The sequence below is a fragment of the Lepisosteus oculatus genome, chromosome 2 (genome assembly GCF_040954835.1).
Source record: "Lepisosteus oculatus isolate fLepOcu1 chromosome 2, fLepOcu1.hap2, whole genome shotgun sequence".
In the NCBI taxonomy this organism is placed as follows: Eukaryota; Metazoa; Chordata; class Actinopteri; order Semionotiformes; family Lepisosteidae; genus Lepisosteus; species Lepisosteus oculatus.
Genome location: NC_090697.1, coordinates 18989319 through 19133140, shown reverse-complemented (window position 1 = coordinate 19133140; position 143822 = coordinate 18989319). Strand labels below are relative to the sequence as shown.

Sequence of the window (143822 nt, the reverse complement as noted above, 5' to 3'; positions counted from 1 at the left end):
TTTAAATCTTGAACACGAGGTAACATCACTCATCAAGTATCAGATTATTGCTTTAATTTGTTTCTGTTAAGAAAGAATTTGGAAATTACAAAACCTTTGGTACAGTATGTATCTTCTCAGCCTCTCTTTCCCATAGATCTCCTCCGTCCTGTAAAGTATCATAGGTTTGTACTCAGTAGTATGGATTTTATGTCCTTTTAAAACATTACAGTATGTTAGTAACAAAGATTTAACTGAATTGGCAAGGATATAGCGGTGGAGCCCAAAGTGCTGTGAGAATCTGTTCAAATGCCCCAATTAAGCAAATAATTACTTCAATTAGATTGTTAAAACATGTACTTCATTAACCTAGAACCAGCCAGGTCTGAAGTCCTGATACACAAGAAAGAATAGTAGTTCTTTTAATCAAATTTTAACAATGCAATAAAATAATTTTATTGAATTTTCAAATCCATGCAAAAGACATAAAATCTAGAATTTAATTAATTTATTTTTTGTATTAAGACTGTCCAATTCAAAGACTGAAGTAGATTACACTTTTTATTAGCAAGCTCACTGTTTTCATTTTAATTGTATGCATTGTAGCAATCAAAGATCATTTGTGCCATAGTTAAACAGAACATAAGGCATCATATACTAGTCCAATATACTATGGATTCTTTTTAATGCGGTGAAAGTTCTGATCTCAGGACAAATAAACACATGCAAATACACATCTTGCCATTATACTAGATAAATTGACAAGCAATTCAAATATCCCAAGAATCAGGTAGATATTTCAAGATCTGTTTGATCTTAAAAATATTGAGAAAGACAGATCATTTTAAAAGTCTGGTTTCTAGTTTTAAGTCTTAATAAAGTTCTGACAGTCTCTTGGCAAGCTGTCATACAAAGAGAAGAGGATTTTTTTTTTACCTTATTGATAAATTTGTTAAATTTTGTTGAAATCTTTCCTGGAGTTACTGGAGTCTGTTTAACATGGCTTGCTCTATTAAGACTATATTCCCTGGTTAATCCACAGCACAGTTTCAGGAATGAGGACTAAAGTATTGAACTTCCAAATGTATGTGAAACAATGATCATTTGTACAATACAGAAATGCTATACAAAATAAATGTCTAAAAGGTTAAATAAAAATTAAGAACATGGTGATGTTGGAGATCATTAATGACACCAATAAAAATGTCCAGCTATGTTCAGACAAAATTCTTAATATATAAAAAAAATGTATAAAAACATACTTTCATGGTCTAAAACACCCTATTTGAATATCAGTTTGCAACATTATAAGTCTTCTTTTCAGAGAAATGTGGTGTTTTTCTTTTCTTCTTATGGTATGGGTAAGACTTATTTGAACAGTTAAGTGTAGTATGCATTAGACTTATTTGAACAAAGAACTGAATGCACTCTAACTCTATTAACCGCCATTATACAGCCCACACCTGTAGGTCTATACATAGAGTTACTATGAAGGATTCCACCTTAGTTTTCCAAATACTGCTGGCAGACACGGTCCATGTTTGTATTAGGCAGCAGGTCACATCTGCATACTAATAAAACAACATCATTAGGCATTATGTTGCACCTTTCACAGTGGTTGCTGTCATTTTGACAGATTAATTTTCCATGATGACAAAACCCATCATTGACAGGCATCCCCAACAGGAGGGTCTTTCTCAAAAGAAGAGTATCAATTCCTCCATATTAATTTCGGCCAACTTATTACAAGCATGATACATCATTATTAAATATGCCTTGCAGTTAACAGAGAACAAAAACATTACTGATGTGAACTAGTCTGTGAACTCCATTGACCTGCTAGTGTCACTGATATCATTGCCATATGCCTAAGTATTTCAAAACCAAACTGTAATGTTGATTGAATGAATTCAAAATAGTTTTTGTGACTCTTGGAGTTTTACAATACAAGCCAACATACTGTAAACAGTACATACATACTGTGATATGTAAATATTAAATGATTCAATGGAGTTCCCCTCTCCCTCAGGATCTTTCTGTGACACTTAAATCTTCAAACCTGAATCCCTCTTCTATTCTCACAATTTCTGAATTCTGTCTCACCTTCAGTATTTTCAGAGATATCATGTGTTCTGTCTTTCCTAACCATTCCCATGAACCAGTGGACTATATACATATTATATTGGATTTATATTTACACTTCAGGGGCTTACTGTTTTATGAAGACCACAAACAGTTTATGAAATTACCCCAAAATGAACCAACATTCCTACTGAGGAGCTCTGGATACTGACCTTTGCTGCTACAATTCTGCTGATGTAAGAGCCCTGCCCTGCCCTATTTCCTCTGGAGGATTTCATACTGCAAACCTCTGTCTTGCATCTATCACTAAGATTTTCTCAGATCCTTTTACCTTCTTTTCCCAGAATCTCCATCCTAACTCAAACGGCAAGTCTTCTACAAGCCAAGCCACTCTACAGATCTTTGCGGGTGTCCTGGTTTGTTCGATGGTATACATCAAGTCTTGAACAACTTTTAATTATTCGGTTTATTCATCTTCTTCTTGATACTTCTTTTATATTGTCTCTGTGTTACATGCCTCCAAATGACTACTCCATCCTGATTGATAGTCCCAATCAAAGGTTTTATAATTTGGCCCCTTTGATTCACTTCCTTTTCACATTTACTGTATCAGCCCCTTTGTGATCCCCATTCATAAACTTCTGGAAAGAAGCATCTCATAATTGATAGGTCTGCTCCCCATAACTCCTCTGACCTTGATCCTGGGGATATCTTTGGAGTATGCTAGCAGCAAAACTTCTACTTTGCAGTTCATTTAACATTTGGCTATAGGAGCGGCATACAAATTGTAAACATCTTAGCCTAAGTCCTCTGCCCCCTCAGCTACAATCTCCTATTTCTCCTTGATGATTTTCTGACAGTTGATTTCTCCCAATGTCCCCACCTTGATATAGTTTGTTTTTTAAACGGGGAGTCACGCTGGGATTTCCTCTGAAATGTTCTCAATTTGTCAGTGTCTTTGCCTCATGACAAGCATGACCTGATTCAGTTGTATCTTTCTACATACCTGTCAGCTACATTTTGAACAGAAAAGGAAATCTTGTTCTTTATGTCACCTCAACTATGCAGGTGAATTATAGCATACCCTGAGGCTGATCTTTTATTTACTAGTTTAGCAAACTTGGATAATAAGTCTTTAAACCATCACATAACTCTTAATTCTAAATGTGCGGTTATGGCACATATTTACAGACTGGAATATTGTAGGTTGTCCTATTTATGACATGTTTTTGCCCTCTCCTATTTTTTACAGATGCAGTCTCTTTCATTGGCTTCAGAGGCTGTTAACAAGGCCAAGGTGCTGTAAATGTTGGCCTTCCGGGTTTTCCTCTATTTCTCCTTCTGATCATTCTTCCTTCCTATTCAAACTGTTTCCAACTGTCATAGCTGCATCTCTTCAGCTCCAGAAATCGGAAAGAAAAATTAGTTCTTATCCATTCAGATAACCTTGCAGTTGTTCCTATTGTTAACAAAGAAAGTTCATCCTCAAACAATTCTCTGACTATTATTTCCAGATTGGTACTGTCTCCTCAGCAACTCATTTAGGCATTAAAGGAACAAGTAAAAGGTTTATTCCATACCAAAAAGAGAAGAAAAGAAACACAATGTTTTGGATGTGGAGCCTACTATGGGTGTGAAGAAGAAGAAGGCTCATATTCATCCGAAGAAGGCTCCACAGCTGAAACATTGTGTTTCTTTTCTTCTCTTTTCAACATGGAATAAACCTTTACTTGTTCCTTTGCACCCTACGCATGCTGACACAGCTACCTACTTGAACTACTTCATCAAGGCATTACCAACTATCTCATTAAGTAACTTGACAGCTAGTTATCAGACATCTACCTTGCTTGCATAAAAACTAAGATGCTCTTAAACAAGCATTTCTCCTTCTTTCTATTTACAGAAGCTGCTGAAACAGCTCCACTGTTCAAGTAATTAATCACAAAACACTTCTCTCAGTTTCTCAGTTTTCTCTTAGTGCTGCTGTTACGTTGGAGTGGCAAAGATTAAAGCTGGACCCTATGTGGTAAATGATATAATATGAAGCACTGGTGTCGCGATAGCCAGGTGTACTTAACCAAGTCGTAGTCGTAGCAAGTGCAGGTCGATAAGCTGGAGGTTCAAGAAACAGACAGAACACAGGTAGTGAGAAAACACGAAGGTTAGGAGCTAAAGTGGGATACCCAATACTGAGCACCGAGATGATGGGAATGAGCCCTTAAGTACTCTGGTGTGGTGGTGACTGATTGGATGATCAACTAATGACTCTGCATTTGCGAGAATTAGAGGAGGCTTGAGTCTGATTATGTGCGGCCATGACAGCTGCATTGGTGGTCTAGGGTCCTTCTTGTTTTTTTGGTGGTGTTATAGCCTCCTTGTCCTATGGCCAGGAGGATAACCCTCAGCCAACAAGATTAAGACAAATGTACTATGACTAAATCACTCAATGAACATTTTCAATACACTTAATTCTCGGTTGTTATTATTCCTAGTGAAATGGAGTTCGCAACAAAAGTTTGGTAGTAACGACAAGAGCCAAGTTCAATCTGCCAGTCCTAAATTCGTATCATTCCCTCACATTAGAAAATATAAATAGTATACTGTATGTAAACCCATTCTCTCTCTGACTTTCTTCTTTTGTATTCCTCCTCCACCCTGTCTCCACCTTTGAAGCTACCCCTCGGTCACTAGTCCTAGTCTCTTCGTCCCATGGACAAGAGGTTAGCTCTCAGCCAGACAGGTTAAGACAAATTTACTGTAACTAAAACACTCAGCTCACATTCTCAATGCCCACCTAATCCTTGATGGAGTTATTCCTGGTGAAGTTTGTTTTTGGTCTGTTTTTTATATACTCCAACTTTGTGCCATTCTGGGAAATTGTGGCCTGTTAATATTGCTCTTATTTTTTTTCCAAAGTACCTAAAGGCTCAAAAATAAATACTTGGCAAATGAACATCTAAAACAAATTTTAAAACTGTTCTCTTGATTGAATTATAACCAATGGAAATATGGTCCTTTTCTATTCCCACATCATTATTTCCATAAAGCTTCCACTTTGCTGTGTTAGCTATTGTCTCTGAGATATGGATTGTTCTTTGCCCACTCTTTATACTTTAGCCAAGTATAACTCAAGAAAAAAAAGACAGGTTACAAATTTTCTTATATGCCAAATGGTTTTGATGAAAGCCAATTTTCCATAACACAACTAAAAACACAAATGGTAAAGAAAAATAGGACAGGTAGGGCTGGATTAGCAACATAAAAGGTATTTTTTAGGTACTGTACCTCTGCAACTTGTCTCCCATGTAGTCAAGCCTATTCCATTTGTTTTGTGAAGAGGTACAGGTATGTGTGCAAGGCAAACTGTAATTGGTTTTGGCTCATCCGCTTTACAGAACGGTTCAAATCTTAAACTCAGAACCTGATTTTTCATTCTAATGCACTGTGGCTCCCATTTTTTTTAGAAACAGCTAAACAGAAGTGATGTGACATAGAAAATGATCAAAGTAACTATTACAATTAAATAACATAAGAAGGAAAATAAATAGTATAAAGAGCTCGGGGGTTTGTCAGTAATTCATCTGTAATTATTTCCGTGGAATAGAGTACTGAAGAAGACCTGAAGATCTTTTGCAGACTAATACAATACATCTGTTATGGACTAGTTTTAGTGACTGAGCAGACATCTCTGAAAAGGGACCACCATCACATTTTAGGAACAAAGAAGAAATTTGACCATGTTTTTGTGGTAAAGAAGAAGTTATGTTAATTAAATTCATTCAAATGTGTTTTCTTAACAACAGCAACCTAGAGCCGTGGTATATAAAACTAATATTTCAATCTCACCATGCTTTAAAAATCCTGTGATACATTTAATGACGTGATGTTTGAAATTGCTTAGACAAGAAACTAGATCATTAAATTCAGAGAGTGTCTTTATGGTTACTAGGAATCTAAACAGCAAAGTCCACTCACATATTCAAAGAACACAAGATGCATTTTTAATAACACATTAATGGTTTGTAATTAAACCATTATAAAATTAAGTACAGTTAGTGGCTAATCAACCATTCAGGGGTAACAGGAGATAACTACTATAGCCAGCTGGCAGTACTAAATCCAGTTCAGGTTTGAAAAGTTGGAAAGAGACCATGAAGACTTGCAAATAATTTGTTAGGCATTGAATTTAGTAAAGACAGAAAGATCCAGAGATAATTTAGTAGTTTAGTGTGCACAGTATTCATGGATTAATTTGACTTCTACTACTGAATTGTACTGCTGTAGCAGTTGTCATCTGTAATTGAATTTTCTTTATATTGTAGTACTGTTGATTAGTCAGTTTATTGTTGAAAACTGGACACCAGTGGGTGAGGCGTGCTGATAGGTCTCAGAAGAAACAGGGAAGACTGGCTTTGGAAGGGAGAGCCCATTTGAGTGTGTCAGGGGTTACAGGGAATTAAAGTAATGAGCCTATATTGGCAAGGCAGAGAAATGAAGAACACATGGAGAATGTCATCACATATCTCTCACACGCCCCTGGCCTCTCATGACCTCCTCCATGGTCACCTCATGGTTCTGTCACATCACTGAGCCCTTCATTCATGGATACCCAGGCTCAGCTAACCTTTAAATGTATTCTCTTTGGTGTAATCTCATACAAGTTTAAGTGGCTGCTGGTACTGATATCCCATGTTATAAAAGGCAGGAGGAGTATTTTTTGGCTTCATATTGTACACCAGGACGGTCCAATTCTGAAGTGTCTGCAGGGGTCTATTCCAATTGAGCACTTGAGTTAAAACTGGGACTGGACACCCCAATAGTAGACATAGTAAGATTTAAACAACTATAAAGCTACAGCCTGGAAAATTCCTCAGAAATTTCCTCAGAGTATATTTATATGTAGTAATCTTTAGTGTTAATGTGTTAATGGGTTTAATGGAATAAATGATCAGTTGAAACTATATGGTAGACTATACTGTTACTTAACATCTGTAGCATGGCAAATAAATAATGTATTATTACTGTAGTGGGTCAGGAGTATTCAAATATGTACATTTCCTAATATAAATACTCCATTATAAAAAGGTAAACTACCCCTTTATCTGATCTTCTCTATTTGGGATAGTCACAATGACAAAAATTCCAGGTGACCTAAAATTTCTGCTCAGACTAAACCAATTCCTATAAAGTCAGTCATCTCAGGGCATCTCTGGAGAAGACAGAATAAAAAGAAAAGAGAATGGTAAGAGAGAAGAGAACAGAAGAAGACAGGAGGAGGACGAATAAGCAGTGATAGAGTGATAGAGACCCAGGAGACCTGAATCTGTCCAGATACTGTAATTTGAACACTTAGATGACCAGATTCTAGAAAGGATTTTGAAGAAAGAGATTTGATGTTTTAAATTTAGGGAAGTATTGATTTGTGATATCCTACAGCCTTAAAGAAATCTCTCATTGTTTACTGATGTATTGTTTTTAAGAGTTATATGCTGTATATTTGTGTCCCATCCAAGGTGTATCCCTGTGCCCATTGCTTGCTGGGACTGCATCTCACTCTCTTTGACCGTTTTAGACAAAGATGTTAGAAAATGGATGGATGGTGAATAATTATTTGTTTTTTTATGTTTGCTGCCTTATTCTTACTTTATCATTACTCCATTGCCACTTTGTGCTAGAGAAACCAAGAAAAAACATGAAGAGTGAAGTTTGGTATTCCCTGATGATAGTGATAGAATAGAAAGCAGATGCCAGGACCTTATATTTGTTAATATATTTGACATCGATCTGATGAGATTTGATTGAATTTGTCCTGCCCAGGGCTTTTTAGCTAACTCTGGTGCAGTTTAAGAGCGGTGTGCTGTCCTGGTTCAAAAAAACTTAATTAAAGGATCCCAGCATTGTGAGGCAGCAATGCTAACCACTGCATGACCATGCCACCCCTAAACTAAAATTGTAACCCAGTTGGTAACATTCTGGTGTTAGTGTGGTATTTGCCAAATTTTAACAGTTTGGTGACTTAAGAATTGTCTGTGACTTTATTACATGCAACACTTTGATTTACTATGGCAGATGGGCAGGAAGTCTTTTTAAGATGGGAGATCACACATGGAGATATAAGTATCTGGATATAATTGATTAACGGTCTTTCAATTTAAATGGATGGTAGCTTGCTAGAGCTAAAAAGTGGGCAGCAGCAGACTCAGAGCAAAGCCTGACTGTCAGCCTTACAGACCACCAGACAAACACCTCGTCATTTGTTATTTAACATAAGGATATAGCACAGCTGTGCCAAACACCACAAAAGCCATGTACTGTAGCACTTCTAAAGCCTGCATTTCTGAGTTGAGTCCTCTCTGTAACAGTGTTAGCGAACACCTTCAGACTGCAGCAATGACAAACTTTTCATCTCCCAGTCTTTCTCCATCTGCATCAACAACACAGATCGCATTGACAATCAAATGGCATAAGCACTGATCAGACCAGAAGCAGAGACCCAGACCAATAATAAACCATGGATTTGACCAGGCTGCTCTAATCTCTGTCAACACAGGAGAGGATCATTCATCTAAACAAGAAGAAATAAAAGCATTGCACAGGTTTAACTATGGGAGAAACGAGTTAGAAAATGTTTTTTCAACATGCTTAGAACGTTCAGTGGGAATACCATCATATCCTGCTGCTTTGTTGCATTCGTACTGTACATCTACAAACAGTGGTAATATTCACGTTATTTGTGCTAAAACACACAGAACCTAAATTTGTTTTGTTTGCAAATCACTGAGTAAACTTCAAAATGTTGTTTTATTAACAGTAATGGTTGCATTCCTTTGTCTAAGGATTCACCCATTCCTGTTACAATTTCTTTTGATTGTATGCATTTATCCACCAATCTATCCATTTTCTACTCACTTCTTTGAAGTTCACAGGGCAGACAGACACAAAAACACAAACATGGACACACTCACATCTAATAACAATTTTCTCAGATGGCAATTAAGCTACCAGTACTTTTTGGACTGTTGGAGGAAATGGGAGAACCAGGCAGAAAGTTACTCAAACACTGGCATAGTTCGCCAGGAAATAAACCCAGGGCGAGGCACCTATGCTAAGCATCATGCCATCATGCCACCTATTTATGTACCCACGAAAGGATTTATTGACAGTTACTTAAAAATCATGTAGGCTTGAAGAAAGGAAAAAGTAACACATTTCATACTAGACGTTTGTTAAGAACATAGCCACATTTTCATAGCAGTTTTAAGAGTTCTTTTATTTATAATTACGTTTTATGGGGATATCACTGAAGAGCTTTTTTATTAGGGAAGTTTATTGTTAGCTATGGACACCTGTGTCTTGATTCATTTGAGAAAGGCTATGGTTTGGTTTAGCATTTGTGAGGCACCAGCTAACTCGGGAAAGAAATACATGTGGCAACAATCAACACTTGGGAACAAAGACTAAAATCCTGTTTCTCAGTGTTCAGGGTATTCTGGGTCTGTATGGAAAACCGTTTTGAATTAAGCAAAGACTATTAGACATCAACTAAATATTCTGGGTGATTTGTGTGTATTTATATATTCTAGAAGTGGTGGATTGTGGTCATGAAATTGCAGTATAACAAATATGTGAAAGATGGTAAGCTGTATATGCTGTCATGTTTTAAAAACAGCATATTATAAAAAAATTGAAAGATGTCTGTGAACTGAACTGCATGCGTAAAGTTAGCATATGGGATTTGAAAACAGTACTGCTCTGTTTAGTGACGTAGAAAGCCTTACAAAGTATAGACAACCTAACAATGTTTAACTGATCCTTTGACGTGCTATCCAGATTTGACCCACAAAGTGCCACAGTACTTAATAATGCAATTATGGTATGAAAGAGAAAGGTTTCCACCTAGCTGTGAATGCTTGCAATTGTTCATTCATCTTGATATTTTCAACTAGTTGTATAGGGCTACAAGCAGAAATCAAGATATGTTGGATTAGCTCTCTTCACTGATAATGGTAAAGTGTGGTAGCTGCTGATTTTACATTTTTTTTAAACCTGGAATACCTATGTCTTTCTGAAATATGTAAAACTCATTTTTTTCTTATCAAATCATATTTTTCTTTTGCACAAATGAATCTCTAAAGTTTCAGTGAATATTTGAAAATTATTTATATAGATTCCAAACAATGTGCAATGTTCCAAACAATTGTTTTGCATAGACATCTACAGTATATACCTGCCTCTTCACTGGAACTTCATCTGAACAAATATCAAAGATTATTTGCGAGACCTTTACATTTTATACAACAGCTAAATATTATTTCACAAGGAATAACAACATCCAAGAATCAGATGCTTTGTGAAAGTTTTATAGCAAACTGAGCTGGCAGGTAGTGTGGCCGAGTGGTCTAAACCACTGGATTAAGGCTCTAGTCTCTTTGGGGGTGTGGGTTCAAATCCCACTGCTGCCAAAAGTTTAATCAATTTCCCTACGGGATTAATAAAGTATTATCTATCTATCTAGTACATTATAGTATTTAAGTATAATAAGTTTTGGCTTAATCCGCTTTGTTAAGAGGTAAACTCCTGCTTATAGGATGAGGAAGATTGACCCCCAAAAAGAAACAGGTAAATCACAACACCATCAATGCAGAAACATAGACGGAAGGCATGATCTTGCACAATATGGAAATGAAGACATCACGATAAAAGAGAAAGCAGATATTAAAAGCTGTAGGACACCTGCTAATTGAGCCAGAAATATATCAGCAGGGTCTGAGGAAGGAAACCAGGGCCTCTCAAACCCTAAATGAAACAAGTGAACCACTGATGTAAAAACAGATAGAAGGTACATAGAATGATGAACTTTACATTAAAGGAGAAGGCAGACATGAAAAGCTGTGGGATGCCAACTGACAGAACCAGGGGTAGGACAGGTGGTGCTGAGGTGAAGGCTGGGGAGAGCGTAAATTGTAGGATGTCTGCTGTCCAAGAGAGAGGTAAGACGCCTGACAGATCCAGGCTGAGAAGATGTAATCGGCAGCAGGGGAGCCCTGTGCCCAGTTAGACACCATGGAAGAGAAGCAGAAGAGTGAGCAGAAGAGCAAGTTGGGATTAAATTAAAGGACACAAAGGAAGGAAGAAGACACAAAATTCTCACATGCATATGTAGACCAATAATGCAGGAAGTGAATATGAGACACATTGCATATTTTCTTGTTTTCATTTTTTTCCATTGTTTGAAGTACTTTCCATGTATGAAATGAATGCGATAAAAATGTGAAGTACATACGGGAGGCAAATACAAAATAAATGGCGTATGTTTCTGTTTGTTTCTATCTCAGTTTTGTTTTCCTGCCTGTTGTTTGGAGCAAGGTCCACATATACAATGAAAGCGGCAACACAAGATGAATGTGTGAAATGAATGCAAAACAAGAAGCATATTTTTCTCTATCACTCTGTCTTGTTTAATCATTCCTGCCTGTTGTTTAAAGCATGGTCCATGTATTGAATGTGGAAAAATGTAAATAGAAGTGTGTGCAATGGTTATATATCAGAAGTCAGTAATTAATCTGATGTCAAAATGCTTGGTGAGATTAGCTTGTCTGTTGTTATATCCCCCGCAGTTCAGTTAAGAACTTCTAATAAGTTCAGGATATGTTAATGCAACATGAGGTTCCATAAGTTAGTAGCATTTATCAGGTGCTTCTTATCTATAATTTTAACATAAAGTGCAAGATATCAAATTATGTATAATTCTGGCAAAAAGAAAGACACAAGAAGAAGCACTCCATGACATGGCTGACAACAATAGTTTAAAGCCACACTATAATATTTCACAGACTTTGTGGTGGCTATTAGGGTTTTTGAGGAAACAAGAAACTTTAGTCATCTTCATCCCTGTATCATCTTTGGCCTGTTACCTTTTGCCTGTTGCCTTTTACCTTTTAAATGTCACACATAAAGGTTGATTTGAAAGCAGGAAAAAACGATATGCTCCGTATGCTAGGTGACACTTTGCGACTATAAATTTACATAAAGTTTAACAATCTTAAACTTATTTAATTTAATTTAATTTTGCACACCATTTAATTCTCACCACAGTTTGTTCAGTGTATTGGTCATGCAGGCTACCTTCTTCTTTCTTAAATGCATAATCATTAATTAAGCACTTGCTGTCTTTCATGTACTCTTGTGTTTCACAGAAGGGCTGTATGGAAAAATGTTTAGTTATGTCAGGATCAGTTTGTTCAATGGCAGTGAGAATACCATTTAAAAAAGGTGAATGGAATTATTTTGTCCTGTATCTAATTATTACATTTAGTTCATTTATAATTATTAAAGTGTTGTATTCTATGGGTCTGTGTGCTTATTATGGCATTAAAAATAATAACTAGCGCCATGCTATGCTCCAAGCTCTGATTGCTTATTTCTCAGTTCCCTCTTATGTTTACATACCCAATGGCAAATATGCACACTGTTATGTGTTCATGGTGTATTTGAAAATGACGTATGCTTATGTAATATTTGCAAGAAAGGTGTATTTCTATCTGTACTAGGGATATCTGTGGTGCACTCCCTCCCTGACATTTATTTAGATCAGATCCGAGTAATAGAAGGATTTCTATAAGAAGCTATTTATTTGGAACTGTTTAGATGGCATATAAGATTCTAAGGAGAATGAACAACAGGGAATCATACATACTGTACAGTTCATACGGAACCTATTTCTGCCATTAAGGAAAAAAATCCTTATCTCTTAATATAGAGATAGTAAATTATTGTGCAATAACTGCACCTAGAAGCTACTGATAACTTAGCTAGAACTTTGGGTTTAGTGTTTGTGATAATGTCCAGAACTGCAGAATGTGAGCAGACTTCATTTCAACAGGCTTTTGTAATGAAATGTTACAAGTGGCACCTAATTTTAACAGTCTTTATAACCATGAGGACACTCACACATCAAAGGGCAAGAACATAAATTGTAATTATGATATTGTTTAAAAAATGCAGTAAAGCTGTATTTTCTGCAATGTTGGAACCAATAGAGTTTAGGATACTCATATCAAATTCACCTGCTGCTTTTTCTCAATTGAAAGCTCCTCAATCAGGAAAGCTTTCATTTTGTACAGTATACTGTATAAACATGTCAGTAATTATCCCTTCAGCACATATGCCTTTCCCACGTTTGTGCAAATGCTCCACAAGTGAATATTCATGGCGATGTGTGGTATATCTCTCAATATTGTGAAACATTAGAATTTGTCATTTTCTGTTCTGCAAATATCTTGCAACTATTTTGCAAAGTAAATTTCTGACCAGGAATTGTCAAGTGGATTAGGAAAGAGGCATGATGACTCACAGAATCTTCGTCATGTATTTTCAAAACATTGTGGAGTTCAAAACACTTAAGTGTTTTCTGTAGTTGTTTATATCATAATGAATGTGCTAAGCAGATTAAATACAGTATTAAGAATATTTAGCATGACTCACCTAGCTAAGCCTCCCTTCACTATTGTGAAGATTGAACTAGGGAATTTGCTGCAAGGGTGGTGATGGGGAGTTGGGGGGGGGGGGATGTTAGAGATATATGCAGGGAAGACCTAGGTGCGAGACTTATACACTTAGACGAGCAGAAGTGTGGAAGATTATGATCAAAGCTTCTTCCCAAATTACTGTTATAATCTCCCTCAAATACCTAATGCTTCCTATTGGGAATTTATCTCTAATGGGAATTTACATGCGTGTGTTTTGAATATGTAGCCATGTGTTTCTGGCTTAATTCATTTTTTTTGTTTATTGCTACCATCATAGACATGTCACTCATGCATTTTGTTGCTTTCTTAATAATGAAAGGGCAGGACTGCCCACAGTTAGAAGCACAGGTATAGCCATATGGCCAAACTCTGCTGGTATAAACCTTAGCTACGTCATTAGTTCACTGAATTGGACTCCTGTCACTCCCCAAGTGGCAGAGCACAACAGGCTGAGTGTTGCTGGGTTTGGATAGGCTTCAGCTGGCCAATAATACAGTATGTATCTTGACAGTCGCCTGTGATTTTGCAGTATTATTCATGAGAACTGCACCTGTTCTTATTTTAAAGCAGTTGCACTCTCTGGGCTCACAGTTTGAGTGGCACGTACAGCCTACAAATTTCACCTTGAAGAGGATGTGTAGATTGTCTTCATTTTTGAGTAAGTACAGTTTGAGGGTTAATAAGGAGAGGAGAGATGATTGTGCATTAGGGGTTCCAAATTTTGGATCTTAATTCTTCTCCTCAACCAAAATCAAATTATATCTTGATTTATTCACAAAAAAACTTTATTCTGCTTTTGCATCAGAATAATAAATGCATACTGTATGTTCCACAAAACTTTTCTGTGCTTTACTGTGACAAACAATCGGTTGATCAGACTATACAGTATGTACTGTAGGTTCATTTTTTTTCTGCCAGCATGTAGCTGTCAGGACTTCCGTGAAGCTGAAAGCAGATGTAAGTGTGGTATAAAATTTGCAAACAAAAAACAAACCTGCCTTTGCTTGTTTCTGTTAGTTTTTAAAGTTGCAACTGGATCCACCTCTCCCACGGTAGCATTCTCACAGACTTTCAGACTCCTGCCAAATGTGGACTGCGTGTCCATTGATGAAATGAGGAACAGATTTCTTACCATATGTTCTCTCTGTCTCTCCAGGTTCTCCGTGTACATAGCCGTTCTACCCCGCTGTTTTATCTATTTCAGTTGTTTTTTCTCTCTGCATTACATGTTTATTTTTGTTCAGCTTTGCCGCTTCCTGTCTGTTATTACACTTTCTAGCCCTCTAAATATGTCCCCGTTGTTGAGGTTGACCGCTGATGGCCATCTGGGCTGGCTTATATATTTTTTATAACAAAAAAACAGAAAAAAAAAATAAATGCACAGACTGCAAGTACAGAAACATTCCGAACCTGAAGGTTAAATGCATATATTTAATGCTGCAACATAATGTTGAGAGAAACAAAGTCTATGGCAGCAAAATCATGATAAGAGAAAAGTTTGTAATGCGCAGAATTGATTCAAAAGCAAAAATAAATTGATATGTAAGTTTGCTTTCATTAGAAATGAGTACATTTTTATCTTTCAGCCCTCAGTCCCATTCTAGGAAATGATCTGCTTTATGTACTTGCGCATATTTGTTTTCTCAAACATATTGACTGTAGAGTAGATCTGTTTTTAATGCCCAATCCCTGGGTGGCAATGTGATATGGTGGAGTTTTGGTGGTTTCGTAAGTATTGCTGCCTCGTAGCTCTAGGGCCCTGGGTTCAATTCCTGGCGTGCAATCTTTGTGGAGTTTATATGTTCTTTCCATGTTCTCATGGGTTTCTGTTAGAGCACCAGTTTCCACCCACAGTACAAATACATAATTGCAGGTTAATTGGTTTCTGGGAAAATTATCCATGGTATAAATTTGTGCATGTCTGTGAATGTATCTGCTCTGCGATTGACTGGCGTCCTGTTCAGGATGTTTCCTGCCTTTCGCCTACTGCTTTCCTGGTTTGGCTCTGGCTTTTCTGTGACCCTGTCTTGGATAAAGCAGTTAGAAAATGGATGGACAGACGGATGGCTGAACAATCTAATTAAAATAAAGACTCAAATTGGGATTTATCAAAGTATAACAACTTTTCAAAGCTTGTTGTCCTCTCTAAATTCCTTTTAAGAACATTATAAAGGTTACAAACAAGAGGCGTATTTAGTCTATTGTACTTTGTATACTTATGGATCAATTTGACATTGTGTTGAGCACAAATATTGTTATACAATGTCTTCACCTGGTATACACTCTCCACAACCTTCCTTAACAGTAAAATTATCCTACAATGCACTTATAAAGATGTGTAGTTTTTACTTATTAATTAAAACTAATATAAATAACTTTTGACATAATGTGCTAGATATGCTAAATGTTGTTTGTAACCTTTCTCATGTCCTTAAAATATTTTAGTGGGGTTTGTTGTAAATCTTTGTTTGTACAATCTGTAAAGAAAAACTAGTAACTAAAAATGTTAATTGCGTAAATAATTACTATGGCAATTGGCAATTAATTGCTATGACAAACCAAAATTAGTTCAGGTACATACAATTACTTTGATAAGTCACAAAATTAGCTCAATGTCCTCTGTTCGTGTGCAGTAATAGTGGTTCATATTATTATAACTGAGCAGTTAGACAAGAAGAAAACTGATTCCTGTGGCTAAGGAAAACCACTGTAAGAACAAAGACAATTGTGAAACCTACAGAGTTTCACGACTGAGAAAAGTCACAATATTTTGGTCACTCCACAAAGCTGACCAGTATGGCAGATTGGCAAATGTATCTCAAATCCCATATTGAGTTTGCAATAAAATGGACCATCGTCAGATTGTTAATTACTTTTGTACGGTACTCTTTTTAATGCCTAACCAACGAATACGAAAATACTTAATAATAGTGTGTTTGTGAACAGCATGTTTGATAACTCTTAAGTGCTGTGTAAAATTTTGGGCTTGGGTGGCATCTTTGTAGAGTTTCAGCTCTTCCTGTGTGGGTTTTTTCCTACCCCCTAAAGATACACTGGCTATGTTAATTGCTGTCTTTAGATTTTCTTTGTGTGCTAGTTTGTGTTGCCTGCAATGAGCAAATGTCCTGTTCAGAGTGCAGCCTGGCCTTACACCCTGTGTTTGGGTAATGAACTTTGGGTTCCCACAACTTTTACCAGGAATAAATTGCCTTCCGATAATGGAAAGCCTGCCGATAATGCATTTTTTAACTTTCCTTGAATATTACAGAATTTATATATTACCTTTAATATTATATCATTAGAATATTATATAAGTGTGGGATGCTGGCACAGTTCTAGCATTGCTGCCTTACAGCACTGGGGCCCTGGGCTTAATCCCAGAACTGGAAAGCTATCTGCATGGAGTTTGTATTTTATCCTTTAATAACTGGTATATTAATTGGCATTGGGAAAATTGTCCCTGGTGTGAATGTGTGCGTGTTTGTATCTGTGTGTGCCCTGTGATGGACCACCATTCTCTCCAGGGTATATCTGGCCTTTCTCCAGTTGTGTGCTTGCATAGGCTCTGGCTCCTCTGCAACCTTGATAATGTAGTTAGAAAATAAAATAGATGAATGGAGTATTATATAATCTCTTTACCTTTTACCTCCTATTTTGATGGTAAACCATCACTACATTAAAGAAGCTAAAGTAATTTACAGCAAAATCTGCTCCTCTTTTAATTCTTTAAAACTGAGCTGATGAATAGGATAATAAAAACTGAAAGTGCTGTGCATTACATACAAAACTGTTTATATAAACCAGCTGTGAAAATAAACATGACTTGTAACTCTAACTTGTAAATTTCACAACATTTTGTTATTGATAAGAATGTCTGATAGATGTCAAATTCCAGTCTTACAGCCTGTATCTTTTGTTTAGTCTCTATCTCCTATCCTTCTTTTCACTGTCCACAGCAAACACACAGAATCAGTCTACACTGGATCCAGGCTTCCTCATTCACCCACATACCTTTTCTAGCTCAGGTCTAGGTAGTGATGGTCCCCATCCCCCTTTTTGTTTGGCGTCCAACTGGTAAGTGTCAGCCCTCAACTCCCCCCCCTCAAAGCTTTCAGCTTATTCTCTGGAATGCAGCTAATATGAAAGCTGATATTCCTTGTTTTTCAGGGGTTCAGTTTGAAAAACATTCTCATTCATTATGTCTAACATAATAACATAATTCTTCTGTTTTTCATGTCAGGCTACTCTTCTGGTTGATGCAGCAACTTCCATTGCCCAGCAGAGGGTTTCAAACTCAAACTAGCCAGTGATACTACCTGCTAACCTGTAGCAATCTTCCTGCTTCTACATTAAACTAATCCACATTCACTACATAGAGTTCCAATCCCATGCAAGCTAGTCCTGCTCCTGGTACCTGCTGCTAGTGCTGCCACCACATTTTGTCACCAACATCATACCTGTTTCTCATGCACTGCATACCCAAATCTGCTTGTTCAAACAAGCTCACACTTGCACATACATACTTTTCATTTTTTACACACATGTTCTGCTCTCTTCTGACAAAACTGCAGGTGAACAGATTTGCTTTTAACTCAGTGTTCAAAATCTGCATCGGTGTTCAGGGGATTCTTCTGAGAGAATTTGGTGAATCTCTAATCAGCACTGTAATTTCCAGACAGGCAATGTCAAAATGTTAAATATGCTATCACTTTATATTTATCATCATTATAAGGATTGTACTGAATTAGTGTTGAACATAACTTCTGGAGAGGGTTAAATTGTCGTCTTTCACTTTTGCCTCCTTATGCATAAAAGATCCCTGGCTGAACATGGCACTGCATTTAACTTTTCTAGTGCTTCATCCTCCACCTTAATATCACCATTGCAGCTGTTTTCCCTGGCTCATACCTCATAAGTGAGAGGGGATGGTACGGTGCTGATACTCAACTAGGCGGGTTAAATAGAAAGTCCTAAGCACACTATCATTTTATATGCATTGGCTTGTTTTCTCATTTTTTAATTTAACTGAACAACTGAAGTCATATGGTGGACTATTTATCAAACATAATTACATGGATTCACTATCATTATGCTGATTAATGTTCATCATTACTCTGAAAGTCACAGCCTATTAGTGTGTTTGGCCACCACTGAAAGAGATACAAGCTGTACATCAGTGACTCTTTCTTTCAACCAGTTTGATACTATCTTGGTGACTTCTTTCCCACCCCTCTCACAAAGCCTGGACACACATTGTTCACTGGTCTTTGAACCATAGATGTCAAAAATCACTTCAGCTTACCCTAAATATGTTCAGTGGGCTGATATCTGGTAAGTTGGGCATCCATAACATACAGTAACTGTCATATGAAATTCGAAACACAAGTGGCAAGCACATGTGCATTGTCATGCTGAAGTGGTGTCACATCAGGGTGAACCCCAGAAAGGACAAATGGCTGAAATATGGGAATAGTTGGCTAAAGTTCTCTCATCCTTGGGCCTCCAGCTTGCAGGCTTGCAATGAAGTTGTTGAGGTATGTGCCTCTCTCCAACCAGTGCTGAAAACACAGCATATGCCTGTGTAGCCTATGACTTAAGTGATTAGTGGCAGGTGGGTAGGCAGGTTGATGGAGTCTGCCTACAAGTCCTCATTCAACCCTGTGTGCAGTTTCTTGATTTGTTGTTTTGAGCTGATAAATGGTGGAGATTTTAAATCAAGTGAGATTGTTATAAAAATAATTGCTGGTTCTAAATTTATAAAAAATGCACCTGAGTCCGCTCATAAAAAGAATTATAGTTATTTCATATTAACGTCAGCATAATTAATCTCTCTGAGTGTGCCATTTGTTATTTTCAGGTTTTGAGCTTACACCGTAAAAAGATTTGCTGTTTAAAATCATGATGTGGGGGTGGAGGCCCTGGATGATTTCAATCCATATAAATAGATCCGGAGGTGTAGAGATTTTGCTGCTTAAAAGGTAATGCTATGCGTCACCTGAACCTTTCAGAGGGACATAAGCTAAAGGATTGTAGGGTCAGATTGTCACGAACGTCAGAATATTGATTACAAAAATGGTTTTAATGGAGAGATTCTAACTTAAGATTTTTTTCTTGCATAGGCAGCATTGCTGTTTGTTCTTCTTAATACATATATACTGTAAGCATAGCCAAGCTAAAACAGGTATATTTCAAATGTGACAAGCCATAACATGCAATATAGAACTCACAAAAGGGGCCTCAGGTGTTGGAATTAGGTATATAAGTGAAAATGTAGAGATTCCATTACCACTTTGCAAAACAAACTTAAATTGAAAATATTACTGTTACATATGAAGCATGTCTTTTAAACTGCATGCTGCTTAAATGCAACACATTCAGTATGTTTTAAATTATTATGAACGCTGAAACTATTAATTATCATTTTTTATTTGTTACATTCATAGCAATGACAACAAAATTGTCTGTGTATGTTTATCAAATGGACAAGCCACAAGATAAATAGGGAATTTAAATAAATAGGTAAGACTCATCAACCTAAAACTTAAAAACCAAACTATTGTACATTATTAAAGAGTATTTGTTATTAACAACAATCAAGGCCTGGTTTTATAAAGCTACTCAGATGTTTAGATGTTTCATCTCATTTGTTTACCTTGATCCACTCTATACAATATTTAATAAAATATTCAATCATAATGTTATAGTACATAAAGTATATAGTATTAAAGTAAGAAGGTATGCCTTTCAGATACCATGCTAGACTGCTGAAATAGGTTTAGACCTTGTTTAAGTAGAAAGCTTAGTCCAAAAAGGATTAATTATACCAACATAATGCCAATTTAAGAAAACAGAAGGGAAGTTACTAAATATTCCCTGCAAAAATGTTGAAACTATATAGATAACGTGGTAAATGCCTACCGGTATAGAAACCTTAGCAAGCCATGGCACTTGACTGATATAAAAAAACATGGAAAAAAGAATAATAAAAAATGTTAGCTTGCCTTTAGGACAGTTGTTATCTTCTTTGCATCTGGTTCTATTTATGACTCATAGTTCCCATGCAAGCCATATGAGGCAACAGGCAGCCCTTTAACTTGGTTTGAGCTAGATATATCTATCAGGCTGACAGCCAAGTTAAGGAAATGAAACTACCCTCATACCTTATGTAAAACTGCATTCCCAGTGCAGTTAGATTTAATCAATATGCTGCAGCTCACTTCAGACAGATGTATGTAATGTCCTGTACAATTAATTAAATCCTACACCACTCTTCTTGGACAGTGCCATGAGGCATACCAGACCATAGTTTCAACTAATGAAGTGTCTTTTTCACAGGCTAGTTTGATCTGAAAGGATGCCAGGCATTTAAGACTTATTATCCCAGTTTTTCTTGCAGTAAAATGTTTTGGAGGGCTGTCCAGGTTTCTGATCTCACCTACTAAAGGAAATTTGTGGCTTTGGCTTTTGCACAAAGAGTCAGGTGGTCACGCTTTCTAATCCTCATATAGGTATCAGGTTTATTCAATTATACTTTTTTTTGGAAAAAACTTTGCTTGCTAATAATTAAATATAAAATTGTATATTATTTAACTAAAAAGCACAAAAGAAAAAAGAATACCTGCCAACATGAATGCCTAAACCCAGCTCTCAGCCTTTTAACTTGAACTTGAACTTTATTGCCATATGTAACCAGTACATGTACTGGTACAACAGAATTCTTACAGAAAGATTGTTAAAACAAGTGTAAAAACACAAAGTGCAGACAGTGTATCGAGACAATTTACCAACAAACAGTAGACAATGTACAAGTAAACGAGTAAACGGTTCAAATGTAAACAATGCAGACTTGTAAACAATGACTGGAGATGTGCAATAAATAAGAAATCATAATGAGGTAGATTGTGTAGGTGTGGTCTGAGGGGCATGGCTAAATGTGTTCGCCAATTGCACTGCTTGTGGATAGAAGCTATGGAAGAATCTAATGGTAAGTGTCCGTATGCTCTTGTACCTCTTGCCTGAAGGCAGTGGGGTGAAGAGCTCATGCCCGGGGTGGTGACTGTCCTCTGTGATGGCCAGAATTCTACCACGGCAGCGGTCCTCATAAAGCTGTTTAATCTCGGTGAGACCACAGCCGATGATCTTCTGGGCCATATTGATCATTCTCTGCAGTGCCTTTTTTTTCTCAAGAAGAGGTGTTGCCATACCACACGGTGATCCCATTGGTGAGGATGCTCTCGAAGGTGCAGCGGCAGAAGTTCACCAACACAGGTACTGGCATCCCCCATCGCTTGAGGCACCTCAGGAAATAAAGGCGCTGCTGAGCCTTCTTCATGATAGAGTCAGTGTTCACAGTCCAGGTTAGATCTTTAGAAATGTGAATTCCCAAAAACCTTAAGCTGGTGACTGTTTCCACTTCCGTTCCATCAATACTGAGTGGGCTGTGAGGGTGTTTTTTACAGAAAGAAAATCTTTATTTATTTTTGTGACATTGTATCCATAATACTTTGTGGGTCAGGGGAAGTCCTTAGTATTTACTCTCACTGAAAGCCAATATGAAGCTATATCTTTGCAGGTGTTTTCCTGTGTGTGTTTACACACAATTCTTTAAAGATACAGATCACAATAAGCTGTGTTTCCTGCAGTGTTGTGACTGAATTAGCCCAGTGGATTTACCATGTTTTGCTCAAGTGTGTATTTGATGCCCTCATAAGAGGTAACAAGATATTGTTTTATCTTGGAAATGTCCTAATGTTTTATATGAAATCATCTTTAATCTATAGTAAACAGAAAATCTGCTTCTATATAAGCCACTCCAACACCACATGTGCCTCATTTTGGTGAGTGGCGTTTAATGTGCTTGACTCATGTTGAGGAATATTCCATATACTGTGTACATGCAGTATATACATGCAGTATATATGCAGTATATAGTTGACTACGCTACCTAACATTTATAAAACTTGCTAGTACCCTTTTTTTCCTTGCCACAGGTATTCATCTCCCAGAATCACCAGTGCCTGTACAGACCTGCAAAAGAGCTTATATTAATTATTTAAGTGCCCTTTTTATTTTCTAACGGTTAACAGCATTCAACACTGTCTACTCAATGACCAGACCACACTATACTGTATAAGCACCATCTCCAAGGGTCATACATTCCAGATCAGAACAAGTACCCCATTGGACCCCAGTTACCAAACAACTATCCCAAAATATTGCACTCCAGCAGTTCTGTCCTCCTTGTAGTTCCTTTGGTAGTTCTTGGGCAGTCCAGTGCTGCAATCTCTTCCACAAACCCTCCTTCTTCCAAAAGTCTTTCATGTTCTCCCCTAACTGGGGCTTTTGAAGCCCTTATAACAAAATCTCTTGACACTTCCCCCAGGGTTGGAAGTGTCTCTGCAATGCTTTGGATATGGCCAGTACAGATGTGTACAGGTTAATGATGCATTGTTCACTGCACATTTTTCAACTTATTGACCTAAATGTCTGTATTTCCCCTCAATGCTCAATACAAACACAAATATGTTTCCCAGATTAGATTTGATTACATAGGATGGTTAGTCTTAGGGATGACTAATACTCAGGATTATATGTTTAATTTATTCATAAAATGATTATGTTTTTTTCATATAGGTAAAGATAGACAACAAATCTAATTGTTATATAAATGTGAAACACCTTTCTGCTAAGTTCTCAGTTACAGTGCTGGTGTTCTTAAAGCTTTTATTAAAGTTCATTTTAAAAACTAAAACATAAGCTACAAGGGTTTTAGTTTAAGGCCAAAGGTATGAGGCCACAAAATCCAAAAATAATGTCTGTAAATCATAGAAAATAGTATCTATCTATATCTTAAGACTAAAATAGTTTTACTTCTAATGAACTAAAAATGATGCTCATTCAGTCAAAGGTTGTGGTGGCTCAGTGGCACAGTAACCTAATGAATTTCTTTCTGATGTTATCATGAGAAAAATGAATTAGGTGACATAATTATCTTTGATTTCAAAGCTGTCAGACAGTATAGAAAAATAGCTATGTTTTGCTGAGTCCTTTGAGTGCATTCCAGATAAGCAGATGGTATTTACACAGCTGGGTGAAGGTCGCCATGCAGAGACACCCAGCTATGAAATAGCAGCATGTTATTCATTAGAATTATGGAGGCAACATTTTTTTTATTTAGAATCACAAAGTGTTCATCAACTTGACTTCATCATAATGAACCCTGTACTTCTATACAAGAGAACAGCAACAGTGCATGATTTCTCCAAAAAAAATACAGGTACATGAGACTTTTGCCTCTTATTCACACTGCCTCAGAGTGCCCACCAAAGACTGACTAGCCTGGAGAGTGACATGGTTCTGATTGACACACCTACAGTATATAAGCATTCTTATGCCCTTAATGTTGTGTTGCCTTCAAGCTTTGACTGTCACCTGTGCAGCTATCCCCAGACTAACTGAAAGGCGAGTATCAGCATTCAACATGTCTTTGTCAAAGCACACTGAGCAGAAGTCAGGTCAGCTAAGATTAAAATGATGTGAGTGGAAGTTTCTAGTTCACAGTTACAGCCATTTCTAAACAAAGAAAATCCACAACCATCCATATCACCACATCCACGATCCATGTTTAAACATGGAAATGTGATGACTATGTAAGTAGATGACAAAATATTTTCCATCAGAACAAACAGAAAGTGTAGTTTTTCATGGCCAGCTTGATCTTAAATGGAGAATTTCTTGTAAATTTGCTAGCACTCAGCAGCCATCAAAGTAATAATAAGTCATTATAATACCAGAAGGTGGAGGTTTTTAAGAACCATCCCATCTGCAGCTGTTCTAACTGGAGTTCTAACCCAATCAAATCTCCAAGGTTTTCTTCCACCAAGAGATGGCACTATAGATCTTTGGCAACATATTTATAAAGGCAAGGATAATACCTCAAAGGCCTGAGAATTTTGTCTCAGTAGATTTCAAATATAGTCTTTACTATTTATACATCTGTCTGGCAGTCCTCATCTTAAATACAGATCATTGTGAAGATCATGGGATAGAATAGAATAGAATCAATAGAATCTTGAAGTAAAGACAGGGATTACACTTCTCTCTCTAAACTTAATGCTGTTGTAGAGTTAATGATATCTGTAATTTCAAATACACTGATACACAAAGAACAATATTTTAAACATATATATATAAACCAACCAACATTTTATTTAACATAACACCCTCTGCAGCAAGTGTCCACAGAGGGTTTCATGTGAACACAGAAAATCAGCTCTATAAAACAGAATTGCAGTAAGTGTATCAAACAGTAAGGTGATTAATAAGAAAAATAACCTGATAAATCAAACAATGTCTTCAAACAAGGTTTAAAAATGGATGCAGAGGAAGCATTCTTTACATATGCTGGCTGTTCATTCCCCAGTTTAGGCCAAAATATTCTACTAACAATATTCTTTTAAAAACAAACATTTTTATAACAAACATTCAGGAGAAAGGATAGATCCTAATCTAGCACAATACTGGAAAAGTCTGCATTGCCCATATGTATTTAAGTGCTGTATGTGCACTCAAACAAAAGCTCTAGTTACATAGAGTGAAAATGAGAACTGAGTTACATTTGTTTACTGAAGTGCAGGGAACTCCAATGTTTACTCCTTACTGCACCATTGCCTTTGGTTTCTGCCAACAGAAAACTCTATAGGAACTTATTCTAAAGAGGAACTTGTTTGGTCCCTGTTTCTGTAAACCAAAGAGAGAAAATGGGTACAGAAACACACAGATAAGACACACTCCTGATGCAATTTTCATCTAGTTAAAAAATAGTATTTTTGGTGGAGAATTTTTAAATTAACTTTTCACACATAACAATATACTTTAAAATATATATGTAACTTGGAAATGAAACTCAGACATGAACTTTTTTGGAAAAATGCTTCTGAAAGAAGTGTGCAAAATTAAATTTAACTTTTGTTTTAAGATTATAAAATAAATTATTAATTTCCATGTAAAAATGATTAATTTGGACAATGACACCATTTAATATGGTATCTAAGAACTAAAAGCAGCACACAGTACCATAAAATGTTCTCCATTACATTTCTACTATACTTTTGTATTATACAGATACTTGTTTTAAATTAAAGAGTATTTCAAAAGTATGTACAGCTTGGGATCAATTTGCTTGGGTACCTAAAAAAGTGGATTCTAACATTCCTTCATGGCTATTATATATATCTATTAGCTCCATCATGAAAGTAAGCACAAGTTAGCAGTGTTGGGTACTTCAAAATAAACCTCAATAAGCAATATGATGCTGATAAATGTTTGCTGCCCCCCCAGCTTATGATATTAATGTCCACAGATTCACGTGGTAAAGTTAGTGGAAATTACTTTTCTATCCAATTTCAGGAAATGCTTGTTGTACTGGGAAACAATAAGGTTGCTGTACTGTACAAAGTTCATTCATGTAATGGACTAATTTCTGTATGTGACCCTATCCCAGGGTTGTTTACTATTGTTCTGATTTAAAATAAGACAAATACAACCAGAGTGTAAAGAGGGTGTAAAGATATTATTTGATCTGACTGTTTCTAATTTCAATGAAAGAAATCTACTTATACAGTATCAGGTATATCAGGTATAAACAAAACAGACCTTGACCTGCATAAAGGGTTTGATGTCATACAGTAGAAAGTACATACAGTACTACAACTATTATAATATTGGTAGCTAGCGGCATAAGAAACTCGTCTGACATAAAAAATTAGACAGTTTGCTTATTAAAAAATAAAAAGTGAAAATAAATACCCAGAAAACAACACAATGTATTTAATGCCAATACAAAAACTGGTTAATTTCCTTTCTGAACATTTTGGTATTTTATGAATATATTATTTACAGAACATAAACTCAAATCTTTCTCAAAGCTGTAATATCTGCACTTCATAATAACACTCATTAATCTTAAGAAAATTAGCTCTAAGGATAAAAGGTTGGTTTATGTTATGTACATTTTGCATAAATGTCTGTTTTATACTGTGTTTTCTTCATTTGACAGAAAAGGGAACAAACTCACCTCATTAGGAAAAACAACACCCATAATTACATGTATTGAAAGGTTTATGGAGTGTTTTATTCACAGTAAAACAGATCGCTGAGGGCTAACCTCCTGGCTACAGGACGCTGGCACCCCTGTGCAGTGTGAGGAGTGACCAAGAGGCAGCAGCACAGGTGGAGATGTGGAGGAGGAGAGTTGCAAAAGAGATTGGAGAGAAGAAGAATTACGTTTAGTGTTTATAGTTTGAGGAAATGAAATCAAAAGTGATTACAAATGACTGACAGCTGAGGTTGACTGAACTTGGCTGTTGTCATCGCTCCCAAACTTTCATTACAAATACGCGCCTTCATTGTATTTTCTTCAAGCATTACACAAACTGGAATAAATTGTCAGAGAAGCTGTTTAAAGTTCCTTTACTAATATGTATATTGGTACATAAAGTACATACAATAATATGTACAATCTACAATACAAGTTTTACACTTTAGTTTAACAAATCCTACAAATTAAATACTGTATGTGTTTCAGAAGATTTCATATGGGTATATGGGGCATACAATAGTGAATTTTTTTCAAAGATTAGATTTTTTTCTTTAAAAAGAAACAATGTGGTATTTAATATAGCATTTTGCTAATTAATAATAATAATTGCTTACACTTATATAGCGCTTTTCTGGACACTCCACTCAAAGCGCTTTACAGGTAATGGGGACTCCTCTTCACCACCACCAATAATAACATTAATTATTGCCATTAAGTCCTCAATTCATTATTATTAAAAATGCACACAAGAATAACCCTGGCCTCTGCTTTGAACAGTGGAGCAACATTGTTTTTCCATGAGTGGTGTCATGTGGATAAAACAAATGGTGATATTTCTGAAACATTTTCCACCTTTTGAGATATTGAAAGAGAAGTACAAATGTTTCCCACGCTGAGCACTGGTGCTGCATTAAAGGAGTCTTAGAATGAGTTCATGATACCTGCAAGGAGCATCCAGACATCCTATCTGGTATGTCTCTGGGTAGCTGGCTGAACATCCAAGGAACAGCCAAAATCCTAAAGGACAAAACTCTTAAAGAGAATGGAAAAATCTTTAGCAGCAGAGGCTTTTTTCCTGGCAAGAATATATCTCAAAAATGGAAAGCTTTCAGCAATTCCTAACAGCTGTTGCCATGAAAAAAAAAAGCTGTGCACAAATTCATCAGGCTTGTCCTAAATGCACAGAAAGTTGTGTTTCCCAACACAATTAAGGGAATCCATTTTATATACCAATAAAATCAGACTAAAACATATAGCCAAGATGTTCTGTTAATGGATACATATCATTCATATTCTGTACCTGAATCTCTAAACAAGAACCAGATGCAGTGCGTCATCATAACAGTCATATGATTATCTTTTATTTATTTTATTATTTTTGCACTGGTGTTGATGCTGGGAAAAAAATCATTGAGAAATGGCCAAGGGAAAGGAGGGCAGTAAACTAAACAGAAGACTCAGTTCGGAAGACTGGCTTTGTAAAAGAAATTAAATGAATTGTTCATCGTTATGTTAACTGTAACAAGTAATGGAAGACATTCAATTAACACAGAAATTTGCCTTCAATTACTCTTACATCAAAAACAATTTCTTATTTTCATAATGAAATGTATGAGGTGAAAATGGGGAATGAAATAAAACGATTACATTTGTTTTTATTATTTTCTGTATAAAGATAAAAATAGAGATACAACATCTGTTGCTTAGCTGATTATTTCCTATCTGATTTTAGGCATGCCATTGTTGTGTGTTATGTATTGAGCTTAATGTCATTGCCTTGTTATTCTTTAAAAAAAGAAAATGTTACAACAGTAACACATAGTTATAATTCCATCCAGAACAAAAACAGGATTTATTAAATAGGTGAATGAAAGCACAGTTTTTGAAAAACAAGAATGCTTCCAATTAAACCTAAATTAATTTAGATACCATAGCCACCCCCACAATAACCTCAACACAAACATATTCAACAGCTAATTACAACTTTCTAAAACTAAACGGCTGGAAAGCACAATAGATAGCAATACAAATGCTTGCATGCAAGTCGTACTTCCATGAAATAAGAATGATCCCCAACATTTGATAATAGAGATGATGATAATGAATTCTAAAACATTTAAAAACACATTTCAGGTAACTGGAGTGAGATGATGAAATATTAATTTAGTTCTAGAATAAGCTTTGAATGAAAGAATAAAGCTACTGACAGCTTTGGAAATAAAACAGTAAATAAACCCTACAAAGTAAACAAAAACACTTTTATCAAACACGTCTGAAAGAACATAGAGTCCATAGGCTATCAGTTTGACATACTGTATTTTTCTCATGGAAAGTGATAGATCTGCTTTGAAGAGTTATTAAATGAAGAACAGAGCAGAACAGGCTTCAGGCATTCCACGTGATGCATTATGGACGTGGAAACCGAATTTAACTTCAAACTTGTTTTATGTTACCCAAACAAAATGCTATGTTTTAATTTAACATGAGGGAAGAGTGATAAAAATATATAGTGTTCCTACTGTAATATATTGAATGCGTAACAATGAATCAAGGCATGCATGTTCACTCCATAGCAAACACAAAAGGAATAAATGAAGCTTGCTGTTACAAATGATATGTTTCTTTTGTACTTTATCATCAACAATCTTTAATAACATTAAACATGGTTTCTACACAAACGTCAGGATCCTTTTCAAAATATTCATAATAAAACCTTCCCATATTGTGCTTATGTTTGTCATCTGTGTGGTCAGTACCAGATGATACATGAACCTTATGAGACTCCCACAGAAGTGCAGCCTCACTGTAACACACAGACAAACGCCCCCACACAGACGCACTTCACTGCAAGCCCACGCACAGCCCTTCACGTTTTCACACAAACCTACACATAGTCAGTGGGTTGGCAGGAAATGTACAACACTCCAGCATTCAGGGTGGTGACGGTGTCTTCTCAGCCCCCTTCCCTCCACACAGATCCTCCTGCATCCACCCCCAGCCCTCATACATCAGGGCTGACAGATGGAAAAAAAAAAAATAAAGCCAAAGAGCAAAATCTGCAACCCCTGTGTAACAGGCTTAACAAAAAAAAAAGACATCAGGCCAGCATGACAATAGTCTTATTTATTTTTTAAGAGCAAAAAAATGAAAAAATAAATTCTTCTCCTTTGCAGTCTGGAGTCATCTGCTTCCTTGCTGCTGAATAAAGACTGCTAGCCAGGCCTCATTCCTCTCCGGATCTTCTTTACTCTTTTCTCAGTCATCCCAGCTCCCTTGCAGCACTACGGTGTGTGGCTTGCCTTCAGCCTAACCCTTACACACTTACTGCGAGCAGCAGTATACTGTACTGTATGTAGGATTGGATCCGCTATAGTTTGCGACATTAACTATGAGCAGCTACAGTATGTCCTCTTAGGTGATGAGAGCTGATGGCCTGTCACGCTCTGTTTATACTGTACTGAGTTTTATTATATAGCAGTTCATTACAACAATACAACAATATGATGCAAAGACATCTGCATACATTTACACAGCACGAGAACCCTGGTCTTTTATCAAAAAGCCATGTGGTGTGATGCACTTCTTATATTAGTTTAATATTTAGAGTCTCATGGTATCAAAATACTGGTAATTGGTATTATGAAACATTGATATGTGCAGTGTTACCTCTCTTTACAAAACCTCTCCTGCCTGTTTGCACCTCTGGCATGTTCCCTATTGAAACAGCACAAATAGTTGTGTTATAATCTTTTTAGCGCAATTGATGTGTTTATTAAGGGAGGATGCAGAAAGAAGCATACTGTATTCAAATACTCCGGCTCCATCTCGTTTTATAACACACCTGTGGTAATGGACACGGATTGCATTTCTTGAAAAACAAAACTTAAACATAGATTTAAATAAGGATTAATTTAGATTTGAATTACAGAACATCATCATACATGGAGAACTATTGTTCATTTTTAGTTCATATTTGTGTGAGAATTTTTATTTTTGTTTGCACTACTACATCACGAATTGTTTTTAGTTACTGAAATGTGTTCTGAAATATTAGCACATACTGTAATAAAGAGCCATTCAAACCAATTCTGTCCATTCTGGGTTTTCAGGCTCTCTACAATCCCTGCTTCTACAGTACCTTTAAATAGACCTTGACAGGTTGATGACAGATGAGTTCTGATCTCTGGAATTAAGAATGAAATCATGGGTCTTAGTAGTAGATGATAACTAATTAAGAAGGTGTCCTAAAAATAGTCATGGTAACATGCTGGCTTGGTGTTCCCTGAAGGGCTATTCTTAAAAGAAGGTGCTGTGAACAGAACACGAATGTGAATAAAGGGTGTCAGAGGCTATGATGGAATTACTAAAAAGGCATGCTGTAACCTTTTCAGGCAACGGAGTAAATTCCCAAACACAGAAACATGTTTTTAGAACTGTTAATCAGAGATGGCTTGACATGAAAAGGCAAGACAAGGGCAGACATTGTGGCAGGCGTCTCACTGAAAAGAAACGTTGTCCCGAGGGTGTGAAGTGGACAATTTGAAAGAAGCTATACAAGAAAAAAAAAACAGCAGGCTAACACAGAAGACTTGTAACCTCATCCTGTTATCAATCAGTACTTGAAATTGTTTTAATTAAATGAAATGTGAGTTATTCTATAATTGTATAACTTGTTAGTTTAATTAAGTACTGTACATTTATACTTGTTAAGTACAATTATTACATAGCAGCTCGTCATTCCTCCATTGTCATTTTCTATTTCCTGGTAAGGAGCACAGAAACCTACAGCTTATATTAGAAATGCAGAGTGCAAGGAAGGACTACATACTAGACACGAATCAGGCCCATCACAGGGCAAACATACAAGAACAAAAGGACAATTTAGATGAATACATCCGAGAAAAAAATTAACGTCGCCAGAAGCTGGAAGTAAGCACAGGGAAGAACTTGCAAACACCCTGCAGAAATTGCTACAGTTCACCGTGTGGCTCCAATTATAAATCACTTCTACCTTATAATGTATAAAACTATGATATAATTTCAGTAACTCAGTCTAATTAATGTCACAAGACGTCAACATGTATAGGGATGGCATATTTACAATTTGGAGTTAACTCATGTGGCTGAGGAAACGAGAACCTGGCCAGTGAGGTTAAGGCTGACAGAAGCTCCTTGTACAGTATGGCTTTCCTTTTGATTCTCAGAAGAGAACAATGGAATGCCATAACACCAATGTAGAGTTATTCAATGACAGAGTTTGAGGAGTAAGAGCTTTTGGTTGATCAGGTCTTTTGTGTTAGGCTAACTGTGCTCCCTATGGTTTGTTCTGTCCCTTTATTAGCAGTACAAAATACAAACATTATGAAATGGGCATCATGAATAATTTCAGAATACCACAATTCCATTATCAACAAAGCCTTTTATCCTGTGAAGTGGCCAATTTGAAAGACACCAAACAAAAGGGTCACGACATGACAGAGGATGCGACTCTATCCAAGATGCATGTGGCTACTCTCTCAGGATGTGACATCAGTCCATCACAGGACCGAAAAGAAAGGGACAGGACTAGCTTATCAAGCCTAGCCAATGTGCCCTTGGAAAGCGGGTAGAAACTAGAGTACAAGGAGCAAACTCGAATGAACGCAGGGAGAACAAGTCAACTCCAAACAGACACCAGAGAATAGAACCAGAAACAGAACGATGGAGCTGAGAGGTCGCACATCTATCTTTCACACCACTATTAGTATTTCAAATTGCAAAAAATACAGTATATACCTTATTGTACATAGACTAGACAACATGCTTTTCTTTCATTCAATCAAATTATAAAAATGTGTTGACATCACAGAAAAAGGTATGACAGCACCAAAATGTCACTGAAAGCCTGATGAGTGATGTGAACTGACTTCTGGTGTCACACAGACAAAAAAAAGGAAATGATAACTGTCAGAATAGTTGCTTTGTTATTCACAAGATAAGGAATTTACTGTAAAACCTAATCTTAACTATTTCTTCACTATTTCTGTTCACTTATTTCTTAGAAGTCATTAAGCTTACAATTCAGAACATTTGCGTCAGTCCACAAAATGTTGCATCAAATTACGATACGTTAGCTGTAAATTAAAATCTAACAATTCTTGTACAGAGTACAATCAATGATACTAAACAGATCACACAAACTAAATGAAAATGAAAAACAACTTCCAGACATCTCAAGTGCTACAAAGATAAAAAAAAGATCTAACTCTGCTCATTCTCTCATTTTCCTGCACTGAAAATAAAATTCACTGTGGCTCAACAACATACAACCAAAACATAAATAGAAATATTTAGTATATGGTTTCAATAAGAACATGAGCATAAATTCCCTTTTTAGTGTCCTGTGGTTGAATATCCCACAGTAATGTAGTAACCTAATCTATGCTTTGGTATTTAACTGAATTCTCTAACAGAAAAAGGGAAATTTTGCATTGAAGCAGAAAACTTTGAAAATTATCCTACAGATATAACTAACACACATTTCCCATATAGTAAAATATTTTTTGGATTGCTGTAATTTACCTTCGTATACATTGACATTCCCTCACTAGCAATCCACAGTGTTAAACAACAGATATGTTAAACACATCATTCATGTACATCCCTAATTCTTTCAGATGCATAATGTCTGTCCCTAACTTTCTGAGGAAAATATGAAGTCTCATTTTTGTGGTTAATTCTGGAGACTGCAAGCCAGTGGGTTGGACTGGTACTGGTAATTACATCTGGTTAGAAGATGAGAAAAAAAAGAAATTCTTTGGTATTTTTAAAGAACTCAAAATGCAGCTTTTGCATGATGGTCAAAAGGCATTAAAAGAGAGATCTTTATTAAAAAAGTGATGTAAAGATCCTCAAATTGTGTGCTACTTCCATGTTTACTGGTACAGTATAAAACATTTTCACTTATATTGAACAGAATAAATAAAGTCCAAAAAACTCTTTAGGTGAACTTTTATGATTAAGTTTTAGATTGCAAATATTTTATAATAGTCGCACCCCATATCATCACACTTCCTCAGACAAACTGTTCTTATTCAACAATTCAGTTCTTTGCAGATTGATCTTCCTGGTGTCGATAAGCATGGAGCTGGTCATCATGAAGGCTCTCATTAAGTCTCAATCTTTTGTGTCTGTATTGCTAAGGTGACGTGTAGGTGATTGTTAACACTGCCTGTCTTTCCAACTTGTTTTTTATGCCCTGATGTAAAAGTTGGTGGAGACGTATCCAAAAAGATTCACAGCTGTAACTGCTGCCAAAGTTGCTCCCACCAAGCATTGACTCAGGGAGTGAAGACTTACTTCATCAACAGATTTTTGTATTTGATCTTTCTTCGCAGTTTTCCAGGCGTTCAATATCTTATACCCATATATACCCATAAAAGTGTGGAGATTAATCATTCAAATTGTGATTCAAAATATTCACTTAAATGTAAATTTGCAGTTAGAAAATAAATGCTGTACATTCACAATTTAATCTGCAGAGTCCCTCTAACTCGCACAAAAACTAACAAGCAGCAATATCAAACAAAATGACAAAGGCAGTATTTTTCAGTAGCCTAAAGTTCATTCTAGCTCTGCATTTGAATTTCTTTTCACCTGTCATTTTCGCTACGTTTTAAGGGCGGGACTGGAAGCAAATTGTGCTATTGGCTGTTATACTGTACGTCCTGTTGTATTTTTATCTAATGAATAACGTATCACATCAATTTCCCTACGGGATTAATAAAGTATTATCTATCTATCTCTTTCATGAGCTCTAATACCAGTAACACCTTTATTATACAGTAGTTTACTATACAGTGCCTTTTGAAATTGTCACATTACTTCACCAACTACCTAGAACAGCTCCAAAAAATACTGTTGTAACACAGAATTCAGCATTCCCATATGAAAAAGTATTGTTGGGTTAGATAATACTCACACCGTACATCATAGCCTGCTGCAACCCATGGCTTCTGGTGCTGCTGTACATGCCATTGTGTGTCTCTGTGTTGGCCCACCAGATAGATACGTCTGTTCTGACCAAACTATTCTATTCTCCTCCCCACATGTCCGGATGGCGCCCGGGCTGGGCACCATCTGAGTTGGGTGCTGCATCACTGCCATGGATCCAAAGAGGGATATCGTGGATATAGCTACCGTTTAGGTGGATTTTGCTGGTCTACAGAGATCTGCATGGAGTACTGACATACAGAAAACATGATAGATGGATTAATACCCTTATTAATTTTTTCATTTTTTTAAATTGTTTAGTGTTAGCATGCCTAAAGGAGTTGGGCAGCCAGTTGACCATGGACCCCTAGAGGGTTTTTTTTCTCCTTAAAAGGAGTTTTTGGTTCCTCTCCTCCGCTGTCTTCTGGTCATTTCTGTTCTGTATTTACAACATGTATGGTCACTTGCTTTGTTAAGCACCTCGGGGCAACCTTGTTGTGAAAGGCACTATATAAAAATAAATTGAATTGAATAATAGGGAAAAATGGGGATCTCCTTCTTAATGTAATGAAATGAAGGTTCATTAAAATAAACATGACATGCAATTCATTGTATTTTTATTTAAAACCAACAATCCTTTTTAACTGCACTGTAATTGATTATCCAAACTTAGTTGTACAGAATATTTTCCACCAAACATCACAAAGTTACCATTTTTTGTTTTCTTACCTCTTTATATTTGTTTCTTTACAATCAGTTGTGCTTTGTTACTTAATTTTAAAGATACTGTAATACAATTAAGTGAATAGCAGGGCCTGGTGACAAAACGTTCAAAGAGTAAATTAAAGAATATGTATGTGTGTATACTGTATATATGGGATTCCCATATATATTATATACATCTATTATATATACTATATATATGGGATGTGTACATATTTACATTGTCTGGAATGTTTTCCCATATGATTCAATAAATCAAGTAAGATTTAGAGCAACAGGATTCACATAAGATCAAATACCTTTAATATATATTATCACTATTTCAACTAGTTTTGAAACAAAAAAATGCACAAGTGCACATATGTTGTTTCACTTAATGCTTAACAGTACTACTTTTTAATCACAACTAGCACTTAGTTGTAGCCAATCCAGCAAACAGGAGATAAAAAATTACAAGCATTAAGAACAAACTACAATATGCAGATGTCAATCTAATGCATAAGTGCAGAGTAAGATATATATTTTTAATTTAAATAGCAGGTTTACAGTATACATATTGTTTGTTCTAATTAAGCAATAGCAAAACCCATGCTTCACATAGAAAAGGCATCCACAACATTAAGAAAAATGTACAATTTATGAAACATAGTACAATAAATAGTATAGAATTGCTGCTGTACACAAAAGCAATTAAATTTCACTCATATAAAAATATGTTTTAGTGCAACCTTACGTATATTGATACTTCACATCATTCAGACTCAAGTGTCCAAAAAAGAAGGGAAATTACATTTATTACAAAGCAGATACACAAACTCTATATATTTACAAATTTCCTGCTTAATATGCTTATAAGAATATAAGCAAAAAGTAAAGAAAAGGCACAAACATCTGTACATTTAAAAGTACCAGACTGGACAAAAAATAAGTCCATAAGCAATTTTGGTCAGGCTCATATAAGTTAACATTATATTTATTTATCTTTATTTTTTATTTGTATTTTTTTTTTACATATGAAAAAAATCCTTAAAATAGCAAACCAAGTTATAAAAGGCATGCTATATATTTTAACTACAGAAACGTTCAAAGTTGTTTGCTTTAAAGACTTGTTATTTTGTTTTGCTACTGGCATTTCTTTCCAGTCGTTTACCTGTTTTCAACGACTTCTCTTGCAGAATCTTTACCCGTCTTTGTGCTTGATGGCAATTCCCGCAGGCTCTGCTGACCTAGCAGTCTCTCGTCAGCACTCTTGCTGTAGAAAGTAGAATGGACTGCTGCAGTCTTTAACGTGCTGTTGTCCTTTTCAGCACTACAGTCAGGTGGGGTGGCCGAAACACTCACAGGCACGTGCCTTGTTTCAGAGCCACTAAAGTGCTCGATCCCAAACTGCACACTTTCCAATGGGTGGTGATGATCGTGACGATGATCCATAGCCTTCGTGGGCTTATCGAGAGGGCCGACATCTTCTGAAGCGATGCGGAGAGAAGCAATAGCTTTTGTGCAAGTCTGTATGCTCTCCTCCTGCTCGCTCTCCTTTTCCGCGCCTTCTGCAGTTTCTTCCTTTGCTCTCTGTGAGGCAGAGTTTGGCATGCGAGGGGACCCGGCCAGAACCTGAGAAGAGACCAGCTTCTCCTGCTGCTTGAATGAGTCCTCCGCTCCCCTGATGCTGCTTTCTGAGAGGGGGAAAGACAACTCGCTGGCGCTCGATTCCTCTGATGTGCTCTTCTGAAGAGGCAGCCGAGAGGAATGGACCAGCCCAGTCACGGACGCTGGCACCGAGTGCACCATCTGGATTCCTCCGATGGGAATCATAGGGAAGGGCGTCCGTACTTGCTGTTGGGAGTGCAGTGGGAGGTGGCTGAAAAGATAGCCTTGCTGACCACCAGGGAATACGGAAGTACTGGGAGGCTCATGGCTCCCAGATTGATCCCCAGGGAGGCTTATGGGGTGAGCTGTGCCCTTCCTTTGATCCTGAAACCAGAAAAAGAAGGAATTATTGACTTATGTTGCTTTGAAACTGCTCAAGGTATGTGTGCGCAAGTGATGAAGGACAAGAATAAGAGAACAAAAGCCAAAGGGAGATTCAATACACCTCATCACGTAAGATAGGGTCCCTCATGGAAGAGGGAGGTGCAGAGCTTTAAAAAAGTGCAATGAAGGTGAAGAGACCAAATTTTCAGACAAAATGTTCTGTTTACAGTTGAACTTCAAACAGAAGAACTGGAAGTATAGAACCACTTTAGACTTGTATGTAAAGGTTTAGCTCAAATAACATGAAAGATCTACAGCTCTCCAGCATCTTCAAATGTTTGAATAGTCAGGATTCCCTTATTGCTGCTTCAGCGTATTGCTTTTATCCTTGGCCACTATTTGTACTCCTTATACATCTGTATAAAAGCAGAATGTCAGTCTCTGATGCACATACAGAACTGGCTGTAGCAGTGTATTGTATTGTACTCTCAATGAGAGCATGGCATGATAGATATATTATTGCATGGCCAGTGGAATTTGGAAACGCTCATCAATATAGTCTCAAAACATCATCAAAAAGAAGTGTCAATATCTTACCAATACCCCAACAAAGCCCTTATACATCACTCACATGTAAGAAATAGCGCTCCTGGGAAGGCAACCCCATTAAACCCAAGGTATAATTGCCTCTATTAATGTTGGTTCCTACAGCACTCCCTCCTCAGAGCTAAAAGAGACAGTGCTGTATTATAAGGCTATTATTGGTCTCTTTGTATGTCAATATATAAACAATATTAATTTAGCTCTGTTCCAAGAATTACATGTGATTTACATGTTGGAACTGTTAATTGAAATAATGCACAGTGTATTATCACTTTCACAGAGGTGGGAGCAAAAAGCAAACATGCAGTTTGTCAGTGCATGTGCATAGAGACAACTAGATTAAAATATATCTCAGTCTTTGCTTGGCTTTACACATACAGTAGACACACTGATGCTTCTCTGTATAATTAAAACATGTTTTGCTTATAATCAGAGAAGATCTTTCTACATCTTTCAGCTTTGTACTTGGAAAATGGAAGCTACTGTGTACTATAAGACAATTATAAAAACATGGGTCCAAATATACAATAAGCTTCCAGCAATACTGTATTTTTCATACAGAGCAGACAGTGCAGAAGTGGTAGGACTGACTGTCAGAAGACAAAGATGAAACACATCACATGGCACTGCAACATTGCAATACGCCCACCACTTTAGTGATGATTTTCTCTTTAATTTGAACTCTCCATTGACGTATCACGTGATATTTACTGTGATAGACCACTACACCTAACCACTGAAAACAAGTGGGACAGAACTCATCTTCAGAGATTCTGGTATTTACACTAAGGCTCACTGAATATCTGTTCTGTTACATTGTAGTATAATACCCCTGGATTAATACATACATCTTTTTTTCTTTTCCCAAATAAAATATAGGATGTACACAATAATATATAGGAATCACACATCTCTTTTGCAAAACAATATTTTAACCAGAGCTCCCAATTATTGTTTCTGATGATATATTCCTCTAACAAAGTTCCATACTGGAATGGTAGCCCAGGCTAAATAAATATTATGTGTATTAGGAGTACAGGGCCTTTTCTTGTATAACACACTTTGTACTCTATGTAGCCCAGCATGAAAGGTAACTGTTTTGTATCACATTTTCAAGAGGCAATGACATCAAACACTGTCAAAAGAAATGAATATGCATGGACTGGAGTTTCAATGGAAATAAACCTGCTAATGTGTTCTCGTTAAATAAGCCACAGAGACAGTCAGTCAGCATGCGAAGTGTCCCTGTTAAAATGAAGCTGGCTACAGTGACCTGACGTCTGTTGAAACCATCTGGTGAAAGGAGGGGCCTAAATTCAGGAAAATAAGAAAATCAAAGCCGTTTTCAGACTTTAACAGCAGTGACATTAGCACTTTAAATTGATTTCTGTTCCTGTATAAGATCATTTTTCTCTATAAAGTTCAATCTATTCAAATTATTTTAACATACAACATTTTTAATATTAGTTATTAAACATTTAATTATTTTAATATTCTCTGGGGTCTATAGTTTTCAGAACTCAATAAACCAGACCATGTAAAAAGGTAGAAATGTGTTATGATAATCACCACAGAATCTATATTAAAGGTAAAAAAAAAGCGTTATTTCAAAAAGTACAACTTAAAGTAATGGTGCTGTATACAATGTAATTTACAAAAATACAACTTTTTCATGTCTCAAATTGCTGGCAATTAACAGTTGCTTTAAAAAAAACTGTTGTTCTGTATGTGGTTTACATTTGTTCCACTGCTCACTTTATTAAATCAAGGGTTCCTGGAAAGCAAGTTTTAACGAGGCTCTTAAGAATAAAACAACACTTATTAAGCAGTAAGTTAAATGCCAAAAATGCATTATAGACAGAACATTGTTTCTTTATCTTGATATCCCCTGCTTTCATGGATATCAGCCAGATGAAATAAAACAATTGGTTACACAATGCAAAATAATTCTGTAATATGAATGCTAAATTTTCCTCATCCCTGAGGAATCCTAATCTGAATATAAATAGAAAAGGGCCTTCCATAAAACTGAAGTAATGTGAAGATATATTTGTAACAGTAATTTATATGTTTGCATTGGATTTAAGCAGCAGAAATGGTTTCATTAACTTTTACGGTAGGTGTAGTGCGCATCATGGTGCTGATCATAAGTACCTCATATGTGAAAAATTTACACCCCCCGAGACCCCTGGAAATCACTTTACTTCAATCATTTTAATAAGCAGCAAGCATTTTAGCCAAAAAAAAGATTAGCGCACAAATAAAACACCTTCAATTGCAGAATTTCACAATACACGCAGGGAGAGGTTTATAGACTTTTACACCTTTATTTGTACATTCTTAGTTTTATTGGGTGTTATTTTTCAGAGCTAAAAAAAGCTGACCTTCTTATTTGGTGAAAAGGGAAAGCAGTTGGCAGTTTCAACATGAATTAAAGGCACGCAGTACATACCGTCTCCATGTCCGAGTGGCTCCTGCTCCTCTGCCCAAGTGGGAGTATGTCAGACTGCAGGTACTGTCCTAGTGCCCATGGGGCATTGTGGTGATGCAAGCCCCTCCTTGGTGATGCTGCTCTAATCATGCCCCGATGCCGGCTCCTGGGGGACAGTTCTCGTCTGTTGGACATATCCTTCCCGGGAGACATGGGCCTCCCGAGGGAAATGGGCGAGAGATGCCTTCTGGGAGACAGGTCCCTCCTTGGAGACAAATCCCTCTTGAAGGTCACGTCCCTCTTGGGAGACAGGTGCCTCAAAGGTGATGCCTCGCGCCGAGGCGACAGGCGTCCCCGGGGTGAAAGGTCTCGGCGGGGCGACAGGTACCTCCTTGGCGTGGGTGAGGACTCTCTGTGAGGCGAAGAGTCACAGCCCGGGGAAGACAGCCGGGAAGGTGAGAAGTCAGTCGAAGAGGAGCTGTACTCTGGAGACAGCATGAAGTCTTCGTCCATGGAACATGGCACATCCAGACGGTTCTTGTAACTTTCGCCCAGAGCCCCTTGCAAAAGCCTTTGGTATTCGGCCATCTGAGGGTCACTTGCTTTCTCGCTGGGCACCATCAGCTGTGTAATCTGGATGCTGGGTAAGGTGACGAAGTAACTGACTAGTGGAGGCTTAGTCGAGAGGTCAGATGCAGTGCTCTGGGAGGCTGCAGCAGCGGTGACCGACAAAGAGGAGATCCCACAAGGCTGTGGGCTTGTGCTTCTAGATCGTGTCTTTGGTGTTGAGTCTCCTTCATATTCATCGTCTTCATCATCATCCTCATCAATCTCATCACCCTCTTCCTCAACTCCCTCCGAGTCATCTGCATCAGAGAACTGGTGTTCTGCAGTGGCACCTGATACTCCCATCTTTTCAGTCTCCCTCTGGACATCATCAGCATTATCTGAAAGGACCCAGGAACAGTAGAATTTTATGAGACCCTTGAATAGTGCAGCCTGCATTCACTAACTGAAACGTAGAGTTTTAAACATAAATACAACTCTGTATATACAGGACAATACAATCAGATAATTGTGTTTTCACTATTTTTTTGGTCAGACTTTTGTTTTGTTTTTTGGCCAGCAATCAACCTTTTTTAGGGAAATTAAACAAGAAAACGTGCAGTGACACACCCTCATAAATCCCCACTCTCCTGTACTTCTATTACTGGTATCAATTACAGATTTTTTATTACAATTTACTTAAAAATCCTGAAGAGGCAATATGGTAGACAGGAACAGCCTGATGTGTTGTTGTGTACAGTACCAGTGTAGATTTAATTTTCCTGATTCATCTATGCATCTTTGCAAAAGCAGACAGGTGTGCAGCATCACACAAAATAATGTAATCCAAAAATGGAAATAAAAATCTGAGATTTTTTAGCCATAATTTCTGTCGAGATACCTTCTTGAAACTAAACAAGAATAGTGTTTTTGCATGTTCCTTCTCTGTCAAGGAAAATCTTTGTGCTGCATCTTTAATTTGTTTATTTTATATAAACATGGCAAACCATACATTTTCTGTTTTTCATTATGCTAATTAGCCCAGAAGAACCACAGTTCTGGAGTTTGCACAGCACAGTATTTATCACACATTGGCTCCTCCTGCGATTAATTCACCCAAGGTCTGATTCATACCAGCTTCCTCTGCCTCCACATCGTCCACAGATGTCACTGACACCCCGAGCTCCAAGCATTTCTTCATGTGGGCTTTAGACTTCATGTGTTTTGTCAGGTTTCCTGAAAACACAGTTCAAATGTTTTTCACAACTGCTATGGGCCAACATAGAAAAATGTTTAGCTGTTGAAAAAGCCAACGTCCACACTGCAGAGACCAATATACTGTACCTTGTTCCTGCAAGTGAGGCAAAAAACCTTCAAGACACTAACTATTCATAAAACAATCCATACATTCAGTATCAGAAACCCTAGTAACGGTCATGGCAATCTAGAGCCTAACCCTGGAACATAGGGCACAATCTCGGCTCATTACAGAACAGAAATAACTTTGAAATTCTACACTTATGGTGACCTGTTGAACATTATTACTTTAAAGTTACTGATACCAACAGCAATTTGAATACCTGGAATAAAATGTGTAAGTGAAAATAATAAAAACTAATAATAAAAGATAATAATTAATAACAGTGAAAGAGCTATTCCATCTAAGGTAAATAACTCAAACAATTCGTATTACTAGTGTTCAATTTTTTTAGCTATATATATGCCTAACATATTTATAGTGAAGACTGTTCATATTACAAAAAACACTTCTGTGATTTTTCACCTTAAAATTTAAATAGCCTGACCTGTGACTGTATAAAACAAACATAAAAACGTAAGCATGGTCATAAAGCACATGTTGTCACACTAATTCTCACTGCGATATATCCACCTGGTGGTTGAATCAGAAAACAAAACCCACCTTTAGTCTTAAAAGCAAAATTGCAGAATTTGCAGACATATGGGCGCACGTCTGTGTGCGTACGGATGTGTTTCTTCAGCATGCTGGGCTTCTTGCAGCGGATTCCACACTCCTCACAGATATACTTTCCTCGGCCCCGGCCCCTCACGTAAACATAGTCTTCATTGGATTTGTACCTGAACACAACACGAATCCTTTAATTTTCTGCATGTGCTTTGGCTGATACATCCAACCATCCATTTTCTATCTGCTTCATCCTATCCAGGGTTGCGGGGGAGCCAGAGCCTATCTCAGCAAGCAACGGGCACAATGCAGGACACACCCTGGACAGGACGCCAGCCCATCACAGGGCACACATAGACGCACACACTCTCACCAGGGTCTATCGCTGACAGGAAGCAATGTTCACTACTGTGCCACCATGCCTTTTGACTGATCCACTGCACCGTTATACCCGTTTTTCACTGAAGACTAACATGGAGTTGACTTGGTGAGCAAACTCAAGATATCAGGAGCTAAACCACAGGCAAAGGAGTTCTCATGCAAATGAAAAGGAGTTCTCATTCAAATGAAAATAACATTCTGTCCTTGAAATGCATACCTGGAACAATATTACTGTCCTTCTACCTCACCCATCACTTTCCTAACCAAAACTCTCAATGAGATGAGTTTCCTTGCCGTTTATAAGATCCAAATCCAAATGAAATATTTTATTTGTCTTAACTAATTAAACAGTATTTAATTTGTAAACTGTTTCTGGTCACATGTCAGTTTCATGAAGATAAATAGGCAAAGATCTTTTTAATACATATAGGGCAAGTGAGGGTCTCAACAGACTCCAGTAGCATATTTCTTATAACAATTCCAGCTAAATGCTGTCATTTAATTTATTTTAAATGATTATACCCCTCTTTTATTATTAAGAAATAAAACTAAAGAACATCTGGCTACATTCCAGCTTCACAATCGCCTACAATTGTACATAATAGCTCACAGTAATTATGTAACCAAGGCAATGGTTGAAGTCAAGCAGCCCAGCGGTAAACCATTATCAATTTCTTTCACAAAGGTTATATGTATCAGGAATTGACTAAAAATGAATCAATATCAAAAGTCTTTAAGACAAATATCTTACAGGATTCCACTACATTCCCTTAAGACGGTTTCCTGATGTTGAATTACCTTTTGATTAGTACACTTTTACCATACTTATATTGTGGTATGACCACCACAATTGTTTATTCTTATTTTTGTGGTTTCACTATTGTTTATTACACTGGAATATTGGAACACTATGATGAATGTCTATAAGTAATGTTTACTATGATGCGCCACTGTGGTACTTACAGTTTACCACAGCACAGTCATAAGGAATGAGATAACACTTGCATCAACATTTACACATGCATGTATGTATTGTAGGAACTAGCTCTGGTCATTTTACTATTATAGAGCACACAGTCTGGATGTACAGTATCTATAGATTTAGCAGTTTATCCGTGCAATCATATAACATCTAACATATAACATCTTGAACAAGCCTTCAAACAAGCCTGAAACAAGCTTTGTACTTACTCTCTTTTGGGACACAAGGGGTAATTTAAAGTTTCAGGCAGAAAAAAATCAGCCTTTTACTTAATCAGTTTTTAAAGCCAGAATTTTCCAGAGAGAGACAGATGGGATAACTTGACACACAGTATTTTCTGATACTATAAATGACAGGTCAAAGAAAGCGCATTAAAAGATTTTTCTTTAAATGCCATTCCAGATTTAATTACTAAGAATCTCGATATAAGGATGGGGGCTCATCAACAGTTTTTATCAAAAGAACCTTTCAGTTTTTGCCTGTGGTTTTACTTGACACAAGCTCAGAAAAGAAAAAAAGTGCAAACTGGGAACTAAGAATGCCTGTCAGTCAACCACTGAGTCAAGTAATTCACTCTTCGAGGCATTAATGTGCGAGAGGCTCACTTACCCTCCTTCGAAGATCTTGATGCGGGTTGGTTCAGCTTGCTTTGCAGACCCGTCCTTCTCTCCATGGTGATCTTCTTTCTCTCGCTCTCTTGTGATGCTTCCTTTAATTTTTTTCTCAAACTTGCTTGCTTCCACCTGCATAAGCTCTGGTTTCACCTGTGAAGCAAAATATCACCAATGAAATATCACTCTTCCTGTTTGTAGGAGGGTAGAAGGGGCTGCATGGCAACAGAAAAGCTATTTCAGGATACAATTAATCATGGAATGTAGACAACTCCTTGATGTTCACTCAAGTTATTTAGTGCAAAGAAAGGGATTCCTTTTCCTGATATGTAAGAAAGACTTAATCAAATTTCTTCAAAGTACATTATTACTATGTGCCTTTCATTTAGACAACAATCAACATCAAACAAAACTATTTTTTGAAATATAACAAAGTTTTTCCACATTATCATGAATTATACTCAACCCCTCACCATGGTTTTATCCACTTAGGTCTTATTTCAGAATAATATAACCTTTACCTTCTAAATGTGTTTCAGAATTGTAGTTGTCAGCTGTTTATTATCCCTTATGTTTTTTTTTAATCAAGCAAAAACACGACTGCTGACAGCCGCATTTTTCAGCAGAGTGATGCATTATCATCTTATCTTTAGTCATAGTAACAAGTTGCTGATCTGTTGAGTGTTTCTAAATTTGACTGTGCAATTCATTTTATGTTATACCATATAAAGATCTAAAATATTAATGTTGGAATGGATGAAAATAATAGAAGCCAAATTCCCTACCTGGTCAAGGTTCTGCTTCCAGGAGACAGAGGACACAAGTTTGCCCGTTCCAGGGCGATACATAGCAGCCATTGTGTAGGTTTCTGTATTCTTCCTTTGCTTGGATCGAAGAAGTGAAAGGGTAGTCTTTGTGTTCAAGTTGGGTGGATTTGGATTGTAGGAACTGACGCACCAAGATGCATAAACAGAAGAGAGAGGAGTTGTCTGGGTATGGTTAGGCTTGGTGTAATTCAGGAAGCACCAACTAACACTTGTTGTAGTGCGAAGACTGGGGAATTGAAAAAACTGCTGTACATCAGCCACGTCGGTAAGAAGAATGGTACTACCAACAGCAGTCCCACCCTGATTGGCAGCCAGTTGCACCAGCATATTAACTGGGATATTACTACTCATTGCCATTTTGTTTTCTTCTTGAGTGTCACTCATGGAGTGTACAGACTGCGGACTTAAGCTGATATCAGGTACAGCTTCATCTATGTCCAGCTCCTCCGGTGATTCTCTGCCATCTGGGGTTTTTGTCACTATCTGCCGTGGTGGAGTGAAGTTGTCAACAGATGGGGCCTCTTTTGAATGTGAAGAAGTCTTAAGCAATGGTGCTCTGGAAGAAGAAAAATCTAACAGCGATGGTGACATTCTTTCTGGGTACTCTCCTGTGCCATCATGTCTTAGATGGTCTGTTTTTTGTGATTTGGTATTACCTTTTGTCACATTTGAATTACTGAGTTCCACTGCACTAAGTTCCTCCACAATCTGACCATACATCTTCTCCTCCTTGACACGTTTTTGCTGCTTTGTCTCCATGAAGAGTTCCAAACTGCTTGCTGGTGACAGCATGCGCTTGCTTCCTCCGATACTCGATGAAGCATCAGTAGTGGAGATGCTTCCAGTAGTCAAGCACAAGGGAATCCCTGTATCCAATCTCCCTGGCAGAGGCTGCGGTACCTTCCAGAGTGGGTATCTTAATAGTCCACCAGGATTACCTAATATTTGTGATAAACTGAATCCTATTCCATGCTTTGTTCCAGTATTTGTAAAGGAGCCCTGGGCAGTATTATCTGTGACCTTACATATTACCATTGTAGAGCTAGTACTTTGTGAATGAGTGACCAGAATCTGAGAAACACTAGTATACATAACACTACCATAAGATGGCACATGAGTCTGTATTCTAACAGGTACTAACATACCTGGGAGTGATGGCTGAGTACCTGCATTCTGAGTGGCAAAGATTGGCTGAACTTGCTGCACAAGCACTGTGCTTGTAGAGTAGATCTTTGCTGGGAGATGGCCCGGATGATGTGAGGAAGCTCTGGAAAGATACTGGTAGTTTTGACTACTTGGACTCTCAACTGCCTTTGCATCACCCTGGTCTTGAACCTGCTGCAGCTGGAGAGCAGGATGTGTTTTTTGGTGAAAAGACTGCAGATTAGGGTGCCTGATATGTAGCTTTTGGTGCGTCTGGAAAGCAAGGTGATGTTTATGCCTTTGTGAAGACTCAGGATGCCAGAACATGCCTTGTTGAAATGGCAGGAAAGGGGCCTGTGCCAAGCTGCTGTGAAAGGAGGAGTACTGCATAATTTCCCTACTTGGAAGATCATGCGTTTGCCGCTCACTTTCTGAAGGGTGTTGGCTTGGAACGTAAGAGGATTTTTGTATAAGTGCATGGCTTTCTGGTTGACTGTCTTCACTGATGCTTAGCTGCAATGGATGATGATGTGAGCCAAGAACTGCTTGCGTGCCTCTCTTAGATCTTGGTACGTCACCTGTTGGTACACCATGGAGTAAAGGTGATGAAGAACTGTGCCAAGTAGTATGCGATGAATGATGAGCACTTTGCACATGCTCTGAATACTCTTGTTTAATGCTATGATCTGTGCATTGTTCTTGTATGCCACTTTCAGGGTAGACGCTTAAGGAGGCCTGTCGTACCAGGTAACCCCGTCGGCGCTCTTTCATACCTGAGGCACTTGCATAGGATTCGCCCTGCAGGGATGTAGATGAAAGGCTTCCGTAATCAAATGATTTGCTTCGGACCTCAGGGACCTCTGTAGGCAATGCACAGGGTGCTTGCTCTGAAGAAGACCGACGCATTTCCCTCTGTTGGTGTTGACTAGGAATAGAAAGTGAGTTACCACTGCCTGGCACAGTTAAAAACTCGGGCTGCTTCCCAAAGTCATCCAACTTGGTTGGGGAAACAGCCTTAATAGTTTCATCCCTATCAAACGACATTGAGAAGCTTGAACTGTGAGAAAGATTACTCTCTTGGCTGGGACTCCTAGAAAGGCTGGTGCAGGTAGATTCAAAGCTTGATTCCCCAGAGGAATGCTCCATTTCAGCCAGACGCAGTCGTTTCTTTTTTGGAGGCAGCTTTTCTGCTGGTAGCTGGGAAAGGGTTTCACTTCTCTGTGGCCACTGGAACTCCTCTACGTGTTTCTCTGGCTCCTTAGTCTGAACCTCTGGCTCTTTTTCTGGTTTATCTGGTTCCTCAGTGACTCTGATTTCAGGCACTTGAATGTTGGGTTGGCGGACCAGCCTAGGGGGTATGTGATATTGCTGGTGGTTTGTAGGCAAGGTTGCTGGCTCTCCCTCACTTTGCTGCTGATCCATGCTTTCAGCTCGCATGGCAGAGTCAGGGCTTTGCACTTCTTCAATATTTTCTGAGTCAGATTGTTCAGAATGTTGACTTGTGGGTTTCTCCTGTTGATAAGTTGGATATTCAATAGATTCAGACTTTTCAAAAGAGCTAGGCCTACTTAACGAGTTGGTGTGCTGGATTACAGAAATTACATTGCCAACAGCCTTTCTACTGCTGGTGTCAGTTAGCTTATCAGCATCTGGAACAAGCACTACATCCTCGGCGGACATGCTCGTTGAGGTGGAAAGAACCCCACCAGTTTCAAAACTGTCAGACTGGCTATGCTGGCTGTAACTGTGAGCTTTTCCTGTAGGTGTCACCCTTGAAGCTTCTTGATTTGCTTGTTTTGAGTCAAAGTCGCTAGCTGACACCAGCATTTCCATAGAACCCTGATCACTGCTATATTGAGAAGGAAGGTCTTCATCATCCCCCACACTCTTTTCCTTCCTACGCTTCCTCGTTGCAGTTTCTGTACTCTGTCTATGTTGCATTAACAGGGACTGACTCAACAGATCTGAATAAGCCTCCATTCCCATTCTTCCATATTTTGCACGCATTTCTGGGCATTCGAGTTTTTTATGCGTTTCCCAATCTTCCCATCTTCTGTAACTCGTACCACATAATTCACATTCAAACAGGTTTCGTTCACCTCCAGAACCCTTCAGCTCTGACATCAAAGAACCTAGCTTGACTGATCCTGAAGGTGGGACAATATTCTTGGATACATTTCCATAGCTGTCAAGTTCTACATGCCCTTCATGTGCTGGTGGTAGTTCAAAAGCACCTTGCCTCCTGAGCATGCTTCGATGAGACAGCCCTCCTGAACCTGGATAAAAAACATCATCAGAAGTCATTCTTTCATCAAAGGAGTGGCTTCCTCTTATACCCTGTGGGACATTAAGATTTGATGCTGAGGATGTTGGCATTGAGTTGCTCCTTATCAATGTTCCTGTATCTGAAGGAGTTTCTAAGTGACCTGTGCTGCCTTGGCAAGTGCCTGTGGGATACTGTTTAAGGTCACAACCTGTTACCATTTGTGATTCTGAACTGTCTCCTCTAGGAAACATCTTGGCATTCAGTTTAATTGGGTTAACCAAGGTTTCATTATTTGTGAGAAGCTGCGATATGTGATCAGATTTGTCTTTTATGTTCATTACATTAGTGTCTTGGCACACTACTGCTGTCATCCCCACCGTCATGGAAGTTCTAGGGTTCAGTCTGTAATACTTCCCAAACATAATTTCCTCATAGGATTTTGCATTTGTATTTGGTGGACTGATCTGCTGCTCTGCACTTTCTGAGCGGGAAAAGTAGCCAGAGTCCGTACTGCCTTTACTGTGTGGGCTCAAGAGGTTTAAAGACTGCTCAGAATCCTGCCCTTTCTTCTCAGTGAGTCTCAGTGCAAGTTTCTGCTTGACAGCATGAGGTTCATCTACCCTGCCACCTTGGGCACTGAGGGGAGATGTTTCTGTTTCAGCAAACTGAGGTCCCTCCCCCACTGGCTGAATCCCTTGTTTAGGGACAATCAGAATAGGCACTTTCATGGGGGCCACTGCAAGTTCATCAGCTGAATCCGCATAAGCAAGTTCACCAAATTTCTCTGTTGTGCTCTTTTCGGCTTCAAAAGATATCTGTGGGATGGGACTGCTTTTATCCAAAAAACCTGGGCCTTCAACACATAAAGCTGTCTCTTCATCCGTGTCTGTGCTTTGATCACCATCTGAATGTACCTCCGCTTCTCCAACAGAAGATGCCTGATCCATATCTGGACGAGTAGCTGCCAGTTCTGAAAAGGGGACTAGCCCTGCTTTAATAGCGTGGGCATGAGATTTTCTATGTTTGTACAAGTTACTCTTTGTTTTAAAAGAAAAGCCACAAGGAACACAAGGGTAAGGTCGTTCACCAGTGTGAGATCTAATGTGCTTCTTCAGCACACTGGGTTTAGCGCAAGCCCTGCCACAGTAGTGACAAATATACTTTCCAGGCTTCTTGGGTTTTTGATCTTTTTTGTGCACTTCCTCTGACTGTTCCATCCCAGATTGGGAAAAACGGGCATAAGATGCAGGCAAACTGGGAGACTTCCTGCGTGGAAAGACTCCCCCGTGACCACGGGAGTGCACAGAAAACAAGTCCTCGGAGGTGACAGACTGCAATGGGTTTACAAACTGCCAGGCATGTGCTTCCAGACCAGGCTGTGGCTTACCACTCTGCAGGAATCTTTCCGGTATAGACTGCTGTGGAAAAGAATGGGGTAGCTGGTAAGAGTAAGTGCTAGGAAATACCTGTGGGTACTGATTCTCTTGAGATGGCTGACCAACTGTGGATGACAACTGGAGATTCCCAGGACCATACTGTTGTGCTGACACAGTGATGCTGCCACCACTGCTATGCAACACATCACGCTGTGAGTGTCTTTTTCCATCTGGATCTGCAAAAGTGCTTCTTTTAGTGCCAGCTGTGGGCTCTGAAACCCACTTTCTTTGTAGTGGGTTCTTCTCTCGGGGCTCCTTGGTAGGTTTTTGTCCAGCAGTAGGCTCAACCGGCTCCATTTTCTTCTTTTTCGTCTATACAGAGTACTGAAATTTATGTTTGTTAAACCACTCTAAAGTTTGTAGACATGTCAAATGTATGCCCAAACATTTGTTTCTTAAATGCTCAATCCACCCATTTTCTTTTAATTCCCTTGGACTGCCCCAAGAGAATTTTCTTCTTCAGTATTTTCTTTAGTATTTTCAAAATGTTCTTTTTTGGGCATCAGACCACTTACTTTCAGACGTTTTATATTTGTTTTAATTATGGAGAATTAAGTCTGTCACACTGATTGATATTTCTGTTTTTAAAATAAGGCAGCCATATGTATTGCAGACTCTATATCTTTCCTTCTATTAGGTCTTTTCTTCAATCTCTCCAAGAGAGAATGCAAAGCTTTATTCACTGCATAACATTCACCATGTTACCTGAAACAAAATGAAAGACAAATTAAAATATGGTGATAATTATCAGTACAGCTGTTCACTGTTCTTGACAAAATCACTTTGCTAATTTATTGACAACACTAAAAATTATTTAATTAAAAAACACTTGTGTCGCTTCTGGTCTTTCAGAAATGACAGCATACTTAAGTTGGATTTAATTTTAAAATGTATTCTTTGTTGTTGTTATCTCTTTGTTTCTTTGTTTATCCACAGAAACATATGCATGCTATTTTCCATGCTTATTGTTAATACACAGATTTATATTGATTAGCATAACAGATCATTTAACCAAAACATCATCTAACATTACATCCCAGTAACATATAGTACCTATATAAAACCTAGAATTATATAATGATACCATTAGAATCAATGATATAATTATAATTATATACTGTATTCTATTGTTTAAATCACTAACATTACACTCAGTATTGGATATAATATCATACATAACATGTGTACCAATGTTGATACAGTATGTATATATACACCCTACAGTTCCTTTTTCTTCTTATGCACTGCACTTCTTTTAGTCCTTTCAATTTAAATATTATTATTTTGAATAAGTCCAACAACTAATGGGATACCCAAAATATACAGAATACAAATTGTCATTTTCAGTATGACTGTAGAACTCACTTCTCAAATGACAATGCAAGGCGACTGTCTTCCTTTGGTGTCTTCTTCTCGTTCTTTAATATTTACTATACCTATAAGAGAAAAACAAAGAATATTAGTTTTATCCTCATTTTGTGGATTACCCATACAAAATGTGTTCATCATATTTCTTATAGGTTTAGGTACACAAATATTTCACGACAATCCTTTATTGCTTCCGAACATACATCATTAGAGCACACCAAATGAATTAACCTGAAAGGATGCATTAAAAGTCACAGAATTACAAAGTACAGTTATTTCAACTTTCAATTCCTCCACGACAATTGCAAACCCTCTATAGTAGTTTTTTTGTCCTATAGCATTTTTAAATTTTAACCACGCTTGATCCCAGTCAGGGTTAAAGCAACACAGAGCCTATCCCAGAGGCACAGGCCACAAGGTAGGAATGTGCAGTTAGGGTTTGAATCGTGGAAACATGTGCCAGTTAAATGGAAAATTACCGCATCTTGTCAGCAAATGGAACCTTCTTTTTGTATGTTGCTTGAGGAATTAAGAATTTGATTTTAACAGCTGCCAAAACAGGAGGATCAAATGTATGACATGAGGAAAAAGTAAATTTCACAAATTAGAGACTACTTAACATTTTACAGCATTTAGAAAGTATCTAAGTAGGGACTTTCTTAGTCCTAAAGAAACAACAACGAAAGTTAACAAGATACCTTCTTGCTCAATGTGGAAACTTTCTTCCTTAGTGAAAACATAGGTTTTCTTTTGCTTACACAGTATGTACAGTATGTGCCTGTTTTACTTTATTTTTTAATTAATTCTGAGAGCAGTAAAGTTATCCATGGCCAAAATCCAGAAGACAAAAGCTATAAGATAGTATTTCACTTTTAAATCAATGCAGAAAAACAAATCTACCAAATGTACTTTCAGCAATCCGGATTGACGTGTGCTCTGATTCACAAAGCATTTAATAATCTCAAATTTGTTTTAAAATTAAAAAAACTCATCTCTGATCAAGTGCTAACATGTTCAGTTAATAACCTCAAGGAATATGACTCTTATTTTCATCCCCAGATATGTTTAAATTTCTACAGAATGTAGATCTGGTTGTTTCTGCTGAAAATACTGCCAAAGATGTGAATCACTGCTAGCCAGCATGCCCACTCAGTTCCTCAAAAGACACAAAAGGTGTAAAAATAGCCTGTGAAATGCTGCAAGTGTGACGTTCATCGGCAGATGAATGTGGGTGGCCAGATAAGACTCTACTGCTGTAATAGCATGCTATTAAAAAGTCACTGCCATTTTTCTTCTTCATGTATTTCCCTTCCAATCATACATCTTTTAACATTGCAAATGACAACATGTATGATTTCCTGATTTCAAAAGAGCTCAAAGTTGCAAAAATCCGCCAGACCTCTAGTGCCCTACATGGCCTCAGCAAGAGTGAGGAAATAATGTGACATTGGTGTCTAGGAGCCAAAGCCGAGTTCTAAAAATAGCCAGGCAGAAACACCACTGTTATTTATAGAACCTGAAGCATTTACTTTTGGTTTTTTTCTGTTATTGTAAGTGATGGACCTTCCCACAAAAAGTATTTGCCAAAATACTAGAACAGCACAAAATCCTGACACTGCAGCCCTGGTGTGCATCTTTTAGGCCGAATGGAACATCTGTGACATACTGTATAGCCAGAAAAGGCAGCAACAAGTAAAATAACCTCAGTAGAATCTCACCTTTATAGCAACTGTAATATAAGCCATGGCAACATGAAGAATTTCAGTATTTTTGTATGAATATAAATCTAGAAAATATCCACGCATGATATCCGTTCTCATGGAAAAACTGTTGTACACCATCTTCCAAACATATTTAGACAGCCCTTGATCCAGTGGGTTGGGTTGGATTTCAAGATGATTGGAATTTTCATTCTGTTGCAGTTTTTGTGCACCACGAAGCAGCAGCTGAGATATTCCAGGTGATAACATTTTTGTCCACCAGTTCTACCACTGAGGATATGGTCACCAAGACCGTGTTTGCTGAGTATGAAGGAGACCTTCAAGTTACAGTAAGTAGCTTCAGGACTGAAGTAGTAATTCACACGTTACCCTGTCAATGCTAAGCCTATATTGCTTACTGTCCAGATGAAAATAAAGGGAGACATTAGAATCCTTTGGAGTCCATGCTCCAGTTTTCTCTCAGTCTCATAGGCTTTCTGGCTGTTTACTTCTACTTATCATAAGAAAGGTTATAGCTGATAGAAGACTGTTCAGCCCATCTAGCCTGTTTGGTAATGAATCGCTTGCCTGTGCCCTGTGCCGCTGATATAGGCTGTGGGTGGCCACAACACTCTCTCCATTATCAGAAGGCTGCTTGTCCTGTTGAATGATTCTATCATTGTGGACACAGGTGTGCACATCATTTTATCATTTTAATGCAAAATGCAAGCCATTATTAGAGGCAAGAAAATAAGAATTAAAAAAAGTGAAAAGTACAATAAATACAAGCAGAGCTTTCAGACAGCAGTGATAATGTATCATAGAAGTTTTTTATATTTTAATGGGTATAAAATAGGAAACAAATATAATATTGAAGATTAATTCTATGTTCAATAGCACCTATTAAAGGTTCACATATTTAACACAGTAGTAGTTCAGGTGGGTAGCTGCGTCAGCATGCGTAGGCTGCAAAGGAACAAGTAATAGGTTTATTCCATGCTGAAAAAAAGAAGAAAGAGAACACAACGTTTCGGCCGTGGAGCCTTCTTCACACCTGAAGAAGGCTCCACGGCCGAAACGTTGTGTTCTCTTTCTTCTTTTTTTCAGCATGGAATAAACCTTTTTAACACAGTAGTGTTTGTCAGATACTATACTTACAAATTTCAATTTCCTAAGTGATAAAGATACAATACTTACACATTTTCATTTCCTAAATGATAAGTAGGAATCAGTGTCTCACAAGGTGTTTTGTTTGTCCTTTACTGTGCAGTTTGATTTTAGGGACTTTCTCTGAGCTTTATGGTAGCTCCTGTACAGTTTTCACCACTGAAAACATTACAAGGGCTATTTGCATCTGTGGCTATTTAAATTTTCCACTAAACTAACCAGTGCCCAGTTGGCTTAGAGATTAACAGAAAGGCTTCTGGTTTCTGAGTTTCCAGGTTTAGTGTCCAACTGGGATCGACAAAGTCTAGACATTAATGTGATGGGAAACCATCCAATCAGTGCTATGAGGCTGAGCTTCTCTGGTCAAAAAATACTTTTTTTTCTCACAGTGATGCGATTTTATGAGAATGTCTTGCTTCATATTCTCCTCAGTGCAGCTTTTTATTCCTAAATATACGGTATTAATTATAATGTAAATTATATGTAGGTTTGCATTATCTGCATTATCAGAATCTCTTAAACAATTTCTTGTTTTTTGTAAAAGTTAAAACAATATCTGTCACTTTCCCAAATAGACTCTGGCAACTAAGTATTCCAGTAAACACAGACATAATTTAGACAGACATGAAATGAAATAGTGTAGAGAAGTCACATGGCTCACTAACCTAAAAATGGATTATCATAAAAAGTGCAACCTGGTTTTAAAACTGTTTTACTATAGTAGCATTTTTTGTTAATATTAATAATAAAAACAACGATAACAGTTCCTTGCCAGTTCTTTATAGTCCAAACATTCCAAAATGCTTTATATGCAGTACAGGAGGGGACTCACTTGATTCACTTCTGAAAAAGATGCACAACAGCCATTGTGTGCCAGCACCCCCCCCCACCACCACCACAGCAGATTATAAGTGGAGAAGAGAGAAGATACTGGACTTTGAAGATACTGGACAAGTTGAAATAATGAGGAATTGAGGAAGGATTTGGTAGGATCATCAGATACTAACCACCAAATGAGTTAAATGGGCCAAATTGTCAACTCTGATTTGTAACTACATACTTAAGAGTATCATCTCTTGGTATACTTGACACTTCTTTGTTTTAAAACTAGAATACTATTTTTTATTTCTTCATATGCTGTTCTAGGGCTTTTCCATAAAAATGGTTAGTCCTCTTTCTAATGCAATATTTTCAGATCTCCAGTTTCCTCTAGTTTGTATTAGTTTTTATAAAATGATTGTGCAGTGGTATAACTACCATATCTTGATTCAAAGTGTCAGGAAAAACTTGAATTGAATTATTATTTTGGATGTCATTTAGCATGAGAAGATTTCATTTCAGAATTTTCAAATTTATTCACCTCTTGTCTACCATGTCTAGAATGAGAATCTTGAAAACCATTTTAAAAAGTCATTTCTATTCATCTTCCCAAACCTTCACATAGTACTGAGGTATTGAGAGACCAGACGGACGCTTGTTTAACTCTGGCAAGTAAAAGCCATTAAAGAACCCACAGAAAAGGACTTGTTTTGAGCCTATGTTATGAGAAGGTACAGAACAATGTTGTCACAATTGATTGAATTAACAGAAGATTATGCACCTGGATTGGAACAAGGTCGGTTGGTGTGATGTAATCATCAAATACCAAAATGAGTTTATCAAATACCGAAGTAAAGGGATTCAGCTGGCAGAGGACTCTATAGTTCACACTCATTTGCAGACGAGCTCACTGCCTCTTTATTTTTCTATTTGGACTTGTGAACATCTCTGCGTGTTACATTAACCTGTCTGCTGGCTGCTACTCATTCTCAGTGAAGGGCTGTTGGCGTGATTGAAAAACGAAAGGCCCTTCCCTAAGGTTTCTCAAATCGCTCCTGACATGAGAGCCCTGCCACAGCACCTTGGCAAGAGCAGCTGCCAGATCAAAAGGAAGAGGAATCCTCCCAGCCCTACGGGTACACTAAGGAGAAAGGTTCTAGCTCTACAATAATTCCGAAAGGCTATTCAGTGCTTGACTGGTGTGATGACAGACTTAACAATCGTATCTTACATAAGTTGCCACTTCACAATTATATCACAGTATGTGCTTTTGTATGAAAAAAAGCCACTACATAAATTATGAATGTTGCTGGATATATTATAAAATATCAGGTTTTCACCTCCTAAACATAAATATTCTGTATCTCTAATCTCTCAGTCATCATGTAATGGACAAGAGGGAGATGACAACTGAAAGGATCTCACTGGCTTAAGAAGGTAAGATGTCCGTTTTGTAGCAAAAACACATTTATACAGTCTTCACAGAAATCCCGACTTCTTTATGACTCAGACAGATTATGTAAGGTCTACAACCATATGAATATTCATTCTAATAGGGTAATTTGCTTTGCCTTCTCCCTGCCTGCTAGGATTGATGGACCTGAAGGATGAAATGCACTCACACCCCCGCTGCGAAACACATACTTTTTTTTTTTAAGTGTGCCAACCACACTTGATGGGATATTATTGAACATATAGTATTTACTTTCTGAAAATTAGTCTCAGGCTTTCCTAAACAACAGCTATGGGCTTGTGCTCCTGTGTGTTTTGTAGCGCAGATCTGCAAGGATGTGGGAAGCTCTCTGCCACAGGCTACATTAGTCCCACAGAATGACGCACATCACCATTGTTTTTGTTAAAGGGCAAGCCTTACAAGTGCCTTTTTGAAATAAAAATACACACTATTACCTAATTCAGGGATTAAAGTCTTAAAATTTCTGCAGTCGCTTTTTTGGAGGGGATTAGCATTGGTATTTTATTTGCGTGTGCATAAACGATATACACTACATTTCTCTTAAAAGGATTTAGCTTGCTTACATAATCTGGACATTTCCTTTTAGCAAAAGTTAATATAGAGGCCTGAGACAAAAATGTGTAAAACTGACATGAATAGTGAAGTGCCTAAGTATGCTTAACTCGGTGCAAGTTTACTGAGGACAGATGCCATTGAAAAAAGATCCGATACCGCTGCTGGAAGCAGTGTTAGTGGAGCTAGCAGGGGGCGCTCACCCTGCGGTCCATGTGGGTCCTAATGCCCCAGTATAGTGACGGGGACACTATACTATAAACAGGCGCCGTCCTTCGGATGAGACGTAAAACCGAGGTCCTGACTCTCTGTGGTCATTAAAAATCCCAGGGCGATTCTCGTAAAGAGTAGGGGTGTAACCCCGGCATCCTGGCCAAATTTCCAATTGGCCCTTACCAATCATGGCCTCCTAATAATCCCCATCTATGAATTGGCTTCATTACTCTGCTCTCCTCCCCACTGATAGCTGATGTGTGGTGAGCGTTCTGGCACACTATGGCTGCCATTGCATCATCCAGGTGGAGCTGCACATTGGTGGTGGTGGAGGGGAGTCCCCATTACCTATAAAGAGCTTTGAGTGGAGTGTCCAGAAAAGCGCTATATAAATGTAAGTAATTTTTATTATTATTATTATTATTATTATTATTATTATTATTATTACTTACAGTAGTACGTGCAAACAAAAAGGCTTTACATAAGGCATATCCTCAAACACAATCATCAACAGCTCTAAAGGAACATGTAAAAAGTTTATTCCATGCTGAAAGAGAAGAAAGGAATCACAAGGTTTCAGCTGTGGAGCCTTCTTCAGGTGTGCAAAGGAAACGTTGTGTTTCCTTTCTTCTCTTTTCAGCATGGAATAAACCTTTTACGTTTTCCTTTGCAGCTTACGCACGCTGACACAGCTACAGTATGTACTGGAACACCTTCTACAGCTCTACTCTTCTAAGGATAACTACTTCATCAGATATAACAGTATGATATAAACAGTTAATTGAATCGAAATGCATTCTCTAAATCAATTTTCCTGTTAAAGTAAGGCCTTTCAAATGCTCACTGCTAGAAATAAATAAGGAAACAATAAATCCATATGACACGTGACAAAATCTCTTCTCCTGTAAAAATGTAATGTACTAATGTACATCCGTGATGTTGACAAGTGGACTACGACAGGCTGTCATGCAAGAGTATCATTCCTGCAAAAATAAAAAGTATAGTGATCCCATTGTACTGTTGTAAATTTAATGACTTCTGAAAAATAAAAATCTGTGAAGACTACAAGATGACCTGCTTCAGATATTCAAAATCCTCTAAGGCATTGCCAAATTCAACCCAGCCAACTTGTCCAGAATCAACATAAACTAGATGACAATCATCGAAGTTAACAGCAAAATGCACTTAAAACTGAGTACAGGAGGCACATCTTTATACAAAGTGTTACAGGAGTGTGAAACAAGTGCCAAGCCATGATGTTGATGGCTAGATTCTTTCAAGAAAACGTCTGACTTAGGTAGGGACTGTAGATCTATGGTTTATCATGTTCTGATCCTGCTAAAGCACAAATAAATCAAAGTCTAGCAAATTCCCACCCAGTGTTTTACCAGATGCAGAATGCATGATTCTTGTGAGATTATATTACACTGGCAATAGGGGCACCCAAATATTCCAGGTTTGATTTCAAGTACCTCAGGATATTCTCTCTGCATAATATCACATAAAAATTTTACTAATGACAACAGAAGACATAGCTGTTCATAGTAACATTAATAATAATGTTAGTTTAAAACCAGTGTTACACGGTATACTGTACATCAGTTTTAAGTGGTCTCAAGCAATTTGTAGCTGTCTGAACACTTACTGTAGAATGAAGAGATGAGAAGACCAAATCTGGAATAACGTGCTCTTTACAGATGATCTTTAGTCTAACTTGCTTGTCAATAGTTAACAACAGTTAAAACAAAGGAAAAGGGTGGATCAAGGCAAGTGAAAAGTGGCATTTTAGCCAAGGGTGTGGAATAGTTATGAGCAATCAATGATACACTGATGGCCAGCAGGTACTGGCAGGTTTTGATCTGTCTCAGGGACACATCTTACTAGGTAGAGATTCGTCTTCTTTGCATACCTGGGACATGCATTAGATGTCTTGCCCTTCACAAGGTCCTAATATACAGTAAACATCATACCATAAAAGGTCATATTGTCACGATCATACTTCCTCCTCTTGAGGGCACTCCGGCTCTTTCTTATATTGCCGGTTATGTGCACTTGCCCCCAATCCTACCCCTCCTTATTTAAGCCAGACGCTCTCACCATTCTGGGCTCAGCTTTGGAAGATGGACGCCCAGAAGCCCACCAACCAGCGAGTCCAGGAGAGACCCGACAGCATAGGCTTCATCACGGCGTCCTGACCACCTGAGCGCCTGGTCTTGTCATCCCGGTTTTATTCCCTGTCCCTGCACCGGATCCTGTTCCGGTTTTTAACTCTGTCTTGTCTCGATTGGATCACCTGGTTTTGGACTTTTGGACTTCGCCCCGGATTTCCTACCTGGACTCCTTGGACTAGTGAGCCTTGGCCACGCCCCCCATACACCAGATCATCACCATCACACCCCTGTTTGTCAACCTGCCCTGATCCTCATCGATTCCTCCCCGCTGTCCTACTCCACTCACTTCCGGATTATACCATCTCCACAGGGTCCTGAACTACGCTTCACGGGAGCCTGGGCCGGCTCCCGTTACAGATATGGATTTTGAGAAATTCAAACAGCAACCAAACCACATTTGGTTTCCATGTCAAATACCAATACACTGTAAGAAGTATTACGTTTTTCTACACTTCTGACATAGTTACATAAATGTCTAGATTTTAATAAAACATAATTTGTGATTCATGTATGCATTTCATGTGTTTCCACAATTATTTGTAATACTTTAAATCCATTCTCTTTCATTTATTGAGATGACCTGTCAATCAAATAATTAAATTGCCTAATCTGTTCTGTAAATATATAGAATATTCTTCAGCATAAAACCATGAATGATAACACACTAGAAACACTAAAAACAACTTCTTTTTAGAATCCGTGTGTGCTACTTGATTTAGTTTTCCTGGGTAGAAACAGAACATTTGAGGGAATATGCTTTTCACCAGCAGCCTTTCTTAGTTTTAGATGACTTAGATGCAGGATGCTGCTTAATAATTTAATTTAACATGAATCATTTCCATTAGGTAGAACCAGACTTTGTTGTAGCAAATCCTATACTGCAATGGGTTGGCAGATAATAAGAACTGCTGAGTTTTTAAGATAAGACAGAGATCTCCACTTCTTTAGAAAATAATTTTTGAAGTGCACAACTATTTGATTTCTAAATATAATAATAATAATAATCGCTTACACTTATACAGTATACCGCTTTTCTGGAAACTCCACTCAAAGCGCTTTACAGTAATGGGAACTCCCCTCCCCCACCATGCAGATGATGCGACAGCAACCATAGTGCGCCAGTACACTCTCCACACATCAGCTCTCAGTGGGGAGGAGAACAGAGTGATGAAGCTATTTCATAGATGGGGATTATTAGGAGGCCATGATTGGTAAGGGCTAATGGGAAATTTAGCCAGGACGCCCTGGGGTTACACCCCTACTCTTTTTCAAGAAACGCCCTGGGATTTTTAAGGACCACACAGAGTCAGGACCTCAGTTTTACATCTCATCCGAAGGACGGCGCCTTTTAGCAGTATAGTGTCCCCATCATTATACTGGGGCATTAGGACCCCCACAGACCCTGCTTACTTGACTGTGCACTTGCTGCACGTCTGTAATTACTGACAGTACCTCAACACATAAGGTATTAGTTAACCCTTTCAACTGTCACTCCAAGACATTCATCAGTGAAACAAAGCAGCTACAGTACAGTACAGACTGCAGTGGCAGGCATTTTGCAGATCAAAGGTGTCAAAGTAACATTTTTATTTTTCCTATTAAGTGCAAGGATACCTTACCACAAACAACACAGTGGAGGGAACCAAAGATCTCTCTGAACCGCAAACTGAAACATTCCATTGTTTGGTGCTTTTTGTTCTGGAATCGAAGATGTATATATCATACAACTACCCGTAACTATGAAATGAACTCACCCTATAAGTTCATAACAACTTGAAAAAAATTTGTGAGTCAAATATCTCCTGCAAGAAGATTTACTGGACATATCAGACAAACTACGTCAATCTCCAGAAGTGTCAAACTGCTTCCCGATTAGAAATCTTAAGTTCCTCATAAAACATTAATCCTCAAATCAAACGCAGGAGGCATTCAAAGTAAAGCACGTACTTGGATTAGGAGCAGGAAATAGAGGATAACCATCCATCCATTTTCTAAACACTTTTTCCAGTTCATGGCCAGGACCAGTTTTCCCAGAAGCCAAGAGTAATATTAAAGGGATATCAATACATATCCACAGGTAGTTGTCACAAAAAAGGAAACAGTTGAGTAAATGAGGGATAGAAACGATCTGAAAACATGTGCTTCCACACAGTGTTTATCCTAAATTAAATAAGCAATAAACATCCCATGTTTATAAACTGCATGCTTAGGGTCATGTATAAAAATGCTGAACAGGCCCAGTTGCCCATTATTTTGGCTACCATGGCTAGCACAAGAGTTCATAGTGACTTTGAGAGTGGGGTGATTGTTGGGGCACATCTGGCAGGAGCTTTATTGACAAAGACTGCTCAATTTGCTAATGTTTTATAGGGAGCAGTGGCTAAGATGATGTTGGCATGGAAGTCTGACAGAAACACATCATCAACTAGAGGCAACTGTGGACGAAAGCACATATTTCTCAACTGTTACAGTATGTCCATGCATTGGTTTGAGATGCATGGCAAAACTCTGAATCAATCGACTACGAATGTCAATCTAAGCAGATAGGTTCATCACGTCGTGAAGTTCACAGAGAAGGACGCTATAATTGGGCCGCGGTGCATAAACACCTTATTACACCTTAAAGTGCACTTTTGCTAGAAAAGTGGTGCAGAGTCCACAGTAAGTGGTCTACTGCGCAGTGGAAAAAAGTTATATGGTCAGATGAGTCATCTTTCACCCTGTTCTCATCAAGCAGACAAGGACAGGCAGGCCCTACAAGAGGGGGAGGAAGCAGGGCCATTTGGCCCAGGCCTCACCTCACAGGGGGCTTCACCGCACCCGGGGGTAGGTGCCCCTCCACTTTAACCTTTTGGCTGTGCTCCTCGACTTGAGTCGAATTTGAAATTTTTAGCATATACTGTGTTTCTCGACTAAAGTTCCCGGCTGGGAAGAAACGTCCCCCTTTCAGTGCTGAATCCACCCTTCTTTAGGAGTTTCAAAATGCCCGCCTTCATACTCCTACGCTTTTCTCCGTGAAATACTGCGTGTCATACACATACAATTATGTAATCATTATGTTTTTTTATTTATATAATGCATTCTATGAATTAAAAAAAATACACGCCATTGTTTACATTAAAATATTTTTTACCCCTCTTCCCAAACAATGAGGAGGCCTCACAATGTGAAACGGCCCGAGCCTCATCTAAGCTCTCGGAGGGGCCTGGGTACATGTGTCTCACACACCAAAAAAATCCAACAGGCTCAAACGTATTTCCCATGGTGAAGGGTTCTGGCAGCTCTGTTATGGTGTGGGGTGCATTTTCCTGGCATGGTTTAGGTCCACTCAACCTCTTAAGTGTGCAAGGTAAATGCCAGTAAATACAAAGGCCTTATGAGTGATCACATTCATCCTGTGGGCATGAGTGGTCAATGAATGGTTTGATGAGCATGAAAACGATGCAAATCAAATGGCATGGCCATTCTAGTCAAAAGATCTCAACCCAGTTGAACGTTTTATGGGACATTCTGAAGCACCACCGGAGACCGAGTTTACCACCACCAACAACAAAGAGAAAGATGGAATTTCTCGTAGAAGAATGGTCTCACATCCCTGCAGTAGAGCTCCAGACACTTGTAGAATATACTGTATGCCAAGACGCATTAAAGTTCTTCTGGCGGCCCATGGAGACCCAACGCCCTATTAAGACAATTTATGTTGGCGTTTCCTTTAACTTGGCAGTAGCCTGTAGATCACACATCATCATTACTGATCTGTATCAATGATCAAGATTCTATTAGAAATTAGTCAAGATGACAGATGATACCAAACTAGGAGTATTAGCAAACACTTTAGAAGCTGCAAAAACAATTCAAAAGAACTTAGAACAAATTTAATGCTGGTAGGTAAACACCAGCAAATGACACACAGTATGGGCAAATGAAGGGTGTTGCATGCAAACAGAAAAAACAACCTACAAATATAAGATAGGAAACACTGGGTCTGAAGAAGTTACTTATGAGAAAGACTTACTGTATGTCATGTTATGCTTATGTTGTCACTTTCATCTTCAATATACAATGTGGAAAAACAAAGACAATGTTAGGATATATCTCTGTGCAGAAGTGCAGAATTTTAATTAAAATCAAAGGGTTTTATGTTAAAATTGTGCAGTATAGTAGTAAGACAATTTAAAATACTGCATACGGTTTTGGTCACCAAATTATAGAATAGATATTACTGCTCTGAAGTCAGCACAGAGAAAAGCAAGCAGGGAGTGAAATGAATGTTCTTCACTGATAGAGCCGAATCTTTACATGTGGAAGTATACGACAGAACCTGATCCAAGTATTCAAAATGAATGAGATCTTTGGATCAATTAACGATTGAAAAAACAAACAAACTAGATGGGCTTATTAACCTCCTCTCTGTTACCATATTTAGGTTCTTATATTCTTACAGTGATTCACAAAGAAGAAACAATGACGTTCAGATATGGGGAAATTACTTTCACAGAATTCCTGCAACATGCTCCTTTTATGTCGATAATAAAAACAGCAATGTTCCTGCTAATTACATTTCCTAAGTCCTTTTACTGGAACCATGCATGTGCAGTGCAAGTTCACCCCGTGTGCTGGACACACTCTCCATCATTAAAAACCGGAAGAAAAATACTGCCCAATATTTTGAATAATCGAAAGGAAGGAACTAAATTAGGAGACTAGTATTTTTAGCAGCTGACGGTGATGAGAGTGGATGTGTCCACATTAGTATTTGGGAGAATGTGTGTGGGGGGAACGGATGCTCACATCCATAGCTGCCTTTGTGAGTGTGAGAGAGAGTGGGAGACAGTTCTTGTGTGGGAGGCAGAACCATGAATGTGATCCAAGGTTAGAGTTTTGATAAATTGTTTTTATGAGAGGTTTGGTTATGCAACTAAACTTGTCCTTTTCTCCTTCTGAGCAAGAGGAGTTGTGCAGCAGAGTGCCTAAATGCTAACTAAAAATTAACAGATTGTTTTTTATGGGCATTCATATCATCGTATAAAGGTAGACATTCAGCATCAGAACACCCTGTCTCACAAGGTCATTTGTTTTTACGTTAATACTAGGCTTATATCTTTCATGCAGTGGTACAGGAAAATGGAAAACTGAACGAGTATGAAGTCGGAAACTAATATAATCACTATGGTTTGGTAGTCTCTAAAAACATCCAGATAAAAAGCAAAAGAGCCCTGAAACAGTGTATAGTGTACAGACTGTTTGACTTCTGTTGAGATGAGCAAAAACAGGTAAAAATCTATTTTATATATTATTTGCTTGTTGCTTATTTTCTCAAAAACTCTCAGGCCTCTCAGGATGGACAGGAAAAGATTTAAAAAAATGTCTTGTGGCAATACTTGCCATCCATAATTGCTAGGAATTAATTCATAGCAATTTTTCTTGACCACACTTGGCAAATTATTACTGACAATATTGTGAGCAATTTCCTGGCGATTCAATATTTATCAGCAGGGGTAGAAAGCAGGTTTATACTTTTCCACTTGTCTTTCAGTGATTCCACAGAAAACAGGAGAGAGGATTTTAAAGGCTACAGTAAGTATACCATATAACTAGCATCCTCCCTGATTCAATTTCTGATATATGCAAATAAACTTCACTATTTCACACTAGGCAGCTGGTGAGCAATTCGCCTTTTAGAATTTATTACTTGCTATAATTGTTAAGGCTAAATCCACCCTTAGGTACAAGAGCTTTGGAAGACTGCACTCGCCTATGGGTTCTAGATTTCGTGAACAAAATGAAAAAAGTCTTTTTAAGGTGTGTAGTAAAATGATGTTTTTATTCTATAGAACGTTTACTGTATCTGTTCCAACACTCACTGTGCTGTGGCAACCTGGTTTGGTAACCTGAGTACACACAATAAAAACAGACTGAGCTGGATTGTGAAGGTAGCCAGCAAAGTTATCGGAGCACAACAGCTACAGCTGGCAAACATTTATACCAAACAAACAGTGCAGGAGACCCAACATAATCATGGACTGTCATGGCCACCTCTTGCACAGTGAATTCGAGCTCTTTCCATCAGGGTGGCAATTTAGACTACCTACCTTTATTCCCACTGCTATTAGCCTTCTTAATTTGGACAACTGATTGATATATTTTACTTATTCTTTTCCGTCATGAGTGTTTCTTATGCATGTACCCATCTCATTGATGATTTAACTTTTTTATTTTTCCTTCTAAATTTAAAGAGCTGCAAACTCTTAATCTCATTTTGCATGTATTTCTTATTTGTTAAAGGATTTGTGCCGTGTTAAATGTAATCTGTACAGTATTGTGTTATGTGTTTTATCTGCCTGCAAAGCAAATTTCTTATCTGTGACAATAAAGGAAATAAGCATGTCTCTGCAAAAGACAACAAACTTTACCTGTGTGTATAACCATCCCAGCTAAAGAAAATTTCTCATGATGAAAAGAAAATACAAAAAATTAACAGGAAAAAACGGACTCTTCCGGCAGTCAAATTAGCAGCAAATTACACCAGCACAGGACCCCTGTCAGTGACATATTAATTAAAAAAAACAGAATTTGCAAATATCTTAAATAAAAACACAATTAAAAAGGACTTTCATATGGTCAGGGTGTTTATTTAATAGAGCAGTAGAGCAACAATCCTCAGATAATGTGTTGTAAGACTCTACAGCTGTTGGTGCCTACTGTACATGTTTCCATTTAACACTAAAAGTCACAGATTACATCCCCCTATACAAAGAAAAGAAATGGTTCATGTTAATCTTAAGTCTATGGAAAGACTGTCATATTTTCCACTGGGTAAGCTTGAAACCATTACTGAGCTAGCTAGCCTTCATTAAATTTTCCACAACATTTTGCAGAAATGTCAGGAAACAGCTGTACAGGCACTGATTAATTATCTTTCTCGCTGGTACCACAGCCCACTCCACTATATTTAATCGAATATATATGCTGTTTTATTCACATTTTCACCTATATTAGAACTAAATGTGAAAGGCTGAACTTTATATAAGCATAAAACTGTAACCTGTTGTTAACTTTTAAAACCATGTAACTTTAGGAAAAAGATTGCCTCCTAAGGACATTTAAGATGTGTCTGTCTCGGACTGAACCTAACACAGGTTTAGGTCTGGAGGCAATTCACATCTGTCAATCCCAAAGCCAATTTTTTTCTCTTCTATAAAAACCTACTGAAAGACTTTCAGCTCCTTTTATTACACCATGTGGACACAAATCTATCAAACAGGGCACTGTGCAGTTCTGGCAAAAGCAAGTGGAACGGTATACTTCATAACTTCCAAGTGTTTAACCACTGAAATTTTGGGGAAGGGAAGGTGCAAAACAAGAAAGAGACCATCTGGATTGCATGAGCTAGGGTTCGTGGAGGAAGAGTTTAAACATCTGCTGCTGAGCGTCCCAGAGTAGACCAAATAAATTACTGACACAGCCTTCCAAGGTTAACAGTAGGATAAGGTGGGCAAATTGATGCAAATCAGTATAACCAATGCTCTTCACTTCTGAAATGATGTATATCAGTGATTAAAGGAAAAAAATAGCTGCACTTTTTTAACTTTGTGACTTTTCTGCCATAATTCTTAATTTCGCTGATAGACACATAGCTGATAGATGGTGTGAGGTTTATTTGGACTGAAGCTATTCATGGTGGACTTCAAATGAAATCCTCCAGGGATGGTTTCAAACCGTGAACAGCAAGTAACACGCTGAGAAAAGATGGCAATGCTTTATTTTAAGTGACATTACAACATATTTCAGTTCTTTATGACTTCTTTATGACTTACATAATAGTACTTAATGTAATGTGGAAGGCAAATATATAAAGAATTTGTCAGCACGGATTACCTTTTGTAAAAATGGCCCAATATGTGTATTTAAAGTCTAATTTTTAAGGCAGATATAGAGATTTAAAATTTATAAACTAGTATTATTGAGCTGTTTTCCCCTAAGAGAAAAATAACATAAGTAACAGAAAAATGTATATATAAAATAAAGTATTACAGAAAACAATTGCAAGTCTGCAGGTCTTTGCTTGAACTTTAGCAAAATCTTAGTGTTTAATTTGCTGCTTCTACAGTGTTTGGAAATCCTCCTATTTTGATACTGTCTGAAAACTTCACTTATTTGCTGACTTTACCAGAATCTAGTTTGCTAATATAATGATCAGAGCAGTGTAGTGCAAATGCCTGTGGTGCTCCACTAATTATATCATCCCAGTTTGAGCATTATATGTAGTAAATGTATTATATATAGATGTACTATGATTTCTATCACTTAATCAGTTCTCCACCCAAACAGAAGCATTTCCCCGAATAACTTCTGTCTTTGAATCTACAATTGTTTTTGTATGAGGAGCTGTATCAATAGCCTTCTGAAAATCTAAATACATCATATTGTTTGTTCTGAGTGTGCCTATGACTTTTATTGTTTGTTTCCAATAATTTGCAAACGCCTAAGTTCATGTTGACTATCCCCCTAGGATATTATTTCCATACAATGTTTAGAAAAAGTATTGAGACTCATCCTATGGTGTCCCATTTGGTGGAACTACAAAATGATGCATACACGTGCTTTTACATGCAATACTTTATTCAAAACCTGAATCTGAATCACCTGAATGCTCAGACTGAAGGCTTCTAAGGGTAAATAAATTACAGTAAATGCCAGAAAATAAAAGAGGAAGAACCTGTAAAATGTTGATTGCACAGTATTCAGACCTGAGAACTCAATACTAGGTAGAAGTACACCTTTGGCAGCAATTACAGGTGCAAGTCTTTTTGGGTAAGTCTGTGGCAATTTTGTAATGTAGATTGGTACAATTTTTGCCTGTTCTTCTTAGTAAATTTTCTCAAGCTCTCTCAACTTGCTTGGGCATAGCTTATGGACAGCAGTTCTGTAGATCCACAACAGGATTTAAGTCAGGTCTTTGAGCAGCCAGCTTAATGACATTCACTTTCTTATTCCTAACCGCATAAGTGTAGCTTTGGCTTTTTACTTTAGGTCATTGTCATACTGAAAGTTTAACGTTTGTCACAATTTTAGATCTGAAGCACGTTTTCCTCAAAGATTTGCCAGTACTTTGCTCTATGTTACCATCAGCCTTGACAAGCTTCCTAGTCCCTGCTGATGAGAAGCAGAAGTATAACATAATGCTGCCACCACCATACTTGGCAGGTAGGAAAGATTTGACTGAGTGATATAGTGTGCTGGATCTGTATAAAATATAATTCTTTGACTTTAAAGCAAAAGGCTCCAATTTTGTCTTGTCTGTCCACATAAGATTTTACCTCATGTTTGCTATATCATATAAATGGAAAACTTGATGTGGGATTTGAGATCAAGTTTTTCACTTTGCCACACAGACCAGGTTTCTGGAGTGATCAGGATATTGTAGAGACTCACGCATGTTTCTCCCGCAATTTTGAACTTTAAGTTTGTAGAGTCAGCCTGATGTAGGCTTTGTTTGGGTGCCTTGCACTTCTTAGACATTTTAAGGATCTTTTCAAATTTGTCATACTCTACTTATGATGTACGTCTTTTTACAGTTTTATCCATGAGTTTTTTTGAAAGCCCCTTGGTCTTCATTTTTGAATCTGCTTAAAATTGACTACCTCACTGAGGGACCTTACAGACACATATTGTTCAAACATTGTCTGACCAGAAGGCCTTACAGGTGGTGATCAGGTCAGCGCATACCATCATTGGAGTACAGCTTCCCTCTATTTCACACATTTTTTGTCTTGGGAAGGCTGGAAGTATCTCTAAGGATATGAACCAATGTGGTTTCTCATTTTTCTTCCCCTTTCCCTCTGAAAAGCATTATAGGAGCATAAAGGCACTAACTTCCAGATTCAGAGAAAGAAGAATTTCTTCCCATAAAATGTCAGATTACTGAACTCTACCCCTACCACTGGCTCACACTGATGTTTCTTTCAAAGATGTGTGTTACTTAACTTCTTGTTGCTGCCACTGTTCTGTGTTTATGTTTTTGGTGTTTCCTTAATGTCTTTGAATTGGAGCATACATGCAAATTTGCACTTGTGCCTATGAAAATAAAATGAACTGAACTGAAATTTCGATTGCTATATCAAAGTGCCATGACTGCAGTCTCTAAAAAAATAAAATGTGCAAGGGTCTCAATTATTTTGCAAGACACTGTACAGGTGATCTTCAAGTTTAGTAAAAGTTATTGCTTTCATAACCTTTCATGTAATAGACGTCAGTCATATTCTTTTGTGATTAGAAAAAAACATAATATCTGTTGTCTTCTTAAGTACAGTTGGGGTCAATCTGAAGTGCTTTCTAATAGCTGAAGGACTTTTCTATGCCAATCTTATGTAATACATAACCCTGTCCTTTCAATGCCTAAAATAAAGACTTAAAATCAAATATTTAATCAGTCGCTTCTAAGCACTACAATTGCATATTAAAAGATGTAAACTGTTCTTAATCTAATTTAACATTTTTCACATATAGTAAAGAGGATTTTCCTACACCTACACATAAATAATCCACAATAGATATTTTTATCGGCAATTGTAAAAGACTCTGTAGGAATTCAGATAAATTAGAGGTCCTCTTCCTTCCATATAATGAAACTAAACTTGGGATTTTGTGTCTCTGATAGGAAATCAATGAGTACAGGTATTCAGTATATGCGTGATCAATTTTCTTCCCTGTTCCAACCCAAAAGCAGAAACCAGCACAATTGCCAGATGTGGATCAAGCAGGCCATGCATGGTCTATTGCCTAAATACTGTATATTAAAATGAACAGACTGTATCCACTTCATCCAGCAGGGAAACATTTATGTTCCTGAACACAAGATGGGCAGATGTGATACTAAAGCATATTCCAAAAAACAACGACTGACAGATTTATAATTAGCCATGCCTTTTAAATATCCACAGACTCATTCCAAAATAGATGTCTAATTGCATTTTGAGAAAACATATTGATTTGATTTAAAGAACAATGTTTCTACAGCCGCGCCCACAGCAAAACACAGCAAACAAATTATATGGGAAAAATAAATAGATTGCCACAGAGTTAGCTTCCCCAAAAAGCCCCAGGCACAAAGAATTTAAAGCAGTGCTTCCCAACTCATGGTCCATGACTTAACTCAAAATTATTTATTGTTAAAAAAAAACATCTTTGGCAAAATTAAATTTACAAGACAGGTTTCAACAGTGAAACTGTATTTGTCTACTCTATGTTAAAGAACACAACATACAGCTCCTGTGATTCAATTCAAGCACAGCATTCAAAGCTGATACTGGAACAGCTTTTTAAAAGTTGAACAAATACAAATAGAATAAAATCAAAGAAGGCATGCATTTTTTCCTAAATTCCTTGCTTTCAAGTAAGTGAACTTCCCACAATACAGTATAACATCCTCCATGGTATCGGGACATACAGAATAGGCTTTTAGAACTTTAATATCACACTGCATTTTAATAGTCACTTTCTGTCAATTCACCTCTGTAATGTGATTAACAAAATGGAAATGTATCAATTACTTAAGTCAGACAACCAACCTTAGCAGGAACCAAATTATCAAGTAAAATGAATATCATATGCTCTCTGCTCTGAATATGTGTCTCTGTTTTGTCCTTGCACATGGATAAAAGTAGTCACAAGCAACCTGCCTCCACACCAGCTGCATCCTTGCAGCTGCCTCCCTGGTTCATTCCTCCAAAGTGAAAGGGGGTTTGTGACAGTGCTGATCTTTGGGCAGTGCTGTCATTTCCTCAGTCAGATGGGTTAACCCAAAAAGTACCTAGCATGCTATCCTTTTACATTCAGCTGCCCGTTATGTCATAATTACAATTACATTTGGAAAAAATAGGTAAAAAATGCATGCATAATCTTGACTCACTTGGAGTTTGAAAATAAAACGTTAGTGATGACTTTATTTTCTATTATACGTACTGTATGGTACAGTATATACCCTTTATGTGTAACATTCAAACAGTTGCTGTGAACAACACTTTACAGTACAGAAGTGGTCCATGGTATAAACCCAAAACAAAGGTGGTTAGGAGCCACCAGATCTAAAGCATTTTGGTTTTAATTCCATGTTTTGTATGTTTACTGGTCACAAAGACCAGGTTTAGGAATTTAAAACCACCCATCTTTTTTGGAAATTGTTATAAGGCTATGTTTGAGCATTTCAGGTTAAACCTGAAATACAAAAAAGCTAATTGAATGGAATATCTTAAGCTTTAAAATGTGTGATTATTTAAATCACAGAAAAACAGAAACTTAAAATAAATAGATAAATAAATCTAAGTTCCAATTAAAAGGAAAAATGCTTTGTATCAGGGATCCTCAGTGCTGTTGTTAAACTCATCCAACTTAATCCTTTCCCCAGGTGTGCAACAGATGGTAATTCAAATATTCTACACACTCAAGGACTGTAGTCCTTGAGGACCTTAGTTGAGAGAACCACAATGCATTCTTTGGTAGAATATTATTCTACACCCATCAGCAACTGATCTTCTCATCCCTTTAAAAGAATTTCTTAGGAACTTCTCACAACTCACCAAGCCGATAAGCAACTGTGAAAGGCCTGGGGAGTGGAAGAGATGTGTAATGGGCCCACGATCACCTTGCGTCTCAATAGGCTTGGACCAGCAGTCGCAGCCCTCAGGGAAACCCTGTGCCAGAGTTTCAGAATGACACAGGCCACTGTGGGGGGAAACAGAGAGAGACAAATTACAGCTGATGTATGATAAAAAAACAACAAAATACAAGATCATAACAGTTGCTTTCAAATTGGACATTTTAGCTAGGCCTTTATGTTATTATAGGGAAAACAGCCACCCTGCCCTCATTTAGAACACCAAAGAACCAAAAGCAAGGCTGTTTCAAGCACCTATTCCCTTTGGAAAAGCAAACAGATTCAATGGCGACATTTTAAAACTGTACAAAGCATGTCCATGCTTGCAATCCCCTTACCATTCTAGAACAATTACTATGTCATCTAATACAATCCAAGAAACGAATGAGAACTGTTGGTTGGGCTGATGATGCTACTAAAAGCAATGCCTTTAATTTGCAGTCTCTGCATCACTAAATTTAGGGTTAAAAATAGCCCATTTATGTTTTTTTCCTCCCAAACAATTTCATGTAATGAGAGTCAATATACGTGACCTTTCCAGGACTGGAAAACTTGCCTTATTCAATCCGAAAACATTAAAACTATTCCTCTGAATTTGCTGTTCTTTTTTGAAAGGATGTTGATTATCCAGAGAGTCACGCACTCACTCACACAGTGAGTGGCTTTAAGCGCAGTCAGGGTCGCCATAGATCAGCGGTGGTTCATCGGCTCACCCTCATACAGCACCGTCACAATAAAATGAATAAAATCAATATATGAGGCAAATAATCTAAATCAGAGGTCTTCAACCCTAATCCTTGAGAGCCACAATCCAACATATTTTACAAGAGAGTAAATCATCCATCTCTAAAAGTACAATGGAGCCTGTACAAAGGAAAGATCAGGTGGTTCTAGGTGCATCCCGCCCTTCAGACTCATCAGAACATCCCAAGATTTTAGAATAAAAGTTGTTTCCACCCTAAACTGGAATAGAAATGCTAGTAAAACTTAAATTTGTCTCCATGAGCCAGTTCTCCAGAGCTCTGAATAAGTATGATGCAATGTTTAAGCATGTTCTGATTTGATGTGTAAGCTAGCATTAATAAATTAAAAATGTGGTTAAGATTCTTATTAACAGTTGTGAAAAGGGAAGAAAATCAAAGTCATTCCAATGAAATACTTCAGTATCAACAAAGAAACAAGAAGCAGAAAAAAACAGCAGAAACTACGTCGAAGTACATTTTAATCTAAGAACAGGAGTCACTTCTTCACAAAAAGGCTTTTTGGACAGGGGGAAAAGCTATACAGTCATGGTTTTGAAGTCAAACAATTCTTTCAAGAAAAGGCTGGATGAGATTCTCAGATCGATTAGCAGCTAACTACCACATGAGCAAAAAGGCCTCCTCTCATGTGTTGACTTTCCTTTGTTGCTTTATGTTCCAATTGGCCAATCAATGGCAAATAAGATTCTTCACATGGAGCATTCCATTTAAACTTCATCCCATTTAGCTCTTTGACTCTTAATTTGCTTTTACATGCTTTGTTTTCTCCACATTTTCTCATTTGTGCCACAAAGAACACAGAGCTTCCAGCACAGAACATGAAGTCCACTCAAGAGTCCTCTGCACTACAGTGCCACCTCCCGAGATCCACCTCCCAGAACTGTCGCTTCAAAGCTGTACACATCAGTGGAAAACATGGGAGGGAAAGGGCAGGGATCTGGGAATGCTGATAATCTAACTGAAAGATTTCTTTACTGAATCCGGGGCTTTTTTTTTTACAATAAAATGTAATCCATTCAGGTTCTCCCTGCACTGATAAATCATTCATCTCACAGAAATAAAATGACCAGAAACCCATGGCTTCAGGCAAGTGAAATAAAGCAGTGCTCATTCTTTCTAACCACTAAGGCTCTCTTATGTCCTTCATTCAGAAATGCAATACAGTTTGGCAGGGAGATAAGACTTTGGTATACGGATTCAGTCTAATATGAGCCAGTTATTGGGGTCTGGAACAAGAATGCCCTTTTTCTGCTTAAATCTTTATTTGCTATCCTAATAACAATAATAATCCTGGTGGTGCTGGCAGTAGTAGTTATGGAAACGATCTGTAACCTAATTAATATGAATTAGTAATTATCGACTGAATTACAAATGGACACACTTTCCTTTCACAATTTTAAGAAATTATATTCATCATTATCTGATCCTACTTTCATTCTGTGTGAATTTGAAGGAATACACTGTATCATTAGCAAAGTATTTGGGGGGCGTTTGCTGTAAAGTCACTGATACAACTGCTATCAATATCTACACATTTAAATTCCTTTCCTTTTTATGGGAAATCAAAAATACACAATTTGAAATACACAATTTTCCAGCACTGTAATTTAAAAATTATTCATGTATTTTCTTTCTCAACTTATTCATATTGTTAATTCAAGCAATTCATATTGTTATTTATAACTTCACATGCACATGGACAAGGTTACTAGATGTCTACAGGTGTAGTGATACCTGCAAAGCCATCAGGCATTCTGATTCATCACACAGCATGAAGCAAGTCTCTTATATAAACCCAGCTGCCCAAGCAGCATACCAATCTACGTGTCTTTATTCCTCACAAAATCGAATGTGTGTTGATAGTGAGAATTGCACTGCTGCGTGTTACATGTTCACAGGAGCAACAGCACTATCTCTCCGACATTACTTGGGGTCAGGAATGCCATTAATACTGATGCAAAACAGATGGAGCAAATAATTTAATTTCTGAAATAAACATTGAAAATCTAGTTCCAGAATGTCTTTTATTTTGGAGAACCTCCATCTGAAATCTAAACAGAATTTTCATCAACATGTAAAGGCACGGACTTTAGCAGAAGAAGGTTATCAACTGTATTTGGGGGGGGTAAATGTTCTGAACGGCAAAGGAACTTTTAATTCGATGCATCACAAAATACAGCACAGATCATGCCATACAGTGAAAAAACAGCAGTAGTATTATTTTAGCAGACTCGTATTTTTCAGCATATAGTATGAACTTTACATCAGTCTTGCCAAAAAGGGGGAACAAAATCAACCATGCCCGTGTCACCACATTATTTTCAGAAGAGGCATATTTATATTTTTTTAAATTGGATTCAAACTGAGTGGAAAAATGTTTAACGAGAAGATATGGTGTGTGGATATGAATCTGCTATTGATCCATGTGAGCCGTTAAAAGAGCACCGGAGAAGTTGCAGCTGTGAGGCTGTCCTGGAAAAAATCCTTTCACAGCAGACCATTTCCTTCCTTTTTGAAATTCCAGGGACTCAAAAGGCAGTACAGTACTCTCAGTGATCAAGGCAGCGTGGCTAGAACCCTCAACTGCTATAATGCAATGATTTCACAAGTTCACGGTGGGCCAACATTTCATACCACAAGACTGGTCAGTGAGGAGAGTTTTTTGTGGACAGTGAGGACTATTTTGCTGATGAATGATGTTTGCTTCTAACTTGCAGTATCACTGGGACTTGCACATGAGCAACCTAATGAGATAATTCACCTTTTTTCCACTTGTGATTTGTGAAGCAGGGAACTGTCGTAGTCAATACTGAGAAGCACAGATCTGCTGGACATAGATGACTATACAGTCAACGTGCAGTCAGACCGCATCGTCTGGTGAATCGAGGGCATATCTTGCAGTACAAGCGCAAAGTATTAAAACATAATCACCCCAGGAGCTCTGTCTGGAATTAAACAGAACACCTCTATCAGAGGTAGACGTTCACTATACACACTCTTCAATTATTCATTAAGCCTGACAGACAGTATAATCTTGCTGGAAACTAATGACCAATCATAATAAATGAAACACTACGGTGAGACCACATCTCTTAGCACACATTTTTAAGAATGTGTTTAGTTCTTATGATGACAAGTTACTGTTTCCATCCTCAGCTGCTTCAATAATATGAAATTCTCCAGAATGTAAGAATACCTTATTTCATTATTGCATTATTTCAGACACAGGAAGTGTGAGGGTTCATGAGAAGCAATGAAACTAAAAAAAATTCTAGTGGCATTAAATACCTAAGAAATACCCTTAAGGTAGCAGGTGTGTCGCCACCCACTTATATAGGCACTGAAACTACTGGAAGAAGCAACTACCTTTTGTCAGGTGCACCTGTTATCACTTGACACCTTCAGGGCTTTAGCAGAGGGAGAGAGGTACAAGCATCTTCATTCCCACACCACTTATCACTCTGCTGCATGTATTTGCACAAGACACATGTTACATACTGTACAACTGTTTAAAATTGTTCACAGTGTAGAGTACACATATAAAGCATCTGTCAGTAGATAATCTAAACCACATTAAATACGTTTTTAAAACATCTGACATTAAAAAAACAATTAGAAATAAATCAAGAACGTTTCACACATCACATCTTTCATCACAGGCATTTAGCCACGCCCTGACCCAACGACTCCAGGGAGATTACAGCAAGAGAGTCACAAGGTTTGTTCTTATAGTATCACCATCCCTCTTCTATATTACTCATTATAAAAGTCATGCATAATTAATGGTAGCCTACTTAATAAATACTTCTAGACTCCATGCCTTTGTGCGTCTCTGGTTTAATTAGGCAATTGGCTTCAGGCATTATATAAAGACAATGAAATTACCTTCTATTTAATGGGAAGACTTAAAAATTTATAGGAGGAAATAGAAATAGTGGAAGAATAGTATATTTCTAAAAAACAAAGATAGAGGAGGGGAAAAGTTACAGGGCAATCTTTAGTTACTTTCAGTGACCTAATGTAAGTTTGATATATTATCATTTTAAAATAGTTATTACCTGTATTTCTTAATTAGGTTAAACAGACAAAAGGGTTCAAAATACCTTAAAACTTTCATATCTTGGAGGATCGCTATTTATAGATGCTCAGAACAGCAATCTCATAATTAGCTTCAGCTACAATAAGCAGAATGTTTTCAAGTAGCATGGCTTGCCAGAAGAGACCAGCACTACAGCAGAGATGGTTATATTATATTAGGGGGTAATGAGGACGGGGTGGATGGGCCAATCTTAAATCGATACTTTTCATTTTCTGAAAGTAACAGTAAGCCGCTCCATAACTGGTAAGGTCCTATCTTACCTTCCCCGAAAAATAAAGCTTAATAGCAGCGCCAGCACTGACTGATAAGCATGGAATGCACTGAATAGCTGTGGTCATGACATCAGAATTACACTTTTTTTTGCTCTCTGGTGACCATTCCGCTGACATTCCGCTGTAGGTTGGGCATCATGTTACGATTCACAAGCTTGAGTAAAATTCCTTACGAGCAAGAACCGTCTTTTATTTTTATTGTGTTAATACTTCACTAAAACATTAAAAATCTGAAGCTAATCTTGTTTTTTTTTCTCAAGATACCAGAACAATCATCATTGACCTTCAGTGGACAAACTTAGATGGGCCTCTTGAAGACAGAGGGCAAAAACAATGAGCACAGAAACATTTCATGAGAGGTGGAGCACTGTAGTTTGGAATACCTTGTTAATTTGGTTCTTTGAGATGGATTTTTAAGGGGGGATAATTTAATAACTCACCCTACCCCTTCTTTTATTTTGTGTATTTCACATGCTTAGTATTGTATACCTTAGTACTCACAAAAGTACTAAAGGTAACGTGAATGAGAACTTTGGTTCTAGGCTTTGATTGCATATGTCTGCACTGAGTTTATTTGTGCAAAATGTGGAACAGCCGGCATGCTTATTGTCAGCTAAGTGTGCATAAATACAGTCAACAAACATCCCTATCCAGTACATTTCAATCCCCATCCCTTCCCAACATCACTCTTGAAACTGGTCATTGGTACTTTCCAACTATTTTGTCCTTATGGTTTGGTTATCACGATGCCATTGTCCTTATAACCTGATTATTACTGAGCCCTAGTCCTTATGGGTTGAGTATCAAAATACCCTCACCTTTTCGGCCAAATTATCACTGTCCCAGCCAAGTGTGATAAAACCAGATCTCTATCTCACATTGTTCACACACCAAACCAATCGATTCTAGGGCTACCCCAGAGTTCTTGAAGTAAGTGAAGTCCAAAACTTTAGGAAATGCCAAGATGCTTGTTTTTATCTCCCAATAAATGTGATTAGATTTTATATTCAGAACTTCATAAATAACTAATCAAAGTCCACAGAAACGGAAAATAACATCAGTACTTTATAGCAGGTGCGTTTGAAGAAAACTGTTCCCATTTGGTAATCACTGCTTTTGAAATCAGGATTCTGGGTGGAACGAATGGGAAGCACATGGTTTTAATGGACATTAATCACACATTACTTTCACAGTGTGAGCAGGGAATTAGCTGCTGCCAGCATGGGATAATCAGTGTAATTTCCTGACCCCCACATGCCTGTCTTTTCCTTTTTCACTCAGGACTGCCAGTGGTCCTAAAATAAAAATCATCCAGTTGTCCTTCTTTTACTGTATAGGTGTTTCTGCACGAAAACATATTTTAATAGAGCAACAATTAAAGCGGACATGTCCTGAATGTTTGACAGAATTAAGTAGTGATTTGAACAGATGCCGCAAACACAACAGAAGCTCAGTCCAACTGCTATGAATCCCATGATCTGTTGTAACAGCCTGACTCAAGACAGACACTGAAGGTCACTGAGTTCAGAGCATCTGGTTGGTTCCTTTCGATGATTTCACCAGCATCTTTCTGCTCTCTTGTCTTTTTCCGGAAACAAGAGAAAAACAACTCCAGCCTCACAGTGATGACTCAACATGAAGCAGACACAAAACGCCATACTTTAAACAACCCAGAGTCTGACATATGGATAAAAATATTTTCTTCGTATGCAACTTTTAAAAGGACTGCAATACTTCTTTAGGAATTTTGGCATTCTCTGTGCTTCTGATAATGTTCTCAGGAACACAAAATGGGAGCTTTATGGTTGTGTTATTGAAGGGACTGAGCAGTGAGACAGGACACTGTGTAAGTGCCCCGTTCTGTAGTACCCTTCTATGAATATGATGACTGGCACTGGGCTAGAAAACTCACAGAAGTCAACATTTCCCTTAAAATTCACAAGTTTGTGGTTGTCTGAAAAAATAGAAACAAAAACAACACAAACAGAATATACTGGGCCAAGAATAATATGTTCCAACTTTAATAAATACTAAAACGTGTGCAGTTTTTTATTTAAACCAAGTAGAATTGTTTTAGTAATGAGCACTGATGTTATCCTTTTCTTCAAGGTGGCGTCTATTTGTATTTTCAAATTAAAAACCTTCAAGCCAGTCCATTGCAGGACACACACAAAAACAGGGCCAATTTTCCCAGAATCCAATTAGCCTACCAGTAAAACTTTGGACTGTGGGGAGATACTGGAGTACATGGAGTAAGCCCATGTGGACATCGGGGGACTGTACACACCATGCAGACAGCCCCCCAGGTCTGGAACTCCAGCGCCACGAGGCAGCAATGCTCACCATTGCGCCACTGGTCCACCCATATTAATTAAATTCTATATCATATTAAATCAATTTACCTACCTATGAAAGAGGACAACAGCCACCAGTCAGAATCCAACCTGCCACCCTGCACCAGAATGCCATCAATATAATTTTGACAGCAATAATCATTAGACTATTTTTTACATTCCGACTGTTTTCACACCTATTTATGTTTCTTCAATGACATAATAAAACAGGAAAGGAAGTGAAAAGGAGAAGGTTTCTCCCCTTTGTCCAGTATACCTTTTGTCATATTAATGAAGGTGTCTAGAATTTATATCCACTCAGCTTAATTAATTTAAATGAGACAACCAAATACTTCACAGAGCCACTATCTGTGTCTTGACCCAAGGATTATGGAACATTTCCTGCTCATGTCTGGGGCACAGTTTATCTAGTGGTTAAAGTCCACTCAGTTCCTGAAAAAATCTTCCTGAAATAACACTTCCTTGTTAACTAAAAACACCGGTACATTCTGACAAACAGTCAGGGCAGATACTAAACCGTGTTAATGCTATAGCACAGATGTGTATATGGAAAACATAAGCCTGAACATAATTACTGAGCTAAAAAAAACATAAGTGCAATACTTCTGCTAAGAGCCACCAAAAGACTTTGGTCAAAGACATGTGGGAAAAAATCTGATTCATAACCACTAACATACACAGACAAATCAAAAAGGCTTATGTTATACAATAGTCACATTATACAGTGTGTGTGTTTTGGAACTAGAAAAAAATGTGCAAAGGTCCAAAGAACAACATAAACATTTGTCCAGTACTTTAAAAGCCACGACTGTTTACATATTTTCAATTATTTCTTAAAATATACTGTATTTATTTACTTTTTCTTTTTAAAGTCCAAAATCTCATGATATCCAGATTATTCAAATATATTAAAAGCCTGGTCTCCAGTTTTGAAAAATAATTGTAGTAAGATAAAATGATGATTAAATCTGACTGGCCTGTCTTAAAACACTGATGTTGCCTGGGTTCTAAATCTAACAACAGTGATGCCATTCCAAAACTGCATGGTCTCCCCTGTATTCATTCTCCTAATGAAGGGAGGACGGTACCTCTCTTTTACAGTCCCAGAGACAGTGACATCTTGCTGAAGAGTCAATATTGGTTCTTTACAGCAGCACTGCTTAAAGAATCTGTGAACCTACACCTATCCGCAATATCACACGTTTCTCAGCCTTTTCTCAATCCCAAATCCTACCCAACTGTGCCAAGCCCCAGCTTTCAAACTGTGGCGCATCTCAATGCACATACTGTAACTGTCTCTAAAACACAATGGTGGATTTTAGCTGTTATAAATATCTGAGTACTGTACACAGAAAATGGGTCTGCTTTGCATGGCACCTGGAAACAGAAGCCACTAATCTGTCAGGTGCACCTCCCAAGCCATAAAATGGGAAGGAGGGAGGAGGAAGAAAAGCCAATGCTGAAAAGGGATAAACAGTCGCACTGACTTTTCATACATTAACGCCAATTTTAACAGAGCTTGTCAAGCTTAATGAACCCGTTAATGTCACCAACTGATTACAATCTGGAATTTGCCAAGTGCCACTTATCAGGCTTTGACTGTAATAAGGTAACCGAGGCAAGTTTCTGGCTGAGATATGCATGTCCCTTTCTCTGAGCCCTTATGCTGCCTAGAAGGAATGGAGTGTGTCACAGGCAGCTGGAGTCTCTCATTTCAGAATGGGTGTAGCACGGTTCAAGTCCTCAAGCCCTCAACGTTCTTCACAGTGAAAGCTGCTTAGTAAAAGTGGGGCTTTTTCATGGGAAAACCCCAACTGCTCCAGGGGCGCTGTACAATGGCTGACCCTGGGCCCGGACCCCAAGCTTCTCTCTCCCTATCTGTGTCTGTGTGTCTCATGGAGAGCAAGCTGGGGTATGAGAAAAGACAAATTCCTAATGCAAGAAATTGTAAAGGGTTAATAAAGTGATGTTATTATTATTATATACTGTATGTATGAGAACAAGGAGAGGATAATCCCACGTCTCAAAGTAAGATAAAAATCTGCACACTGAAGCAGTTCCTCACTCTAACCGACATGCATCCTCATTGCACTGACTCTCTCCAGGAATATTTTAAAGAGGAAAGGACCCTTCATATTCATTAATCCGGGTTTATACTGTAGGTGGAGCTCCCTAGTGTACATGTGGAGGGAGGTGAGGAACGACGTGAAAGCATATAATCTCCATCACTTCTTGAAGCATTCTTGCAGGTTTTTCCACCGTATAACACTTGGAAAACACACTTCATATGTTTCAGTAGTTACTGCTGATTCTCCAGAACAACTGTTAGTATTGTTTTACAAGTACAGTTTTACAAGTAGAGATGTCAGTAAAGATTAAGAATAGAATTCCACCACCCAAGACTGAGGTACAACTTTAATTACCTTTAATAGGTTTATTCCATACTGAAAAGAGAAGAGAGAAAACCCCACATTTTTCTTTGGGTTTGGGGGCTGTTTTTGGCTCTGATGACGGCCCTGTCAATAACATTGTTGTTAGGCCAGAACCCTCAGCCTAACAACCACATTCCTTTGGTGCTTCCCTTCCACCCTAACACACTTCTATCCCAAGGACCATTAACAACTTTTCCATCTTACAGGATGATCCCTCCATCGGTAACCTCTTTTCTGACCACCCCATCATCTCATATCGCCGACCACTTAATCTGCATAACCTTCTTATTTACAGCTCCCTTGACCGCCCTCAATCATTCACACCAGCAGCTTTCCCTTGCAACACAACTCTCTGCATTACCTGCAAGTACACATCTAACACCACACTCATTCAAGGCCCTCAGGACAATTCCGGATCACTCAGATGACACCTTGTACCTCCAGCAACCTCATTTACTGTATATCTTGCAGGAATTGCCCAGCTATCTGCGTTGGGGAAACAGGAAGGAGACTAGGAGACCGCTCCAGAGAACATGTTAGGGCTGTGAAGATTACAGATTTCTCCAAGCCCATAGTTTCTCATTTCACCTCAGAAGGCCATGATCAAACTGATCTCTGCATCTGCATTCTCAAAGAAGCGTTTCTCAACTCCCATAGCAAAAAGACAACAGAAACAAAAATAGTCCTGAAACGTGGTTCACACCTTCCCCCTTCTCTCAATGACAGGCTTGTTTTCTTGTAATCTTCTCTGTTCACGTGCAGGTTTCAACTTCACACCTCTCTTTACCTCTCTCCACATCGCACCACCTGAGTGGCCTCTCTGCCTCTCCCCTGCTCCTGCCTCCTCCACTCTCCCAGCTTTTGTTCTCCTGTGCTATTTAATCTTTCCTGTCTGCCTTGTCTTTCTCACACCCGAAGAAGGCACCGCAGCCAAAACGTTGTGTTTTCTTTCTTCTCTTTTCAGCATGGAATAAACCTATTACTTGTTCCTTTGCAGCCTACGCATGCTGACGCAGCTACCCACCTTAACTACTTTAATAACCTTTACTGAGACTCATGTTCATAGGATATTTTCAAGATTTCTGCACAGAGTTCAGTCTGGAATGTCATCTGGATCCATTTTCACTGCACATAAGCAATTGATGATTAGTGATACTTTTTTTGCCGACCCTTATATCTTATGGGGCTTATTATACACAGATGATATTTATGCAGATGACACACACAGCAATTAGGTAAGCAGCAAAAATGGAGAGGGTTATACAGTATCTTGAGAAGTTAACAGCTGCATCAAAACTTTAAATGTGACCTTAATAGAGAGTTAAGAAAATGCCAGGCATGCTGTACATCAAGAACATGTGCAACATGCTACATGTGCAAAAGAAAATGGTACAATCCCTTTTTATCCAAAGAAAATGGAAACGTACATTTTCAGAACTATTTAAAAATGTAAATTGTTAATTCAGAGGCTCTCACCCTCATTTAAAATTGAAAAGAAAACAATAAAGCAATTTGACACCTGGATACAACAAAGCTTAGTGAAAATTCCTTGTTGTGGTGCTTGGCTTCCAAATAAAAAGACTACAAAATACTACTTCAACCTGTTAAACTAATTTTTGATTATTATTAACAACTACTACTAGCATGCAATGCTAATAATGCTACTACTAGCAGTATTACTGTTCCCTTGTTCCTACTGGATACAGTGTTGGGCTGATAGTGACCAAAAACATTCTCTTGTTGGGTAGCCAGCACAAATCCAAGTTAGTGTTCTTAATTGCTAATTACCACACACTATTTTCATACTCTGGTTCGTATATAAATTACATATATTGCCAGCGATCCTGGTGTGTATACAACAGAGAATCAATACAAAGACAACCACATGGTTTCAACACATGTTAATCAAGCATTATTTAGGTACTGTAGTAAGGACAGGTTATCTGATAGCGCTGTATGAATAATTGAATAATTGGTTCATGCTGCACCACTTTGAAGGATATATTAAACCAATTCCTACATTCACAGGTACAAATAAGGTTTAGCTTCTAGGAGGAACAAACACAAAGAATTATGGGAATGAATGATTTTTAACATAAGAGCACTTGTGTTAAGTATTCACTTTATAATTGCTGCTAAATTAAAGTCCATACAAATTATACAAATGACAATAGCACTGGCATTGTCTTTTCCCTAAAACAGATTTTGATTTTAGGAATTGTTCTTTTTCAAAAATTAAATGCATCTCTGTACACTAAGCACTTGCTGATTTAAGTATTTTTCACTCAACAGGAGTTTTCTCAGTGTACTGCTTAAGAGAGATGAACACTTGAATCATCTCAGATTAGATAAGATAAGATCACTTTATTGGCCACATACAATTTCACATTCCCCAGCTTGCTCTCCATGAGACACACAGACTGGGAGAAAAGCTTGGGGTCAGAGCGCAGGGTCAGCCAGTTATACCCCATGGAGCAGTTGGGGTTAAGGGCCTAGCTCAGGGGCCCAACAGAGTAGGATTCCTCTGCCACTGCACCCACAGAAGTGTACTGTTTCCATCTCAGGAAAGTTACTGATTTCCACCTGCAATTACCTGAAACATGCATCTGCACAATGACTAGACTATCACCAATTATTATCAGTGGAACAAACTGAAACAGACTGCAATCTGTTTTTTTTTACTTTCCTCAAAGACAGCATTTTCCTAAGCATAGGAAGCCACCTCACTGTAAAAATGTAAGAGTTTGCGGCTTATTGTCTTTCAACCCATTGAACACAACACACAAAGCTTTTGTTCTTTAAGAAAAGACAGTGATGAAATTGGAGTGTGAAATGTGATTTGGAGATGCTGTTGCCTGACAGATATTTATACAGTGCTCTCATATGAACTTATGGTTAAAGGAAAAAAAGGTTGACTGGAAACAGAACTTTAAAAATAGTACTGTGATACAGGCCTCACTGCTAGCTCTTTAAAATTAACCCTACAGAAATCAGATTGCATATGGTACTACAACACTTAAGTTGTTCTTGTTTTATGTTTGACATTTGCTCCTGTACGTAAAACTCATTTGTAGCAAAAAGTGTTAGCACGAAAACTATATTAGCCAAGTATGAAAACCATGTTCTGATTAATATTCCCACTTTGAGCAGCCAAGATGACATCAAAAACAGAGATTTTAGAGACATCCTCAGCTTCGAGGGGCTCAGTGTGGCTGACAGCTCATGTGCAGGTGTTAAAATGACTTCCTGTTACTATCTGGTGATATTTTCCAACAGGATTCTGGAAGGAAGTAAAAATGTAGGCGCAGCTTGGGGGAAAAAGCTAGGAATTTGTTACTCATGTTGTTTCTTCAGCAAAATTGAGGAGAAAAGACAAGCCTTCTTCATGAAAGAATTTGCAACAACTCAAATGCTGTTACAGGATTCTTTGACTGTTAAATCTGATTAAAGAGAGACATTGATGATAAAATTCAGGGGCTGGGAACAAACCTAGTCCATTCTAGTTTCAACAGATCAATCTGGGATACATTAATAATCAAGGCATAAAATGAAACAATAAATCAACCTGTCCAATGACTTTGCAGACAGCATTGTATATACTGTACCACTCCTGCTTTTAATATTACAAAGTCATCCACATACAGTAGGTTACATGAGTTTTATTAAATGTGGAAAAACAGGTAAATCAACAAGAACGTGTCAAAACAGATCTATAAAAATGAGCTACATAAACATCCAACTTGTTTAAATAAGTACAGTACATGACAGTGCCAGAGCAAATAATCCTGTCAGTACTGAACAGCACTTTTGAAACCACTTTTTTCAAACTGGCACGTATCAAATCGTAGTCTTACTGTATTCAGGTTGGATCACGCAAGGACATGACAACAACAAAGAGCACTGGAGACAGAAAACTATATTCAGCATGATACAGTGCTTTGTACTTCATTTCAAATTGGATGGGTTGAGTTTTTATTTTTATTTTTTTATTTTGGTTCTTTTTATTTAGTCATTTAGAATCAGCTATTCTTTAATACCAAACTGTCAAAGCTTCAATTCTATTTTTTTCTTCCATGTTAAGTTTTACACTTTGATCACAGGATAATGTAACTTACTGTAACACTCAACAACTGGTAGAATCTTTTGGGGATCCCATTAAAAGTTTTGCAATGTACCTGTATTCATTGAAAATTGTCACTCTGAGATATACTCTGAGCTAGTGTGGTTAGGCCATTACTACCAAATAATAGCAAGCCACGATTTCAAGAAAATACCATTTTTATTTATGAATAATGCTGTTTTAAATGCTACTAGGAAGTTACTATTATATTCATTTAAATAAACATACACAGAAAAATATGTGGATATCTGTCTTTTGTGTGCATGTGTATCTCTTGTTAAGGTTGAAATTATATTAAACAATACATACAGTACTGGACATCTTTTCAAAAAGATTATATAATGATACCAGTATATTCCTTATATAGCATTTATGATGTACAAATATGTACAATATATTTTATATACCAAATTTAACATGCATGTATACATTTATTTTATTTTAAGATAAATGTCTCCTTGATGTAACACATTGATTTTTCTTTCTACTACTTGCACTCTATAATGCAAGGTTGCATAAAGGATTAAGAATGCTATTTTTTTCACTACCAAGGATGCTGATTTTTCTACTGTATGTGTTGATTGAGTTGCATAGTAGCTCATTCTCTTAACTGTTTTGCGATACTAAATTACAGAGGTGTAATGAAAGGCAATGTGAGAATATGTGAGACTCCAGATTTCAGACCCAGGTACTAGCTCTGTTTTGTAGAAAAGCCACGCAATAAACAATAAATAAACTAGGAATGTCAACGTAACCTGAAAATAATGCCCATCAGTCAATCAAAAATGGTTTCCTACCAATCATGGCACTGAGGGGTCCAAATTAAGAGGACAAAAACAGACAATCTCACTGAGCAGACCAATCACCAAATATACAAACTGCAACCTCACTGCTGCACAGCCTACCCTTGCCAATACACAGTTTCTTGCTTTTCAGTACATTCATTTCTCAAAATCATTTTTCAAAATCATTTTTCTACATTTGTATTTCCTTTATCATTTTCATTACCCTGTGTTTTCCATCTGATTGACATTTTCTACATGCACTGGATAACCTGATAACTAAATAGAACTGTTTTCTGTCTTTTTGTCTTTGTTGTTTTCCAACAGTTTCTTAAAAGTTGTTTTTTTTTTGCAGTCATTTCTTGGATATGTTGTGAAGAATAAACAAACAGTTCAGCCAAGCTGTTGAAACTGACACTCTGGGATCTTTCAAAAAGTGGATAGATGGGATTCTGGGATCAATTACTGTAGCTACAAGAAATCAAATGAGCAGTGTGGGCCAAATGGCTAACCCCATACGTTCTTTTGCTCCCTGGACTTAAAGCAATTGTATAATGGATATGGAAAGGTTTCGCCGTTTCAAAGCTTACTGTCACATTTACTATGTTGAAAATAACGAACATGTTTACCATAGACTTTGAGCTGCAATACAGAACAACATTGTTTTTAACTTTAGATGACAATATATCATCTGTGGCATCTGAGGATAAAGTTCCTGAACACACGTGCTGCTGAGGTTAAAATATTTCTCAGCAAGTTCGCGGATGTTCTCAGTCTTGTCACCAAACACCAAATCACACGTAACTGCAGCAGCTCCTGTCTCAACGGGGTAGAACTGCTGTCTAGAAATGGGGGAGACAGTCAGCTGATGACAATATACCCTGCCACCTAGTCAAGCAATTGCCACTAATAATGCAGTGTTAAATAAGAAAATAAAACTACTGACAGAATGAAAAACAACAAACAGGTCACTATATAGCGCGCAAGCATGCTGGATTTGTTTTTCTAGTTTTAAAAGTCACAATTATTGCTCATCTTTTAATTTTGAATTGTCAGTTTTTCAAGTTCATTTGTCAAGCTTCAATACTTCCATTAGAACGAGGTACGAGAACCCAAGATGTTTTATACAGTACATGAGAGGAAGCCCTTGGGCCCATATACAGTAGCCTGATTGGGAGTTAAAAGCTACAGTAGCTGATCCAAATAGCTCATCCAGCCGTTTCTTGAAAACGGCCAGGGTCACAGCTTCACGAGCTTGTTCGGTACTCCCATAGCCCTCTGCATAAAGAAGGGCCTCCTGCTCTCGGCTTTAAGTGCATTTCCACAGAGTTCCCATGCGTGTCCTCTGGCTTGTTTCACTGTTCATTCTGAATAAGTCCATAGGGTTCCATCACAAGTGAAAGCATCCTCTGAGACACACGTACTCTTCAAGTCACTGACTTTTATTCTACTTTAGGTGGAATGTCAAAATTTGGTAATGAGGAGAGGACAGACACAGCTCTTACTGATAATCCCCAGACCCCCATGTGCTCAGTCTTAAACTCTAATAAAGCCAGAATTTTCATGTTCCTTCCAGCTTATTCCCAGAAATGACACAAACTTGTTTTCAAATCATCAGCAGTATGCAATGTTTAATGTAAGTGAACAGGAAAAGCAGGAGATGGAAATATATTGAAAACGGTTCACCTTAAAAAAGCCTAAAAGTACTTTTTTATCACAGTCTTGAATGGCACTAAGAGTACACATAACGTCATCACCGTCACATTTTCCTCTTAAGTCGTAAATTTTGTGATAGTATCTTGCAAGAATGAAATGAGTGTGTTCAAATATCTCAGTTTAAAAAATGTTTGACACATTTTCCACAAACATTCAAAATTAAACACAAGGCAGTCAGCTACTTTATAGAAGACAGAACAGAAAAAATCTCTTTTTGAATTTGGTGGTTGTGTTAGCATGCAGTATCTTAATCTAATTAGGCAAAGAATACATTTTGTACTATTTCTACATGCTTCAGAAAACACAATATTAACTTGAGATTCACCCAAAAATTAGCTTTATGGAACTGGCAATTTCGTCTTCACTTCACAAGGGCCACTAATTTGAACTCAGAAAAAAATTATACTGAAAGTATCCTGAAAAAACTTCAATGTTTTCAAAATTGTACTTATCTGCTGACTACCTTTCAAGGTGACATTTAACCTCAAGTTCCAAACTGCCGCCAGCAGGAGCTAGAAACAATATTTAGCGTTAAGTGCAAATCTGCCAAACAGCTTTTTTATATTACAATATAAACAACCTTCAAGGGGCCACCTTAAGCAGTCTGGGGATAAGGCCTCCCCTAAGCCTTCAGCCCCACACTGCGGAGTGCAGAAACACCTTGGCTGACAGCCCCTCGGGTGAGCACACGGTTTCTTTAAAGGAATTTTCTGCTTTCATATAAAATTGATAATGGGATGTGTACACAGCAGGAATGGAAAAATCAGAGGTGCATTACGAGCGTTTCCACATTCCTCTCACTCACGAGGGCAAGCACGAAAAAACCCCATCTGCCAACTGGCGTCTGAGGGGCCTGTGTGCAACGGGGGCTTCTTTTCGGTCACAGACTGGTGTTTATTTATTGAGTGTTTTCGTGAAAGGGGAGTCAAGCTTTCGATCAATACTAAACAGGCATTCCTACCAGTAAGCAGAGATTCCTGTGTTAGTGAGATGCAATTTCAGATTATAGAACAGCCTGTACTTCATTTGGCATTCTGAAGCCATTCCTGAGAGAGCCAGAAGACCTACCTCCACTGAGTGTGGCACAATTCACAATTTCCTCAAGCAGAGGACTTTGGTCCATGTTTAGGTGTAACACAAACACTAGTGTACTGATCTATGTATGAGAATATCTTAAGGTTTATGGCTTCCACACCTAGGAACATGTCTGCTGAATTGAAGTACTGTACACGTCATTTAGTGTGAAGAACACCCTTTTCAGCTTCTCTTGTCAATAAATGACTAGAACATAAACTACATTAATTAGTGAGACCGATGGACTACTTAATCAATGATTATTTACATATAAATGTAAATTCTATTAAATAAACACCCTCCCCTGTATTTGGCTCTGTTATCACATTTTAAACTAGGGTATATTTTTTCTTTGGTATCATTTTGTAGGCTGTGGAAAAACTAGCAAATTCATTTTGTCCAGATGACTGACCTTCTACATTAAAATTGGACAAAAAAATACAGCTGTTTCCAGTGGTGACAGACATAGACAGAAACAAAATAAATATCTCGTTACCCCTGCTACTGTATCATTTCCTTTCTCATTCGGTTCTAATGCATTTGGTTGGATGATTACAAATGGCAGTCACCCCACAGGGTCGCCAGTCTCTGTAATACTGCACCAGTATTTATTATTGCTATGGATTGGGCTACCCAGTTGTCTTGCCATATGCTCTCCAATGTCACGTCATTAAGATCCCTGTCGAGGCAAACGATCAGTACAGAGAAATCTTTTGGGAGAGTGGGCTTCCCTCTTGTTTCTCTCTCTGTTTTCCTTGGCTGTAGTTATAAAGGAATGCTGTAACAAGAGCAGAAGATCTAAGAAGCATACATTTTGTGACATCTGGACAAGCATCAGTCTAGCTTAAAGTCAGCTAGTTCCAGCATTCCTTTAAGAGTGTAGGTCTGGAGTCACAAGTGTGTGGGCTAAACTCCAGCCATCCATTATCAAAAAACTGCTTATTCCTGCTAGGGGGTCATGATCGTGGACACATGGGGCATAAGACTGAACTACACCCAGTCAATTCCAGGGCACACAAACACACAAGCACATGTGAACAAATTAAAGATGACCCAGGCCAGAACTGAATAAAAGATCCAGCAGTTCTTTGAACTTTGAGACATGGTTATAAGACTTAAGTCAGAGTACACAACTCATATTTTTATGCTTTTATTTAGTCAACCTGTGTTGTCACTTGTGCCAGTTTTCAGTATTAATCCAATTGCACTGCATACTTTCCTGGAAGTAGCATTGTTAAGTGTTGTACTGCAGATGGGAAATACAAAGTGCCAGATATGATTTAATAGCAAAGGTTTCTTAAGGAGTGTAACTGATCTTCCTCTAAACTAGACCTTTGTGAGATCTGAAAGTTTTCTGGAACCAAAAACCACTTTAACACCTGCAAATTCTTTGAAATGATGATTATAAGGATGGCTTGGTCATACCTTTCATTCTGGCAAGAACAATATGGTTACTCTGGGAAAAAAAAACATTTTCTTGTAAAGGAATGGAAGTTTTGTAAATACTGCAGAGCAAGGGGTAATATGACTGGAACCACTGGCATGATCACGCAGGATTATTAACCAAATAAAAAACTGAAAGTATGTATTACAAGTTACAGGATCATAAACAGGTGGGCCTCACCTGGAGTTCAAATGTAAGGCCACAGAAGACCGCTCCATGTGATCCCAAAAACAGCTTTCCTGCACAATAAACGCTTTCAGAATTAAAGCCGCTCTTACTGTGCAAGACACTGTAAGCCAAGCCTGTGTGCTGTGCGTGGTGTCGCCAGCCCATCTGTGAGCTGTGCACTCAACTCCACTTTTTGGGCTGCATGCCTTGCAGTCCATTTCCTGTCCATTTCCACACATTCAGCCTGGCAGAGATCCTCACCAGCACTGCCAACAGGGCCTGCCACAGCCTGCTGGCAGCCCAGATTTAATGACACCGCACCACAAGCAACACGCATGCCGAACGGACCTTCATGCCAAACCACTGACTGTTACATTAGCATCAGCACTAATCCACTTCAAGTAGGGCACCACTTCTACAGAAGAGCAGGGCTGCTCCAATCACAGCGAGGCTGCAGTAATTACGCAAAAGTTAAAATCTGTGAATTGGTTTGGTTTAAATCGGTACTTTGAGCCACCAAATCTAAAATGATCATAACATAGGATCTCAGGTTTTAAAATCATGAAGTGAGATCTTTTCTGAATTACTCTGGTGGAAATCACTTCAATGAAGGTCAGAAGTAAGGAAATATTAGATATTTTTATATATATATAAAAGTATATATTGTATGTGTATAATATATATGTGTATATATGTGTATTGTAAAAGTATATTATGTTTGTGTGTATAGCACAAACATACATTTGTATTATATTCTTCAGTGAATTGTTTGCTTTTTTCCATTATACTTTACCATCAAATAGAAATGGTCAGGTCATTTTGTTTTTCTGTTGTATATTCACACACACATATCTTACACTTTGCATACTTCCCTTTTAAACCACCAGTGACAGGGAACAAGAGAACAAAGCTCTGACCATGTCCCCAGTGCACAGCTACACTGTATGTGCAGCAACACACAGAGCTCTCTCAGACAGCAGAAACGCAGGCCATTCAGCTTTCAAAACAGCCTGCTGTGCAGGAAGGAGGAAAGAGCATGGTTGGCTGGCTGAGCCAGGTGCTGGGGAGCAGTCCTGCCATGACGCTGGCATCAATTCCCAGTTAACAGAAGGTCTCGGAGGCTCAGACCTACTGAGCTCTGTCACAAATCAGCCCTAGGGCTTCTCTTTGAAAGACAAAAAAGACAGCAGAGATGCTTAAGCTCCAGGGCTTGAAATGTTGTCAGGTTGTGCTTAAGCCTGAGAACTGGCTCAGGGGTCGCTGTCTGTCCCCACAGGCTTCATATCATAAGGGGAACAAGTATTAGGTTTATTCCATGCTGAAAAAAAAAGAAGAAAGAAAACACAATGTTTCGGCCGTGGAGCCTTCTTCAGGTACCCACCTGAACTTCATATCGTAAGGGCTATTAAGTAATGCTATGCAGAGGAAAAGAACAACAGACAAAAAATAACCAAGTTCATTCTTAGCAGAGTTTATTAACATCACAAGCTCACACTTACCAGAAAAGGAAAATATATTTGCCTCTGTTGGCACCAAGGGCTTGAAAGAGATGGAGCATTGGAGGCTTGATATTTTGCCCAAGATTATCCAGCATTATTTTGAGTACTCTTAAAGAACTTGGGGAGATTATCCAACCGTGTTCATATTCAGCAGCTTACATTTCTTTCTGTACCCTTTTGCTCCTGCCTGGTATGCCACAGTTTCACTACCTCACAGTCTGTGTTCTCATGATGAATATGAACATGATGGCTCAGACTGCAACTCACGCAAGGCAGAGAATTACAGGCACAATGCCTCCCACAGCCAGCGTACACTCAGGACATTTAATGTCACTTCCTATAACAGCCCGCACCACGAAAAGTTACTTTTGGTAAACGTGGACCCTAATGGATACTGATGTCTTATGTAACCACAAGTGCGTCGCAAACATGAACAGAATCAAACATGAAAGTCAGGGATATTTCTTTTTTCTGACAGATCTCTCCTCTTGAATATCATCATCTGAATCAGTATTAACAAGGTTATGCAAAAATAGATTTCAGAACATCTGGGTTTCACTTATCACTGGGTGGCCAAGTCCACCTGCATCTACATTTTACTACTGTATATACAGTAGGCTACAACCATATTATTGTGAAACGTACAGTTTGAGGTGATGGTCATTTTTGTTCAGTATGGGTACAGTATAGAGTAGTAGCTGGGGCTCTGAATTCTGGACCAGAGAGTGTCATGGCAAATCACAGTAGCACCTCTCTCATACTGCATCCTTGAATAAAGCACTGCATTCAAATGTCTCCAGTGAAAAGAACATTTGTTCTTTGCTGACTCAGCAGGCAAATTTAAGGGAAAAAAAGAATTAAAATAAATGTTTCTTCTCCTCAGTTACACAGAGTAAAATCGTAATGACCGACAGTCACTGACTGTAATTTAGTGATGGAATCTTCCGTATGGATTTGAGTCAGCAAAACATCACACACGTTTACTAGAAATATTCAAACCTTGCCTTTATTCTCGAGAGCCGATGAGATATTATCGCCAAACATAATCAATCATCACATAAAAAAAATTCTGAAAGAAGCATCTCTGTGTTTAAGATAGTGTTAAAAAAACTGCTTTTGTTGTGAAAACTGACACATGCGTATATAAATATTATCAGTAGATGCAAATATTGCTCAAAAGATAAAAAGGTGAAAGGGTGAAATTCCATGAATTTACTCCACTGCTGAAGTAAGTGATTGTGTATGCAACCCCAAGAAAAATTTGAATGTTGGAAATACAGCTTTAGCTGTCATTTTCGCAATTTCTTTGAAATGATGACTACATGCAATAACGGACAGCTGCAAAGCAAAAATGAGAAATGTTTCCTTACTAGAACTGCCTCATAGGATAAAGTGCGTCATCTTCATCTTCATGAAAAGGCCCATTTGCCTATTATACAGTACAGTACAAAACGAACAATGGCTGACAGAAAACAAAAACATAGCGCAGAACCAACATCACAATGGCAGGAACACCTGCTGCAAAAAGAGAGTAATTTCCTTAACAGAGAAAATCTTCCTATCAACGGGCTGACCTCAGTTTCCTCTGAGCCCAGCTTTTCAGATTGCTTAAGGAAGCATGTCAGGGGCTATATATCGTAATAGTGGATGCTCACTGATATTCACATTACTTAGGCATACCTAGGTTTAGAGTGATGTGGAAATGACACAAAAAACAGAAATAAACACCTGTCTTAAAACAATATATAGAGAGAGTATAAAACATTTTATTCCATTTACATTTACAGTCCAAAAAAGAAAAACACGAGCCTTTTGATGCCGCTTCGAAGAAAACTGGGAATTTTGTATTGGCTTAGATTTTATGTTATTCTGAAGTTATTTTTGTTAGATAGCGTTAACACTTTTTCAGGCCAGCAATCCTTATGCTCAAAGTATTAAAACAAAGTCTTTCACATTCAGAAAATGCATTTTTAATTCTCTGGTTTGAATATACCTACTGATTCAGCACTGCATGCTGATTTGCCTCTTGCCGAGAAGTGTCATTTGAATTGTGGTTTTCCTTGCACCGTAAAATCAACCTTAATAAATGGAAATATGCTAGATTTTAGGTTTTTCACTGAAAATTAAAGGCTGAACAATAATTGAAGTTTGTTCAATTCTGTGCTTTGGAAGACGTGCACAAAGGAACAGCAAAAGTAAAATGGTGAACGGATATCAAAAACAATGAGTGAAGTCATATATTGCCATATTAAATAAACTACAAACAATGGAAATCAAATATAATTCAACCAAAAAATGACAAGAACATAACTGAGTTCCCACCACATACCCACTATTTCTCAGAGACTTGATCTTGGAGAGAAAACTGCTGGCATCTCTGTATTGTACTGAAAAAAAGATCTTACTATCAGATTTTTCAGGCAAGAAAAACACAGTTAGCCATGTTCCAAAATGAGTCCAAAACTCATCAGAATGAACAACAGAGCACTAAAGAAACTTTGACTCCCAATGTTTGACTAAAGTTATCAACAGTCCCCTTCAAAAAAGGAAAATAAAAACGCCTGAATTACACAAAAAAATAAGGGACTGATAAATGTAATGCTAAACTGTATTGTTGAAATGCTGCAGACATTTAAAAAAAAATGTTTAGTTCAGAATATCTACCACTCCAAAACCACCAACAGGTAGCCTCTGACCTCTGGGGAAGTGGCAGAGGTCAGGGGCAAGTGACAAGACCAAGGGACAATTCCAAGGAACTCTGCTAAAGGGAAAAGATAGCATTGCAATGGTAGACAATGCAATTGGAGGGAGACATTGCAATGGAGGGAGAGAAAGAAGTTAACAGCGGAATTTCGGAATGTTACAGTAAAAAAAAAGAGGGTGATAATCAGTGACATCCAAACACAGATGCACGCATTTGCAAAACATTAAATCTTCCGCTCTAAGATTGACCTTCCGACCTCTTTTTGACCTCTGAAAGTGGAACTCAGGTAACTAGTGCGTGCTGCTCTTTATTTTGTTCATCACATACAGTGCATGCAGCAAAGCGACCTTTAGTAAAGTAAGGGGGGGGGGGGGGTCTGCCGCTAGGCTAGGACACAGAGACTGAGAATTCACCGAGAAGCGATAACACATACATTATAAATCGTCTGAGAATTTGTGAATGGAAAATGGTTTAGCACACTTGGCAATGGAACAAGTCCTCATTCCACAGCTATCGCGGTCTTGCTGCTCTTTTGCAGACAGAGAAAAAAAGGAAAATAAATAAATGAAATTTCTTCAGCAGACTCAGCCTGCAAGGGTGGGGAGGGGAAGGGGGGGGTAATAAAATTTGGAGCCCTGGGAGCTCATTTCAAGGTCGTACTAATCTCACCACTGGGTTCCCTACCCTTTCTAGTGAGTGGAGGGAATTATAAACGCTGAGTGGCTGGGAGATAAGCTTCTCAGAAACAATGCACACCTTTGAACCACTGGGAGACTGCCGTGTGTGAGGCATAAAGCCAGAACCAGCAGTGTTTCCCCATCTTATCAAGAAGACGAATTATCCTATTATTTCATTGTGATAATAAACATTCCTTAGGGCACAGCCCATAAAACTGGTCTCGGCTTAACAGCTTTTCCTGGATGAGGTCTGTGTTATTTTAACCATGCAGGGATATGGCAATAGTGACTGTAGTAAGTGAGGGGGTTCCTTAAATTATGGGAACTACTACCATGTAATCTGCCGATCGGAGTCTAAGAGAGAACAGGATTACTGCAGCTACTGCTACCAAGACAAACAGCATGACAACACTAGTCCCTCAGCTCTGAGGTGGCTGGCAGAGACCTGTGAACAGGAACAGTGAAAGGCAGATTAAGTGCAAGGTATGAGGTAATTGTCACTGTTTCATTCCGATCGCCTGCTCCAGTAATGGCTGTGGAATACCTGCAAGAGCTGTGTATACAACTCATCGGAACAGAAATGAGACATATTGCTTCAGTCTAACACAACTAAGAGCTGCAAAGCTATAGAGCAGCAAACAAAACAAAAAGGAAAACAATCAAGACATAGAAACACGACAGCACTGCACAACACCACACGGCATATACCATCAAATAAAACAACAGGTCTCTTTCCAGCTTCTCGATTGAAATGCTGAAAAACACTGGCAAAGCCTCCTCCATTCAGCTCACAAACGGAAAGCTACTGTGTTTGTCACAAGGAAATCACCCCTCAATAAAAAAACAACAAAAAGAAACGTCTGTCTACCAACCTGCTTTTATCAGCTCCCCAGTCCCATATCTTCAGTCATTCGCAGCATTCCACAGCTTGGAAATTCCTGTTGTCCATTCTCTGAGGTCACTAATAAAGCCAAACAGCAGGCGTAACTCCCATCAATCATAAGCCACTCACTGATAGAGCGTATGTTAGGAGACCTACTGATGTAAGCTAGTCACCAGAGAAAATACCCAGCCGTGACGCATATCCAGGAACAAAAATAGCTATAGGGCCCCCAAAGGGATTATACAACAGCCCACATTTAGAGACACTTCCAGCAGCCTGGCCGGCAGTCGATTCACTATGCTTTCATTGGTGGCTGCGAAGGGTTTACACGGTAGTTTACATTTCCCTAAGCAGACATGACCACAAATAGAGGGGTCGAACGAAAAGGCAGCAGTTAGGAGAAATTACAGGCTGCTCAGTGAATTCTGACACAGCTCTACATGAACTGATGCAGAAACCACTGTCTAGTGGTGAAGAACGCTTCCTGTCTTTCCCCTGCTGGCTGTCCTCGGAGTGCCGGGGATAACAACATCTCGTAACTACCATACCTCTCCACAGCCCCTAAAAATAGTACACAAGTTTAATACTAGCAAAACCTCTTAGAGATGTGCTACCCCTATCTCAATCGCTGCTCTCAGTGCAGTGACCTGATTTGCATCCTGCTTTTTCTCTGCTTTGTTCTCATACTTAATGTGACATTGGTAAGATGACTTAAAGCACAGGCTTTCAGAAATGATCTTCCAAGAAACTTTGCGCTGCTCAAGCACTGACTTGTGTATATGTAGACACACGCATTCTAGGTTTTAACGGGAGGAAAACATTTAAGTATGAGGGATGCTAATACAAATTAAGTGTACATACACACTAGTGTCCTATTTTTCACACAGTTCAGCTCAATTCAGGTTCTGAAAGCAGCCTGCAACTCAGAAAGGATTCTGTTCACATGAGTAGTTTTTTTAATTGATTATGTTTTTGCATAGGTCAATAGATTCTGTATAGTTTTCCTACATATTAGTAAGTCAGTAAAATATTCTGGTTTCACTGAATTTTTTACCATCTTGTTTGACCAAAGCATAATAGAGTTTTAAAGTTTCACAGCCTTAGCACAAAGAATTTATATCCTGCAAAATAATCCTTCATTTTATTCCCTGAATACAGTGAGGCAGATCAGATACAACACTGGCTTGCATGTTATTTGTCTCAAATTTAAACAATCTATCCATTACTAAACTGCTTTCATTCTGTCCCTATAACAGGGTCCAATTTAAACAGCTAAAAATACTCAACCTCTCCAAACCTCACATGTCAAAGACAGTAACTGCTAAAAGCCAAAGGTAAACTGAGCACACTCCACTGCAATCGCAGGAGTATTGTGTTTAGGACAGAAGGGACTGACAGGCTGGCCAGTGTTTGGCAACAATGTAGCTTGCTCTTTTGCAGTGTCTGAAATACAGTATATGGCTGTATATTAATGTCAGTAAAGTAATTTAAGGAACTACAGAATACAAATCTGCTAAGTCTCTACATAGTTTAAATAAACATTAGTGAACTACCTTGCATTCTAATTTGTAGTGAATCAAAATTATAACTGATTTAAGTCATATATTAAGGTGCCTTGAACATCCATCAGCATGTTTCAAGTGCCCAATAATTTAAACTTATATTCTGCAAGAGTAAAATGTCTTGCCCTCACTGTGGCCCCAGGCGTAAATAATTAAAATTTGTCACAATTTTAAATGAGTCTATTACTTTTTCAATATGCAATGTACTGTACATAGGTGCAGTATATCTTCAATATTTAATTATATCTAAACTATATTATTCAGTTTCATAAACCACTTCAGGTACACACTGTATGAATCTACCTACAGAAGTCTTTTGTTTTTCTAAATGCAGCAAATTAACTACGCTTAAGAGAAGGAGAACACCCACACAAATTTAAAAGCACAGTGGACACATCATGCCATATATAAAGCTAGCAATAAGGTACCCAATTCGAAGACAAGCGGCCTGACTACTACAATGCTGGGAAGATAAGGCAAATGTAGCCTTGGACATGTGGGTGGTGACACTGTTCTAGCATAGAGCTGAAAATAAAATAAATGCCATAGTTACTCAGCAGATATTCCACCAATACAAAAGTTATTGAGCTACTTGACCACAGAAACAAAAGGTCAGACTTAGACTCCCAAACAACATTAAGACTGAATGAGAATGTTAATAGCAGAGGTGCTGGTGTGGATGAGTGCCAGCTGTGAAGTGCCTCATTCATCAGTACACCCTGACACATGTGCGGGGATTTAAAGATTTTCCTGAAAACAATCCTCCAAAACAAACCAGTCTGCCTAGCAGCTCAAATGGGCGATTTGCTGTTCATTTTTCTTTGTTTTTTCAAAATTATTTGTCCACTTTCTGGTTTTTAGAAGAAAAAAATCATTATCATATCCTGTTATAGGTCTACTTTTCTGTTGTGGAAGGTGGGACTGTTGTGAAGTATGAACTGTTTCACATTGCTGGTTTACCTCTCTAGAGATAATAATCTTATATTCAAACAGAAATAGGAACAGGAATCCCAGATGAGAAATTCTGAATTACATTAATCGCTGAAATGTACACTGAATGTACGTGATATGTATAATATACTGTAAAGAGCACAAACTATATAATATACTGTATACATCTTTCCTAAACAACATTCTGAATGCTGTTTAAATCTCTTAACAATACTACAGGTAGTAATCCTGCCTTAGCTGTTGAAAGCATATAATTTCTTTTCATTTAGAAACTATTCATATCTTTCGGCCAGCATTCAAGCTGGGGCACAAGTGAAATTTGATTCGTTGTGGCCTTCTTTGTCTTTCTGTATTTGTCATTCTTGGTCTTGTGCTTTTGTAGACCTATTTTAGAAAATGAAACTAAAGTGTGTTCACAGGGTATGATTTATCTCTCCAGAGCAGGACTGAGGCACAGAGCTGGGGTAACGAGGTGACGCCACAGTTATTGTGCCTGCTCCAGAGAAAGACACCGAAACCCAGTTTTCGCTGCAAATTCCTAAAAACAAAGCAGGCGACATTCTGTTCTGGGCAGACCTGTTCTGGGTAGCAAACCAACAGGAAAGAGGAGAAGAATCTTTTCTCATACTGTACGTAAAAATGTAAATCTGCTTTTCAACTTGTCTGTCTATTAAATATGCTTGCTATTTCAGCTTTCACTAACAGTGCCTATAAAGCAAAGCTTCGGACATGAACAGAACACGCAATGGCCTTTAAACAGCAATTATCAGGAGAGACTCTTGTGGGCTATCATTGCTAGAAGTATTACAAAGAAATTCAGATGCTGGCCGGGGAATTTTATCCCTTCCATTACATCTTTATTGCATCAATAATTAATTATAAGTACTGCTTAAAGTATCCTATTCCCATAGTGCATCTATGAGAACTTTGATATCTTTATTGAAGTGTTTTCATATTAATAACCTTAACCCCCCTCTGCAATAAACCCTTTCTCCTAGACTGATACATTCATTTTAATGTCCGGTTTAAAAAGCTCTTATGGCTTTGTTTTAAACTGGCACTCACATTTACAACAGTGTGTCAGTTGTGTACTTTGTCAAACGTAGCCATTGTTCTAATGATTTTCTAATATGCACTTTTCAGCACGGGAAAAGTCAGCTTCACAGTAGAAAAGGAAACTTGAAATTTAACAGGAATCATAATTACTTAATTGGAATTCTTTCAACCAAATATGACACCAATTACAAATGCAGTAAAACATGAAAACTCTTACCCATCTTACATTTGATGTTTGGGTATTTGACTTCCTTTTTAATGTGTAACTGCACAGCAATTCTGTCAATTAGAATACATCAAAAAAAGTTTTAACACCTGCATATAGCTATTAATTTCCTGTTTGGGTTACAAGTATCTTAGACTGCTATATTTAGCAATTATTTTAAAAAAATACTTTCTGAACAGACTTTTCATACTTTCATACTTTGTGAGGTGTGAGGGGGGATAAAATTAGCTTCTCAGAAGGCCCTTGGCAAAGCAAGTTAAATGTTGACAATCTGCCATTTATGACAACTCCAATAAGTTATGTTTTAACAACAATACTAAAGTGGCCATTTAGAGTTCAATGTCTTACAAGACAACGTTCACTTTTTTTGCTCTTACGAGAAAATGTATACTCCTTTTCTCAATTGAAAATGTACTACATCCAGATACATCTCTTACTGACGTTTCCAGAAATCTTTTAAAAATGCAAAGTTAAAAAGTTTAACAAAAAAAGCAACAATAGAGAAAGCATAAGAAATACACATTGAAGAAAATGAGATCATGAATAACAATGACAAGCAGCTTCCTCACTCCTGGTTTCATCCATCCGTTTTTTAACTTCTTCCAATTTAGGGTCATGGGGGTGCCGGAGCCGATCCCAGCAAGCAACAGGTGAAAGACAAGTGGATCCAAGACTAAAAAAAGCTCTTCCACTACATGCTTACGTTCAAAAGCGACCTACAGTACGTTAAGGACAGGATGCCAGTCCATCGCATGGTAGACACAGACACGCACACACTCACACCAGGGCCAATTTTCCTAGAAGTATGTTTTTGTACTGCGGGGGGAAACAGGGGCACCTGGACGAAACCCACACAAACAAGGGGAGAACATACAGACTCCATGCAGATAGCATCCCAGGTCTGGAACTGAACCGAGGGCTCCAGTGCTATGAGGCAGAAATGCTAACCACTGTGACACGGTGCTGGCCCTCCTCTGTTTCATGAAATGATAGCAGCAGTTTTCACTTTCAGGATAATGCAATCAAATGTGCATGGTAAAACTACTGCTGGTATTCAAGGCAGTAGTGTAGAGTAGCAGTTAGGGCTCTGGATTTGCAAGTCACTATGGATACATGTGTCAGTCAAATTAAAAAAATCACTTCATTTTGCAAATGATACTGTAGCACTAAGGCAATGAGAGTAAAGGCACTGAGGTATCAATGTCCTAACACACTGTGGGTTGCTCTGCATGTAGCAGAAGACCTTTTGGTAGTCTCTGATTCAAATTCAGCATTGAAATGATGCGCCGTCTGAGAAAGAAAAACGTGCAACTAATTAAATAATTGGAGCAGAACAAATTAAGAGCACAACCTGTTTCTGCTCTGACCACTGCAATATGGCGTCCATCGCCAGACCCAAATCTTTTGAAAAAATCTCCATCTGACCGAGGATCTGAGCCTATGGCAGAAGGCAGAAGGCAGAAGGACAGTGCCTCAGCACTGCCCACGAGCACAAACCACAAAGGAATGAGCTGCACCTGATACAACAGTCCAGAGAGAATAAAAAAAAAACAGGAAGTCGTCATTAGAGCAGCTGTCTTCTAAGAAATATAATCATGCAGAAGAAGTAGGTAGTGAGAGTGGGGCTGGAGGATGAGCATTTAAGTAGACCTGATGGTCACATTTACTATACACATACCATCTTAAATGTGTAATGGAGGCATTTGTTCCTTAAGCTCTTAAAAACTTTTTACATTATGGGAAGAAGAATTTTGTTATAGAAAATGTCAGGAATTTTAATTTTGTCGAATTTCTTTAATTTAAAAGGTTTTTTAATTGAATTTTAAAAACATAAAACTTAAAGCTATTGTTTAAAATAATGTACAGTAGATTAGGACATATTGCTATTCCTATTGAAACTCCTAAACTAATAATGATGGGTATGAGACAAAAAAAGACATTGCAGATCTTCATGTTCTCATTCATAACAAGCTGATTTGAAAATCACACAAGCCTACGCCATGTAAAGTGTACAGCGGTTACTGTATGTATTTTTACAAACACTTATCAAAGTCCCTGTGGAAGAAACCTGAAAAACAGAAGCTAAAGCAGAACAACTCTGAACAACATATAGGTTGCAACACTTTCAGATAAATGAAGCCTTTTCTTATGATCTCATGATCGCAAATGTCATTGTAAAGGTAAAACTTAAAGGTTATCAGAGAAATTGAGTGCTAGACAGTTTGTTATGTTTGTGATGTTATAATGAGTTTTAAGCTTCCTAACTGTAAGCTGAACATTATTGTAAAACCAGATCTCACTTCATAACCCCACACGGTGTCTTCATAGACCACGTCAGGTCCTCAAGAAGTACAAAGTCCCTTGACAGAACAGGAGCAAACAATCATGAAAACACTCAACAGTAATGTGAAAGCAGGCTTTCATGCATCAGAGACAATTGCTTATTGGTGTGTAATCTAAAGGTTTCGTTTTAACAATGTAACTGTCAATCTTACAAAAACCCACACATTTTCTGCTAATAATCCTGTCCCTAACAGTCCCTAATCCCTACCACGAAACTCTCCTGTGTCTAGTACTGTACATGTTGTGATTCAAATTTAGAAATTCAGCATTGAAATCAGGAGCCCTCCAAGAATGCAAAACGTGTTACTTGTACAATTCCCAAAGGTGCCCCCTCGCACTGTTAGTTTCAAAGATCTCATGTTGCTTCTGGCACCTGTTTCCCCAGTGGCAAGATCAAATGGTCAAAGTGGCAAACTCTAGGTCTCCATGGTCATTTTCCTTCCACAACAGGATCAACTTGCTCCAGCCTCCCAGACAAATGGCAACATGTTTAGACATAGGGTTTTCCTAAACAGATCTCCAGAGTGCATTAGCTTCCCCCTTTAAATGCACAGCACTGCAAACTGCATTTCTTTCAGCACTTTAACAAGACGAAGCACTAAGCCAAGAGTTTAAATTCCCATTGGTACCTATAGGAAATTCATATTGTGAAGTTCAGCTGAATAGTGTTAGATCACCTTGTGTTAAGACCTGAACAAATCTGGCCAGCTGCAAAAAAACATGTACAAATTTCTCTTAGTTTTCCCCTGAAATTTTCTTTAAATCTAATCATGTTATAAAAAAGTGAGCAAGGTAAGGTATTCAATAGTTTAAATATGGTACTGTATATAATAAGGCAGTGATCCTCACTGCTTTTCTTGTGTTTAGTCTTATCAGTGGCTGCAGAAGGAGAAGAAGTGGGTAATTTGTGATTCATCTGAGAGTTTTGGGGGAAAAGTGTATCTTCCAAAGAAGTTAATAACAAAACGTAAAAAGTATTAGTATTGTTTTCAGTATAGTACAACACTAGGCCTGCCATCTGTAAAAATTAACTGTCCTGAAGAGTACATATGTGCAATGTAGCTCTTAAGTCCCTTAATGTTCACTTCAGTAGTCTGGGACAGCCTTGAAATTGATGTTGCTGGATGGGTAGTGAAGGTTAAGGTACCGGCTTCAATCTCTAAATATGAATGTCTACCCCATGAATAATCTACACAGCTGGGCATGTCTCGGGCATATAGTTTAGTCTAGTACAACACAGAAGCAAACTGCATTTGATTTAGGTCCTTACATTAGCATTTATAGAACAGTGCACCACGGGCTCAAACTGTATGGCACTGGTGCAAAGAGCACAACAACAGCTGAAAGAAAACCTGACCCATATTTTCTCATACATAGAGGACATACTTACATACTTAAGAGGACCTTAAGCTTATTTCTAGTCCCCTTCACTTCATGCCAGACTAAAAGAAAATAAACTAATATTTTCAGAATTAAATGCACAATTAAATTGTTATTAATTTCATCCCATTAAATCTGTTTGGTTTCACCATACTTACTGAAATGCATATGAAAGAATATTGAAGACAACTCTAAAACAGTAGCAGCATTAAAAATTATAATACTGCTAAATTATAAAGAGGAAAATATATATGGGAGATAAAAGATAACTAATTAGACCAAGAAAAAGGGAAGCAATTAGCTTTTGCTTCTGATGGTTTCTACAGAGTCCGTAATGTTTCCATTGCCTTCCTCATCCTGCATAACCTGAAGCTATAAAGCAGGGGCTTAATTCATTCATTCATTCAATGTTTCAGCATGCAAACAGACTTGCCTATAGATGACTGTGTATGCATAAAGGGCTTTGAAATCTTAAACACATTGACTGTGTAGTTTTTAAACGATACTGTATAATCATCTCACTACATGATTTTCATGGTATGCTTCTGCTTTGTAGCACATTACATTTAGTCAACCTTAAGAACAATTTCTAACATCTATATGGTACAAAAATGTAATATTATCTTTAAAAATCAATATCTTTTAAAATCTTTTTAATTTAATTTAACAGATGATAGTAATTTTTTAAAGATTTTCCTAATAGTCTGTGGAATGCTTTTAGTATGGTCTCCAGAAACCTACAGTATATGTAGGTCAGCTCTTTCCATAGACAAAGGATCTCCATGACATCATCCTGAATGCAACCCACTACTTTTAGAGAACGCAAGGTGTACTGCGCAAACCTCTACAGTCAGCAGCCTCCATGAGGAAAAGGAAGGCACTACAAGCAGCTGAGTATTGCCTAAATGCAGTACTATCCACCAACACAGAAGAGTGTTCAGACAGTTTGCAGTTCATTTTTGAATGACCAGTGTAGCAACACAAATACACTACACTGTACCAAGGGCCTCTGTCCTTTTAGCCCATTTTGAACAATTAGCACAGGGTGTATTTAATTGCATTTATTCACTTTTTTATGGAGGATAAATCATATTGCACTTATTCTTTTCCTATATAACTATATCTTTAACTACTGTATATCTTCTATATTTGTCAAGAACGCAGATCCCACAGGCAGATCCATTTTGCAAAGCTCTACTGCACAAATCCTTCATTCAAAACATTTGGGTTTAAGTTGTCTTTTATGCCAACATATTAATTCACACTGTTAATGATTTTAAGTGTATTTCTGTTATACAAGCAATGTCACATCTTGTGTGTATGTATCAGTTCAAAACATGCCACAATTTGTTTTTCTCCAGCAATAAGGAAATCACAGATTGTGTTTGTGTTTTTACCATATCTTTAAAAAGACGATGTCTGATCTAAGAAATATCTTTTTAAAGATAATAGTGAATGCCATCAAAAGATCAGTGTGCATATTTTCATTCCTGTTTATGACAGTCAATTAGATCTAAAATGGATTTTACCAGGGCACTAAACCATATGCACCATGATGTTTTATTACAACTACAGCAGCATAAATTGAAACACTGCCATGGATTATTGCTGTTCAAATCCCTAGGGTCTGTTTGCTATCACTTTCTTGTGCCCAATATTACACCAATGCGTCAAACATTGTAGCTATTTCTGTGTTCTGGCTTTTTACAAATGACTCTAACATACACATTACTGGAGATAGTCTCTGGGAAGAATGTGACTCACAAACTATGAAGAAGACATGAGAGATTGTCTCCTCTAAAAGGAGAACTGCGTTTATGAAAATAAAATGAGAGAGACTTAATGTAAAAACAGTTTTTTAACCTCATCATGCTACTGGAAGAGAATTTTACAGCCAGAATCACCAGCATCCATTGCATTGCTTTCTTATGGACACTAATGTCTCATTTCCACTTGTTGATTCCGAGCTATACTTGAGACAACAGATCTGGGAAAGGTGTAAATACAATACATTTCCACACTCCTTGTCACTACACCTTGTCACACCACATTATACCATCATGAAGCAGTCAGATCTGTGCATACCATGCACACCAGCAAACAGTGCCTAATTCTACATCATTACTGTGCACCCCACCAGTCAGTGCCACCTTCTACACTGTCACTATACATGAACAATCAACTGTGCTTTGAGTCATTTTTAATCACAGCACACCCAAAGCAGAAAAAATAAATGCTTTAGTGTCATATGCACCACAGAACAAAATAACACTGATATACCGTAAGATAAATTAGTCATTACTAAAGTGGTAAAATATTTGTCCAGCATCTCACCGATAAAAGGAAACCAAACAGCCTACCAGTGAATTTCAGGAATCCACAGTACTACAATCTGCATCAAGTAATTGTATTTGGAGATCAAATTATTCTGATGAAACAGTTGTACAAGCATCTATCTAGAACTCCAAACTGGATAAAAGCACAATCTTCAACTCTTGCTTTCCAATGCACAATTGTATGTCTGATTGAGAATGCCCACTCATTCTGAGACCAACATATGTTACTTTTTTCATATGTCACAGAAGACAATGGTCTATGCTACAGCAGAACAACTCTAATCTATATCTTATCAAACTTATCAAAAATGCAATGGCATTTGAAACACAGACACAACATAGGACACAATAGGATTTTGATTGTAATTCTGCACCCAAATGGGAGGAGTGGTTGCACTGTGGCTAAGGATCTGTGCCTGTGGCTGGGAGGTTGCTGATTCAAATCCCGTAGCCAGCAGAGGGATCCTACTCCATTGGACCCCTGAGCAAGGCCCTTAACCCCAGCTGCTCCAGGGGTGCTGTACAATAGCTGACCTGCGCTCTGACCCCAAGCTTCTCTCCCTGTCTGTGTGTATGTGTCTCATGGAGAGCAAGTTGGGGTATGCGAAAAGATGAATTCCAAATACAAGAAATTGTATATGGCTAATAGGGTGATCTTAATCTTAAAATCCAATTTGAAAACATTTGACACAATCCTGAAATCTTTCTCTTTGAAAAAGAAATTGTTGCCTCACCTAATGACTTTTAAAAATCATACAGTTTGAGCCAAAGTATCAGCATAAAATACTGAGTATTTGGAATAGATTGAGTTAAATTGTATGAACTATTTAATCTGTCTAGCACTGAATTCTCTTTCAGAGATGCTATGTGTATCAGCCAATTAACAGACACAGAGTGAGAAAAACAGAGTCTGGGGAATTGCTAATTTAAGACCTCCTGAATCCATCCAGCAAACAGAACTATGAGCATTAGAGGAAGCTTTAGAGTAAAGTTGTAAGAAAGCAATACAGCCTTTTAACATGACACGTGCTAACAAAGACATCATTCAAAGGATGATATGTAAGCTTACAGGGCATTAAGTAGGCCCAAAACATGAAACGGTAGCTCTACAATGTGTCTTCAGTAAAGGAACATTTTCCGCTTTGGAAGCTCTGAATACATTTTTTATGTGTGTGTTTGTGAACTTGGTTGTTGGGGGATCACCGCTTCAGGCGAATATAATCAAAAGCATGTCACAGTCACCAGCTTGCACCTCAGTGTTCTGCTTCTACCACTGTGCTTGCTTTGCACTTCTACGGAAGCTAATTTTTATGCTTGAGATATTTAAATTGCTTTGGGGTCCTTCTGGAAAATATAAAATGCTATAAAATGCAAGGAAATATTTTTAAATTGTAGTGAGACAGAGTGATTTGAGCAGGTCGCTTAGATTGGAAATTACTATTATACAGCTTCAGGGATATACATGAATTTAAACATAATAAAATATTAGATGCTACAAAGCCAAAGCCTGCATTTGGGTGACTCCCCCAGTCCAAATTTGAGGGGAAACACAAATGCTCTGTGCTCTGTTTTCTGTGAATAAAATTCACAAAATCCCTGAGGGTAAACTACAGAAGACATGTATTCATCAGTTTTGTGCCATGGTCCTTTTTTAACACACTTAACGCTGCATTTGTTAACTTTCTGACAGAGCTGATAATACATTACATTACATATGTCCTGCATCCTGATCAAATGTCTGACAGGACACCATTTTTTTACAGTGTTCCTACACTTTAATATCACTCTGCACCTATCATGGTAAATTGAAAATGAGATTACAATATTTTTCACACTGTTATAAAGTACACAGAGAAGTGGTTTCAGTTTTTAATTGATGATCATTTGCACAACCTTCCGTTTGTGGCTCTTAAAGGCAATCAGCATCTGAAGTAGAAAGAAATTCCTGCAGCTGTGGTGGCAGCAAATCTCCAAAATAACATTGATCGGGAGGAGCTTCATGAGATCTTGTGCAGCATTAGAGAAACAGTCAGTAGTTTGGAGAGAGAAAATAAATCTGTCTTTGACGTATGTTCTAAAGCACTCAAGAAGTGAGGTGCAGCTGTTTTGGCCATTAAGAAAATTTTCATTTAACTTGTGTTCCTCATAACACTTCTTAATGCTTTACAAGTAGCGTCCATTTTCTGTGATGAGAGTGGAAATGATTAATTTGATGCAATGCTGGGCAGATGTCCTTGGTACAGTGTGAAAGCCCAGATGAAATCGAATTTCAATAGGAGTTGCAAGGACTTCTAACATCTTCACTTGCAAAAACAAGTGCATCACATTTGCAAAGAAGCACGAGGAGCGTTTCAGCAAGTACTGTACCTGGATTGTGCAATAATTATTTCAAATTTAAAATATACTGTGTAAATAATACAAAATTTATGTTGCACATGATGCAGCTGTCCCTTTGAAAGTATAAACATTCCAGAATAGGAAGATACTGTAGTAACATGGGGCTGCAGGTATTCTGATAATTTATTCTTGTAAACTACTCAGCTTAGTTTAGAAAAGTAGTAATAGCCTGAAGGACCTCTCATTTGAGAGAATTCAAGCTCTTATATCTGAGTAATTGAGAAGCAATTGATAAAGATGATCCAGAGAAAGCTGTAATGTAGTGACAGAGCAAGAGGATCTTACTGTTGTTTTTTAAAGTGAATATATGCAGCTAAGACTGCAGGAATACCAGCTGCCCAAGCATATACATTGATGTGTACAATATTATTGTGCTATTCAAAATGTAGGCATTGTCTCTCAATATTTGCCTTGGTTTTATATGCATTCACAACAGACACTGCAGCTTTAAAGATTAGACTTTCCCGTGTGAAAATATTTGAAATAATGGTACAGTGGACCGCCAGCTACAGGTAATTTGAACTGATATTTACTGTTTTGACATCTTACAAATTATATTACAATAGTACAAGATGTTCCATTTATTACAAATATACAGTCTACAGTACCTGCAGCTAGCCATAATCTTGATTTTCCTCTAATCCTTCAGTCTGCGAGGCATTGCTTTTGTGGAAACTGGTCATTTATGAGCAATATATAAAAACAACAGCTACGATGTTGAAACTATGTAAGCCAGGCAAGCAAGTGGTTTTCATGAAAAATAAACATGTACTGCATTGGAGAATGAGAGTGTGGAGGACTGAGGCAATGATGCAGTGAAGCAAGCAGTGGATGCAACATGCCATCTGGTTGCCAAGCAGCTCTGCCAAGCAATCAGAGCTGCTAAGATCCTGTCCTGAAGCTATCACTTCTAGGGGTTTACACTGAATAACCGATGCTTAAGAAATGATTCTCACCTGGATACAGCCAATGGTTTTGGGGTGTTTTTTGAGAATCAGTTATTTCCAAAAAGAACAGACATCTGTGTGCATGGAGCAAGACACTAATACCACTAGTTTGTTTGTTGTTTTCTCTGTATAGGTGCAGCATACTACATGTAGAAAGGTCATCAGCCAGAGAAAACAGAAAGGTAAGTACATTTTTAAATTTCAGGCAAAAATACTCCACTGAACTGTGCTATAATCTCATTTTGGGCTGAGTAATAAGCGAGTACAGAAGGTTGCCATCAGGATTAAGAAGAACAAATGAAAAGATAATTGAAGATTTGGGATTATTAATATCCTCTAGCATTTCTGAATGCATATCTTTGCCATTTGTGTAATATTAAACAAATTTGTCACAGCAAAAGGACATTTTTGAAGTTGTTTCTACAGACAGAAGGATTCTTAATGGAAACAATGTGTGTAGAACAGTAGCTCCAACATACAGTAAAGAGAACGTTTCAAACACTTTGTATGTTTTTGGCTCAGTTACACACTTTATCAGACCTCATGTTGCTGCTGCTGTTATTCCTCTGCTTGAGTACAAAGAGTTATGACTATCAATTACATCAATTTTTCAAAGACAAAGATCCTACTGCACTATATCTGAGAATTCTAGTTTGAAAAGATATCTAGACTGTACATACTGTGTAAGTTCCACATATTTTCCAGTGAGCTTCCCTTTTTTTAGAATTAATGTTTGCTCTCAGTCCTATTTACAGTAGTTAGAGGTCATATCTCTCGCTCCCAATGAATGGTATGTTTTGAAGCCACTGGTACATCTCACACATACCATAATGCACTTTGTGCTATCTGCAGATCGTGCTGTATCTTGTATATATCCTGGTGTCAGTTCCGTAGCTAGTGCTTAAGCCTGCAAATAAGGTGGATACTACAGAAAGAAGGAATATGGCCCATGACTAATCATAGGGCTTACATAGCTCCTAGCTTATACCTTCTCCTACTGTATGCATGCAGTTTGGTAAAATGTAGTTTAATACAACAGCTTAAAAGGATATGAAATGCCTTTGTTTATAACTACAGCGAGCATCAGATTTAATTGCTGTCCTAAGGCAGGTTGTATGCTTAAATTAGAAAGTGTGGCCAGGAAGTTACAATGTCAGTTTTAGGGAAGCTGCCAAGACTGCAGATGGGGCAGAGAAATAGGCACAGAAGAAAAGATGTGCTTAACTTAATACCTACTGTACCAGGATAAACAAAAGGTCTTAAAACTGTTAAATTGGGATAATCTGGAACCTGCAACGCTGTTGTCATTATTTGCAAACATTCGACATTTCACGATCCCTAATCAAGTCAAGTGCTTGCTGGAAACTCTTAATCAGCTACTGAATCTGCTAGCATGAATTCCACTCTTTGCATGCCTACTGGTCAATATGAGCAGGTCAGCCAAGTCTGTGTCAAGTGCTTTTGATCTGTACTGGCTTATCCCTGACTCTCTACTTCTCTTCACAAAACTATTGTTCATATTCCAGCTTTTGCCAGCACATTATTATTTTTTTACATATAACATAATACTGTTAGGAAAGCAATAAAATGCGTAATGTACTGAACTGCTTACATTATCAATAATGCTTGAATCCATGCAAAACCTGTGTGTTTTTCAAAACACATGAGGCCTGACTGTTTAATGCCTACAGTTCTTTTTAACACCAATATAAGAGTGTGACTTTGTGCAAGACCTGCAACACCTATTTCACAGGATTCAGCCTGAGCAAATGCTGCTGTTTCTCCATTTCATGGCGCATATCTAAAAAGAAACTGCCACCTCGCTCTAATTTAATTCAAGCAGTTTCAAGATCTGCACCATTTGGTCCAAAATAAGCTTTAACTGGCAGTAAGATGGGGCAGCAATAAAGACTTATTCACTGTTTTGTATTACAGTAAAAATCGTGTAGCACATGGAGCAACAATAACCTATCTATTGCTTTGCTGCACGATATTTTCAGCTCCAAAAACAACTAATTCAGATACACATACATTACCTTCAATGGATAACTCTGTCACGCTTTGCTGTTAAATGATACTTGTGGATGTATTTTAGATTTCAGCTCGTTCTAGACGACACAAAACCACGGGAAGTGTCTCAGACTGCACTTTTATAAAACACAGAAACATCAAATGCTGAGAAATTACACTTCCCCCTACTGACATAACCCTGTGGAATCAGAAGTTCAGATGATGTGGTGCTCATATAAGCCATAGAAAGTCTAAATTACAAAAAACGTCACTCTCAAAAGTGCTTCATGAAAACCTGTTAATGTAATTCTCCTTGCACTTAATAACGATTTGGAACAAAAAATTTTAACCACTCTCAATATATTTTTATTGCAATATGAACATTTCACAATAATATTTGTGTTTCCATATTTGGCGTGTTGCTATACATTTATAGTTTTACAATGTATTATGTCACATTCTACATTTGATATTTTTTATACTATATTTATTACTAACTTACAAGCAAATGCAATGGCAGTTACAAAGCAAATGAATAAAAGTAATGAGTAATTACTGTAACTAACACTTACGCTAAACATACTTTTTGCTCCATTTTATATGATAAAAGATTTTTTTCTTTTAATATCTTTTTGACTCTGTCTGAATGGAGAAAGCAAATCAGTACAGTGTAAACACCAGACACTTCCAGTTCTGAATCTAAAAGTCAAGCAGTGTTAACAGTTGTGTTTACCTAGGTCCTTGACATTACTTTAAAATACATATGTGCATGTGAAAATAATTGAAAATAATTATCAAGAATTACAGCTTGTGTAGGACCTGACCTGGGATCATTCCTGAACTGACATGAGTACTTTCTAAATTTACAGATACCTGTTGAATGTGACATTTCACGAACTGAAAGATGGGGATAACCTTGTCAGGAACATGTGTATACTCTGTACACGTTTTAATGCATAAAGTATCAACAATCATTTCTAAACACCTATTCATGGTAGTAATGGAAAGTGACTGAAGCTCTTGTCAGACTATAAAATGTTCCTGAAAACAAAAGCTTCGAATCTGAGCACCTTGTGTGTCTTCTTGGGTGATCCCTGGAAAATGGCTAAAAATTAAGTCTCATTTCAAACCTTCACTGAACTGCTTTATGATTTTTAGCAACCTCTGCACTTCATAGAAAATGTACAGGAGGGAAACAACACTTCCACATAAGACTTTAAAATGTGATGTTTAAAAATACATGTTATACATCGTTATCCTGCAGCATTTCTTTAGTAAAGAGGCATCTTCTTTATAGTGGAGTCCAATCCAATAGTGTGCTATGCTACTTTCTCTCAGGTGCTTTGTTTCCCTGCTACTTGCATTTTCTCCTTTCTGTCCTAGAGACAGGTGTGTTTTTTGGACATCGTCAAGGCAGCTAATCTTCCACAACTGAAGCACTGACTTCTGTGAAGTGGATGCTTAAGCCATGAGACTCTACCTCCTGCTACATTTACTCGGAACATGTTGAAAGCTGCTGTAGCGTGCTCAGCAGGGTGGAGATTCAGAATCCTGTCGGTGACAGTCTGAGACACCATGAGAACAATATTTAAAATCGTGCTTGACTGAGGCATTTTGCTCACTCAATATTTTATTGGCTCTAATAACCTTACAACTATGGAACCTGGACTGCTGTTTCAGAAAGATCTGAATCATTTAAGGCATCACAATGAATTGTGTAACTAAATGCCAGGGAATCCTATGACAAGCCAGTTTTAATAATCGTTAAGTCATTTGAATTAAGGAATGCCGATAAACACTGACACTGCTGAATTTCAAATTATAAATATGGAATTCTTCATACAGAAATACAATGAGCAGATAAAGAAAACTCTTAAGACTACTCAGAGTCAAGATGCCCCCTTACTTTGAAATTACCCATTCTAATTTTGCTCATCTATGTTGGACTGCTACAGAATTTTTAGGATGGATGTGCAGGGAAGCTTGAATGTGTATTAATTTATCAGTCTGACGGCAAAGTGTGACAAAGAACAGGGCGAGAGTGGACAGCAGAGACAAAAAGAAACTGATTTCAGTCACAAGCAATCAAGCCCAACATGTTCTACATTACTCCTCTTAATAATTATCTGTTCATGCGTATATTTGTGCTTTCATGAATATCCTAATATGTGCTTTAACTCATACTGTACATTACAATATGGGAAAAATTCACAAAGTACTTTAGCTCAATACTGTGTTCATAATAACACCTTTTTAAAATGCAGAAAAGGGCTGAAGTCCTACAAGTGTTTATTGCCTTGTTTTGTATAACTAATCTATTTCTGCCTAGTGTACCAAAAGTGATGACAATTTGTACAGTAAATGATACAAATATCTAAGATTTTAACGTGATAGTGTGAATTTCTTATGCTTTTGTGCAGTTCAAGTTCTAAGAATGTATACTACTGCAGTAATACATCACATATGAATATATCTGTATATACAGGGATCAATTTCTTTGCAACAAAATAGGGTATAATTCTTTAGTTGCAGATTATATTCTGAAAAGTGTGTGCTTTTTGTTAATTTTCCACACATTTATAAAGTTCACAATATTCACTACTCAATGTATTTATCCAGTTCACTACAAAACACGCCCACACCCACCTACGCACAGACTGAGAAAGAAAAAACACAAAGTGCTTTACCTAGCACATCCAGTCTGATAGCTATTATATAGCAGTTACAAATGCCAAATGATGCAAAGCTCAGAACATTTTCTTGTCACAGATGGCATGCATCACATTAAGATGAAGTCACCATTCTGATTCAGATGGTGAAGTTCTCTTTAATATGGTACTCTCAAATGGCAAGCACTTGCACATTTTAGATATGAAGACATTTCAGCCTGAGATTCAAAGTCTGAGTACATATTCCAAAAAGCCCTTATTAACATACAGTACATTGACAGACCCTGATATTGGTTTCCAAAGTAGGTTTTAACACCTCAAAACACAGTTTAAAAGCACAGTGTGAGACAATCAGGTTTAGTTAATATTAGTGTAATTATAAAACTCATTCTTACACGACATTATCTCAAATAATAGCAGTACTGTAAGTGAGCAATTAGTTACTTAATGGGCTATATGTCTAATAAGGAACAAGTAATAGGTTTATTCCATGCTGAAAAAAATAAGAAAGAAAACAACGTTTCGGCCCTGGAGCCTTCTTGCCGAAACGTTGTGTTTTCTTTCTTTTTTTCAGCGCGGAATAAGCCTATTACTTGTTCCTTTGCAGCCTACGCATGCTGACGCAGCTACCCACCTGAACTATATGTCTATATACTTTGAGTATATTTGAGCTGTTGATTGTAGAAATGTGTGTGACTTCAATTTTGAATTTACTTAATAAATTCAAGTTTGGGCATTTATTTTAATTACTTAAAATAAAACAAAATAATTACAATTTAAAAAATACACTAATATGTACTGTTTAGAATAAGTAGTTGGTGACCTATGGATATCATATAATATATATAATTTAATATTAAAATATTCTATAAATATACCCTGGCAAAAATTACAAGTAAAAATAAGCAACCAACTCAATTCAACTGTAAATGTTAAATAAAGGTAAAAGAGCAGATACTGTATTTGGTATGGATCTACCAGTATATGTGAAAGTACACAGTATGAGAAAGTTTATCTCATGAAGAAAATATACTGGAAGTACACTGTATGCACATTCCTCAGAACATAAATAGGGGATATTTACTTAGGAAATCACATGAGCAGGAACTGGTTATGAGAAAATTTTTAATAATTCTTTCTGGATACTGGTTTGTAACATTTAAATACTGTAGCTGCCTGTGCTACTGAACAAAATATGTGCAGTTAAAAAACTCTGCTTAATTGTAATTTACTGTATGATTCAATATAATATTTATACATACCATAGGTCAAAATGTATCCTTTTGCTGAAAAAGTATACAAATAATAAACATACACAAATGAGCTTCATATCATAGATATTGAATGTCTGGATTTCTTACTTTCCAGTTGTTTTTTTTCTCTGCACTTCACTTAACAACTGAATTGTTTTCTAAAATATATATTAAGATAAGAATCACAAAACAGTGTAGTCGTGTAGAATACTGCAGATACTATACTGTACATAACTGCCCCCACATTATGATTCACAGCATATTTTTGGAACAAAACATAACTGATATGATGATTACTTAAGGATTGTTCTGATCAGTTTCATCTATTTAGTCTGGTTGGCATCTATTCCCAACTATATACCAGATAAATTGGCTGTTTGAATTTACTTGTGGATTTTACAAGGCCACTTGTGAACTGTGCCAATTTCTACTGTGCCAACATACTTTGCCACCTAGAAATTGAAACACAAAGTATTAATGTAAATTCCCCCCACACCCCAAAGAAATTGGTGAATTAACATGTTTCAAGTTTAGTTTTACTACGCAAACACAATTGTAAACAACCATTTGCTCTTTGTAATTGGCCTGTCTGCATGATCGCATTTAAAATCAGGTTACAACATACTGATAACTTATCTTGGGAGACAACAGGCTACGCCATACCCCAGTACAATGGCCGTTCCAAGAACAACACAAATGTCCATTGTGTAAAGTTCTTCACGATTTCCATACCAGCTATTTGACTCTGTCCCTGCGTGACGTCTATTCCATTTTTCCGTTTTCTGTTGCGGCCGTATCATCTCTGTGTTGAAAACGCCACATTTCAATACAAGGATGGGTGTAAATGATTGTATTGAAACAGTTAATCTGATCTGAAGTAAATAATACGTTTTCAGAATCGGCGAGACACCGTTATTTTGAAATCAGCCACATTTATGAGCTCCCATTATCTGACACACATATTATTGCACAATATCTCAACACTGAACTAAGGGCCAGCTCAGGGACAGACCGTAGGACTGTAAAGGTTCATACTTCTTCACTAGGGAAAAACATGAGATGTATTAACTATGTAGCGAGTCCCATGTAGTGCTTCCATACCCAGATGATTCCAACACTGAATTCTTTTAAATTTGGAATGCTTTCCATTTTCTGTTTCACATCTCCATAATTTTCCCTAGATGACATGAACAGATAATTTTCTCTTTCGGGATTTCTTACTATCCACAATGTCTTGTTCCTTAGAATCACTCCCAGCTCTTGATATGATTGTTCCAAAGCTCTGATCAACCATCGGTCCACCATAACTTTGCTCTCTGTCTTACTATATATATATTTTTTTTTGTCCTCGACATCCATCATCAAAACCAGCACAAAAAAGTTGCATCCCTGCTATTTGCTCTCTTGAGTATGTGGGTGTACACAAGAACACTTCCGCCTGTGCACAGCGCAGCTGTGAGCTTTTGGTACCAACTGGTACTTTAGTGAGTTCACCACCTGTTCTGTACTTGGCAGTTAAAAAAAAACAGCAAGAGAAACTGCATCCTCTCCTTTCTCTTTCCATCATGAGCCACACATGTGGCATAAAAAAACATACTCTTTGACAGGAGAGATTGTTAAAGTGGTAGGCTACATAACATGCACTTAGCTTTTTAATTCCTTATTTGTAAATATGTGCACTCTCAGTGGCTCTCTCTACATTACTATGCAGAATTACTATCTACAGAATATACGATTTCTGAAAACAAGACTTGAGAGCAAACACTCTGGGGATCACATGACCTTTACAAGACATCATATCCCTTTACCAGACTGCTAGTAGGTACTAACTAGGAAAATGATATCCTCTAGTGTGAAAACTGTTTTTATATTTACCAATAGGTCAGGGAGCAGTTGTAACTATCCATCCATCCACTTTCTAAACTGCTTTATCAAATACAGGGTTACAGAGGAGCCAGTGCTTGTCCTGGTAAGCCGTGGACGCAGGGCAGGATACACTCCAGTCAGGATACCAGTCCGTATCAGGGCAGACACACAGACACACACACTCACACCCACCAGGGCCCATTTTCCTAGATGCCAATTAACCCACCAGCATGTCTTTGCACTGTGGGAGGAAATCAGGGGCAGGGGCACCCAAAGGAAAAGAGGGAGAACATGCAAACTCCACATAGATAGCATCCCAGGTCCAAAATGGAACAGATGCAATGCAATGCTGACCACTGCACCACCATGGCACAGTATAAAGCTCTTCCAAATTTGTTTTGTTGAAGGAGTTAAATAACATGTCACAAATCACACAGAACACATAGAATAACACACACATGAGTTAAGATTGACCAAATCTGATTGCTAAAAAGCAAGAGCAGTTTACATGAAATGCAGTTAATTGCACAGACTTCAAAATAAAAGGATAAAAATTCATTTACAATATTTTAAGGCAGCTGGTTACATCTTTCAAAGAAAGTTCATGCTTTTGAATAATTGTACACTTTTAAGTTAACTCAGTTTTGACAAGCTCAGATTTCAATTTTTATGCAACTTTCAATCAATGATTACAGAATATACACTGTCATCAGTCACAAGGAACCCCTTTACTAACTGAAAACCCGGGCTTTGAGTACAAAACCAATGGAAAGTCATGTAATTTTTTAACACAGCCAGATCCAAACCTAAATTGTTCTCATGTTCAGACACATCTCAGTGAATCTGAAGATCCCTTAAAGGTTTACCGCTGCCAACTCACACCACATAAAAGGTGACTAAATAATATTTTATTGAATGTACGTTAAACAGGAAGAAGAACAGAAGCTTTATATCTACAGTGTACACTCTTTGCTTTCGGCTACTGCTTATGGCTGTCAAAACCTATTAAATGGAAAAAGTAAGAAGTGTTAAGTCCACACCCAAGTGAGACTGTTACACTTTCCAGTATGGTCCTACTGTTTCTTTAGGACTGAATATTTTCGTACCACTTCTTGAGAAAGAGTTATTGTTAAGAGATATGTTGATATCTGAGTAACTGAGTAACACTAACAGCATAGGAACTGAATGAGAAGGGTGAGAAAATTCAAAGTGCAATTTCATTACATTGTACCTATTTACCAGAGGTTGAGACATAACATCTACACTGGGTGCACAAAGAAAACAGCATTTCTGCATTCATCACACATCAAACTCTTTGTGAATAATAAATTCTAAACAGATTTTTTTTTAACTTTTCAATTTTACGAGTTGCCCAGAAGGACTTCACTCCAGTGATTCACTCCAGACCACTTTACCACGTCCACTGATCTCCCAACTTTCCGATTCAGTGTTACACAGGAGCCGGGGCTGATCTACGTTTGTTAGGACAATACCCAACTATCGACACACACTAAGGGAACACAATGTTAAGCAAACAAATTGAACTACAGTGGTGAAGTAGTTACAAAACACTGCTAAAAAACACTGCTAAAACACAGGCAAGCTATAAAAGTGTTAGTGTGGAGTGAGGGTTTTTTCACTCATACAAATGTTGCCTGTGCCAACAAAATATATATTTTTCTTTCAGAAGGTGAATTTTTAGTTTAGGTTCTCAGGTGTATTTATTTTATGTTTGTTCTCTTAATATCCTGGCAAACTCATTTTACAGACTACAACACATTAACAGATAATAATCATGCATACACTGAAACTATGTGTGAGACTACAATATGAAAATGACAAACAAGTGCAGTAAGGCATGTAGAGGAATAAATGCTTTGCTACTTTGATGACATTCAACAAATATAAGGCTTTTGATGCAAGCGTCTTACTCCACTGCAACATTTAAAAGTGCAGACATCCCTAATGCCCCTCTACAAACGAACATTTGAAATATGTTATTTCCCTTTGCAAATACGAAGGCTGACCAAATAAATGTTCCTTTGTTTCAAAACAGTATGGTATTCACAGAACGTGACTGTACTGTACAGAGGATAAATGAGCAAGAGAAAAAACTGCAGGCAGCCCAGGCAAGCGGCTTGGTACTGCAGCCCTGTCAAGAAATGAGTGCCTGGTTTCAATGTGCCTTCTTGGGCAGAAGATAAGAGCAGCTCCTCTGTGAGCGTGCAGCTCAGAACGTTTTCACTTTCCTTTTTCCACAGGCGTTGGTAATTATCGGCAACCTCTACTGAAAGAGGAAGCACTGGACTGCAGCTGAGAAAGTTCCTAAACAAGACATTTGCATTTGTGCTGAGGAGGAAACGAAAACACGTAGTTACAGTATGTTGAAAATGGTTGGGCTTAGGGCTCCTGCTGGGTCAAATCCCAGTTGCCTGGAAGTTTACCTAGATGTTACCCCGCTCACAATCAGCAATAAATTGAGGTACAAAACAAAGTCATAAACTTCAGGTGTGAAATGAGCAACTCATCGGATACTCCTACATCCTGACGTAGATAGTTTTGTAAGCTTAGTTTCAACGTAAGGTAAACTTAAAACTAAGAAACATTCCCCACTGTAGTTACCTACATTGTGCATTATCATCCAGCGCAATGAGTCATTATTAAAACATGTGGTACACGTCACTTATTCCTGACGGTGAGAGTGGGTGGCCAGGCTCGAACACTTTAGTGCAGTGCAGCAGGTGCTTACAGTAATGTACTCTACTTTTCTGAGGCAGCATCTGTGAAGAAGCTAAAACTGAGAAAAGTAATGCATATTACGCAACCCGACTAGTTTCTTTTGTTCTACAGCTTGTTTTCCACCATACTTCTACATCCAATATCTCTACAATGAAACATTAAATTTCCATCCCGGTAAGGGTATCAGGACGGTGTGTTAATCCAAAATGTTTTGCACAATTTAAGAAGAATACTTACATTTAATGATTGAATAGTTCCCGTTTCTACATTTCAAATTAAAACATACAGCTATGAAGAGAAAGAACACACATATGAATAATAATCTAATACAGTATGAACTTTTCATTTAATCTTACCAATAGATATCAATTAATATATAATGGAAAAAACAGCACTTCTTTCCTTTAGAGTTTATTGATCTACAGAATAAAAATATCACAAGATCCCATTTCTTTCAGCTGCTGCTCATGTTACAGCAGAAATCACAGTTAGTCATATGCATGTTTAGCTTTTGTATAAAAAAGCCTGAATATTTCTCTTTTACCCTGATTGTACATTTTCTCATTGCTGTTTATCAGACACCACGGCTTCAGCCCTATTTTTAATCCCTGTTCACACCATTATACTTTCAATCGGAATCAGTGAAGGACACCACTGTTGTCAGGGTTCCCATAGTAACACAATTTGTATTTCTATACAGTTCGGTTTCACGCATTGTCTACACCCGAGGTTCATACAAAAGCTAACCAATGACCAATAAATAGGACAAGCAAAATTCAGATTTCTCCTATGATCAGAAAAGCACAATGTTCTTTAAAGGAACAGAAATATACAAACCATTATCGTTACTATATAGGTGCTTGATAGAAATACGAAAGTCTGTAAATACAAGCATGTTGATTTTCTACAGTCAGTTCAACAACATCTGCAGTCTCACCACCTATCTAATGATTAGGTTTGAAAATTGTTAATTACTCCACAAATGGTGGATACATTATTTTTTAGGGGCTTCCTTAAATTCTAACAATTCAGGTACTATTTTACTCTGCTGTATTTCATTACAATACTGTTCCCAAAGGACAATGGTTGGTCAGTACTGCAAATACAGATACTGAATGTACAGTTCTTTATGCACAAAATACAACTGAGATATCTACTTAATGTAAGACTTTAGAATAATAATTTTTAAATACACATGGAATATTAACATATCCATCCATTTTCTAACTGCGTTATCCAATACAGGGTCGCAGGGGAGCTGGAGCCTATCCACACAAGAAACAGGCCCAAGGCAGGGTACACCCTGGATGGGACGCCAGTCCATCGCAGGGCAACACACACATATAAAAACGCACAACAGAGTCAATTTTCACAGAAGCCAATTAAGTTGCATTATGTCTACGGACTGTGAATGGAAATCGGAGCTCCCAGGGGAAACCCAAGCAAACACGGGGAGAACTTATAAACTCCACACGGATATATCTGGAATTGAACCCAGGGCCCCAGAACTGTGTGGCAGCAGTACTAACCACTGTGCCATCATGTTGCCTTATATGCAGAATACCTACACTCTTATTATCTCCAAAGAATACTGTTTGCTGAAAGACACAAGGCATCTTTTTTTTTCCTTAAAGTCCCCTCCAACTTAACCAGGCGGGTACCAGACACACAGCCTCAGCATTCTGACTAAATATAGCCTAGCTATGCAGTGCTATGTCGTCTAACAGACGTTGCCTGCAAAAGTGCAATGTGTTGCACTTGTGTAGGTACTGTAGGTACGTGTCTTCCGGGATGAATCACGCACACATCATCTTGTGACAGAGTACTCAGAGCACAGTTGTTACAAGACCTAACCTTTTACAAGCCTTCACAATTGATGTCATCTCCAACTGGTGCTGCAGAGCTGTCTGCTATATGCAAATTTAATAACTTTAAAATGACTTTACTGACTGTCTCTGTCAGGGGAAAAATCTGCGTCCTCCCTCCAAAGGTAAGATTACACAATGTAGTCTTATGGCTCTTCTCAGGTCTGGCATATCGCTTGTTAGGCACAAGATAGAAATTCACATAATTCCTACAGCTGCTTGAAAACCCCTCCAATGCATTTGTAGCTGTGAGACCCTTAACCATCCCACAGTAAACGAGACAAAGTCACCAGTATCTAAAGTTATCCTTAGGGCAGGAAATGGTTAGCGGAGGAGGTAAGCTGAATAAAAGACTGGAAATAAAAGAACAGAAATCTAAGAAAAATTCAGAGAGCTGCGGGACAGTTTTTAAGTTAAATGAATTAGCAATGGGCAAAAGCAGCGTCAACATACCTTTTAGTTAATTTCTCAGAAAAAGAACAAGGATAATTTTACCTTTGACTCAAAAAAGGTTCCCAAAAGTTCTCAGCTGCGCACTGCCAGCTTGTATCTCTGCCATGGGAGATTATATGTCCTATGGTGATTTGTAGGTCTGTGAATGTATTAGGCAGCACTGCTGGTGCTGGCGAAATCTGGCCTGCAGTGCCAGGCTGTGTCTTCAAGTGCTATACACTACAGCACAGTAATGAACAACAATGGGGGCTTTGTAGTGCTGTTGAGCTCTTCTATCACTATCAGGACTTCAGCAGTTACCCACACACAGTGGCTTTAGTACGTACAGTGTATTAGAACCAGCAGACTCACAAATGTTTGTGGAAGTTGTTGTAAAAAGAATCTAAAGAAAGCTAGGCAACTCAAAACAAAGTTTCATGCACACACGCTGGGTAAACAGTCATCTTATTTCTAAATTGTGTCACGGTCTACAAGGAAACGAGGAGTAATGACAAAATGGTTTATTTTGCTTTTTTATCCAATGCATTTCTTGTGCTCAAAGAAATGTGCCTACTCATGGTAAAATCACAAATGCAATATTCATTCATGAAAAGGGCGCAAAACAGAGCCAAAGGATTATATAAAAATTAGGAAAGCATCTAGATCATGCAGATCAGATATGCAAAAGAGTGGTTTAAATGGGTAGATTATGCTTAACCTGATAGATTTCTTTGAGCAAATAAACAAGGATTGGTCTGATAGCTGGCAAATGAAATTTAATGAACAACAAAGAAAGATATTACAAGCAGGAAAGAAAAAGAGAATTGTAAATATCTAATATATGGTACTGAACTGGAAGTAGCCATAGATTAGACATACTTGATGGTGTTCATGCTGAATCTTCACTTTATTCAACTACGCAGTGTGGGGAAACAACAAAAAGGTCAATAAAATGCTTATATACAGTATGTGGTTAAGGGTGTAGAATGTAAATCAAGTTATCTTTAAATTGTCATCAATTTTAAAAACCATGCTAAAAGATACTGTAGTTTCATTGTCAAAGGAGAACAAGCAGACTACTTCCTGGTCTGATGGGGATGTCACTCAAACAGTTTTTCTAACCTGAAATAGAGAGCACTACATTGGAATTTGATTCAGGTGTTAAAAGTCCTGAAAGGCACCAAGCGCAAGACCAAGTGCACTAAGAGGATTTCTTCTAGATGAGCAGCAACATGAGGACCCGAGGGCACAAGTGAAATTAAGTTCAGGGCCAGTCCAGACAGAGGGCAGACAGAGTGGCTGAACTACTGACTATAAGATCCTTCAAGAAATAGATTCTGGATTTTAGGCATTAATCACCTATCAAAAAATGAAGCAAAATAACCCCAAAAATTATTTTCTGTTGGTTCTAAAATAATTGGTGAAATCGATTATAAATTTAGCAATTTTATACTTTTTAGATTAGAAATATATATATAAACGACAGCATGTACATGTTCCACCAGCTACCAGATCATACTGTACCACTGTCAGCAACAGACCTATAAATCACATCTCATTGCCTTCAAGTCACAAGTCCAAGACTCAGACTGCCTGTGTCCACAAGTCAGCAGAATCCTCAGACATAGTCAACAAGATACTACACATATTTCACAATTTCTTCTCAAAAATATTTTAAAGGACAGGCTTTTTCTGCCCTATATGAGGGATACAGCTTCAATTTCAAATTACAAATGAACGCAGAAACCTTGGGGTGTTTTTTTACAGCTCTTTGTCTTTGATGTTTTTCTGAGTATAAAAGAAAACAGATTTTGAGGACTACTAATATGAGGGAATGACATTTCCATGTGTTTTATCTCTCAGAGATAGTGATAATATGCCAAACTGCACAGTAGAGCAGCAGAAGAACAAAAGGTATAACAAACCAGAACTCTCTCTAAAACTGTTATTTTGTTGTTGATCTATGTAAATGTCTTATTCAGTTACAGAACACTCCTAATGGCGTAGATGGCTTGTCAACAAAAAACATTATCATATTTGTTTCTGTCACTACAACTGGTGAGAACAACAAAACAAGTTTTGTAAGATTTGTTTTTCTTTACAAGTATACTAAATCTAAGGCATAAAAATGCATGCACATTGCTTGCACAGTATATCTTGAAGGGCTGAACAAAAAAATACACTTGAATAAATGACCTCACCACTTATTTGTTCCTTTAAAGAGCCTTCATTTATACATTAACAATTAATACAATTATTGAAAGTCATATGCATTCATCTTATGTGCTGTAATACATATTATATGCAACTCTCAAAAGTCATGTTACATTTTAAGAAAGCATGAAGAAAATGCTCTGTAAGTGCTTGTCAAACAGCTTGTTCATCCACTTTCTGCAACCTGTGACATTTACACACAACTAAACACCCGTGCCAACCCACACAGCACTGCCAAATCAATGACACAGATGCCAGCATAACACTTCTGTGTTCTAACCAGAATGTGATCCCAGTCCCTCTCAGCTGGCAGACATCCAGATTGGTAGAGGAGAACACATTTCACAACAGCAATGCATTTCAAAGGCTTACTCATTCTCCTCCTTCAAGGCAAACATGATGGTTCAGGAGGGGAAAAAAGATCCAGCCAGTTCAAGAAAGGGCAAGTCTTTCTTTAAAACTGTAAAATAACTCATGTTAAATTATTTTATGCTCTGGATTTTTCATTGCCCCACTATAGCACTGGATTCATTTTTTAAAAGCCCGGCAAAACAGTGGCAGCTCTTTAGTCCTCAAAGCTCTGCAAATATGAAACAATTAAGCATGGTAGGCCCTTCTCTAAGAAGCAAATTAAAAGGTTAAATCGGAGCATTACTTTAAAAATAAGAAAACACTTTGCTTTCTAACTCCATTGACTCAAAAGGACTATTGAGGCCAATCCACAGCAAAATGATTCATTCCATAACAATAAAGTCTGTTCTTTCGCAATGGCACAGTGAGCAATATTCTCTCAAATGTGATATTACCTAGATTCACCCAGTGGTATGGCACCTTCACTACACTGACACACTGCTACAAAGTGACAGGAAGAGCATGTCAAACTCGAAACTCAAAGTTCACAGAGTTAAAATGATAACCAAAAAATATTCTTGGGCACTGTCAGTGGGTGCCTATGAAATTCAACGCTGAAAATAAAAATAGGAATATCAAAAAATACATATTTCATAAGCTCCGCGTACACTCTATCAGGCAAACAGGAATAATATCTGCCCCAAAAACAAAATCTTGTATCATCTTGCTAACTGGCTTGATCCAAAAATAACTATTGGTCATTTCACTGTTTAATTTTATCCACGTTAGTTGATTTCCCTTTTCAGTGGCATTTTCAATGCAAAACATTTCTCCCTTTCCACTCGAAAGAGAGAGAACACATCCTGTTGTTCAGAACAAGTATGCAGGCAAGCACCCAAGTTGAAGCCCACAAATTGCAAAGAAATGTACATATTCAGTCACCCACCTCAGTCAGCTGTCAGTCCACCCTTCTTGGCAGTCCCAATCTAATCCCAGTTCACATCCATCTCACAAGCCCTGTGTTTGAGAGAAAGTGAAAAGGTCAGCAACAAACTCTCATACACACACAGCTACAGTACACTAAAGCGAACCCAGCTAGCTCCCGTCCAAGGGAAGACATTTTTTGGGGACTTGTGAGGTAACAACGTACCAGTTCAGTACGTCACTGCAAAGAGCAGGTGCTCAGAACAGGCCTGGGGGCACACCAGACCAAAACCTGACCATGTCAAAGTGAACTGGCCAATTAAACAACTTTCCCATAATTGTTTCTGCCCTAAAGACAGCACAGAGAATTGTAGCTTGGCACACGACATCACTCTATGTCCGTTTAATGCAGAACTACCCCAAAGTTATAGCCCACAGTCATGGGGACAAAAACAGAGAAGATCAGAGATGCAGCCAGCATTTCCCTGCAAGCTCTGAAGCAGCAGACCCTGCTCTGGGCTCCGCAGGCCGACGTTATTCAGCATTATTCGAGAGCTGTCTCAAAACCGGCACACGGCGGCTCACATGCGTGCTGCCCACCTGACAGTCTGTCCTTTGCATCCTCTGAGTAATGAAGCCTCCTGGGGTTAAATTAGCACCCAAGCATCCAGGTCCTCTCAGCGTTAGTGAACACACTGACATGCTCTGAAAAGTGAGCTATTCCCATCTACTGTCAGCAGCCTTCCCTCCCTCTCTGTCACTAACCCAGCTTGTACAGAGGAGGAAAGAGAAAAAAAAATTATCATATTTCTTCGGCATAAACACCTGCTTGCTGATTGGCTGGCTGAGAGCAGTGGAAACATCAATCGTAGCAGCGATGCAGGCAGTGGCTGTTTGCAGAGTGCGGAGATAAAATTAGGTCTCAGCTGGTTCTGCTGCAGAAACCGAGAGACAGAGGGAGGTAGGGAAAAAAAAAAAGACTACTACTTTCTCAAAGCAGGAAGGAGGGGAGGCCATGAGTGTTTCCTGTTGTGCAGCTGAGGCAAGCAAGGACGTCACTGTTCACACTCCCTGGGGGCGTCAGCAGGACCAGGGGCCAAAGTTTAGACAAATTCAAATACACTGAAGGAACCCACTGTAAATACAACCTGTCCTCCGTTGCTTTGAATTAAAAATCACGGGATTATAGTTTTGTTTTGTTATTGGATCTCACATTAAATCGCATTAAAGAAAGATATTTTTTTTCCTTATGGAATTCTATTTCTACAAACGTAGAATGATTTCTTTGGCTGTTCCGATACAAACCAGAGTTTTTGACATTACGATTCCTGCAAAATAAACTGCCTTTATCTCAACAAGACAAGGTCCTGGTGAGGAACTGAGTTTACAATTTAGTCATAGTTTGTGCAATACACCTAGCAAATTTGATACCAGGAAACTAGTGTTATAATACTTTGTGGCTTGATGAGGAGTGAGCTCTTATCACGTGTTTTACAAGATGCAAATGAGAAATTCTCCCACTTTTTTCTTTCACTGAAAATGTGATTTACAAGGAAAAAATAAAGTTTTCTTCACACCCTTTTTAATGGGCCTGTGTTTTTTTTATTCGCAGTGTTCATTCGTAGCACTTCTCATTAGGCCTGGTTTCCAGATACAAAGAGTTGTTTCACCATTGTTTGGATACAGATCCTAATCCAAGCAGAGATAGTATCCAACTTCCTCCTGTACTAATTCTGTTATTAAAATTAAGTAAATGGACATCTCACAGCAAAATATTATTCACCTTAACACTACAAAACAAATGGAGATATGACATAGGGCTCAAACAAATTATGTCTGTAACGCAGCACCTACTCGACAAAGTATCGGTGGACTCAGTTTCATTATGTGTTTTAGCGTTAGGCGCATCACACCAAGCGCAGTCATTTCCACAGGTCTGCAAACAGGAGCACCACACAAGCTCTTACTGCAGTGCATTAAATAAAGCTGCTTTATGATTGATTAAGAATAAACTACTAATAATTCCCTCAAAGCTACACTTTATCTCTTTACTGTATGGCAATGTCGCACAGATTTCATCGTCCAGGGTTTTCAGGAGAACTCCAGCAGAAAACAACTCCAATGAGAGCTCAGACTGAGTTTCCTTGTTTATGCCATACGAACAAATACTCTAATATTTTAATAAATTACTTATTTTTAAAGAACCAGTTCCAATTTTAACTTGTGAGTTTAATACGTTTAGCTACACGTCTTTAAGGCATTTTTAGATCTACACCACAGATAACTCAGCACAATTTACATACTATATATATTCCAAAGTTGTGGAAATTAACATCTTTATAATATACAATGTTCTGATATAGTTGTTATGCTTTGCTGTATATTTTGCATTTTTGCTTCAGTGTTGTAATTTTTAACGACTGTACAATTTGGCGATTATTGCTTCTCTAATGAATGACAGTCCAGACGCTATTGACAGTCCAGACGCTATTGTGATAAGCAATGTGTACATCTTTGTGTACATACTGTATGGTCTACATAACATATTGCATATACTGTATAAACAAGAAAAAATGCAGTACAGTAATGGCAAGGCTCCAAAAAGTGGAGACAGGCAAAAGGACAGCATGCAGAAGGAAAAAGTTGCCATTTTAAAAGAGGTGTTAGCACTCGTGTTCTGTTGTGGGGTGGTTGAGTGTTTTGTTTTCCTTGTTCATTAAGGGAACGTTAAATTTACACCATTATTAAAGCATATCCTACTCTCCAGCCAAGACAGGAATCTCCCATTTTTATTTCTTCATAACACTGGGAGTTGCCAAGGTGTTCTCAAAGAGGCCACACAGACATGTTTCCTTCTTGTGTCTGCCGATTCTGTCATTTACAAATGACCGTATGATAAACATGCTGAGACACGTGTAGGTTTCTTTATCTTTTACCATCAGCGAATTTTAGAGAATGATGACATGACTAACATTTCACTGACGCAGATAACAGGAGCGGGGAGAACCCCAAATAGTTAAAATCACATTGGCAAAGCGTGCCTAGTTCTTAAAAGACACTGATGCAACAGATAGAAAATAACACCTAAGCCAAGTTCCTGGTTTGAGAAAACCACTTTGATGAAGTGTAGTTTTTAAGGCACGCAGAAAGCGAGCATCAAGCGCACAGAAGAGTGAATGGTAAGAGGGCCATGAACAAATTCAACGGGTACAGTGACTTACATCCGAAACTTACCAAGATCTTCTACCTTTCCACAAAAACAAAATCTCCGGTCTTAAAAGTTCAAGCTGGAATTCGATACAAAGAGAGGTGAAGACGGTTGCGAGTTAAACACGCTGGACCGCAGTTGTGTCCAAAATATAAAAATACAGCCAGCTGTTTCGAACACAAAAGACAGCACAGCGTTCGTAATTAAGTATTCACCTGGTGACAAATCCCCTTGTGCCCTCGGCACCGTTGCATGCGAAGGGCTGACAGCTGCGCCGGCTGACGTTGGGCACTGTTCCGTTTCCACACGCACACCCCACTAGCTGGTGCGCCGTAGGAGGCCGTGAGAACAAAGTCTGCCGCTGCGCTGTCTCGTGCCGCAGTGGAAAGGAAACCGGGGGCTACTCAGCACCGACTGATAGCTCAATTCACAAAACCCGGGCTTATATGCAGGGCAATACCCATTACGTTAAGTGCAGCAGTATTAGTGGGATACTCGGAACAGGGCACAAGAAAGCTTCACTGCTTCAAAGGGCAAGTTCAAAACGTGAAGCTGGAACAATACGTGTCTCCAGAAAACTTGCTTGGAAAATTGTCAGTGTTTTACCAAATGAAACAGAAATTATATTTTTTTCTTCTACAACCTGGTCATGAATACATGTATTGTTTTATCTCTTCCAAAACTGCTTACCTCTCCTTCTGATGACCTATCTGACAAAAACAACAAAAAGGGAGCTGGTCAGTTTCAAATTTCGCACCTATTTAGTTGAGTTTACAGCTGCATCTACAGAGAAGGAAACATTAAAAGACTTAGATATTGGACTTTACACTTCTTTACTCATTCGGCTCATCAATATTAAAATTTTATTTTGGTTGAGTGATTTTGCCTGCAGCTTGTAGATGGAACACTATGATTCCACTCAAAGTTATTAAAAATACTTACGAATACTATTATCAGAAATTTGGAAGATCTGAGGGGACTGACTGTGCCAAGCTGTGGATATCCTTAATCTTAAAACTCTCAGATTATGAAAGTAATTGAAAAAAATCAGCCATTCTGAGCCACTGGTTATATTGTTCATATATGTCAAAAACATCAGCACTGCATGTCCTCGTGAATGGTTAATCACCCATCCACTACTGGTCAGCTACACTCCAGTTTTCTTAATTATTAATTATGCTTGCCTCAAACAATAACACTGTTGACTCGATATAGTGGAACGATGCAAAAACAAATCTTTAGAGTCAAGGGTCAATGACTTTCATTCTCAGGCACTGACAGACACATAAAGAAAATCCTTGTGTAGACTCCAATTACAGGGACTGCATCTGCACAACAAATGAAGGCTTCTTTTTTTAGAATTTAGATTTTAACGTTTCTAAGAGACACTTTCTCTCAATTCTTAATTACTCCCATCCAAATAAAATAACGAAGACAAAGCACGCGTAAGAAATCAAATAAGGCACAGTACTGAAGTGACTTTAGAAAAGGCACAAAAACATTGTGAGCCATCAGTCACCACAATATATTTCTGAGGTTTCAGTTCCCTGATTGCAATGTTATTTTTTACTTGAAATGTAAAACAATGTCAGGCATGCAAATCACCTACTGTAGCTCCTTTCTTCTTCAGATTGAACGGTTGATCCAACAAACTTTTTTTTTAACTCAGAGCATTGTGGGAGATAGTAAAAGCTACCCAGTCACTCTGTTCAAGCTGAAACCCTGGCTTCTTTTAAGAAACAGCTGGATTTGATCCTCAGATCACTTATCTAATGGCAACCAAATGAGCTAGATGAGCCAAATATTCTTTCATTTGTAACATTTCTTATGTTTCTGGGAACATGCACTGAAGGTCTGTCATTCTCTTGGCATAGAGTCTGACACACAGACACACTTCGACCATTGCCTGTCTGCATAACTCACATGTTCAATTTTTAAAGTACACCTGAAAGGACTAATTAGAGAGACAGGTGAAAACTCTTCCTGTGTGTCAAGTGGCTATGAAAATCAACCTCTTGGGCCCATTACTAGGTAAGGCACAAAAAGGAATATGGACTCTTTCTACATATTTTATTTAATTAGTAAATGCACAACCAGGTAAGGACATGTTATGCGCTAATACCAAAGTGCCATTTTAGGTTACAAAATTGTTTAGTTTCTCACAGAAGAAAACCAAAACCACCATAAATAATAGAGGGTGTGCAGGAGGTGTACCTGTTTTGAAAAGAGTATTATCAAGTTTCTTGTATGGATCGCTACTGAGCTGCTTACAATTTGTGTTTAAACTGTAGAGTTTGAAATTATAGGTTTACATTCAGCTTGTTATTTCATGTTTTTTCTGCTTTTTATCTCTTTGTTTGTAGTGATTCTCTTTTCTGCTTAGACTACTAGCTTCCTAATTATTTAAACAAGAAAAGTACTTCTATAAGAAGTATATTATATCATAATCATCTCAGCTAAATAAATGAAAAGGGGAGTGTGGCATTAAAAACAAATTGTTTGCTCTGTGTTCTGAGCACTTTGCAACATTAACTCACTTCTGATCGCCGTTTTATGTAATCTGCTTTAAATCACTCAAGAACTGTTCCTACAACTAAAAACAGATGTTTCTCCTCAGTGTATTTCAATGTAAAATTTCTGCAGTAAACTGAGATGTGAAGAAGTACTTAACATCACCTTCAATAAATGAAGCAGATTAAAACAGTAACAATTGTTCCACCAAACCCATCAGCGTTCTGCTGCAGCAAAAAACAGATGGTTTTCCTCTTCATCCATTACAGTAAGTGTACAATTGCCATAAATATAGTACCAACACTTAAGTTCTCATACAATTCACTAGACAGAATATATGGAGAAAACTTAATCTGCCCTTGAACTTCTTAGAGAACAGTGTCAGAGTTACATTACCACAAAAAAAGCCTATTGGACAGGAAAATATGTTTTTTTATTCTATACTGTTAAAACAACTTTAGCACAGTTGTAATTCATGTTGTAATATACAGTTGGCGAGAGTACCTTTTTAAAGCATTTCATGGATACATCCATCCATGTAGTAATCACTTCATCCAATTTATGTCACAGAGCAGCCAGAGTCTATCCTAGCAAGCAACGGGTGGGAGGCAGGATACCCTCAGGATGGCACACCAGTCCCATGCAGACCACACACTGACACAGACAGTTTTGAAACACTCACACCAGGGCCAATTTTCACAGAAGCCAATAAACCTACCGGTATCTCTTTGGACTGTGGAAGGAAACCGGAGCATCTGGAGAAAACCCATGCGAACACGTGGAGAACATACAAACTCCGCACAGACAGCCCTGCAGATCCAGAACTGAGCACAGGGCTCCAGCATTGCAAGGTGACAATGATAACCACTGTGCCACCATTCTGCCTCTTAATAAATACAGTCATGGACAAATGTTTTGGTAAAAAAAAACGTCAGCGAACATGAAGAAAGCAAACTATTGTATTTTTTCAAAAATACAAGCACTCTGCCTTTTGTGTTGCATATTCAGTACATCAGCCTTGGTTAAATGTTCTGGTTAGTTGCAACTGATGCACAGTTTTGACCATGACTATATGTCTATATTGCTGTCCTACAGATACTACAGAAACTATCCTACAGAACACCTCCAGCCAGAAAAGAGTCAATATCTGATTAAATAGGTCTTTATTTAGGAAAACCTGTTGTACATATCAGAGCCACTTCGAGGTTCACCCGACACAATGGCTTCATGACTTCAGTCTGCTCTTGTTTAACACAAAAAGAATTACCTGGATGGTCGCTGCCTTAAAAGTATTATTTTGTGCATAAGAAAAAAAAACTACCAACCCTGCTTCTACAATTGTTAAGCTCTCTGCTTACAGAATTATTGAGATCATTCCAACAAAGGCTGCAGTAGAAAAAAAAAGGATTTTATTAACGATCTGGTGCCAAGAAGAAACAACCCAATTGTTTATGTCGAACACCAATCTTAAGGTGGTTTGTATAAAAAAGAACTTGTACACCTACCTAGAATTAATAAAAATGGGCTTGCAATTTTATTTTATTAAATTGCTTTTAGACGTTTACATACAGTAAACATTTAATTTTCTGTACTTTTAGAAGGGTTACTAGCCATAGCATTGATTGGAGGGAATAATATGAGTGAAATAGGAAGACACCGATATTGTGAAAGCAGTTACCCTCTTACATTACAGTAATTCACTGCGGTGGTGTTACTTCAGTAATACTCATTTACTACTGTAACTGCAGGACGTTCTGCGTTAAGACCGAGATAATTTCAGCGTTGACTAATAAAATAAAATAAAAATATCTTCCCAACAATGCAAAACGAATCAGTGATTGCAGGGAATTTTGAGAGACTTGATGGGAGGGGAGGCGGTGCTTCCTGAAGCGTGCCTTACACAAACCTACACGACGGCTCCCGCGGTTCAAATGCCAACCCGTGAAGAGCAGGGCGCCCTTTTCTGTTGCTGTTGCTGTACCCACGGCGGACACAACTTTGCGAGCGGAGAACATCTTCTTTGAAACGAGCCGAACTCCCCTTGTTAACCCCCTTCCTGTCGTCCAACGCGTCATGGAACATTCCCGGAACGAGCCAGCGTCCCACCCACCTTCCCTCTCCCTCCCTCCCTCTCTCTCACACACACGTACATGCAAGACGGGCTGTGACAGTTCACACAGAGATCACCGACCGCTTTCAGCAGGGGACCACGAAAAAGGAAATGTGTGCGCGGCCCTACTGCGTCCCACTAAGGGCGGGTGTTGGGACACAAAACGGACCTTTTCGGCTCCTAAGCAATCGTGACCGTTTCAAAGCAAGCGGCCCAACCCGCACACCCTAGAACAGCTATGCAAATTCCTCGGGATATTACGCAACCTTCCTAATCTGCATGCAAGCAACTGGGTATTCCCCACATATCCCAGTAACTAGTACGAACTCGATTTATTATTTCGGCGATGGTTTCTGCTCTCGGCGACCAAACGTTGCGGTGTCGTCACGCCGGCGACCGGTTAGCGCAAAGCCACTCACCGTGTCACGTCTGAAGTGTCATGCATCCACACACGTCCACCTACATCCAGCTAGAGAAATGTCAGCCCCTTTCGTGAAAACGATAACTAGGTGACAGCTCCGTCTTAAACTCTTCGATGCGGAACACTCCGATGAGAGTTGGAAGTCAGAGGAATTTGTAACAGAAACGGAATAAGTTAATGACAACTTATCTCCGACGACAACAACGACAAATTAAAATAAAATCTGGTGTCTAGCTAACGCTCGGCTTCGTTACACCTGCGGAAGGAGAGCTGTCAGTGAATTCCTGCCGTCGCGAAGTTTTTGAGGAGCGTGAACTCAGAAGGAGCCTGTGATCAGGAGACAGACAGGGTTATTCCTGGCACCACTTCCCAGAATAGAAAAAAAAAAGGAGAGCTTGGCCCGTGACGTCATCGGATCCCCCCTCGCGTCCCAGAGTGAGGCTGAACTAGTGAAACCAGGCTGCGCGCTGAGGAGAGCTGCGCTCCAGCCACCTCCCGGGGCTCCGCACACAGGGAACTCCCTCAGCGCCGAGGCCGGGACGTGACGAGCAGAAAAGCAGAACTTGACTTGCACTGCCGCGCTGAGATCTTGTCGGGGTGAAAAGGAAGCCTGCTGAGATGAGATTTTTTTTCCCCCAAGTCCTCTTTCGCTTCACTTCTACACTGCTGCATTAAAGCAATGCACGTATTTACAGTGTGTCTCGAGTAGCCGTAAGACTTACAGACAAAATTTCATCTTCATAATTAAGCTATATTCGCAGTTTTCTTGCAGGTGGCGGTGAATAGGTGGACTATACAAAAGAACACGCTGCATGGATATCACCGAACTACAGCCTACCCAAATACGTTCTACAAACGTATTGAAAAGTTCAGTGGAAAAATACCACATAAGGCTAGTTATTATATAACTTTTTTTTTCTAAATCCCAGTTTTCTGCAGGATGCAGCACACGTATACGTCTTAAAAACCTGAGGCTGACAATTCTAAATATCCACCGATAAGCAGACCTGTAGTTTTGTCAACAAAAATGGAAAGACTGATTCATTTTCAGGGGAAATTGTGCTTCATAACAGGAAATGAATGAGAGGAATGTGGCCAACCACAAATAAACAACCTGACAATGTTATTGATGCATACCCTTGCACATCGATAAGATGGCAATTTGCTAAACGAGACAATGCTAATGGTTTATCAAAGCTGTTTCAGAAGCGCAAATGACATTTGAAATTAATTAGTGGGTATTGTGCGAGAGGCTGGTTCACAGCAGTGAAGAATCTCGGATACGGACATCTCGAGAAACTGCCGTAGCTTTCAATCAGAACTGCCCTCACAGATTCTCTTTGTAGGGTCGCGCCAGTCTGTCCCAGTAACTGTGAAGAACATTACACAGTTTGCATTATTAAGAGCTTCTTAATCAGACCTATGAAAACTGATGCAATAGAAACATACGATTTGCCTACCATATTGTTGATAAATACTGTTTTACTAACCAGCTACGTTTGTTAGTAGTCATTACATTTCAAGTCAAACATAACTGCAGTAGGTCTGCATTACTGTGTATAAACGCACAATTAAGAACCAGCATCATTTGCCTTCTTTTGAATTGTGGTGCAAGATATTTAAACACCGGTGGTCTAAAAGGAAGGGGAGATACTGTAGCTTTTTTGGCGTTTGCAGCATTATAAAGACTTGTTAGGCATTATCAGTGTCTGTTACATGCATGTGACTTGTTTATATTGGGTTAAGTGGATTATCAACTAGGGAAAGGATAAAGCGACATTGGTTTATGTCTTCCGTAAAAGAGGTTATACAGTAGCTCACAATCACTTTAACTCTAATCCGGCGATTTCTATTGTGCACACTGTAAATAACATGTCTCTAATCTAAGGGGAAAACAAAAGTAGAAGGAAGAAATCAAGGATTATTGTGCAAATAATTGGTACAGTACTCCATCATACAAAGCATTAAGTACACAATTTTTAGAAATGCACGTACTGTACAGCTTACTACTTAAGTGGAAAAGCAGACACACACTTTCTACATCTGAATGGCTTAATTTCTTACAGATCACACGCCATTGGTGAAATTCAAAGCATGTTGTAAAAACCAAATTAAACAATTTAGCAAAACTTGGACCCCAAAACCAACTGCATTACAACTGTAGGGGAGTTAATGCCAGACTTGCATATACATACAGTATACCCCCAAATTAATCACTGTAATTACCTATTTGTATGTATTCATAGTTGTGAATTTCTCCATGTGTAAATATATATGTCAAATACAAATATTTAACTCTTTAGTAGCCTGAATCAGGTTTCCTTCTAATACTTGCCTGTACTGTACATTTCTGTATTGACATTTTTCCATCAATCAGAACAAGCTTTCCAGTCTCTACAGAGGAAAGGTATCCTCCACCACCAAGCTTTAGTGCAGGGATGGAGTCGACTGAGAGACGTGCTGTTTTGGGTCAGCACCAAACTTCTCACTTGATATTGAAACCAAACTTCTACTCTGGTTTCTTGTGATTACAACACCCTTTGCCACATTTGTGCAGGATCCCCTGTGTGTGTTGTTGTTGCAGACTCCTTGCTGGCTTTGAGATGGCTTATTTTTAGTAATGACTTCCGTCTTGCCGCCCTGCCGTACATACTAGTTTTATAAATTGTTCTGGTTATTGTTGACTGATGCACATTTTCACCCATCTAAACCACTGGTCTCTCTAGCTCTAACTTTTACTTTGAAAGCTCCTTAGTCTTTTTATGGTTGAGCGCTCAACTCTGACCAAGTAACCCCACTGTGTCAGGTGTTTTTAGTCTGAAATCATGAGAACTTCTATCATTGCACATACTCAAGCAAATGGCTTGTTAAGATATTTCTGTGCACCTAAACTAATTTTGGTTTGCTATGGCCAAGAGTTTGAATACTTATGCAATCCTGGCTTTTACATTTTTCTTTCATATTAATTATATATTTACTTCTTTCAATTTTGTTTTTGCTCTGACTGTGTGGAGTAGGATGTATAGACAAATGTTTAACTGCTGCTTCAGAGTGTCATGTCTCTGGGCTTTAAGGGGAGAAAATGTAAAAAACTGTCCCAGGGTCTGAATACATTTACAAAGCACTATAGATGTCAGATATAAAAATTCAAAAGTGGAAGAAATGCTTATCCATTTTAGGTGTAGCCGGTAAATAGTATGGGTACAAAGGAACAGTATATGAGATAATTTTGAGGTTAACCATTTGCTGTTCGTAGGACTATAAAACCTGTGAATTACTACAAAATTCAGATCCTGAATTATGCAAGTGCATCTTACACAACCCAAATTCAAAATAACAGAAGAGTACTTTCAAGACATAATATATGGTGCTCTGAACAATTTAAAGGAGAGAAGAGAAATGCTTCGACCACACCTCCTCCTCCTCAGTCACCAAACTTGCATCATGTCCTTGGCTCGCTGCACCTAGTGGGAGGTTCCCATAGCCCTAATCTTCATAGCCAGGCAGTTGTTCCTGCAGCGAAATGGGTCAAGGCCAAATCAGTATCCAACATAAATTTATCATTCAAATATTCCACACTTGTGGGAGTTTACTGAAATCCCTGAACTTCTTGTTGGAAAACAAGTAGATATACCTTCTGGGCTAGGGGGTGTTGGTTATATTTTAACTGGGATTTCACACATGGGAGAACGAGGCCTAGTGCCTGCTAAGACTGAAGCTAACGTTCTTACATCTGCTCAAGGTAATCTGAGAGGTTCGTCAGTATGGAAGAGCTTTGCACATCGGAAACTGTAAAATACTCAGAATTTCTGAAATTTAACTGAAGAATCTCATTAGACACTACCAAATGCATAGGGTCTGATATCAAATGATTTCCATGCAGCTCGCTATTAGTGTTGTGTGGAATTCATTTTTTTTATCAAAACTGCTGGCATCGACGTATGCAAAAAGACTTGAGGCTCTAACTGTTGCCAGAGGTGCTTCCACCAAATATTGAGTTCATAGGTCTGAACTTAAACAATTAATTTCAGCTTTTGCTCTTTTGTTTCTGCTGACTTTTTACTAAAGTATTACATTTAAAAACTGCATTTGCATCATTTTATACTTTCACAAAATGGGACACCACAGGAGGGATCAACACACTTTTGCAAGGCAATGTATTTGCCGAAATATTTAAATGCAACATCAAACAATTAGATGCTTTAATGTTGACACTTGTTACAAGGCATGCAAAATATCTCCAACCAAGTGCACATTAATCAGTTTGTCGCGTTCCCCACATTCTGCATTCATAGGCTGAATGCAGAAAAACATTATCTGCAGCTCTGTGAGAAGGGAACTCCCAAATACCCTTCATTGCACAAAGACAAATTTCCTGTTTCTTTTGCAAATCACTATTGTCAAAACCTCACCTGTATATGTGCCAAACCAACTTCACCAGCAGGCATGGTGTGCATTTATTGTTGCTGCAGATGTAATCCACCCTTGACAGCTGACAGATGGCTGAAGATTATTCACTCCACCCCACAGACACCTAGTTTTATGTAGAACTTATTTGATTTAAATTGTAACTGTCACAGCTCTCCAACCAACATCTATTTTCCCTAAGCCTGTCATGAAGAGAAATCTTGACTCTTTAATGCTGGAGCTTTGCTATAAAACTGTGCCAGAAAATTGCATGAGAACATTTGTGTTTGCATCTTTTCAACAATGAAAGTAGTGCACAAAACATATACTGTGGGAAGCATTATTAAAAATGAGGCCACACTAAGCAATATGTTTCAGCACCTGCAATTCTTTGGTCCCACCCAGTTGCAAAGCAAAACCAAAATTTGTTTTGTTACAGTACTCCTGTATGAAGTATTAATACATTTGTAACATGCATCATGATGTAGTATACACTATATATATTCAATACAGTTTCATAAACATTATTAAAAAACTAAACAAAGGTAAAACATTGTAAATAAAAAGTGGGCTTGTTATTAAAAAGGAGTGCTCAATAACCTCCAAAGTTAGTTAACCAGAAATAATCCAGTACTGTGAAGAGACAAATACCTGTACAATTATTGCTTGAAGGTCCAAATGTAAATGTTAGTTGAAAAAATACACTGGTTAGATAGTATATTTTTAAAAGAAACATGAAAAATGAACAGATTGATTAATATCGATTAGAGTTAGATAACTTATTCAAAATGTACTGTATAAAGTAACGTGAAGTATGCTTTACTTCAAGTTAGGCATTATCTTCAGACTCCCTAATGAAAGAGGTAATGAAAAAAAACATAGTATGGAAATAAGTTCTATATTACCTTTAAGTACTGGGTATACGAAAGGCAGCATAATCAGTGTGTATCTCTAATCACATTTTGAAAAACATCACGGAGCTTTAAATGCCTCACTGTGGCAGGTACAAAAGTACTGTGGAGTATGGGGGGCTTTCATATCATTACTGAATTTTATAATTTAATTTACAAGTTACATGACTAATTCTAATATTGTCACAGTTGCATGTCAAATCCAAACTGTAATATTCTGAGGTACTTTTACCTCTACATTTTGATCTCCCAATTGTGTTTATCACTGAGATTGTGTCAAAGTGAAATGACAGTAGCATGAATGTTTTAATGTGAATAAATACATAGAGCACAACTACAGTACAAGGAGAAACAGTTTGGGGGCAGTTCTTTTGCTTTCTTGTATTCTTGGACAGAAGCCATAACCCTCAAATATGTAAAACCTTCTATCATTTAAGTTTTTCATTCAACAGCAGACTCATGCAACCCAGTTTATGCCAAACAGAGACTCCTAGTGGTGCAACTGTGATACTAACATCTAACTACTTTATATACAGTACCATCATGGTGGTCTGGAACTGGTGGTACATGTAAATCATTTTAATGATTCATTCATCAGGTCCTAAAAGGACTGTGGTTGGAAAGACAAAGTCAAAATAAATATACAACTACCATTAGTTCTTAGACATGGTTTGGTTTGGCACTGATTTTTTGACTGGTCTAGTGGTTATCACATGTGCTTTCTTTGAAATGAGTATGATCACTCTGCACCAAAACACCAGAGTAATCTCAACCCCAGGCCTCCCTGTCACAATATCTGTAGGTGGATAGGATGCTATCAAAGAAAAAAGTAAGTCAGTCTCATCCCTGCCATTCATACACAGTTCCCATGAGATCTTACCTACACTGAAAGGCTAGTCAATGAACTTCTACACATTACAGTTTGTCATTTACTGTTATTGATATTATTCCTTTACATATTTCATATGAGATGAAATTCTGAAAGCTATTCAAGTGCTGATACTGAATTTGTTATTTTGGCACACATCCATAGCACCAAATTAAGCTGTTGTGCACTGGTAAATGGAATAATTCTTTATTTCATGCTTGACATACTGTAATTGTCCAATTATACTGTGGTATACTGTGGTCATTTCATTATTTGCTTCCTATGTATCTTTTTGTCTCGTTTTGGCAAGACTAAGTTAATTTTTATTCTTGCTCTATTAAGTAATAAATGTGAGCATTTCTATTCACATTTTTACTGTATTGTACTGTATGTAGGCCTATTTACTGTATGTATATCACTGCAATGAAAAAATATTTGACCTTAAAAAAGCAAATTAACTAAGGTCTATTAATTGTTATTTTAAATACCATTGTCATTACCAATTAAATCGTGACAAAAATAGCTTCCCTAAAAACACAAATGTAAATTCCTATATGAAGCCAACTTAGAAAGGACTTGAAAATGGGATGGAAGATTACAAGACTCAATATTCTGAATTAAAATGAAAACAAGAAAGATCACATAATTATGTTGCCTTCGCTAAGCATACTTACAAAGTGCTAAGTGATGCTGAAGGCACATGATATACTGTAAGAACAGAAAGATCACAAGTCACATTCTTTTAGATTGTTTGCTTTTATCTTCTCTTTTAGAAAATAATTGGGAGCAACCAGCACTTTTAAGCCAAAGAGCAACAAACCACTTCAGTTCAAGAAAATGCTGCTATGAGATGGAACATTTTAGTGAGATAAAAGACCAAGCCCTGCCAGTATCTCTCAACCACATGGGATCCAATTGCTTTTCAAGTGACAAACTGAACGAAACAGGTATAATGTTTCAACCTAGAATAGGAATGTTTACCATTGAAGATCACCTCTGTTATTTTTATAAACATCAGACTTGTTATTTGTCCAGTTATACTCTATATGCTGTGGTCATTTCATTATTTGCTTCAGTTCAAAACAGCAAAGAACACTGGGTGATTATGTGTTATGCTTCCCTAATGGGCTTATGAGCCCTGTGCGATGCTATTTTTTTCTCCCACTTTCTTCCTCCTAAACAAAACGGAGATGTATTTTTAATATCCCTGCTTAAAGGAGTTTTTTGTTACCATGGCAAAATAATATATAGTGAACCACAATTACACTAATACATTTTAATGTTATTCACAAACTACACCCTGGTAAAATCCTTGCAGTTTAATGTAGAACAGGTTTGGCATTAATGGGGATGTTACACACATGAAATACCGATACAGAAATATTCAACAGTGGTGCCTCCAGACAGGACGAAATAACTAATCGTTTAATTCAACAGAACACAGTGACAAAAAAGCATGATGGAATTCAGTGATGAGACATCAGTCATTTTTTTAGTGCCCATAGAACATGTATCTGCTAATCAGGTTACAGCTGCTGACCGTAGTTTACATTGTCAAAACATACAGTATCATACCCCGTTTAAGTAAAAACAAATCACTGTACAAAGCAACGTTCATTGTAGGACATTTTCCTTCCTTTTTTCATTTTCACCATTAGCTTCTTGACAGCATTTGAAACATTTCCTCTAGGAAACTGTCTTTTTTTCCCCATTTAAACTAGGTGGATGCCATTTGTGTAATTTGTAATAACAGACAATTGCTCAGTCATAATATACCTTCTGCCACCTGTTCACCTTAGAAAACAGACAAATATAAATAGCGTGTCCTCTTTTAGGGTTCAACAGAGCTAGAAATCCATGATTACAACCTGTACAAAAACAATATTGAGTAATTTTGGTGAATTTGTTGTATGGATCCATTCCTACCTTTCAATGTGTGTTCTTTCCTTTCATTAGTCCCTCTTGTTTGATTGAATCCACTGCTTTTGGAGGTGTCTTGGTGCCTGAGGAGTTTGCACGCACTGTGCTTTTTCATCATGATGGCCTTGAAGGGAGAATGTCATGACTAGCTCCTCATCAGCTGGGCTTTAATGTTACCAGAGAGTTGCCATCAAATAATCAGTAAACAGCCTGGCAACGCCTCACCTTTAATGAAAAGCAGCAGCTACAGATAGAAGCCACATTCACTGCCTCGACCTTCAGCGTTCCCAATAAAAGGCTGTGATTCCCGGAGAGCTGCTGGAGAGAAAATGTTACAA

At 38.0% G+C, this 143822-nt stretch overlaps 1 protein-coding gene across 5 annotated transcripts; it reads right to left on the bottom strand.

Moving 5' to 3' along the window:
* Nucleotides 1-24880: 24880 nt before the first annotated feature.
* On the bottom strand, nucleotides 24881-136022 carry hivep2a (HIVEP zinc finger 2a). Of its 5 annotated transcripts, none has more exons than XR_011191646.1 (14): nucleotides 135377-136022; nucleotides 127151-127221; nucleotides 72546-72690; nucleotides 51869-51939; nucleotides 45617-51208; nucleotides 44830-44984; nucleotides 42855-43030; nucleotides 42068-42169; nucleotides 40409-41334; nucleotides 36533-37353; nucleotides 34649-34910; nucleotides 27630-27705; nucleotides 26665-26780; nucleotides 24881-25328 (listed from the first exon to the last, which is right to left on the bottom strand). XR_011191646.1 is itself a non-coding variant. In XM_069198205.1 (11 exons), exons 5-11 carry the CDS (start codon nucleotides 50798-50800, stop codon nucleotides 34889-34891), a joined length of 7386 nt encoding a protein of 2461 aa, XP_069054306.1. In that variant the 5' UTR covers nucleotides 50801-51208; nucleotides 51869-51939; nucleotides 72546-72690; nucleotides 127151-127221; nucleotides 135377-136022; the 3' UTR covers nucleotides 34539-34888. The 5 variants fall into 5 exon arrangements, 2 of the variants coding, with proteins under 2 accessions (XP_069054306.1, XP_069054316.1); XR_011191647.1 differs by lacking the exon at nucleotides 135377-136022 and adding an exon at nucleotides 127729-128260; XR_011191648.1 differs by lacking the exons at nucleotides 127151-127221; nucleotides 135377-136022 and adding an exon at nucleotides 97597-97795.
* Nucleotides 136023-143822: the final 7800 nt, after the last annotated feature.

What these genes read in the sequence shown, in the direction of transcription:
- hivep2a (XM_069198205.1), bottom strand. Translation starts at nt 50,800, where the DNA reads ATGGAGCCGGTTGAGCCTACTGCTGGACAAAAACCTACCAAGGAGCCC. An exon ending in ATCAAGATCTTCGAAGGAGG is followed by an intron (nt 43,031 to 44,829) that starts GTAAGTGAGCCT and finishes TGTTGTGTTCAG; the next exon opens with GTACAAATCCAATGAAGACT. An exon ending in TGTGGAGGCAGAGGAAGCTG is followed by an intron (nt 41,335 to 42,067) that starts GTATGAATCAGA and finishes GGGTCCTTTCAG; the next exon opens with ATAATGCTGATGATGTCCAG.